Below are 139,075 nucleotides of genomic sequence, written 5' to 3'. Positions count from 1 at the left end.
CCCTCTGCACAGCCCTACGAGTGCATCCTCTGGGAAAACCTCCTTGTGGAGCAGCTCCGGCCATTTCCCACAGGCCAGAGTGAATGATGATGCACTGATAAACTCAGGTCCTTGTCCAGTGCAGCTCTTTCTACCTGATGAACCCTGCTTGTAGCAGAAAGTGTTTCTCACTCTGCTCTTCTTGCTCTAATCTCACTTTGCTGTGTATTGTGTAGCCAACAATTTGTCTCACGTTTGACAGCAACGCGTGTGGTTTAGATCTCCTGCGCTCCCATTCTCTACCTTGGATGCCTGCCTCACCAGGATGGCCTGCCCAGATCCATTGCTGAGGAGCCCATTGTACATCTTATCCCGCCTTCCATCTATTGCTGGCTCTTTCGAAGCTGTTCTTAATCCAGCTAGCTCAAGGGTTGCAGCTCACAGTGGCCTTTCCCAAACAAGCCAGAATTTTCCAGCTGGACACTTCTGGCTTTGTGTCAAGTTCCAGTTTCCCCAGCCAGCGAGTCCCATTGCCTGCCAGTCATTCAGTTCACATCCAGTCATTAAGCTCATACCAGCTATCAGCCCGTTGTCACAGTGCCAGGATGCTGTGGTCAATGACAGCTCTCCAGCGTTGTTCAGCATCACCACACATCCCCATAAGGGAACATGGCAGTCAGGTCTCAGAGGACTTCCCATCCATCCCACCCCATAGGAAGCCACCAGGAGCATTGCCTTGTTTTCACTGGCAGCAAACAGGGTTAACACAGGCAGGGCTGCAGAGACCCCAAGCAGGGAGTGGGGCTCTGCACATCCCTGTGTTGCTGCACAATGCAGGAGCCTGCGGCACCCAAACCAGAGCCGAGGGAGCAGCCTGGCCCTTGCACCCAGCAATGACTGCGGTTTATGCTCTGTTTTCCCTTGTAACTCCCTGTTCCCGACCTTGTAACCGTCAGCTCTCGAAACCTGACCTTCAGCTTTGCTAAATACATTTCTCCTCCGTGTTCCCGTCAGGGCTGTGCGATGCCGGGAATGACACTCAATCAAGGCGAGCTGCAGGAGCAAAGGGTCTCCACGGGGCACGCCAGGCACGCACGCTGCCAGGCTGCACAGGGCTGGGAGGCTTTGCCAGCTGCCAGCACAGATCCACATCTCCCAGTGCTTTTCCTCCCTGCACAACAGAGCTACAGCAGAAACCCCAAGGAGATCCGCAGGATGCTGCTGTTGTGCAGGACCAAGTGGGGCCTGTGGCCAGAGCCCAGAGCTGTGCAGAGGCCCCACAGAAAGGAGCCAGGTAGAGCTGGGTGCTGCCACTGCAGGCATGGACCAAGCTGGCTGCAACCCATCATGGCACATCATCCCATGGGACCCAATGGCATCCATCACCCACCAGCCACTGCAAAGAGCAGCCGCAGGTAAATCACAGCAGGGATGATGTCTCAGGAGAGGAAACATGAGCAGAGCAGCCAGATGCCACATAGGATTCAGAGAGCAGTAAAGTAATTAAGTATTGACTGAGAATGGCCAAGGCGAGCCCCGGATGCACATTACATTCTGCTTAACTCAATAATCACCATATACATTACCCCTTTCCGCACTCTATCTTTATTAAGCTAAAAGGTCTGCAATTAGCTACTTGATTTAAGAGTAAGATTTTAATTAATTCATATTATGAAATATAATTGCGCATTAGAGATAACGTTGCACGTTCTATCACGCCGGCATCTCTCTGTGATATTTTAACCAAAATACAATAGTTTGTCACAGTGGGTGAGCAGAGGTTTTACTCATCAAGCACTGGGATGCAAACCACCCCGTATAAAGCCAAGGAAACCCAGCACATTGGGAAATGATTTGGTACAAACCCATCTCAGAGCCTTCTGAAACTGAGCAGGACCTGCAAGGCCACCGTGCCCCTTCCACACTGGGAGGAGGCTTCATCCCCATCAGACCCCAACAGCCCCATCTACACACCTGAAACTTCTTATCAGGCTGCCCAGAGAAGCTGTGGCTGCCCCATCCCTGGCAGTGCTCAAGGCCAGGTTGGACACAGGGGCTTGGAGCAAGCTGCTCCAGTGGAAGGTGTCCCTGCCCGTGGCAGGGGTTGGAACTGGATGAGCTTTAAGGTCCCTTCAACCCAAACCCCTTCGCACTTCCCATCACCCCCCAGCAGCACAATGGCCCAGCCTCTCCAAATGTACTTAGCTATGATTTAAGCTTTGATTCCATTTAATTTAGATGTTCGAATAGTTTTATTTTAGGACTTAATATGTCATTTATGAAGGTATGCCAGCACAGCCCATCAATTCAGCAGCTGTTGCTGCTTTACCCTGAGACGCTGTTTAAGACAGGCCAATCTGTCTCGCTCTATAATGTCAATTCTGTGGCACTTACACAAACACAAAATCACTGCAACGCAAGAAAAAAACCCCAGCCCTACTGAAGGCTTGCAAGAAATCCCTTGTAAAGTGCACAATAAATTATTGACTTTGTGGAACTCGGCACTAAATTAAAGCGCTAAACTAAAGTTTTCATCAGCCGAAAGCTGTTTCCATGGCGTTGGAGCAGCAGATGGTCCTTCCTGCAGATAAAGGGCTTTAAAGCCTTGCCAGTGCAGAGAAGTGGAGGTTTAACATATGTATTGTAAAAGTGAAGGGGAGAGCACCTGGTTGTGCAGCCTGACGGTGGCTGGCACAGCTCTGCCTCAGTGATGGCACTGCGCCGAGCCCCAGCCATCCCAACCAGATCCAGACCCACCACAGCGCCCAGCCCATGGTGCATTCAAAGGGAGGATAATCAGGGGTTCCTTCGTGTTGAGTCAGGAGGGAAACCCCAACAGCCTTCCCTTCATTCACACTAACAGCCTCTTCTGGCCTTGTTTTATGAGTCATTAACTCCTAATAGTAGAAAACCGCATGACGTACTTTGGATATGAATAGTTTACTGTATCAGAGGCAATCCGTGATCTAAATTACCAGCTATAAATCAATTGTGGAATGTTGACATATCGTTAATAATGATAAATGAAGAATTCAGGGATGCTGCTGAAGCTCACATCCAGATTTCGATTTATGAGCACACGATGCTCACGGGGAGCCATCAACCCCAGCTCCAGCACCTAGGCCCAGACCTGGAACCGGAGCATCCCTTACCAGTGACTGCCAGCCCCTCATCTCCCTCCTGTGCTGCCCTGGAGGTCCCCATGGACCAGGGCCAGGCTGGAGCAGAAGGCTGGGAGCCAAGAGACACTGAGACCCTGGCTGCAGGAGGCCAACAGACACCAAACCATGGCTTGGCCACCCGCAAGGCTGAAGTCGCAGTTTGTAATAGCACCGTGGCAATGGCAGGAGCACCATGTACCTCGCACAAACAAGGCACATGAACAGCTAAAGATGTAGAGCCCTCTTCCATCTGCCTGTCTCTCTGCTGGCTCTGCTTGGCTCTTTGTGCTACCTGGTGCTGCAGGACACATCTCCCTGCTAGGGGCTGTTGTTCGCAGGCACACGTGCCAGGAAGGCCTTCTGGGCTGGAAAGCTGCCCTTTCATTTGCTTTCAATTTAGTGTTGGAATTAAAGTGGTGTAAAACAGTGCGTGAGGAGAACAATCACCATGTCTGGTTAGAGAGCGGAAAATAGGGCCTTAACTGTGTGACTGCTTCGACGGTGGGGTCCAAATCAATCTGCACCCAGCTCACGTCCTGCCGCAATTAACAGGCTGAAAATGATGCTTGTTAGAAGTAAACAGGGAACAATGAACAACCTCAGTGCCTGTCGCTCCTCTCCTTCAGCCTTGGACTTTGCCTTTCTCCTCCTGTCTCCCATAAAGCAGCCATGGGCATTAGTGGGATCCGCAACATAGGGGTGCCCCTTTGAAGTTCACACCCGGGAGCACCTCAGCTGCAGCAGCACCCACCAGCTCTGCAGCAGCAGATGGGTGACACAGGGGCTGAGCCCCTTCCCCACCCAGCCCCACATTTAACATGGAAGCTGTGCGAGGAGAAGCATCGAGCTCTTTGTCCCAGCCAAGGCAATGACAGCTCCAGAGCCAGCCAGAGAAACCTTAATTGTGAAGCAAGTAATTAGCGGCTACAAAATGTGACCAATACAATTACACTGAGGGCTTTTATCCTCTCTCTGTCCAGAGCCTTGGCACTGAATAGTCTTATAATTAGATGACAAAACTGACAGCAGCTCCAGCGAAACAGCCCGTCCTCACCTTCTGCAGAGACTGCCCAAGTGTTCTGCACCAATACTTGTGAATCAAGTTAGTTCTTCCAGTATGAAAAAGGCAGCCCACAGGTAATTTGTCCATAATAGCACAGAGCCAGTGCTGGCAAACAGCCTTGGACCTGCAGAGCCCAGCATGCGCCCCTCTGGCACATTGTGATGGGAGCCCAACGACACGGCCAGGACGTGAAGGTGGGGTTGGTCTCTTTGCCCAAGGAACAAGGGATGGGACAAGAGGAACCGGCCTCAAGCTGCACCAGGGCAGGGTTAGATGGAGCTGAGGAACAATTCCTGCCCCAGAGGGTGCTCAGGCATTGGAACAGGCTGCCCAGGGCAGGGCTGCAGGCACCGTCCCTGCAAGTGTTCACAGCCCGTGGAGACGAGGCCTCAGTGCCATGGGTCAGCGGTGGCCTTGGCAGTGCTGGGGAAGGGTTGGACTGGATGAGCTTAAAGGGCTTTTCCAGCCTGGTTGATTCCATGATTCTAAAGGATGAGGCAGACTGCAGAAGCAGAAGCAACACCCAAAGAGCCCTGGTCCTTCTACCTGTCATCAGGCACAAGGATAAATGCCAGGCGGTTGGAACCGGATGATGTTAAGGTCCTTTCCAACCCAAACCATTCTGTGATTCCATGAGGAGGAGGTTGAATGGGCACGGAGGCAGCAGCGCGGGGTCCACCCTGCCCACCCCAAGCCAGGTGCTCACTGCACAGGGACATGCCCTCCATAGCATCACTTCATCCCAGATGTTCACAGCTGCTCTGGCGGCAGATCCTGGCTCCATGGCACCGCAATGATGTCACCATCTGCATTTTCCTATGTGGAGGGGAAAAAAAGAAGCCCGTGAGTCTGTAATTTGTCATTGGAGCACAGACCTGCAGCACCTGAACAAACCACTAATATTGAACAAACAAACAAACAAGCAGCCAGTAATGGCTTCTATCGAGCAGAGACCCAGGGCTGATGGATGACCCATAGCAACGCAGGAGCGCCATTTGTGAATAGCTATTGATTCCCAAAATCAAAATGCAAATTTGGCCTCGCAAACGGGAAGTTTCTGCTTCAAGAAAGTCTTTTCTCTCGCTGTGATTTTCCTGCAGGGAAATCACATTGACTCCACCTGATCCCCACAGGCACGGAGCAAGCTGGTTAAACTCAGGCACTTGCATCTGGGGCCTGGCCTGGGTTTGAGCATCGCGGGGTGTCCTCAGAGCCCTCCTGGATGCTGAGATGCTCACTCAGAGGCAGAGCATCTGAGGGCAAGCAGGAGGTGATTCAGGACAAGGACCTTCAGGGTCCTGAGCCCTTGGTGTGGTTCAGCACAGAGTATCCCTGCTGGGGGCGGAAGGGATGCTATAACACCGACTGTCCAAGCTGAAGCACAAACCCCTGTACTTTAGACCCAAATAGGTGCCCACGAGGTTTCTGAAGGACCAAGCACCCCCTACTACACCACAGCCCCATTACGCGGCTCCTGTCTGTGACCAAGGAGCTCCACAAGCTCCAGACGCGGCTCCGCATTGGGGCACGTTGCTGTGAAATCCAAATCCCCAGCGCCCGCCCCGAGCTGTTCCGTGTCATTACCAGGACATCTGCTGCAGCGCCAGCAGCGCTGCTCCCATCGCGCTCCGCCAACAGCATCGGCCCTGCTGCTGCCAGCCTGAAAGCAGCAGAAGCAGCCTCTCTCCATCCCCTCTGAGCCATCCCGCTTGGCTCTGCAGAGCCGGCAGCCTGGATCCCGCTCCCCACATCAGGAAACGCCGGTGGGAGCTGCCGCTTGGTGCAGGCACTGCTCTGCCTCCGGTGTCTGCTCCATCCCCAGCCTTTTATCATTATCTAAGCCGTGACAAACCCATTATGATGCTAAAGATTGGAATTACTGTGCTCCCAGGCAGATACCCAGGAACCGGCCCGCAGAAGCAGCAGTGTTTTGCACAAGGCAGTAATGAATTACTGAAGGTCACCTATGATTTATCACTGCTTTGGACTGCAAACAGTGACACTGCTTCACCCAGGGAAGCAGCCTCATGGGTGCCAGAGCATCTGCTCTGGTTGAGCCTCAAACAGAGCGGGCTCTGCTTATTTGATCGGGTTGGAAGCATCCCCTATAAGCGCGCTGTCTCCTTGTCTGAGCGATGCCTTTGCCATCCAACACTGAACTTACATCCCGCAACTGCTCTGACAACTGGAAAAGCACCGTCTGCTTTGTGGATGCAAGATCCCAGCCTGCAGCTCCTCCTGTGCCTGCATCCCTCTATCCCAGCGCTGGCCTCTGATTCTGCCCCTCCAGGGCTACGAGAGCCCAGCACAGCCAGGGAGGAGTCAAGGGCACAGGCAAGCACTACTCACAGCCAGTCCCCATTGGCAGCTGCAGCTTTAGAAGCAGGAAAAATAATCGCCAGCAGCTTTTGGAAGTAAATAAATAGGTGGTGAGCTGAGCCACTTGAATTATGAACCGTCAGTTCAAGTGCTGAGACACCTTGGTCATTGCTAACAAGAATACCTGATGCCAATAAAGCTTGTTGCCTATTGTGCTGCCAATATAAAAACACCCGATGTGTGTAGGAACCCAACCCTCGAGCACAGGGAAATTACCTGAAAACCAAGCTCAGAGGCTGGAAAATCCCCCAAATGCTGCAGGATGGGGCCACCACACACACAGAATGGAGCAGGGACCAGGCTGGGGGACACCGGGGACGCCCCAGCAGCAGTGGGATGCTCCAGGGACACAGAGGTATTAAGAAGAGCTCACTGTTGTTGTGCTGCAAGTGCAAGGGGTGGGTGACAGCACATCAGAGACCTGTGTGCGGGTCTGAGGCACCCGGATGGCACCGCGGAGCTGCGCTGCTGGAGCTTGGGATGCTCCCATGAGGAACAATGAGACTGGAGGGCAGCAAAACCCCACAGAGGGCTTGCAGGAGGGCTCCTGCTGCAGCTGCCAGCGGGAAAGGCTGAAGGGGCACTTGTGCAAGTGCAGTTAATGCTGCTGGAGACTCCTCGCTGCCAAGGGAGCAAGCACAGGCTGCTCTCATCCAGCCCTTCCTTTGTCATCACCCACTTTAAGGGTGTCTGCCCAAGCAGGGCTACCCCAGGGTTTGAAATGCACAGGTTGTGTCCAGCAGCCTCCCTCCAGCCCATCCTGCCCGTGCCCCTCAGGGTGATGGGGACAGGGACAGGCAGCATCCCCATGTCTGGCTGGTGGCAGCGCCTGCGTTTCTCAAGATCCCTTTCATCTCATCAAAGGCTGCTCGATTTAATTCCCTGCTCTTGGGGATAAAGCCCGGGTCCCATCCGGAAAGCAATTTGTGTCTCCTGGAGCAGGCAGTCATAACATTTCCCATTAAAATGTAAATTTGGCCAAGTTTTTCTGGCATCTCTTTTCCTTCCTTAAGGTAAGGAGGATATGAACTTGCATTATTTTTTCCATCAATGTTATTTTCCTCTCTGTTTTGTGCTAAGTAAAAAAGCTGCCCAATATACACCCTCTGCAAATTATATTTGAATTGATTCTGACAGCACAACAGGGATCCAGATTACAAAGAGATGTGCTTGCCTAATTGGAATCATTTCCAAGAGGTTACTCGCAGCAGCGTTAAGCACAGAAGGTTCGATGCCAGATGTGGTCTCTGCACCCAACGCTCATCTCAGCATTGCCCTCGCGGTGCTCCTGATGCCAGCAGCACTGCACTGGTGGTGCTGCCTCTCAGGAAGGTGCCAGATGCTGAGCAAGAGGGAGACTGAGATGAGCTCTTAGGCAGAAGCTCTTCCCTGTGAGGGTGCTGAGGCGCTGGCACAGGGTGCCCAGAGAAGCTGTGGCTGCCCCATCCCTGGCAGTGCTCAAGGCCAGGTTGGACACAGGGGCTTGGAGCAAGCTGCTCTAGTGGAAGGGGTCCCTGCCTGTGGCAGGGGTTGGAGCTGGAGGAGCTTTGAGGTCCCTTCAACCCAAACCCGTTTCCCCCACAGGCACTGCAGAGCCCCTGTGGCTCTCGAGGCCAGACAGGCACCAAGTGGTCCCTGTTCCACCATGGTCCCCATTCCACTGCTTGCATCCCCAGCAAGGTGCTGTGCCCCCACCACCACCAGCACAGACTTGGAGCAGGCAGAGGATTCCAGCCAGACCTGCTCTGAATCATTAAACCAATGGTTCTGCTCACGCTGCAGTTTTTAAAGAGGCTCTTTCATGATCAAGCCCCCAAATCCCTGGAGATTCACCTCTTCTTGTGCCTTCAGACACCTGGAGGCAGGGAAGGGCTGTCTCCATGCCTCAGGAAGCTTGTCAGCATCTGAAGGGTATTTAAAGGATACGACTGCACAACAAGAACAGCCTGAAAAGTGTCTTCTGCTGGTCATCAGTGCAGGAACCACCAGGGACCAGCCTGCCCGTGCCAGGGCTCCCTGCCCAGAGCTGCTGCTGGACATGGCTCATCCAAGTCACGCTGGAGCAGAGCGGCTGCAGCATCAGTATGGGAGCACAGTGAATGAATGCCTGCCTCCTGCTGCACTTCCAGTGGGGATGGTTTCAGGTGCAATGGTTTCAATGATATCGTTTCCAAGAAGAGTCTCCCATTCTCCTGACTAACCTGAGGTTAACTCAATGGGTTTTTCAGCAGGACACAGCTCATCAGCCCAGCCCCACCAATGACAGCTCCTGCAGAAGCAAGGCTCGCTTTGGGGTTGATCCCCAATAAGAAGCAGGGTGAAGCTGTTCTGTTCTCTTGCAGAGCCACCCATGAGAGCTTCAGCACCCCTGGTACCCATTGGCCATCACATCTGCCTCCCTTGAAGGGCTCCAAGGGATGCCCAGGTCTTAGGTGAGGTGCAAGATGCGGTGCAGCAGGGTCCCACCATCCCGGTCCCTCTTCCATGGGCCAGTGTGCAGCTGCCCCAGGAAGGAAGGGCATGAATTGGGCCATCACGGGCCTGGAGCACTCAGGCCGCGAGACCCTGTGGCTCCCACGGGCTCAGAAGTTCCCCCTTCCCCAGCCACCCTTATCACAACAAGCTGTGCCTAATGACAGTCTGCACCATGGAGTAACCAAGTAATTGCACTTGAGGGAGCTGCAGCCAGCCCACTTCCCAGCTGCTGGTGGGCAGAGTTAATGGAGAGCATCATCACAGACCCAGGGGAGAGCTGGCTGCTGAGTAACAATTAACAGCTTCATTGCATGGAGGGGGCTGATCCGGGGCTTTCCCTATCCCAGAGCCCCCCTGGGTCCCTGGGGAGCTGCAGGCTGTCCCCTGGGGCAGCTCATGGCACCGCATGGGCAGCAGCAGCTCCTGGAACCAGCACATGGCTCAGGCTGCCCCTCAGCAGCAGCAATGCATGCGCAGCAGCGGGCACCATTCATTATGCACAGAACCATTTGCTGGTGACATTGAAGAGAAAAAAGGACCCAATTCAATCAAAATGTAATTAAATGAATTGTTAATTTAACAACCCCGCAGTGAAAACCCTTTGACCCCTGGAGCCATCCTCCCTGCAAGCACGAGCTGCTCATCGCTGCAGCACTCCGCCTCTGGCACCCCATGGCCACCCCATCGCTTGGGCACATCCCAACCTCGACCTGCGCTGCCCAAAGCTCTCTCCCCAGGGACTCACCCTGCAGTCCCAGAAAGGCTAAATTACAGCCTTTTTGGTAAAGGGAGGGGATAAAAGCGATGTGCAGGCACACACCACATTCCCTTTAATCCCCTCGAAAATCCCAGTCCCGGTAAATATTCTTTAAGGAGCTGGAAAACGGGATGAAGATGAGCAGCATCCAGGTGGAATTTCCTCCACATAAGGGAGCTGAGAGCGGATCTGACAAATGTGTCTGGAGTGAGTCGGGAGATGCTGTCTGGGAAGCGGGTGCTCCAGATGGCCTCAAGGTCCCTTCTGTCTCTCTCGTCTCTGCTTCTGCAGGCTAATTCCTTAAACCAGCATCCTGTGGAAAGGTGCCAGGCATCCCGCCAGCTCCGGAGCTGGAGGACGCTAGAAGAGGATCTGCATGCACAGCATGTAAAAGGGAGCTGGGTTTTGCAATAGGCCCCTATAATCTTCAAAGGTAAACTCCAAGGAGCATTTTAGAGCAGATTCCTCTTGAGACAGCAAAGCCCTGGCTCAAGATGGGAGCGTTCATGTTGGAGAGGCAGAAAAGCCCCAGCCAAGGACTGGTCCTCTCGTGGATGCCCCTTCCCAGGTGCTGCTCCGCAGACTTCTCCTGTTACACTCCTTGCTGCAGCTATGAAATGGTCTCAGCACAACCACCTCTGCCATGGAACAGCTGCACAAAGTACACACGGGTATGGAAAGCCGCAAGCTTTTCGGCACCAGCTGCAGCAGGAACGGTGCTGTGGACACAGGGAAGCACTCAAGAGACATCCATCAATAAGATCACAATGAGAAGCAAGAGTTACCCAGCAACTGCCTGGCATCAGACAGACCCCATCACCCATCCAAGGCTTCCCAACACAACACAAACCCTGACAGCAGCAATGCATCCCAATGGCTTCCACAGGGATGGAAAGGGTCAGACACTCAGCGGCTTCACTTCTGATGCCGACGCAGGCTGGTCTGTTCCTGCTCGTTGGAACCATTTCAATCACTTTGAACTGGCTCTGCTAATGAGGTTCTAAAGATGCAATTTTATGTGGAAGGCAAGCACTAATTAGAATGCAAGCCAAGTGGTTCCTGCTCGGAGCGCTCATGCCAATGTGATTTCAACAAGGGTCACCCTCATCCGTGAACTGGCTGATGGAAGCGTTTCCAGCTCCACCACCAAGGCAGCTCTCCACTCCAGCAGGATCGGTTTGTCCCTTCAGCGTGTCCAGGGGTGTATTTACACACCACATCTCAGCAGACACAGCCTGCAGCATCCCAGGCGCTCCCCAGGGCTGCTGCTCCCCATGCTGCATCCCTCGCACGCTGCACGCACACCTCCTGGCACAGTCACTTAGGACAGCAGCTTTGGAAAGCACCAGGAACCTGAATGAGCAACAAAGCCTGGGTTTGCTCCATGCTGATGTGTTCCGGAGGTGCTGACAGTGCCCAGATGCTGATGCAAAGGCTGGTCATTATGGCTGGAGCTGAGTACATCACACTGACAGCTACAGCCTGGAAGCCAGAGGAAATAAAGGGATTTACAGTGCCTGCATTTCCTGCATGGGAACAAGGCCAGCAGCCGCTTCACCCGCTCCTGAGTGTGGCTCATCCTCTTGGTGCCGGTGGCACAAATAAAGCTGCCGCTCGCAGAGACACTGAGCACCAGCAGCATGGGATGAGCCAGAAGCAGAGACACTTCCTGGCTGTGAGGGCATCACCTTCATCTTCCAAATCCCCATGGAAAGGATGAGCTGCTGCAGCAGAGCCCCAGCAGCCAGGGCAGCAGCTCCTGGGAGGCTCCTCACCCAGTGTCCCTGTGCCTGTGGCAGCGCAGAGGTGAGGAGCGTGCTGCACCCTGGTTATTGATGGGGCCAGATTAGCTTGTCTGAGCAGGGAAATACATCACCGGAAAAATAGGAAACATTTGGAAAGTGGATGGCGGGCGTGAGAGTGACGAATGAGCCCTGGAGGAGCCTGGTGAAGATCAATGAATAGCTGATGAGCTGAGGAACAAGACAGAGGGAGGCTCGCCATGCAAATCCAGAGAGGGAGCAGAATCGGCAGGGAAATTGCTCGCTATGAGATGTTACTGCGAGTCCCCAAACAGCCTTTACATCTGTGCCCAGGTGCAGGGGAGGCCAGGCATCGGGGCAGCTGGTTCTGGCTCTGCTGGGGAGAGCAGAGCACCCGGCCTGGCTGCTGGGCTCCAGGATGGACCCCCCTGTTCCCATGTACATGGCAAGAGCAAGGGCTCAGAGAAGGGAAAGCACCCAGAGACCCCTCACGCACACACTTTGCAGATGACAGTAACTCACCCAGCCTGGTGCTTCTGGCCCTTTACAGCAGAAGCTCCACAGACAGGCAATTTCTGTGAAGACATCATTTTGGGGGTCAGCTCTGTGTGCATTACAGTCCATTAGCAGTGACTGAGACAGCTGCTCACGAGCAATAGATACATAGCCGCTGCATGGCACTGGGGAAAATCAGCCCCGTGTGGGCTTTGCCAGGACCAGGCACAGGCAGGAGTGGCACCAGGACCTGTTCCCCTGCCTGCAGCAGGCAGCTCGGCACACAAACCACCTTCTGCACCACAGCAAGACCATGTCAGCGCAGCCCCAGCCCAGCACTCACTTATTAATGCCTTTAAGGAGCCATAGAGCCGGTGCAGGGCTGGCTCCAAGGCTCCCTGCAGCGGCCGGAGCTCGCTCTAGTGGTGACAGACACGGCTCCGGTGGCTGGGCCATCCTGGAAGCAAAAGGCTGGGTCCTGCTCAGCTCCCAGAACAAACCTGTATGGATGGAGGCATGAGGGGATCCAGAGTCGCTCAGGACTAGCATCATCTCCAGCGATGCAGTAGTGAGAAGGGTCCTGGTGCGGTGGTTTCTGGAACTCCTGGGCCTGGGCCTTCTGCACGACAGGGCAGTTGAGTGGGGTGGGCTCAGGGATGGGACTCCAGTACAAACTGATCCTTGCCATGCTGCTGAGCACGTATCACACCGGGAGCAGGGAGACCCAGCCTGAGCCACGCAACCAGTTCACCCGGTTAGACCTGAAGAGCCCAACTCTCACCTCACACTCACTGCTTCCAAAGTGTTGTGATTTGGATGGTTCTGCCCTGCCTTCAAGCTCCTTCATCTGCCGGCTCATAAATTCTCACAGACAGCTTCTAAAGGCCCTGAAGTGGCAGAACAGTGACAGCAAATTCACTGGGCTGTGGACTTCCGGGCAGCGTCCTTGTCCTTGACACTAGATAGGGAAAGAGAAAGCAATCCCCACCTCCCTGGAGCACCCACCCTCAGCAGCCTGACCTCTGCAAGTAGCCCAAAGGAAGCTATTTGAAAAGAAAATGACAGCAGCTGCTTATGGGATGAGGGGCTCAATAGAGCCATTTAAAACTGCCCCTCAAAGAGCAGTGTCATTGAGCCCCACCACCTCCTTCCCTGCAGGAGATACCACCTAAATCCTGGGCCAAGCTTCTCATGTCATCAAGACTTCCACTCTCTCTGCAACACCGCTTACGATGCTGTATTCATAGCGCTGCTGGTGGTGGAGGGACACAAGCATGATGTCCTCTCCATGGGATACAATGGTATGTACATGCCCTCTGCATCCAATGGCTTCTCTTTTGGCTCATGCCACCAGCACTGGAAAGCAAATGAAGACTTTCTGCACCTCCAACAACCTGATGTTCATCGCCAGGGTCAGCCCGGGCTACATCAACACCAGCATTTGCCTCTGGAACAGCCACAACACTCGGAACAGAGCCAGTGGGAAGTACCATGAAAGCTCTGCAGGCTGCTCTCAGGGTCAGGCCAGAGATCATCTCCGTCACAGAACAGAGTTACTGCTCTCACTGAGCACCTGAAAGTGATGGACAACAATGTCCAAAAATAAGCATTTGAAAGGAAATCATCCAAAGTTGTTTCAAATTAACAGTAGCTCCATTACCTTTACTCTTCAATGAAGGATAAATATCAGCATCCAATCCCTATTTACTCCCCAGCTTAGCACTGTTTCCAGAACAAAATCAGGAGAGGGAAGTCCACATCTAAAAAATGAAGACCAGCACACCAAGAGCTTGTTTCATTCTTGGTATTAGGAGGAAACCAGGTCCTTCTGAGCTCTGGTCTAGACAAGGACCACTGGAATACCATTAGTTTTCAAAAGCATTTATAGCTTCATCTCAGTAGCAGGTTTTGATTACATTTAGAACAGAAAGAAACAGCCAGAGAACACCAGGGCTGTAACATTGTGAAGCATCTTCTCCATCTTTGCTTTTCAATCAGTGCAGGTACAATAAACCAACACATGGAATAAGTGGGTAAGGGCAGGGTGGGTCACCCACACCCCCCATCCTGAGAACAGCCTAATGTGCAAATAGTTGTATTTCAAAGGTCTAACCATGTTAACGAAACAGACAGGTATTTGGGAATGATACAGAACACAAGGAGGTCAGCATTTGTGTTTGGGTTGGTTTCTCTGACTACAGCAGATATATGAAGATGATTCAAGGGCTGGAGCACCTCTGCTATGGAGACGGGCTGAGAGCTGGGCTTGCTCAGCCTGGAGAAGGCTCCAGGGAGAACTTGTAAAAGTCTTCCAGTATCTAAAAGAGGCCTACAAGAAATATAGAGAGGAGCTTTGGACAAGGGCCTGTAGGGACAGGCCAAGGGGAATGGCTTTAACCTGCCCGAGGGGAGACTGAGATGAGCTCTTAGGCAGAAGTTCTTCCCTGTGAGGGTGCTGAGGCGCTGGCACAGGGTGCCCAGAGAAGCTGTGGCTGCCCCATCCCTGGCAGTGTTCAAGGCCAGGTTGGACACAGGGGCTTGGAGCAAGCTGCTCCAGTGGAAGGGGTCCCTGCCCCTGGCAGCGGTTGGAGCTGGAGGAGCTTTGAGGTCCCTTCCAACACAAACCAGTCTGGGGTTCTAATACTAATTAACAGATACCCAGCAACTCCTGCTCCAGTTTTCTGTCTTTACTTTATTAACTGTGACAGAACCCATCGACCTTATTAAACAAGGCCATGAACACCCATTTCCTGAATGCAGGGGCACACGGTGCCCAGCCTCACCAGCTCCTCCGAGTCTGAAGTCTTAAGATGATTCTTGTATCAAGCCATACTTTTGCGTCAGGATTTCAACTGTAGGTGTCAGCGCACTGCGGGGTAAAAGAACCATCAGAAAACAGGTTTGTTAAGGGTTAAACTGCATTCTGGAGGCGGGGGGAAGCAACCAGCCAGATGCAGAACTGCATTTTGAATCAGGGAGAGCATGAACTCCAGAAACTAGAGTGTTTCACTAGAAGCTTCTACAGAAAGGGGTGTCCTATACTGGGAATTTGGAGCACTCTTTTAGGATTGCTGAGTGAGCTGGTAATTAACCTAAGCAGTGTTAATGTGAAGGTTCATCTGCTATGGGAAAAGAAGCAAACCAGGACCCACTTTAAGTTGAAAGCTTCATTTCATTTCAAGTGAAGCAGCAGCTCAGATACATGCAGCACAGCATGCTCACCAGCCAGGCCGAATGATGCTGAACTTCCCCGACACAGATAAATCAACCACAGTTGACCCCAAGCGACACTCCGGGCTCTGAATGTCCCCAGTTGGGCCTCCATCGATGATTAAGGACAACTGAGGCCACAGGTCTTGGAATTCCTGGGAGGAAGATGAAAGAGATGTGGTAAACAGGCCGGAGGGTGGTTTGGGATCATGTTTTCACTGCTGGACATTCTGGTGTTGAGGGAAATGGTCTCTCCCCTTGCCCACTCTGGTCAGCTCACATTTTCTGTCATGAACACATCCCAGCTTGATTTCTGAGAACAGATTTATCTCAGATGTGTAGGGAAGCCACAAGGATTCTCTGGTTGAAGCCTTCTTAACTGCACCATTGTCTAAGAGTGCACAAAGCAAGCCAGAAGTCTGTCAGGACACTGGGGGCAAGGCGAGGGCACCTGCCTGGTGCTGTACCATCACCAGGGTCACAAGCTGGTTTCCAACAGTGGGAACCCTGGGCTCTGACAAACTACCACAAAAACATCCCTTAAGTGACAAAACCGGCCTTACCGACACTGTCAGCGTGCTGGCCTGAGAGCTGATGTTAGCACTTGTTAAAGCCAGTGGTCCAGAGCAAGCTCGTGCCAACTCCCTGATAAAAGGGTGGTTTGGAATACGAACACCAACCAGCTACGAGGAAGAAGAGAACGTGGTTTTACACACAGGAACCGGTTTTAATCTTGTGCTGCCTAACGCCCTCTTGACTTAAAGCTGATGCTCTAGAGAATGACACATCAACAAGCACTGAACCAGCAATGATATAAGATGTAAAGCAGCTCCTAACGCTGCATTATGCCATGCTCAGTAAATCACAGGGCGCACAACAGCACAGTGACCAGCTTTGGGAAAACGCCCATCGCTGATAAGCATAGGGAACAGACACGTAAGAGTAAAAACTACCGCAGCAGAAGCACAAAACACCATCCCTTGAAACCGGCTCCACCTCCTGCAGCCGGGACCTACCGATGTGAAGGGATTCAAGTCTTTATTTAGCTCTTCCGAACGCTGTAAGACCAGGGTCACAGGTCCGGGCAGCAGGTCCCGCAGCAGCTCATCCGGCACATTGACATGGCAGTACCTGCACAGCGGGAGGATGCGGCTTCACCCCGGTGCGGAGCAGCCCTTCCCCGTGGCCTCGGGCCCGCATAACAGCACCGTGCAAGGGCTCTGGAGCCGAGCGGAGCTGCTCCCCCACCTGTAGAGGCGCTCCACGTCCCCGAGGCAGATGGCGAGCGGCTTTCTCCCGTTCCGCCCCTTCAGGCTGTAGATGCTCCGCACGGCGCCGGAGTCCTGCGCCAGGCACGCCACGCCGTACACCGTGTCCGTCGGCACCGCCACCAGCCCGCCCGCCCGCAGCGCACCGGCGGCGGCCGACACCGCCTCCCTCCAGCCTGCGCGACACCAAAGGAGGGATCAGCAATGCCCGGCCCACCCCACCCGGTTCCCCGCCGCGCCACCGCCTCCCCCGGGCCGTACCTCGCGGCTGGGGCTGTGCCGCGCCGCCGGCCGGCAGCAGCAGCCGAGCGCTGCGGGCGCAGCCCAGGCCCAGGCCCGGCTCCGGCCCCGCCGCTCCGTCCCCGGCCAGCGCCAGCGCGATCCGCGCCGCCCGCCGCATGCACGGCCCACTTCCGGCTCACACCAGGAAGCGCGGTGACGCACATCCGGGGACGTACCGAGGCGGGCCGTTCCCATGGCGACGCGGGACGGGCGACCGGACGCGGTGAGGGAGCGCGGTGGGGGCCGGGTGCGGGCCGGGAGGGAGCGAAGGGGGGGCCCGGGCACCGCCGGTGACCGCTGTGTCTGCCGCAGGTGCAGGAGCAGCTGCGGGGCCTGCTGGAGGCCCGGCAGCGGCGGCTGCGGGCCCGGATCGCCGCCTGCGAGGAGCTCACGGCAGAGATGGGCGCGCTCCTGGCTGCGCTCCGGGCACCCCTCGGCCCGGGGCACGCTCCCCCTGCCCTGCTCCGATCGCCGCCGGGCCAAGCTCAGGGCCCGGGCCCAGCTGTAGGAACCCGCCCGCCTTCCCCTTCCCTGGTGCCGAGAGAGCCGGAGCGATAGCGAGGAGCCACAGCAGGCGCTTCCCACAGCTGTGGCCTTGGAGCTCGCGTTGTCCTTATCTCACTGAACTTACCCTTCAAAGCAAAGCGGGATGGCTCGGTCTGTAGCTCGTGCATCCACCCGGGGCTGCCGCTTACTGGAAGAACTGTTGCCTTGAACAGATCGCACCGGTTTGTCCAAGCATCGACTCTTCCCTTGACTGTTCACAGGATCGGCACTTGGCAATGATCCACTTCACTGTGGGGAGGCTGGAGAGGAACAAACGCTCTGTGTTGTGGGCAGCGACTCGGCCCTGACACTCCCTACAATCCCAAAGTCAGAGATGCATCATCCAAGACATGCACAAGGAACAGGGGGCCCAACTCAGCCTGTTTTCCTTATTGACACTATCTTTCTCCAAAGCTCCTCTTCTCCTTAGTGGGGAGCACTTGGTACCTAAAACTGTCACAGCTGGAATGCGGAATCTCTCATGTTAACCAAAGGAAGAGTTGCCTTTCTCCCTGCCCCTACAGTGTCGGCTGGCTCCTGCCAGCTCATGGCACCTACTACTTGGGTGTTTGCATGAAGGGGACCAAGCAAGGCTCTGCCCTCTACATAAATGAGGAGCAACGTTAAGATTAACAACTTCTGCTCCAGCCCCTGAGGGTATGGAGTTCATGAAGGGCACTGCAGGTGGGGAGGAAATACCTTCACATCCTGACCAGTTCCTAAGGGGGCAGGGGAAGGATCCTCACGCATCTCCCCAGGAACTCATAAATACTCTTAGGAAAGACTATTATAACACAATGTTTAAATAAGCATTTAATTAGGATTCCATTAGTATTAATATTGCTTTCAATTCCAAAAAAAGTTAATTTCCACTTCTTTGCAGATAGTTCAAAGTACAATATTAACTTCATACAAAATGAGCAATTAAGCAAACACCATTATTTCACATTTTACATTCTTCAAAAAATACAAATTCATATTTACTCTTTGTTTGGGGGTTTTGGAGATGCTCTTCCTTTGGAAGTACTGTACCTGTAACTAACATCTTCACATTGCTCAATGTAAGCACATTTTGTTTTTCCCCATGTTTCATAGTTAAATAAAATCCTTTAATATCCATACACACACTCTTGGAAAACTGGGGTTCTTTTATTTTGCCATCTCCAAGCCCACTGCCCAGCTCCCCACGCGTGTCAAACCAGAAGCAGTCAGGAGACAACCTGTGATTCTCCTACAATTCCTGGGCTTCCTAATGATACCAATGCTGACTATGACTTGGGTAACGAACGAGGCTCGAGGTTTGCTCATCCCTTCCCACCACACCGCTCTGTGTGAAACCCAACTGCAACTACAACTCCACAGCAAGGGCCAGACCAATCACTCCGGTTCAGTAAGCAAGTGGAAGGACACAAAGCTACACAGCAAGAAATACCAGCTACTGTAACTACGGTACTGCAAAAAACAGACCCTGGATTTTGCTGAAAAAAGATCATATGAAAAAAATCTCCTGTTTTTAAGAAAAAAGTAGAAACTGCATTTAGTTTGAGAAAGTGTACACTGCATAATGAACCAAATTTTGGCCAGCTTGCACACCACCAAAAGCATGGTGTGGGATTTTTAAACTAGTTCCAAGAACACACACACTTCGACTACGTACACGACTACATAAATATCCAGTTTCATTTGCATTTCTCAGTGCAGACACAGAACCCGGCTTTTAGAACAGAGGAAATACACCAAGACGAGACGCAAGGAAGTTAAAAGTTCAGCCCTGTCTGTGAGTATCAACTCCAGGTAACGCTTATAAAAACCTTGACATTGGTTCCAAAATATGTCACAGAAAAAATAGTGTACAATTAAAAACTACGCCATCCGAAATCTGCAGGGTTTATTAAACACATGCTTTGCTTCTTGTTTTTGCCTTACAATCCAGACGGACTCTGCCCAGCTAGCTCAGGTCACTAATGCCAACGACTATGCACTCAAAGCATTTCCCAGAGACAAGTGGCACTGTCCTCACTGCACAAGGAAGAGGCTGAGGCATAGGGCAAGGACTTGCCCAAGGCCCTGCAGCCAGCCACTGGTGACACCATGACCCTGTCTGCTCAACATCACAGACCTGGCTGCCTCTTGTTTCAGTTGCCAGCCATGCTCCCCCCCAAACCAGGAACAGCTTTGCATCACCCATCAACTCCAAGGTCAACTACACCTTAACTGGTCTCCCCCAGCAGTGCCACAGCCAACAGGCCAGTGTTAGTTCCTTCTCCAAGCCTTATTCCCAGTCGGTGCAGGAAGAGTACTGTAAACAGGTTAACAGCGTTGCTGCAGTTGCAAAAACAATACCTTGGATGGCTGCAGAAGCACCATCCTCCATGAAGTAAGGCAGATAACAACATCAAAACGATCCCGAAGACTTTAAAGGTGCAACATGCCCCTTCCAAAACAGCTTGTCACTTCTGCTCACCCTCGCATAGCAGAAGGGAACGGAGGACGTGGGGCAGAGGGTGTACACCAAGGAGCTCGGCTGTGTCCAACAGAAGTGACAAGCAGCCCACCAGAAAGCATGAGAGAAAAGGCCTGCTACAGCACAGTGCTCTCAGTGGAGTATTTGCATAGATTGGACATTTGCTAATGATGCATAATTTAGTTTGGGTACAGACAGGGAAGGGCACGTACATCACCGAGCCCATTACTACACATACTCAGACAGACAGACAGACCACATGGGACAATGATCTTTAGCTACAAGTATTGCACCAAGTTAAGTGCTCTTCTTTGCACACCCCTATTAACTTTTACTCAGAGCAAAAATAAACTTTGTGAAAGTATATATACAAAAGAAATTGCAGCAATTGGGTTAAAGATAAAATAACCTAAAGTGCATTTTAGATACCAGTATGAGGTTCTGTGAGCTAGATCTTTCTGGACACAGTCAGCATTATACAAGTGCCCAATTCGTACTTTTGTTCTATATAATTCAGTACCAGCATTTAAACAGTGCTGATTTTCCATCCCTCTACCATCTACAAGCATGAAAAACAACTTCTACAGCCTTCAACTGTATGCCACGTCTGCTTCCCTGGGTCACTGCTTGGTGACTAGAGCGACCGATGTTGGCAATTCGACCCATTCTGTATATTTAAGCTCCTGCACCCATCCAGAAACTGTACAGAACCAAGAAAATCCCCAAAAGCCACAAAACAGCCAAACCTTTAACACAGAAGGACCCGAAGCAGTGCAGCTTTGCTCTCTGACGGATACGTGAAGGGGGTTGTGAAAGGTGGATTTTGCAGAGGGAGGACACGCTGTTCTGAGAGGCTCCAGCGTATTAACAGAACATGCCCCATCCTGGGAACCCAGTGTCTTACCAGATCTACAGCAGTAGAAACTCTCCCCCTTCCTTTAACAATGTTATTGTGAATATGCTAAATGCTGGGGCAACGAGAGGAAGACAGAGAATTCTCTGGCATCGGGCAGTCTCAGAGCAACTGCCCTCTCTTGCCAGCTACTCACATTCTCCGCCCTTTGAAGCATACTAACCAGCACCCCAGCAGTACAACGCCTGAGGATGCAAATGTCCACTGTGAAACACATCAGCTACATACAGCATGAGACACTCTGGAAAGCAGACCATCAAGGAAGCAACAAAAGCACACATCTGTACAACACAATCAGGTGGGATGTATAGACCGTGGTGCAGTGGCCTATGCAGTCACAGAATCATCACACTGCTCTCGCTTCATTACAACATCTAATTAGTTTCACCTACACTGCAGCCTGTCTGATGCGTGTACAAGAGGGTAACGGCAAAACCAGTGCACCTAAAAGTCAGTATGAACTTGGAACACATTGCTTTTCCTAGAACACATCAAGAGAAAACAGTAGGTGTGAAAACAGCAGAGAGGTTAACTGCTGACACCCATTCAGAGAGGATGGCAGCAGCAAGGTGCTGCGCACAATCACACTTCCAAATCAGCTTCTGATTTCAAAGCCTTTGGTAGATTCTTTTACTCACTTCTGTCACAAAGCAGTTTCTGAAGTTATTGGGCCCAATGGAAAGGTGGTTGAGGTGAACTAAGTCACGAGCAGCAAAAGCAGCACAGAAAAACACCTTCCTGAAGGACAGAAAGGCTCAGAAAATGCTAAATCCAGGCCACATCTGGTACCCTTGTACCCATCACCCCACAACTCCAGGGGAACCTGCATGCTCCTGTGTTAGTGGAATTTCTCACACACACACATCCACCCTCCCTCAAACACAAAAGGTCCCCTGCAGTGGCCTGTGCCCCACAGGGACCCCCACACACAGCTCCAGGCACCACTCACACCCCTCCAAAGCAGAGCTCTACACTGGTGGAGATTATCTCTGTGAGGACAGCCAAGCCACACAGGCTTGAGACTGTTTCTTTTGTGTTCTACACAGCTCTTGCTGCCTTGCAACCAAACTGCATCACAAAACTAAGATGTAGAAGGAAAAAAAAACCAAGGGACCACCATCTCACTACCTTCTAGGGATTACCATTACAAGAACCAAACCTAGAACACTCTTAATCCGTGTTTCATGGATGCGGACCTTACTGCTGCTGCAGGACCCACATCCCCACGGCAATGCACACCAACACAGAGAGGAAACAATCAGCATGCTTCAGTTCCATTGGTGCCCCCAAGCTCATCACTGCAGTTACCAAAAGGGAGCACCTTGCCCTAGCAGAGTAAGATGACACTTCCCAGGCCCAAAGCCTTCTTTGCACAGCCTCTCCTCCCTCACATTCACCCTGATGGGACGTAGTGTCACCCTTCTGCATTTCACAGCTGGGAGCTGTCAGAGGTGAAAAGCCAATTCCATCCATGCTGCGGCAGGACGTTCACTAAGGCTACACAAAGCACATCACCAGAGGGTCAAAAAACCTGCCCATCATCCCACATCCTGGGGAGGTCTGGCTGCAACCAGAGGGTTCTCCCCCTCAGCAGGTACAGAGAGCAGCTTTGATCAAGTACAAAGGGTGAGAGACCTCTATCCACTGGGATTTTGCATTCCTAAATTTAGCGCGCAGAGACACTCCGCATTAAGTGGCTTACAGTCATTATCTTTGTATCTCACTAATGACAACGCTGTAAACTGAATAAAGACTATTTAATATTCTTTCCTTTAACACAAAAGGACTGACAGCCAAAGCCAGAAAGATGGATAGAACACTATAAAATTACATCTTTTAAAATAATGCAGCATAAATAAACCATTTAGAATGAGACTGCATTTATTGCAACATTACAGGCTTTTTGGTGGAAGGGGGGGTTTGTGGTTTATTTACCCTGAGTAGGTTAGAATATAGACTTTCAGTTTGATATGAAAAACTACTACGTCGTGTAACTTCTTTTAGTCAAGAAATAGCCCCGTGCACAAAAAGCTGGCATAGCAGTAGGTTGGAGGCAGATTCAGGCAGGAATCATAGAGCTTAACAGAAAACAAGGGAAGCGTTTGTGGACAGCTGAAGGACAGACCCACTGAATTCAAACTGAATTTTGGCTGAATCATTCTGAAGAGTTGCTCTTGACAAAAGGTGAGAGTAACCAGCAAAGGCACCATGCTCCTGATTAAACAGTCACAGGGATTAAGAGGATGACTTGGTTCTGAGCCAAAGAAACCAAGAGCAGCAGGCACCGACCTGACTACACCTGGGACTCACTGCATCCTTCAAAGAGAGGCAAAGGAAGCAGACTCTTGAGCCTGAGGAAGCAGGGGCTCCAGTTGTGTTTCCACCTTGTGAAACAGTGTCTGCCACCACCCTTTGAAGTCCTAATGCAATTAAATGAAGAGATCCATCAGGAGCACAAGGTACTTGTGCTCGTCTGAAATAAGCTCCCCAAAAGTTTCTGTAGGCTTTAGTAACAGTGTTAGTACAAAGCTCCCAACTCAGTGGTGTGACAATCACATTCCAATCAGATTGCACATAAATCATCTTCTACAATAATGCCATTTTCTACTACAGCAAATTCCTTTCCTGGGCTCCCCTTATAGTGCATGGTTAGTATCAGACAAAAGAGACGAAGAAAAACCATAGACCCAAAGAGTTGTAACAAAGACCCACTTGCTGCCAGTACCTTAATCCCAAAAATAAGCGATGTGCAATTGGAGACAAACTAAACCCCCCCTTTTCTTTTCAGAATCTTTTTGCACACGAGTAACCTTAACTTCTGTGTTCACATATGACAAGCAAAAGTGACAGACAGTGCAGCCAAAACAGTTCATATATAACTTAGCTTTTTCTTTTTTTCTTAGTTTTTTTTTTACCTTTTTTTTTTTAGATAGATTCTCAAAGATGGATGTACCTGGGACGTGACTAAGATGACATCTGTGAAGCAGAAATAAGCCACAAAACTTCCACAGAGGAAGGAAAAAGAATCGATCCTTCAGTTTCTGCTTCTAAAGGAGAGGGTTTTACCCTCCAGGTGCAAAGGAAAATCTGGAACATCTTCACTTAGAGAAGCTGTTATTCAAACCCATTTCTTCCTCACCCTGCAGTAGTGCTTCAATTGGAATTATATCAGATGGGGTTTCAGGGCTTTGGAGGGACAGGAAGTCCGATACATCCATGGCACTTAATGTTTCAGTCTGTGAGTCTGGAGGGTTAACTATCTGACTGCTCTGCCCACATGAAGGAGAAGGGGAAGAGGAAGAAAAGGTCTGAGGCTGCAGCTGGGGAGCTGGCTGCTCCAAAGCTTTTGAATCAGGAGAGGAACATTCCTTCTTAACAGTGGCTTTGTCCTTGGCAGAGTCTCGGCAGGCACACTGACACTGGCAGGCCTCCTCCTGCTTTATAATAATGACAGGAACACTGAGACCAATCTGCTGAACAGGGTTTCCTGAAGGTGAAACAGAGACAAAACACAATGGAACTACATCATTTCACAGCAGGGAGAGACAAATCCTCTTTGTTAAATTAGACTGTATGCGCCTTGCAGCAGAGATCACAGCTCACTTTCTCCAAGCACAAGGAATAACTCTAGCAGATGGTAAGTAAGAAAAATGTGGCAAGAACTCTGTTGACGAGCAACCTGTTCAGGTTGAACCCAGGCTCAGCACACTATGCCTCTTCTGACAAGCATTAGAACTCTTACAGCATCAAATCTAATAGAGTGACATTCAGGTATCCCAGTCCCTACGTACCAATCTTTGAAGATGATGATACAACATTACACCAGCAATGCTACTCCTTGACACCAACACAGGTATCTTACTATTCATTTTCTCTAGTCTGCTTTTCTTTCCCATCTCATTTCTCATGCTTCCTCCTCACTCTTCCTATGCTGCTCTGCCTGGCTTCCTTTCCTTAAGATTTACAGTTTAAACTTACCTGATGTCTCTTGACTCTGATTCATCTTTGCAATATAATAACATGGTGTAGGAACAGAACTTCTACAGTTGTTTCATTTTGATGAATCTCATGCATAGTGCTTACTAAAAACAACTGCTAAAGAACTGATGAAGTTTACTAATTCATTACCTGTTCCATGTCTTCATTCAGAAGAACAAAAAGACAAATTATGTCCTTGCATTTCTGTCTTTTCCTCTATACAAGTTCCATTAAAATACTACTTTTATGAACACTGGATCTAATTTATGATCTAATCCACAAGTTGTCACAGAAATTACTATGGGACAGATCTCAGCACAAGCCTCTGAGTGCATGGAAAACCTCAGAAGGGTAGAAATATGATAGGGTTTTCTTCAACATTTCTAGAATCAATAAATGCACCACAAATGCTGGTCAAGCCAACAGTACCATAAAGAAACAGAGAGAAAGAGGAGCAAGTTCAGTGTCCAGCTTACCTGTGTTGCCAGCTACTGGTAACGCAGTGGTAAAAAAAACCTTTTCTACTACTTTTGGAACTTGTGGCTTTAAAGAAAAGGGAAAAAGAAGAGAGAAAGTGTGAGTTGATTCCAATTCCATTTCTATTGTTCAAATTCTAAGCAGCTTCAAGCGAATGAAACAGCTATAAACATATTCCAAAGAGAACACACAGGAAACTAATCATAAATTATAACATTTAGCTTGGTTCTGTGCTAAAGATTGGCAGCAATGACCCCCCACACCACATGCTTATTAAAACAGCTTGTGGGTTCTGACAACCGAATGACTGAATTCAACAACTGCTGCGCTTGCTCATTCTGCTTGCACCCACAGCCATTCAGTCTCGACCATTTGCAGCTAAGAAAGCCCACAGATGGCAACAGTATTCTGCAAGATAAAACACTTTTAGTCTCAGCTACCCAGATTTAATGGAGAACCAGAAACATTCTGCTTTCCCAGAAAACTTCAGTATCTTTATCAGGCTACATCAAGAAGAAATAGATCACAAAATGCCTAGACACAAACTTTAGAGTCTTTTGTGCTTCTACTTGTCAAAAGTAGTAGATTTAAACCCACATACATTCTCAGGCCGTGTGGCACTCTGTCTGACACCAAACTGATAACTGCTGTGTCGAGTCTGTCACTGAGGAAGAGATTAAAGATCTCAATCTATTTTCTATTTCCTTATCTCTTTTAGGGGCTGCACTGGGGGCATGTTTATATATATTAACATGATAAGCATTATACAACACTGCATCCTGGTTTCTCACAGTTATCTTACAGTTACAGGTTTGATCCTCTTCCTTTTCAAAAGGACTCTAGGAGAAAATAAGATGATTCCAACTGCATGTAGTGGACATACTAACCATTTGTTCTTGGCTTTGCGGAGAACCAGTGGCACCATTTAAGATCCATTGTAAGTTTTGCTCTCCCATGACAATGCTGGACTGCAGAATAGCAGTGCTCTGAGAAGGAGTAATCGTTATAGTTGGATTACTGGTCAGAACAGAGTTCGCACCAACAGGCACAGTCTGAACGACAGCTGGCAGGGGCTCAGTGGCACTTGATGGTGTTGGGGCAGATGCCCCAGCAACCACTGAAAGTCCTTGCACAAGGGGTTGTGGTGGGGTCTGAGTATGCTGCAGGAAGTCTTGGTGACTGGCTGCAAACTGTGTGCTGTGAGGAACAGGCACTTCTGGGGATTGTAAAACAGTTGCAGGATTTCCAAATGCAGCTTGCTGTGAGCTGGTTCCTATGGAGGAGGAAGCAGCAGGGGCTGCTGAGGCTTGTAGTGCTGAATGTGAAGGCTCAGAGATGCCAAGCTGCAGTACAAGTGGAAGAGACAATGACGCCGAGTCTCCTGCAGAAGGCGGAACAGCAGTGACAGAGTCTGCATCGCCATTGAAGCCATCAATCAAGGCAGCTGCCAAAAGAAACATGGAAAAATAGAAATACATGACTTCCCATAAGATCTGAGTAAACTATCTTTTCAATGAACTTAGCAGAAATCCCTCAGCCAGTTGCAAAGTCAGGCATTATCACTTCCCATCTTCAGACAAGTGCTCAAAACCATGTAACACCAGGCAGTGAAATCAAAAAGTAGGTCCAAATTTGGGAAGCCAGTAACACTCACTACTACACACAAGCTGATCGGCCTCATTAGCTTCAAGAAGCCTTTTTATCAGCCAGTTTGTGCAGCTACATCAAGTGAGGAAGCTTGAAAAAGCACTTATGTGGAAAGCCCCAGAGCATCAGTGTCAGCATTGTATGACAGCATGCTGTAAATGCTCTGTCAGTTCCTCCATCACCATCCGAGCACTACACCCTCTATGAATACATTTCAATACTGAAGTTAAAAGTTCTGTTTGCTACTTAAGAGTTATGTGGGGCAGCAATCTTCTATCTGAAATGCTGAATTAAGTACAGAGGAGGAAAACTGTTAAAAAGCTCTCCTGAAATAGCACAGATACAATCTGTACCTGTCTGCTGACAGTCATCCTGATTTGCAGTGTGATCTGGGCTCTGAAACATCGACTCAAAGATGCTTGCTGGTGAGATTGTGCTAAGGTCTTGTCCATGTGTCTGGCAAATAGAAAATACAGAGGAAGGCATCAGATAATGTTCCATCTCAGGTCTCCATAAACTTTGCACAAATCCCACTCAAGTTGTGTACGAATGTCAGAAATACCTCTCCAAATAATCAGCCACCTTCACAAAAGGCAATGTATTTCACTCACCTAGTGTAAAACACCACTGAGCTTTTACTACCTACAATCAAATTTACCAACCTAATGAGCAAATCCTTACAAAAATAAGTCATTTAAAAGGAAAATACTTTCTTCTGCATCCACACTTTGTTTAACCCTTATTTCTGTCAGAAACATTGATTTGTTCTTGGCTATTTTGTGAAACCTTTTCTGAAGCAGAAACAAAATGGCTCTGCTTAGATCAGATCCTGGACTATGCACTGCTTGTCATCCACAGCGCTCTAGGATATATCAAAGTACTGCATGCTGCTTCCACATCAAAACACAACAGAATGACCCTGTCTCCTCAGTATTCAATTTCACTATGTCCCATTTAAGCTCAGTCAAGAGTTATGAATAAGCAAGAACACTGTTATGGTAAAATCAGATGCAGAACCTTTAAAAACCTGCTTGAATTAAGCACTGCAGTACTTTGGAGGAAAATCTCTCTCTTTCACTCAACTATGCTGAAATATTGGGGGTTTTGTTCCAACATTCCCAAAAGAACAGCAGTAATATGTCTGTCAATTTACAGGCTCAATAGGGTGTGTAAAAAACACATTTTTGTCAAGATTGAGCCTCCTGCAAACTGCCATGAGACACAGGAAATAAAGCAGCAGCATTCAGTACATCTAAACCAATCCTATCCAAAGTCACTTATGCTGTGGAAGAACTCATCTCCTCTATCTGCAGTAGCGAAATGAAAGCCTGAAGTAGAGCCTGCTGGAGGCCTGAACAGCTGAAACAGAATCCACCAGTCACACATATCTACTCTGCTGAGTTCTAGTCAACAGAACAAGCACCCTGCCAGAGAAAAGCAAAACTCAAATGATGGGTGAGGCAATTCCAGGGCAGTAACTCACTGGATTAGAGTTTTCCCGCAATTCTGAATCTGTCGATATGAGGCTTAAGTCACTCAGACAAAGCGAGTGGCTTGTATCCTGTAAAGAAGAAAAAGAAATGAAGTTACATATTTAGAAGTAGCATCAGAAATGTTTTTCATTACTTTCTAGACATACAGCTCTGGTCAGGCAAATTTTTTACCCGTGTGTGATCCAAATCTCAGTTCTAAACTCAAAGGAACAATATACTAAGCAAAGGAGATTCAGTAGCTATCAAGGATTCTTAACATCGTTTTCACATTGCTTCCAAAAATTTAAACAGCAAATCAGCCTATAGAAAATAAAAAGTTTAGCCCTTAACAGTTAGTATTTATTTCACTTCACGTACTTGTTACATAGTTCTGATCAAAACACAAGAACCTATAAGGGAAGCACGATAACACATCTAACTGCCTATAAACTCACGTCAGTATTTGACATATTCAAAGCAGCAGCAGCCCAAGCATTAATTTTAATGTGATTAAAATGAACAGACCAATTTAAATGAGCTTTTCTAAATAAAACCTGCTCACCAAATACCATGCGAGAAGTTCGGGAAATACTGATCCCTCTGTTTATTATCAACACGCTGTCAACACGGCATATGAGAATAAACCCTACACTGCCACCCTGAATGCCAGCAAGTGCAGGACTTCACCTGAGTTCTCAGTTCAAAACAGAGGCACCCATGGGAGACAGGGCACCAAGTACTCACAATTCTCTTTGCAAATCCCAGTCTTCAACATTATACCTTTAGACCAAAGAATTTCTTCCCCACAGTATGTTTTTGTCTCCACCTAATACAGAAGCATTAGGAAGAAATGCTACTAACCTCAGACACGTTGTTATTGGGAAGTGCATTATAGGAATGTCCTTTCTCGTGACCTTTCATGTGACTCTTGAGACTATATTGTGTACTGAAAGTCTTCTCACAGCCATTACTGGGACAGAAGAAGGGTTTCTCCCCTGTAGGCAGGACAAAACACATGTAACAGACTTACAAACATTGTATTAGACACGTACTTTTAAAGCACCTAAGAGATTAGTAATATTTCATACAAACAAGATTATTTAATGCCACATCATGCATTCAGCATTCTTTGGAGTCTTGCAGATAAAAGCTTCTATTTTACCATGTGAATTGACCAGGAACATGACGTTTCATTTTGACGCATTATTACTGATACATTTGTGAAACACGGTCATAAAATTCAAGACCTGTCAAGTATAAGTGGAAGTGCATAAATGGAATATTGGGAACTGCCCTGACCTGGGTGCAGGAGTTTGCACTTGGCCTTGTTAAACTTCATAAGGCTCACATGGGTGCACTCCTCCAGCCTGCAGAGGTCCCTCCAGATGGCAGCCCTTCCCTCAAGCATATCAACTGCACCATTCAGTTTGGTGTCATTCACATATTATATGTAAGCATAAATACATATTAGGATTCTGAGAGTTAATATAAACTGATTAAGTTCAACTCAAGAAGAAACAAACCCTTGGGACTTACCAGTATGTGTCCTAACATGTGTTTTAAGGTGGTGGCTTGCAGCAAAAGCCTTTCCACAGCCGTCATGCTCACATCTGAAAGAGGCATCAAAGAAAAGATAGCATCAGGCTTACCTGATAAGTTAGTTACAACCTTAGATCATGCTGTGCAACAGTCCCAGGACTCAGAAAAGCAGGCCTAAGCTAATCTGTTTTGGTAATCAGGCATCTCCCAACAGCTCCTGTGCATGCTCTACAGACCGTAGCAGGGCTTTGCATAGGACTGTAAAATCCAAGCATGAAATCAGTCTTTGAAGGGGGCCTCCTTCATGGAATAAACCCTGCATCACAGCAGAGCAGCAGCAATATGTTTCAAGAACATGCTCGCTGTGGCACACATTTAGGTTTGAAAAATAGCTCGACTATTCTTGTCTTTGAAGACAGTCATTTCACCCACTTCTCCAGGCAGCTGAGGGAGCTCTAGAACAAACATGCTCAAATGCCAGCCGCCTTCAGCTCTTTTCTCCCAAGAACAGCTTCTCATTCAGGACAGTCAGAGCTGCCTTTTGGCACAGGCAGCCCATTACACAAGTCCCACAGAGATAAAAATTGCCATCCAGTGACCTACCGAAATGGCTTTTCTCCTGTGTGTGTTCGAATGTGCTTCCTCAGGTCACTGTGCGTTGTGAAGTATTTACTGCAGCCTTCTGATTCACAGTTAAATGTCTTCCCTGTGTGAAGCCTCTGATGTGCTTTCAACCTAAAAAGGATGCGACCAAAAACCCTGGATTCTATGATTCAAGACTATTGTAATATAAATAAGCCAAGTATGTCATCACAGACTCTGTCATCCTACTCTTGGCACAGCATTTCCACATTTTGGGAAGATTTATATTCATATCTGTACCCAGCAGAAGCATAACAATTTCAAGGTTGGGCTGGACGGGGCTTGGAGCAACCTGGTCTAGTGTGAGGTGTCCCTGCCCATAGCAGGGTGGTTGGAACCGAATGATCTTAAGGCCCTTTCCAACCCAACCCATTCTATGATTCTGTGATCCAGACACAAACAAAAAGCAGATGCAACTTGCAGAACAACAACAGCCATGTCTACGAGAAGAATTAAGCAGAGACCTCCTACCTGTACAGTGTATTGAATGCCTTTTCACAGCCCTGCACATCACATTCAAACGGCTTTTCCTTAGTGTGCACTCGAACGTGGATTTTGAGGCTGTAGGAGGTAAGAAAGGCCTTGCCACAGCCTTCTTGATTGCAGACAAAAGTGTATTCCCCACGATGGGTCTTTTGGTGAGTGCGCAGGTTTCCGGCAGTGCTGTAGGTGCGTGGACAGCCCTCAAAGGTGCACTGGTACCTCTTCACCTAAGAGACAAAATGCTGCATGCTTAACCATTCTTAAGCATTTCTGGAATCCAGACAGGGTAGGTCTGCAGTTAAACATCAAAGACAATGAAAGAGATTTTGACCCCAAAGGAAAAAGAACATTTAATGATCAGATAACTCAGTATTTCTGCTTCACCACCTGAGGAAGGGGTGGCACACATTGGAAAGCAGGCTGACCTTATACAATAATCATCTAATAGAAGAAGGGAGAAAGGAAAAATGTGATTTGAAAGTTTCTAGCTAAAAATCTACTAAAACAGTGGGAAAGCATGCTAAGAGGCTATCAAACCTATCCACTATTCCCATGGAGTGTCTGCCTTTCACCTGAGTGCTTCCAGCAGAACTACTTACTTGTGGAGGAAGAAGACAAGGGAAAACGTACATTCACAACCTGGCCCTCAAAAGCACAGCCTTGTGTGCTGAACCTCCATTAACACCTTGAATGAGAGCTACAGTTTTCACCATCTCCTATGGCCTACCCGTCAGTCCATTTATTACTTCATTTTACCTCAAAAGCAACCTCCATTGTGCTTTGCTGCTCTCTCTTGTGGTTACTGAAATAGGCAATGCCTGAAGTGTAGTGAATCCACCGGGATTTCTCAGCCAGCTATCTGGATCACCAGGAAGCAATTTTACACTGAACTTGATCTCATAGCCTTCCAACTACTGCAACAGGCAGCGAGACCACGCAGAAGCTTCCAGTGTGCCAGTCCTAACACTTAATTAAATCTCATTCTCTCTTGTGAAGTAAAAGGAATAACCATCTGATATGCCTGAATAAAATTAGCTTGAACGTTAATTATCAGCCTTTCATTTGTCTGTTACAGTTGAGAAACCTTAACATCTAAAAGTGATTACAGAGCCCAAGAGAGGGCTTGGCAACTCATACTGGGTATAATTTGGGTTCTAGGCAGCTCTCCATAAGGAAAGAGAAATAAATAGTCTCTCGGTTACTTCCAACTTGTTTTGTAGGGGACAAAACTGCCAGTAGGACCCCTTTAAGAATGCTTTATAAAATCTGAGTATATAGGAGTTGAGTAAGCTCTGCTATAATCTCCTGTTGATACCGTGACAAACAGCACCATGAGAAGCACCATACAAAGAAGGAAACAGTGATTTCACTATAAAGCAACTTACCCTTGGTTTATACCACAAATGAGGTAAAAGTTATCACTAAATACCCCAGCGTTACAATACAGTTACAACATCATTTAGAGGTTTGGTTGTGTTGAGTCAGCCAAAGCCCAACAGCAGAGACCAATAAGAGACAGCCACAAGGTCAGAAAGTACATTTTATTACAGGAGAAGAGGTACATTATCTTCACCAGTGATCACCCGATCAGTCCAATTCACCTATCAGGGCTGAAGTCAACTTCCCTGTTCCAGTTTTAAGGCAGCTGGAAATTAACACTTTCCATGCTGCACTATGGGATGTTCGCCACTGTACTTCCCATAACGCACAAGGGATCTGAACTACCTAAAAATCAAGTGAGGAGTCTGTGAAGCTTTCTAGGTGTTTCTATTTAGGTCTAGAAAGTGAAATAAAAGGAGAGAACTAATTCTAGATGAAGGATTGGTTCCTAGATGCTAATGCATGTCTTTAAAGGAAGATGGCAGTACCACTTTGAGTTTCAGGGCCTGAAGTAGGCCAGAGGCCTTGCAGCCCTTCCCCTTTAGTCAAAGGCCAAGTCTGTTATTTCCTAAGTCGTTTTGAGAAGGATGCTGCAGACAGAATCAGTGCTACCATCACATTTTAGGCAAAATTAAAGCAGTAAAGCATTTAATCCTCTTTTCCCATTAGGAACATTAGCACATCAGAGAAGCACTGATCACACACATAAATTATGCAGCTATTGACCACGAAAGCCTCATGGTTACAGCAGCAAATACTCAAGAGTATCCCTGTACACTTGCAGCAACAAAAGAGGCACATGGCAGCACAGGAGAAGCCACAGATGGGTATGAGGAGTACAGGAACAAGCTGCTTTCAAGACAAAGGACAATGTGCTGTCTCTCCCAGGGAGATGCACCAGGGGGAAGGTAGGAAAGCTGTGATTAAGCATTAACTTAGAAGTGGGAATTAATTGTCCAGTAATCAAAAGAGTAGCAAAAGCAAAACCTGTCACACTGTGCCAAAGTCTCCTTCAACTGTTCAGTTTGCCCCTAACTTATCCCGAGTTGAGGAGATTCCCCTTCAATTGCTCCTTTTTTCTGTTATCATTGAACAAAATAATGCATTTGAAACATAAGACTCTGATCACGTTTATTCTCACCCACAGAATTACAGTGAGGGAAGCAGAATATAACAAGAGGAAGTTGAAGGTAATATAAGCAGTGTAAAACTATCTTTCGCTTCATAAACATCTAACACTGCCCCGAAAACTGAAGACTTTAGAAGAGTTCTCTCAAGTGTTAGAACCCTGACAGATGTTTTGGAAGTACCAAGGAATTGGACTGCCGACTTTTAGAGATGTGGCTCATCAACATCTGAAGGCTTTGAAATGTTTTCTTCCCCATCTCCAGACAACTCACCAAGCATCTGGAACAGCAGGGCCAAAGAGGGGTTTAATGATGGAGGAGTGCCACCTATGCTTATTTCCACTGCACTCAAATAACAACCTCTCCACTCCAGAAAACTAACTCAAGACATGGAAAATAAATTCATTTCATTAGGAAATTCCAGGTCTTACAAGCTCCCTTTTTTAATAGGGGAGGTGACGAAATAAAATCTGTTTAATTACATGTGCAGTCACCAATGCCTGTTGAGCCAGTACACGCTGTTCTCAGACACTACTGATTACAAGCTTATTATCCTACAAAAAGAAAAGCACTGACGTGACTAACATACAAAATCAAGTATTTCAGCAGCTCAGAACATAGGATACAGCAGCTGCTGATCTCAATAACAACCAAGCAGAGTTCCTTATACTGACACGGGCTTATTGGACAAACCTCAGTCCTGAAGTCCCATGATTACAGAACCAACCTCCTCCAGCCCCATTTCCTCTTTGCCAAGAAAGTGCTAACAAAGGTTCCCTGCTAACCTGAATTATTCAGTGTTCAAACGCAGCTTCCTTTCTCAGCAAGGGTCTCATTTCTGCCATCCTCTCTTACACTCAGTATCAGTTACACAAGTAGTTGATACTTCCACCACTGACACCAGCAGGGACATTTGTACAGATCATCCTTTATTTAACTAGGAAGGGCCAAAAAAGGAGCACAAAGTCATCGCTGTGTTGATATTTCAGTCAGCTTCACATTGCTTTTGCACCGAGAAAGTGAGAACACCAAGTACACGCCCTCAGCACTTTGCATGCAGACAGAATCCATTAGGGAACCAGAACTGAAAGTAACTGCCATTTTATATGTGTAAGCTGACTTAAGAGTTCAAACAAGAGCAGATGCTGCTTTAAAGCTTCCCTTATTTTCCTCAGTTTATTTTCACAGTTCAACTACCACCACCAGTCTGGAAGTGCAGCCAAGGCCTCAAGAACGTGGTTAACCGAGAAAAAACAGAGTTTGGGTTATCCATGAAGACAAGAAATAATCACCCAACCAAAAGAATAATAAATGACCACTGAAGTTACACACGTTACTAACACAGCCGTAGTCTCAATACCGTGCTCTCCTGCTGTCTATCACGTCACCACATGTCAAAAAGGGCTTCCTACTGCTTCCCGAGCAAGCAGCAGGATATCTGAGTGAAAACTGATGACACTCACAGCTTTTTTCACTGTGGGCAGCAGCTCTGCCTACTAGCACAAAGCATTACTGAGTGTACCATGGATCTAATGGAGTGTAATTCATTCCACTCCACAGTAACCTTTAAGAACAAGGAAACCTTCTGACTGCCTCCCAGCAAACAGCTTTAGAAAAGCCCCACATTCTCAAAGCACTTAAGGCCACCAGGTGAAAAGCACTCACAATACAAATCACATTCAAAATCATATTTAGCTACTTACTTCTTTAAGCTTGGTTTCAGGGCATTCAGACTGCAAAGTGAGCGTTGCTCCTTCGATATTTCTTGGCATAGGAGTTGAACCAGGATTTATTGTCAGGTGAATCTGATCTGGAGAAATAATATGTTGCACATAACCCTGGGACATTCCTTCATGATCTGCTATTAAATGAAATCCTTCTTCATGACCCTCTGGTAAGAAAGGCAAGTGATCACCACACTGTCCTTCATCCTCATCATCTTCCAGCACGCTGTGGTCCTGCTCTATCAGAACAGTCGTCCTGTCATAGACCGTCCCAGACGATGAAGAAACCAGCCCGTTTTTATCAGCAAACCTCATCATATTGTCATCTTGGGTTAAATCGTCTTCCTCCACTTCGTAGTAGATAACGTTGCCTTCGGGACTGTTCTCCCCCATGGCTCACCGCCTCTCAGTGCGATATCGTGCACCTACACCGCAGCGACTCATCTGCAACACAAGCACGGGCGGGGGGGGAGTCAGGCTGCTCTGCCCCGGCCGGGCCCCCGCTCCTCTCGCAGGCCCAGCGCCCGGGCAGAGGCCCCGCGGCCCCGGCCGCACGCCCAGCCTCAGGGCGGGCGGTGCTGGAAGCGCCGGGCCCTGCGCCACGGCCCCCGCCCGCGGGCTGGGGAAGGTGTCCCCTGCCCGACCGCGGCGCTCCCCCCGCCCGGCCCGGGCCCGCACTGCCCCGCCGAAAGCCGCCAGCGGGGCGTGCGCGGGCCCGTGGCGCCTCCCAGCCCGGGCGCGGAGCCGCATCCCCCCGGCTGCAGCCGGCCCCGCCGCGCTCACCGGGCTGAGGGCAGCGGCGGCACCTCCTTCCCCGCCCCGGCGGCACCATGATCACCAGAGCACTCACTTCCGCTTCCGGCCGCGCGCCGCCCGACGGGAGCGCCGCGCCCACCGCGGGGGCTGGCGGGAAGGGGAGGGGCCGGGTCCTGAGGTGGCGGTGGGGGAGCGCCCGGCAGCGTTAACGGTGATCGATAGCGGCAGCGTTAAACGTGATCGATAACATTGTTAACGTGATCAATAGCACCAGGATACAGTCACCCGGTGGGAAAAGAGCACAGGGGAAAAGGAGCTGCTGGAGAGGGTGCAGCGGAGCCCACAGGGGTGCTCAGGGGTCTGGAGCGTCTCTCAGGAGGAGAGGTTATGGGAGCTGTGGCTGTGCAGTCCATAGAAGAGCAGCCTGAGAGGGGATCTCCTCAATGCACATAAACCATGGAATCAACCAGGCTGGAAAAGCCCCTTGAGGTCATCCAGTCCAACCCTTACCCCAGCACTGCCAAGGCCACCGCTGACCCATGGCACTGAGGCCTCGTCTCCACGGGCTGTGAACACTTGCAGGATGGTGCCTGCAGCCCTGCCCTGGGCAGCCTGTTCCAATGCCTGAGCACCTTCTGGGGCAGGAATTGTTCCTCAGCTCCATCTAAACCTGCCCTGGTGCAGCTTGAGGCCGGTTCCTCTTGTCCCATCCCTTGTTCCTTGGGAGCAGAGCCCAGCCCCTCCTGGCTCCATCCTCCTCTCAGGCAGTTGTAGGGAGCGATCAGGTCCCCCCTGAGCCTTCTCTTCTCCAGACTGAACCCCCCAGGTCCCTCAGCCCTTCCCCATCACACTGTGCTCCAGGCCCTGCCCCAGCTCCACTGCCCTTCTCTGGCCCCGCTCCAACCCCTCAATGTCTCTCTTGTAATGAGGGGCCCAGAGCTGAACCCAGGATTCGAGGTGCGGCCTCACCAGTGCCCAGTGCAGGGGCACAATCCCTGCCTTGGTCCTGCTGCCACACTGGTGCTGATCCAGGCCAGGATGCTGGGGGCTTCCTGCCTGCCTGGGCACAACCTGCTCATGTTCAGCTGCATCAATCAGCACCCGCAGCTTCTTTTCACTGAGCAACTTAACTCAAAGGTGCGTGCCAGGAGGACAGAGCCAGACTCTTTCCAGTGGTGCCCAGTGACAGGACGAGGAGCAATGGCCATAAACTAAAACACCGGAAGTTTCACCTCAACATGAGGAAGAACTTCTTTCCATTGAGGGTGGCAGAGCACTAAACCAGCCAACGTCCACAACAGGCAGATCACCTGATAAAAGGCACTGAGAACTCTTTATTTAAATAACACAGACTTAAAAGTCTGAGTTTTAATACAACATAAATAAAATACAGTGTTAAGTATCAGCTTTTATATTTCTGCTTGTCTACGTACAGCTTATTTAGAAATCTTATATACTTTACACCTTAAACAGTGACAGCTGATTCTAACTCCCTGCTCTGTGCCTTCAAAAGCCATAGATTGTATAAAATATTGTGATATGTATAAAAAAAAAAGCCAGTATACTGTACAAAACCAATATTTTTACAGTAATTTGATATCTAAAAATAAGATTAGCTGCATCTGAGATTCATGGTAGATTGTCTTCTCTCAAGAGGAACTGATGGATAAATTGCTGAGCTTTACTCTTTTCAGTTATATCAGGTGGAGGATGTCCAGGAGGAGGTCGAAGTAACAAGCCACCAAATATACTGGCTGTATTCATAACAGAAAAGAGAAATCAATAAAGCAGACAGGAAGAGCTGCTCAGCAGCAGGGCAGCAAGGGTAATTCCCCCAACCCCAGTCAGTCAGAGGCAGCACCTGCCTTCAGAATGGGGTAAGGTAAGGCTGGTGACCCACACACCTCGCTTAGGCTGCTGCAGTGACTGGTTTTCTATGGACTGCTCGTTGTTAAATGCTTCAGAGCAGTGAGGCCACGACTGTGCTCACATTTGTTACACCACTGCCAACCCCCTCGGAACAGAAGGGGTATTCTGCTCTGCTTACCAAGAATATTCACATCCAAATGGTTTTTCCCTGAATTTTTCAGTAGTTCTCGTAGAAATGCCATGAGATAGTCAAACACATTCTTATGGCACGCTGGCAGGTTAGAGATAATCTGAGGAAGGCAGAAAAAACAGCATTTACATTGAAGACACAGCAATGGCTTAGCAGCATCTATTACCAACACCACCCTGTCTGCCCTTCATAACCAAAGCACCATTCCTGAGAGCAAAAACTAGTCTGGGCATAACCCAGTTTGCCTGCCCTCCCTCTGGAACTAGAGAACAGTGAAGCCAGCAATACCTGGCAGCTCTGAGGGTAGTTGTTGGCACTCTCCAAACAGCTGCTGTAGAACCTGGAGCAGATGACCGGCTCAGGCAGGCTTTCCAGGAAGAGCAGCAGGGCTTCTGCTACCGAGTGGTTGCTGCCAACTGATCCAAAGAGGGTTAAGGAAGAGGCAAGTACAATGCGATCTGGTTTGGTCACATTTCTGCTGAAACATTAATCTTTGCCTAAGTCTCCAAAAACCTCTCCTATTGTTCACAGCTTCGAGTTACATCACTTCACACAGCAAGCTGTTTCCTTTGGCAGTTGGACTCTTACATGATTCATCAACACTGCAAGGAATTAGTGGAGGCATTAGTACTGACAACGAGGAGTAGCAGGAAGTACAGAGCTCAGTTACCCCAAGACGAGACACAACGATTTAAAAACCATGGTGGAGCACAGCAGATTGATCAAATCCTTTCCAGCTTTGATCACTGAGGTGTAGTGAGCTTTACCAGACATCAGGCAGAAAGGATACGGAGGGTATCGTGCATTCCTTTGTCCAAACAATCTCGGATTTGCTCAAATTCAGATCTCAGGCCTGGTTGCTGAAAGAGATCCTCCTGCAAAGACCAGTAGTCGTTCTCAAGTGAAATAAAAGTTCTTTGGATAAATATAGCAATGTTGTTGTAATCTGGCTGGAAAAATCTCTCTAAATGGTTAGTTATCAGCACAAATCTCACCATGAGCAGCTCTAGCAAGGCTGCTGTGCAGTAGCAAGCAATGCAGGAGGGAGGCTGGTGATGCAAGCCACACACAGACAAGGTCACCAGCCTGAAATGGTGCAACCCGGAGCACCAGGACCACTTATCTCAGTGTCCTTTATCTCTCTCTGCCATTGGCCACAGTTCACAACGACTGCTATTACCAGTATTTTCTTCAAAACTAAACCCAATGCAAACCAGTTATTTTGAGCTTACAGTACAAACGCTGCCAACCTGCTGGGAAGCGTTGAGGTACAAGTGATCCACCATCATCCACAGCTCTTTTGGGATGTCCATTGGCTTTTCAGCTGGAACAGCATCATCACTCATTTCTAGTGGCATCAGGGTCTGAGGGAAGGAGGTGTGGGGAGAGGGGGGGAAAAAGAAAGGGAGAAAAAAGGCAGCTAGCCAAGTTCTTGCTAATACCCGAGAGTTAAGACTTGCTGAGAAACTGCAGCTTCAGTCACAACTTCATGCAAGACTAGTACAACAGGCACATTTGTATCTGAAGTCCAGACAGAAGAAACAAGCTGCTCTCATAAACATGCTTCATGTGCACTTAGCTCTATAGAAGCATTACATCATGCCTCACATCTACACACACATCTCCATTCCATGCGGAGAAAGCCAAAGGCTTGGGGAAAAGATCCACATTTAGAAGTTGCACACCTTTTTTTAAACATGCAGGCAGAGCAAATGGATCTTACTTCCAGTGCTCTCTATATGAAATGGGTTGGTTCCTCCACGTGAAGAACTAGGGCAGGGTGTGCAGACGGTGCACTGGAGAGCACAAGCTGTATCAGCATTCTCAGACTATGGACCAGGGAAGTGGAAGAAGGCTCTTTAAGGATAAAGACTTAACATCTAGTTTAATGGTTCTTGTGGGTTCAGAAGAGAATCTTGCCTGAAACTCACAAGTTTCCAAATGGATTCTGCTGACATATCCTGGATCGGTTCCCTCATGTGACACAGCGTATGAATGGGAGACCCAAAGCAACTTGGCAAGTAGTTGCCTGTTACAGATAGGAAATAATCCTTCCCCCTGTTCAGGTGTAAGACCAAGATATCTTCAAGTTTTTCCTCTCCAGAGTTTAAGTGTGTAGCTGTAGCTTTATTAACAAACACCTCCAGCTCAATTGTGATCTCAGCATCTGCCAGAAGACAAAAAACCCAACATACTTCATTAAAAAAAGGTATTAAACCAATAAACCTGCAAACAGGCACAGGAGTCTCAAAACAGCAGAGGGAACTAAGACACAAGGTGACAACAGTAGCTCATTAACAAGAGATGAACAATGAGGAGCTCACCTGAGAGCAGAAAGCCCTTACTGGGATTAGCAATGAGCCACTCCTTGCAGTAGCTTTCCTCATCTGGTTTGCTGATAAATTCGAACTGGCAGGGCACTTGTCCATTGCGGATTGTAAACCTCTCCACCTGCAGCTGCATGTATTTCACATCCTCAAAATGGAACTAGAAACAAATACCAGTCACCATTATCAGCCAAGTCCACCTTGCCAAGCACCAGCAGCAATTCCTGTCCTGTGGTTTAATCATTAAGCTGCAAAATACTCAGATTAACCCCATTGCTCCTGCATCCCATCTCTTCCAGGACTACACAGGATTACATTTGCTTACTCTATATGCTAAGTTAGTTGTATCAGTGGGCCCTTTAAAACAAATATTCCCCTCAAATAACCTCAATGAAACCTGACAACAAGATAACTGAAGCCTCAAATGTCTCATTTGCTTATCTTTTGTAGGCCCCAAAACAAAGCAAATGCCAGTTTTGTGACCTTTTCCAGATCCTCCAGAATTTACATTTTATGTTTCAAAGAACAAGTCAGAGCAAAGGCCACAAACTGTCCTTTTACTCTCACCCCACCTCAGGGAGCAGCACAGCCTGTGTTTCAGTCTGGTTCTGTGGATGGAATTTACCTGCATCTACACAGAAACTACTATTTCTAGGGCTTGTAAACAGAGAACAGTTGGAAGACAAACTATTACTGCTCTTTGGAACCAGACCCCATCTTCTACCAATGGAATATGGGGTCTAGGGAATCACAGCACACGAGCATACCCTACCTCTCTCCGTGAAAGGGTCACCGAGGGAATGTTGGCATTCTCCAGCTTATCCAGGGAGCGCACTATTTCCTCGAAGGCTTTTCGGTACAGGTCCTTATCCACAACTTTCACCTGAAAAGGACACACACTGCAGCAACAGGCACTGACTGCACCTCTGTGGGAGAGCTATAACACAGCTGGAAACATGAACTGATCTGATTTTAGCAGCACAGCAGTGTATACAACATGTGCAATGAACAGAGCCACCTGGAGCACTCACACTCCAAGATGCCCTGGGGATCCAACCGGAAAGGACCGTGCCATAACTAGCAAGTAGTAGTAGAGCAGCTCTTGTGGTCTTTCCTTAAATAAAAGCCTGAAAACACTCTGCTGTGTTATTTGATGTAAAATTCCTGCACTTCAAGTTTCTGTGTTATTAGGAAAATAATAAAAAAAAAAAAAAGGCAAAAGAACACTTCTGAACAAACACCTCCAGATATTAATGCATTATTTTGCTTCGCTGAGTCATTTATCACAACCCTGGCTTACTAGGACCACAGTCCTACCTCAGTATCTTATCTAGCCCACCTTTTAAACCATTGTTCTCTGTGGATGCCATAAAGCAAGAGGAGAGGGAGTCTGGCAGGAGAACCTGCCCCCTCCTTCCTGCTCTCCCCGCGCAGGGCACAAGGTCAGCAAGTTATTTCCTTCAGCACTGATGTACTTACCCCAATTTCAAACACGGAGCTCACTGGCTTATGATCACTGATCTTCAAAGCCATATGGCTGCGATAGCTCAGCTGGGTGATGTTCTGCCCTTTCCAGAGTATCCGATCACACCAGGCTGGAATGCGACACTTCTCACTACAACAGAGGTCTAAATGAGTTTCCAAGCACAGTGCAGGTGGGGCAGCAATGCAAGGCGCAATCCTGCTCTCCCCCAGACTTGCTGTTTTGTTGATGTGGTGTGGAGCTAGGTCTCTATCAAAGCTGTATTTTCTACAGTTGCTTTTACTAGTTATAAATGTCTACTATTAGGTATCTCTGTAGCACGCTTTACTTTCTACTTCTTTACTACCTCTAGTGGAAGGTGTCCCTGCCTGTGGCAGGGGCTTAGAACTGGATGAGCTTTAAGGTCCCTTCCAACCCAAGAGCTACAACCTCAGAACTGCTCCTATTTATAGCCATTAGCTCTGCAATTCTTTTTAGCTTTATTTCCTTTGGTAGCATCACACATGAAGCAACCACCATACCTTGTGTCCCAGTCATCACAGCCAGCATCATATTTGTATGTTGGCTGGAAACAAATCTCTCCCTCTGTAAAGCCTTCAAAGGCTGCATTTGCATCCATTTGCCTCTTTAGCTAGGAAAGAAAAAAGGATAAAAAACGTAATTTTCAGTAAGCTCAAGCACAGTTCCCATATGAGCTAAAAGGGAGATGTTCAGCACTGCAGTTTCTAACTAGCACCCTCCAGCACCACCTGCAGGTAGGTGAGACATCAGTACCTGGTCATACTGGCAAAGCTCTACAAATGCTTTCTCATCTACAAGCTGCTTCACTTTTGCCACATCCAGATCCTCCAGCCGATAGTTGAGGTCACCCAACCATAGAATCACACTGAAAGAGAACGTACACCAGAAGTCTGCATAGAGGCCTGAGGATGTCCAAAGCACAAGCTGCCAGCGCCGCAGCCGTGCCTCAAACCACCCAGTGCCAGCAGGAGCTCTTCTTCAACAGGATCGGGTGGATGCTTCTCCATCAGAGAGAACAAGACTGAAAACTTGAAAGAGAAGCTACATTTTCTGCCTTTGCTGGGTTCGATTCCTATTCTGCATGCTTGTCACTATCTGTTAATAACTGGTACTTTTAATGGTCCACACTCATTAAATCCCACAACCCACTTGGGAAACTGATGCATATTATCATCACCCCATTCCCACTCCATGCTTGAAAATAAAAGAACCTGGAATAGCATAAGAAGGCAAGGGACTTGTCAGCACTGTAGGGGTATCACTCTCAAAACAGGCTTATGGTAAAGCATTTCAGGCCCCTACAGATCACTGGGCACCCCTTCTTACAACCCTGCCGAGGGAACATCATGCCCCAGTACATTCAGATGGTTCTTCCTTGCCACATGCAGCAATTCCCAGAGTCAGGAAGCATACTCGTGTTTGCCAATAGTGAGAGGGGGCAAATCTGGATCCGACTGGCAGAACTGCATCCGAGAGCAGATGTCTTTGAAGTCCTGGTTCCTCCGCTCGTATTCCTCCATGTGAGCTGCGAGGTGGGAATTCACAATGCACACACTAGTGTTATGGAACTTAAATCTTATGGCAACACCACCTTTGTTACCCTGAAAGATAAAGACAAAGACATTAGTCAGAAGCTTCTACACAACAGATGAATCCACAAAGGAGTTACTTGAAGTGGCCAAGCCAAAAGACATTGAGGCAGATGGTTTAACTGCAGAGGAAGGAAAAGGCTGAAAATGCCACTGACAATTAGTGCATGAATTGAAGCCAGTAACTCACGTGAAGGTTGCACACAGCAAGCACATAGAGTTCAGTTTGTCATTCAGGAATTAGCTAACACAAAAGGAAAGTAAAATCACTAAGATCTGCTCCATTACTTCAGCAAGTCCTGAAACCAATTTAGCCACAAACTGAATCTTTTAACACAAAAGAAGACAACTGTAAATGGAGGGGGAAGCACGTGGCTTAGCTGGTCAAACCCACCACTGACAAGGTATTAAAACAACAGAAACTACATTCAAAGGGCACAGATTTCATTCAGTGGTGTGGAACGTGCAGGAAGTCCTCCTCAGGAAAACTAATCTGGATAGGCACATTCATGTTTCTTCTACTCACATCTCCCTGTGTTACTTGCTTTGGGCAGAATCAGAGCCAGCAACAAAATCACATGAGAGCCAGGCCCCACACAGCCCAGCATGTGCAATCAGGAAGAAAAGGCCTTCAAAGATTCTCCCTCAAGCTCTTTGAGCCTTTGCAAGCAGAGGGCAATTCCCTGTGGCAACAGCCGGAGCTGGCAAGAGGACAGGATTAGGTGCTTCCAAAGGCAGCTGCATCCCTCAGCTGGAGGAATAACCGCTACGTTTAAGGAGAGGGGCTCTCCAGGGCTTTTCTCCATCTCACACACAGTGGCCATTCTTACCATCCTCCCCATGATTCCAGTTCCCACAGTCTCAGCTTCCACCTCCGAGATGTTCAAAGCAAGTTCCGCTTTCACGTACAACAGAAGCATGATTCCCACGAGCCGCACAAGTTTCACCTGAAAAACAGATCCTGTTCCATTAAATACTTGAATGGGAGGGGTTTAGAGTGAGAAGGAACATCATCCCCAGTCCAGAACACAGGTCACCAAATGGAGAGAGTTCCAGGCTCATCCAACAGAGCAGCGGGGCCCACAAGCGCTCCCAACAGCACAGCACAGGGAAGAGCCAGGGACCAGCACCCCAGTAAACAAAGCTGAAGCCCAAAGCAAAACCTCCAGCACAGGCACAGCTCATGGAAGGAACTTCCCTTCAACAACAGTGACAAGAAACAAGAAACCTAAGGAGCAGGAGCCAAACCGTAAGTAGCATTCCTACCAAGATAACCTTCACAACTCATTCCACCATGCCCTGTGGAGACAGACATGGAAGAAGCTAAGATACTTCCTATTCTCTTCCCCCATGATAGCAGGAGCTTCCTTTATGCATGGATGCTTAGCTCTGGTCTCCTGTCCTGCCCTCACCTTGGTACTCTGCACAGAAACCCTCCCTGCTTCACCTTCAGAGTGCTTCTGCCTGACCAAGAGCTATAGACAATGAACCTCTGGATGTCACAGCAACTGAGAACAAGAAAAAACAAAGAGAAAAGAGGCCCAAGTGGAAATCAAACCTCCCCAAAAGCCGCATTTACCTTTGCATATTTGGCATCTGGGTGAAGACTGTCAGTTACAGCTTTAAACCACTCTTCTTCCTTCGGTGTGTCATTGAAAAAGAAGGCTTCTTTACTCAGATCAAGCTCCTGGAAACTGTGTTAAGAGGAAGGAACCCATGGATGCATGCACTTGTTTATAACTTTCCAACCCTTCCCTCTGGGAAAGAACTGAATCAGTTTATACTCACTACATTTATAACTGAAAACTCGAATTCAGTTATGCAGATTTTAGAGGTATGCTAAGTGTAAAAAGCTCAGTTACTATTAGGATTAAACTGAAAGTGCATTTCTTATACCTATAGATAAACTGAACGGCATTAAAGATTTTGTAACCCTGCAGTGCCAGAATTCAAGCACTATCAGATTTACAGCCCTTCCAGGCTGTGCAAACACATACTCTAAAGCTGTGCAATGGAGTAGTCGGTGCAAACATTCCTCAGCTGTAGTGTCTTGGCTAAACCTCCACGCTATCAACTCACAGGCAAGCAACCCACAGTTAAGGTGCGGAAGGATGGGCCAGAAAGAGACACTCACCCAACACAGTAGATGTCTGGAGGCTCAGCATCACATCTCAGCCAGGGCTGGAGGCTCTCTTTGGGTGACTGACCGTTCACATTGTATGTCCCCACAAAAAATCTGCAAAGAGAGTCATGAAAGCCCTGCAATTGTAGAGCTGATGGAAATACCCCTGTTAGTAACCCATGTACTTAATACTAGATATAACTGATCAGAAATAAGATGTTTCCAGGGGGAGAATTAGGAAAACGTGACAAAATTTAAAGCCCTAAAATGATTTAATTACAGCAGCATCTTTACAGACAACACACACATTTACATGTAGTATAGAAAAGAAAGAAGACTACATGATAAGGAGTGAACAGAGCGGTGAGAGAGAAGGCCAGAGGTGCACAGAACTGATGCATATCCAGACACAGTCTGAAATAAGCACAGGAAAAAGTCATTTTAAAGAGGCCATTTTCTCAACAAGAACAGGAGGCCTCAACAGAGACACGAATGAAATTCTTCTCTGCTAATGCCTAAGTGAGGAAAGCAAGCTGTTCTGGGAAGCACGGATCACACTTTCCTAGTGTACATCAAACCTAGATGAAGTAACAGCTTATCCTAACAAACTTACATCCCACAAGAAGAAGTCCTTCTCAGGAATGACCATTACCTGAAGTTCTGGATGTGTGTGTAGGAACCTTCCTGTTGTAGAAGCTGAGATTTAACAATAGTATCTCGTAGTCCAAACTTTGGCTCTGACAAGATTGAAGCCTTGTCTGACACCATGACGCTGGAGGACCGCACCATTTCAGTTGTCACTTCAAGTTTGGGTTTGTTTTGCCTGGAAACAAAAGCAAAACTGTGTGATGAAACCCAGGATATGCGCACACCCTGAACAGCTTCTTTCTGCCACCAAGGACTTGATTCACACTTATCTGTTTCACAGATGATAATCGATCTTTGGGATAAGCAAACAAGACCAAAAGGTGCATTTCTTATACCTATAGATAAAACCAGTGTAACTAAAATAACAAGTGGTTTTCACTAACGTGGTGCAACCTGTTGATTCACAGCAGGCCTTACTCACACCTCAATGTCGATACAAAACCTGTCCACCTTTCCTGCTTCCTGGAGCAAAGAGATGCAAATCTCATCTCCTGCTGCCCCTGCTCAGCCCTTCTGACCTCAGCAGAAGCAAAGCCTCTGCTGGAAAACTCCCAGCTCTGCCTAGCAAGGAGGCGGCACAGAATGGGTGGAGGTAGGGGTGGTTTTATTTAGTGTCTCACGGCTCTGCAAACTCCTTTTGCAATAGCACTAATACCACAGCTTGGGAGTTCCCACACCAAAAGGATGATGATAAGAATTTAAGGTCACCAACTTGCACACCAGTGCCAAGGACAGCACACAGGCTTCGAAGGATACACAGCAAGGTCCACAAAGTCCTGGGAACTGGAAAATGAAACTGTGACATTTGAAGAGTATATCTATGGGACAGGGTGGCCCTAAGCCAAAGCTCTCTGAATTCCAAATAAACAAGGCTAGTGGCTCCTGTCCTACTAAACTTCCAAACTATGCCCAAATAGGGGACTAGCAGGACTGTCCCTGAGAGGCTGCACTGAAATTCCCACTAAAGCTCTGACAGCATCCTTGTGCTGAACTTTCTCCTCTCCTAACTACAATCTGCAGTTGACAACTTCTGCTCTAGATTCCACCCCTCTGGGGACTGCAGCCGATGCAGCCGCTCCCAGATGGAACCAGATAATGCAGCCACAAGACTGCTCGAGCACTGGTGTGTGCACAGACCTCACGTGCTGCCACCAGAGACGAACTTCCCCAGTCGGTTTCCCACTGAAAACAAGGAAGCAGAAAGATCACTGCACTTTCTTTTTCTTTCTCTAGACATCAAAGCATCAACAATCTGCCCATCACAGTTCATTCCATCCGCATGCGACAGAGTACCTGGAACTTATATATATTTACTGTCACTCTACAGAGATCCTTTGTGGAGGAGAGCCGTAGCTAAACCAGCAAAGAAACGTCGCCAGCACATTTAGTCCTCACTAGACCTTCCAAGAAGAGCTGACGTGCACAACTCTCCCTTCACGTGAACACTCCCTGCCAGTGTTCAAGGCCAGGTTGGACAGGGCTTGGAGCAAGCTGCTGTAGTGGAAGGTGTCCCTGCCCACGGCAGGGGTTGGAACTGGATGAGCTTTAAGGTCCTTTTCAACCCAAACCAGGCTGGGATTCTCCGATTCAACTGCTTCCCCATAAACTACACAAAAAGAGAGAGATACCATACCGAGGAGCACCTCTATCAGTGCTGTCGCAGCTCCGGTTCTGAGTAACCACAGGCTTTTTTCCGTTCTGTTTGACACCTTCAGAGCCAACCACTTCTGCAAAGAAAAACAACAAAACCAAAGAGTTTCACATTTAACACAAAATGGTCTTTAATTTATCAACGCACTCATGCACACCCTGGCAAAAATCTGTCAGCAGAGTATTAGATCTGTGTGGAGAAACAAAGCACCCCGCAGCCTCTCTTCATCACCTGAGAGATCTAACTTAATGTGACAGAACTGTTCCGTGACGATGCAGCTTCCCCTCTAGAGGAAGAATTGCCACTAGGATGTGGTGGGGTCACAGAGAGCAGCAGAGCTGTTGGTTCTCCATCAGAGCTAAGCCAAACCAGGACTTAGCAGCACAAAATCCAAGGCTTTATCCTAGGAATCTAAAAAATGTAGGTTAATAACAGGGTTTTCCTTTCTGAAAGAAAGCAGGAAGTACAAAGAAAGGAAAAGGAAGAAAAAACAACCCCCCAAAACCCACACTACCATTTAAAGGGTTTCTACTTATCTACAAGCACATAGCAAAGCACAAGCATCTCCCCACTCAAGACCGTGTAGAACAGTCACCACATGAGCCCACTGTACCGCAGCAGAAAGAAGTGCCTCAATGCGAAAGAAGTGCCTCAAGATGATGCCACTTGGCACACAAATCTAACGATGATGTAGAAACTGTTCTTAAGATTCTAAGGTTCCAGTCATTCAGCTGAGCTGCTCTTTCAGTGAGCACAGCTCAGAAGAATTACAATGTTATTGTTGTCATAATACGTGCTCCAGGAGAAGAGCACAAACCAGAAATAGAAGCTGAAGCAGTTTACCGAGGCACTCAGAATATAAACAACCTGACAAGAAGTGGCCGTGTTCTCAACTTGGAAAACCTCTTCTGCCCAAGAGCCCTCTGAAAATAAAGACTGTGTAAGAGGATTTATCAGAGCCTGGCTACAGAAGAGCCCGTGACTCAAACCTCATTATGGATCACGCAGCCAAAGCCACACAGGGCCGAACAGGAGCATATACAGCTCAGAGATGTGCTGCGAAGCCCAGTCTTGGTGAGCTGGGATGGAGCTCACCACAGTACTTCATACAGGCATTAAGTACTGCACCAGTGCTGCCTGAGCCTCTGCAAGCTCTCCTGTAAACACCAAGCAATGTAGAGAGATAGGACAAGAGCTTTAAGCTAAAAGAGAGACGATTTAGAGTAGACATTAGGCAGAAGTTCTTTCCTGTGAGGGGGCTGAGGCGCTGGCACAGGGTGCCCAGAGAAGCTGTGGCTGCCCCATCCCTGGCAGTGTTCAAGGCCAGGTTGGACACAGGGGCTTGGAGCAAGCTGCTCCAGTGGAAGGTGTCCCTGCCCGTGGCAGGGGTTGGAGCTGGATGAGCTTTAAGGTCCCTTCCAACCCAAACCGCTCTAGGTTCCTATGACTTGTGTCCTGCTCAGAGCCGCTGACACAGCCACGACATGATCCACAGATCGCAGTCGTGGATCACAGTTTTGCATTTTAACCTCATGAGCAGAAATCAGTTTCAGGTAGGATTCTCCTAAGAAAGTCACCGTGGAAAAGGGCTGTTTCCCTGGGACAAATTTATATCTAGATACACATAGCCAGAGGGATCTATGGGTTAGCAAACTGAAGTGGAATATTTAGCAAGGTAATGACCTTGCTCAATAATTGCACTGGGTACAGAAATGAAGAGCTATGTGCAGAGATTACAGAACAGCAGGAAGTGTGCAGTCTGAATCAGGCAGGATTTGCAGCTAAAGGAGATTTAAGCAGGAATAAAGATGCTCTTGTTAAAAACATGCGCTGACATTATAGTGCCACAGCAGGAAAATGTATCTTCTGGATAACACAGAATTTACACGCAAGTGTTCAGAAGGGAGAATTAAATTAGCCCTGCCATTAGTTAGATGAGCCTTAGCCAGTCTGCTCTCTGCTTAATGGAAGTGTAAGCAGCAGTCCATGCAGGACTGGGCTACTCCAGCCTGGAGGGAAGTAAACTGGCTTTCTTCAGGGTTCCAAACAAAGCAGCACCGCAGTTGTGACTGCGACTGCACAGAGAGAGGTCGTGGGGTAGGGGCTTTAACCAAAATTGTGAACAGAAACCATACAAAGCGAAGCACATTTAAATCCCTTTACAGACGCTCTCAATCACCAGCCAGCTTTAATTCACAGGGAAGGTAACGAACTAGTATCACTTCACTATCTATCAAGTCGCACCAGGGAAGGTTTAGGCTGGATACTACGAAAAACGCCTTCACCAAGAGGTTTATCAGCCTGGAACAGGCTGCCCAGGGCAGTGGTGGAGTCACCATCCCTGGAGGTATATAAGAGCCTGTGGATGTTGCCCTTAGGGACATGGTTTAGTGATGGACTTGGCAGCGCTGGGTTAACGGCTGGACTGGATCTTAACGGCCTTGTCCAACCTAAACAGTTCTATGATTCAACTAGCAAATGGCAGTATTTATACAGTATTTAAATGTGCTTTGATTTGCATATCAAAGTTGCTATCTCAGTATGCATGTTAATTTAAGGACAGAATGAGACAGAGCTATTCCTGGAAGACAAAACCTCATTCTATACCGATTTATGTTCTGAAAGACCCCAAAGCATGGCAGAGAGCATCTTCCTCTGCTAATACAAGAGGCAAGAACCAAAACGAAACCAACCAAAACTCCTGGTCCAAAAAGCCTGGACTCCTCTGACTCAAGATCATAAAATCACAGAATGCCAGGCTGGAAGGGACCTCGAGGCTCACCTGGTCCAACCTGTCTGGGCAAAACATGACCTAGACCAGACATCCTAAACACAATGAAGCCTTGCAAAGGCAACTTGGCCAAAGCTCAGAGGCACCATTTAATAGGGGAACGACTTCCCAAGGAGCTCACCATTCATAGGGTGTTACTGCGCTCTAGAAACAACAAAACCACAGTAACAAAGGGCCGGGGTTGTGTTTCGTTCAGCCCGTTTTGCCTCCCGAGCACAAGATACGCCCAGGTCTCTCCCAGCCCGTTCTAGGCTCCACATTCTCACACGAGGGGCCCGTCCCGCACTGCAACCCCGAAGTTCGCCCCTTCCCTCCTCTGCTCGGACTTCGAGGAATCGCTGCGGTGCTCCGCGTGTCCCCACACCTGCGCTCCGCGAACAGGGAAGCGGCCGCCGGGCCAAGCCGATCCGCACCGGACCCACCGAAGCCCCGGCGATCCCCGCCGCGGGCGTCGTCCCCCGCAGAGCCGCCGGGCCGTGCCCGAGCACCGGCGTTTCCCGCATGACGCCGGGCTACCGGTCAGCGCAGCTCCCCCGCCGGCCCCGCTCCTTCCCCTTCCCTCCCCGTCCCGTCCCGCCCGCCGGTGGGACCCGCGCTCACCTCGGCGGAGCCGCCCGCCCGCGGACATCGCCGCAGCTCGGCGCCGCCACCGGCCCCAGCCCGCCCCGGCTCAGCACCGCCCCAGCGCCCGCCCCGTTCCGCCCGCAGGCAGCGGCGGCGGCGGCTCCGAGCGCGCCTTCCGCGGGGGTCGATCCAGGCGCTCAGAGCCCCGTGCGACCGCGCGACGGGAACGGAGGCGAGCCCCGGCCGGAGCGGGGAGCGGGGTGAGCGCGGGGCCGTGCAAGCGGCAGGGCTGATCCTCGCCTCGGGGGCGGGAAGGGCAACGGGAGAACAGGGCGAGAGGGAGGGCGCACGCCGGGAGCTCTGCTTGGCCCTCACCGGCTCCAAAGGAGCTTCGGTGCAGCCTTTGGACAGCAGGTACCAGCATCTGCTCAGCGAACACACCGAGCATCTCTGCCGAGCTGCGTGAGGAGCCAGCACGCTGCGAGCTGTAACAACTGGGTGCAAGTTCCAGGCACTCTTCAGCAGGGACCAGCCGAGTGCCTGCACCGCCATCCACCACCAACCCCGCGGGTCACATCCAGCCCGTGATGGAGCTCGTACCTTCCCGGCACCGGCTGACCTCCCGCAGGAACGCGCGCGTGTGGGAACCAAAAGGCAACTGCACCGTGAATTCATCATCTTCTGAAGTGATCAGGACAGTCACGTCACAGCCTGAAGACATGGGGAGAAAAAGAGCTCCTGGGGTCAGCCCTCAGCAACTGAGCATCTCCTGTGCTCTGCAGCAGCAGGTTAATGCATGCAGACTTAGCAACAAGCCTCTCCAAGCCACATTTTACATGAGAATGCCATTTAAAAATGGAAAAGTCAGCATTTATAGTAATTTTTATCCTGTTCATTCAGTGACAATGATTAATCTTCCAGCAGCAGTTTAAAAGCCTCTGAAAAAACATTCCTTTGGTTGAGCGAGGGGGACAATACTTGTTAACATGAATGAATCACAGCAAACAGCACCCCAAGACCCCCAACAGGAGCCGGACAAGATCCTCCCACTCCACAGTCCAGACCACCAGAGCCCCTGCTCCCAATGCCATGGAGTTTAGCTGCTGCAAGGGCCCAGAACGCTCAAAACACCACAAGAGAACTCACCAAGGACGTGAAGGTCAGTGTCAATTACAACTGCAAATATAAAACACAGTTTTGGTTACTAAGCAAGGCAACAGGTCTGCAGCCTGCGCTGATGAGCTGAGGTTAGCAAGCTCAGTAAGTTCCTCAAATCCCAAATACTCCTGGTATGCACAGAGACAGGCAGAACAAACCTGCTGGGGCTTGGAAGGGCATGGGGCACTCTGAGGTGCAGAGCAATTCATCTCTCAGGGCCCTGCCAGCTGTGTGCATGGCACACAGGAGTCACCAGGGATTACAAAATGAATTAGAAACGTGAAGGCTGAATAGATCCCAAATGTCATTAAGTAGAACAACAAACTATGGACTCCAAACCCTTCTTTGGAGGGGGTTGCTAAGCCACCCAAGTGTGTTCGTACCTTCTTCCACTGCAAACCCCTCTGTGATGGGGATGACTTTCTCCAGGCAGACATCCTCAGCCTCGATGGCCATCCGCCGGTGAGTGTATATGTGGATCCTGCAAGCACAGAGCAGACACAGAGGCAATGCCTCCTCGAATCTGGCGTCGCTGCAGGTACAGACAGATCCCATCCCACCCAGGAGCATCTGCGAGCACAGCCTCATGCCAACCCCAAAGCAATTCTTGACTGTGGGGGGCCAGCAGCCTGTCCAGCTGAATCACAGAAGGGTTGGAAGGGACCCTAAAGCTCCTCCAGTCCCAACCGCTGCCACGGGCAGGGACCCCTTCCACTGGAGCAGCTTGCTCCAAGCCCCTGTGTCCAACCTGGCCTTGAACACTGCCAGGGATGGGGCAGCCACAGCTTCTCTGGGCACCCTGGGCCAGCGCCTCAGCACCCTCACAGGGAAGAGCTTCTGCCTAAGAGCTCATCTCAGTCTCCCCTCTGGCAGGTTCAAGCCATTCCCCTTGGCCTGTCCCTACAGGCCCTTGTCCAAAGCCCCTCTCCAGGTTTCCTGTAGCCCCTTTAGGCAGTGGAGCTGCTCTGAGATCTTCCCTTAAGGAGCCTTCTCTTCTCCTGGCTGAACAACCCTAACAGTGCCCAGTGTTGGGAAATCCACCACTTCCCTGGGGAGACCATTCCAGTGGCTGAGTGTGCACGATTTCCCTCTTGTGTCCAGTCAGCATATCCCCAGGAGCAACCTGTGCCTATCGTCCCCCGGCTTTCCCATCTCCATCTTCTTGGTCGCCCCTTGAAACGAACACGTTTGTGTCCTGGCGAACCCCACCAGAGCGCGGAGTGCAGAGCCCGGGCCTGGCTGTCCCCAGTGACCACCCGCAGCACGGCACCTCCACCCCGCTGCCCAGCGGAGGCCTTTGGGGGCAGGACGTGGCTCTCAAGCGGCCTCCGAGCCCCGGAGCCCCCGCGGCAGCCCCGCTACCAACCCGCCCCCCGCGGCCTTGTCACCTACGCGAGCCCGCGGCGGGTCTCCACCAGGCCCAGGAGCCGGCTCCCCCCGGCCTCCCCCGCGGACAGGAGGCCCTGCACCGCCTTCAGCTCAGCGTCAAGGAACGGCCGCGGCGAGACGGGGCCCGCGGCCTCCCGCTGCAACCCCGCTGCAAAGGATACGATCCGGCACGTCGCGCCCTCCGCCAGGGTCTCCTGGATGACAACCGACTGGTCCATGCCCCGACCCCGCTCAGCACCACCGCCGGGCCCGGCCCACGGCCCCCCCCCGCCACCACAGCCCCTCAGGCGGGGCCTCCCCTTTGGCGGCCGTTACCGGGGCCGCAGCCGCCGCTTTCCGTTACCCTGCGCGCCGGGGCCGCCGGAAATAACGGCACCGCCCCGGGAGGGACCGGCCCGGAGCGCGGCTTGGCCGAGCGGCAGCTGCCGGCCGCGGGCAGCGGGTTCAGGCTCCGGTCCTGCAGGCCGGGACAGAGCCACACAGGCGGCTGGATGCAGCGGAACGGGCAGGGAGGGAGCTCCGGGGTAGTGTAGGGCCAGAAGGGCTCATTCCCTGGTAGAACCAGGACGGGCTCTTCCATCAGGAGCACCTTGAGCTGTTTCCTTGCTGGATTTCAGGACCCGGCTGGCACAAGTCTGCTTATTATTAATTATTATGACATTAATAATTATGGGACTTAATTAACACCGAGTGTGTGAACCATCACCAGTCTTCTGCATAGAGGTGGGAGAGTTTAGCCTAGGTCAGGTCTTCCCACAGATGTAGGAGCAATAGCCAAGATCTAGGGATTAGGAAACCCCAGAGCATTCCCCATTAAGGTAACTGCTCTCCATCTGCCTTCCTGCTCCCACCCCTGTGCTCCAGCAGCCATCCAGAATGGATGAGAGACTGCAAAGAGGAAATGAAAGAACAGTCTGAAATAGTCACTGTCAGCCCCTGCTCTTACAAGAAACATAGAGCTGGGTGCTGGCTTTGAGTCAGAAACCCCTTGGCTTGGTCCTGTGGATACACTGCCATTGTGGCCTGGATCGAATTCCAAACACACCCTTGTGCCGTGCTTGGGACGCACTGCACCCGCGCCCTGCGACGTGGAACGGGCTGGGTACAGCTTCCATGAGGCTTTTCTCACCCAGCCCCGCATCTGCTCCCCGCCAGGTCCCAGCCCACAGCCCCTCACCAGGGCTGGCAGAGCAGACCCCTTCCATCAGCGAGCCGGCCCATCCAGGCCCTCCCCTGGAGCCGCGGCGCGCTCAGACACGCTCCAAACCCTGACCACAGCTCTGTATTTGTGCAATCCTGGAAGAGGCAGCAGCGGCAGAGGACAGCGGAGCGGGAGCGGGCACCGACACCGGTGAGTGCTGCAGCACAGCAGCTCTGGCTGCTGCAGGAACAGGCTGGAGGTGGTTCATGTCATGGCTCTGCTCTGCCTTTAGCAGCAGAGAATGACAGCGGTGAAAGGGATCAGCTACAACAGGAGACACTTTTAGATGAATCCCCTTTTCCTGCTTCACAACTGGAGAGGAGACAGTTCCTAATTCCACCAACACAGACAAGAGGTATCCCAATACCAGAGCAGTTTTTAACTAACAAGTAAGAAGATGCCCAGAAAGGCCATGCTGTGAGCAGATTATCAACTAAAGCAGGCTCTGTGCCTTCAGTCAAGGCAGAACTTTCTGAGGTTTAAGCAGGCTTAACCCCCTCCTGTTCCTGCCCCAAGGTCGCTCATCCGGCATCCATAGCCCCAGCTGCAGCAGCTCCCAGAAACCCTTCTTAGCTTGCAGATCTCCCAGGCCTCCAGGTTTGTGGCAGCACAGGGAAGAACAGCCCTTTGCAGCTTCCTTAGTGCATGGATTAAATGCTTTTCCTCTGGCTGCACTGGGGGAGTCTCAATCACGAGGAGTTAAAACTCACTGCATGTAAGATGCCAAACAGGACGTGGGACTCACCCACTCTGGGAAGGTGCAGGATTTGGAGTGGAGCTTAGGGATGAGAGGTGGGATTTGGGAATCAGCATCCGGGGCCTGTGCAGGGCAGCAACTGAGCCAAGCTCAGAGGCCGGGGCTTGCCCTGTGGCAGGAGGCACCTGCACAGGGGAACAAACAGCCCCATGCAACTGGGCCACCTTAGGACAGGGATGGAACAGAGGGTGTTCAATAGCGGCCTTGGCTGAAGCCAGAGAGCAGCAGGGATGCTGAGGAGCACTGCAGAGCATCCGGGCTGCTGCTTACCCCCAGAGGGAAGCAGAGCCCCTGGAAGTGAGGAGAAGAACCACCCCACACACCATGAGCTTCATGAGCGGGGCCGCAGTCACCCGCCCAGCACCACTGACGTGGACTTTGCCATCCAGCTTCAGGCAGCTGGCTCGCAGGGTGGCCGGGCAGCACTCCTGGTAACAGGAAGCCTTCGTCCCAGCAGCACAGACTGGTTTGGCAGCCTTGCAGGCTTTGCTGCATCCAGCCATGTAATTCAAGCCCATCTTCTTCATCTGGAAGGAGGAGAGAGACATTAGCCTGGGGGCCCTGCCAAGCTTTTAATATTCACATCCCAGGAAGCATGCAGGCTCCTGGGCTCTCCTGCTCCTTACCTCACAGAAGTCCTGCCCAACACTGCATCTAGCAACAGCCTTCTTGCCTTTGAAACATCCATCCCCATGACAGGAGAACGCTGCACACACCTTCCCCTACAAGAGAGGAGCAGACACTGTACGTTCAGCAAGCAGGACTCCCAGGACAAGCACTGAACTTTAGACAGCCCTTCTTTCTTCAGGGCTCCTTCCCAAACCCCTCTCTGTTCTGCCTCAGGCACTTTAGATACAGAGATAAAAAGGCAAACAGCACCCATCTGAAACTGGAAGAAGCTTGAGTGAAACACCAGCAGTGCAGACAAGTTTCAAGCCTCCTTTTCCTTCCTCTTAAGAGGCCTCTGCAAAGATAAGCACCTTCTCCTCCATGCAGGCGGTGGAAAAAGGCTGCAGTGCCCCATCGGTCCCTGTGGCTGCAGGAAAGGCTCCATGCAGTCAGCTCCAACTGCTTGAATTGATGTAAGCACTGGGCTTGGGAGCAGGCCCGTTTGACGGGGCTCATTATGGACTCTCCTCTTTCAATGCTCATTAAGGATCCCCTTCCAGAGGCAGCTTTTGACCCCATAAAGCAGGTGCAGGAGGGGTGCAGGCAGGTTTTGACCCCATAAAGCAGACCCAGCACCCACGGCCACAGCAGCATCTGCCCGGCTGGTACCTACGTTCTGGGGGGGAGCTCTGGAGGTGGTGGTCATCGGTGGCGTGGTGGCGGGGGGCAGATCACCTGCAGACACAGACGGAGCCCTGTGAGGCTGTGCCCAGCACAGAGCCCATGCAGAACCCTCCACAGCCACACACAGGACATTCACCACCATGGTTCACATGTGGAGGAGACGCAGTGATGCGGCCCTAGCTCTCTGCAATGGGTTTTACCCATCATCATCATCTCCCTCCTCCACAGCAGGATTAACCTCAGACCATTACCACTGTGGGCACTTACCATAGGAGCTAGCGTTGAGCTGCAGGCAGAGGGAGGAGTTGCAGCAGTCCAGGGCACACTCCCTTGTGCTCACGCTGCTGTTGGTCCTGCACATCCCCGAGCCACAGGCACTGCTGCACCTGGCTGTGTAGTTTGTGCTGGAGAAACGATACAGCTGCAACAGCAGAGCCAAAGGAAGGAGGGTGAAGAGATGCCTTTGTGAAGGAGCAAAAGTAACTGACAGGCTGCCACAGAGAGGCAAGGGAAACAGGAGAGTCATGGGTTGTTATTGCGTTGGAACTGGATGACCTTAAGGTCCTTTCCAACCCAAACCACTCTGTGGTTCTGTGATTCTATGCCACAGACTAACAGGGTACCGTGCATTCCCAATATAAAGAAACAGACTTTCCCCTCTCACAGCCCCGCTGCAGCTCCGTACCTCACAGTAAGTCTCATTACGGCAGGTCACCATCTCGTTGGCATGGGCTCCATCCTGGTAACACCTCTCCCCAGAGCACTGGAAGCTCTGGCAGGTGAGCTGGAGCTGGAGGGAGAGCACACCAGGGTGTCACCATGCAGCAAAGCCTCCTTGTAACGCACCACGGTGCTGCCCCCAACCATGGCCTCGCTGTCTGCAGAAGCTGCCTCCATGCACCCACCATGCCCGGGGTGCTCCCCTTCCACACAGGGGATGCTCTCATGGGACTCCAGGTTCTCATGAGAGATCAGCTGGGCTACAGACCATGTCCATGGGGTCTAACAGCCTGGCCAACAACCTTCTTGCCATTCCTTCACTTACCTTCATTGCTTCTGTATCATTCACAGAGGCGTTGGTGGCCACCAAGGCATTGGGGATGGTCACTGATGCGTTGGGGAACACTGAGATGCTGGGGGCCACTGAGACTTTGGAGACCACCGAGGTGTTGGCAGCTGCCACCAAGGCTTTGGGGACCACCGAGGTGTTGGGGACCATCGAGGTTTTGGGAACCACCGAGGCATTGGTGGGGACCGCCGAGGTGTTGGGGGCCACTGTGGTGTTGGGGGCCACCACTGAGGCTTTGGGGGCAACTGAGGCGTTGGGGGCCACCACTGAGGCTTTGGGGGCCATCGAGGCGTTGGGGGCCGCGTTGTGCTCTGGAAGACAGAAAGTTCCCCCTTGGTGAAGGAAACACCACCAGCCTTGCCCTGCATCCCTTCCTGAACCACGGCACAGCCCTAAGGGACCTGCGGGAAGCATCAGTCACGTTGTGGTTGGGGTGTGGATGGCACCCAGTGACAGGATGTCCCCAACAAGGTCTGTTTGCAGCCCAGAAGCTCCAAGTAGCTCCTGACAAAGACAAGAAGCCACCCCCGCAGCACCACAGCAGCACTATGGACAGATATTACATCAGCTTCTCCCTCCCCGTTCCAGCCATCCTGCATGGGAAGAACAGGCTTTCAAGGGACAAAACCCTGGTGAAAGGTTCCTCAGCACAGCTCCATCCTATAGAATACAGCCTGGAGGGGACAGGGACAAAGTCCCCATCGCCCCACACGGCCTTTGCCCCGCTCCCCACAGAACCCCCCATCTTTCCCTTGGGGTGCAGAGCTCACCTGCTGTGGCAAGAGGGTCCTGGACGCAGAGGTGCAGAGCCAAGACACAGAGCAGCAGGCCTGGAATGGAGTGGGGATGGCTGAGGCCACCGCTTCAGCCAGAGCCCAAAGGGCAGCACAGGCAGCTCACCCCAACACACCAAACCCAGCCTCCCTGGAGCAGGGTGGTTGTGGGGAGCCCCACAGACACACCAGGGACCTGTGGTGGTTGCAGGGACCAGCCCTGCTGCAAATCCCTGCCCAGAGCCCCTGATGACAGCAGCCACCCTTGTCCCAAGGAAGCCCCTAGCAAAGCCTCCAGCAGAGATGGATTCCCTGGGAACACCGGGACGGCCGCTGCAGCAGAGCCCGTTACCTTGAGCAGAGGGGATGAGCCACCGGTGCCCTGCCATCCCCATCCAGCAGCAGCTTCTCCCAGGACCTGGCAGGAAGAGGCACGGTCAGAGCTGGGCAGCAGCAGAGGCCAGTGCAGTGGTCACTGCCCTCACGTGCTCCCTGTGTCTGCCCAGCACACAGCTTGGGATGAGGTGGCAGAAACAATCAGGACAAGGTGCTTAAGAGAGACTTTTCCTAGGGAGTCTGTTTTCTCATAGGATCCCAGATTGGTTTGGGTTGGAAGGGACCTTAAAGCTCATCCCGTTCTAACACCTTCCGTTAGAGCAGCTTGCTCCAAGCCCCATCCAACCTGGCCTTAAAGGAACCATTCTCCCAGGAAGTTCTACAGCCTTTATCCCAGACACCACGGGACACCAGAGAAATCCACGTTGTTCAGTGCTCCATGTTTGGTCCTTGTAGTACAGGCCATGTGCTTTTCAATTCGAAGCTCCTGGCAATAACAACACCCACCAACAGCACCTCTGCAGACCGCCATCCACGTCCTCTCAGCAGGCTTCCAACCCAGAAACCACCTAACATGTAAATAACCAAGTAACAGCACTGTCACTATGCCTGCCCGGACTTAGGGAGCAAGAGGAAGGTGCTTTGAGCCTCAGCTACAAGTGCAGAAGGGGCCTGGGAGGATGCCCCTGGGAGCCACATGCTCCTGTTGGTGTGGTAACCCTGCACCAGAGCTCGCAGCCAACACACCAGCTGCCAGGAGCATGAAACAGCTCCAGATGATGCTTGGCACTGTGCAGCAGTTAACTGATGCTCTGCAAATAAAGATGTGATCCAGCAGCAGCAGCACCCATCACGGGAGGATGAAGCTTTCATGGGAACCACAGGCTGTTCATTCCAAGCAAACAGAAGACTGCAGGCTGGCATCTTTAAGCCTCCAAAGTGGGGCACCCACCACCCAGACCAGGTTTGGACCTTCCTGAGGAGGGCACCACCCCAGCACAGCCCAACCCAGCTCTGAGCAGGCTTAGGAACAAACCCCACCAGCCACAGCCTCATCCCAGGGCAGGGAAAGGGAAGAGCCCACAGCACTGACTCACCCTGTCCGGCTGCTCCACAAAGCTCCAACACAGAGGGGAGAGCCTGCAGCCACTGCCAGCACTGGAGAGCCTCTGAGCACCACCAAAGCACCAGCCCCACAGGCTGCACCCTGGTGCCAGCAACCAGCTCCACCCCTGCCAACCACCCATCACCCAGGGGAAGCGCTTGTTACCTGCGGCTCCTGGAGATGCCAACGGCTCTGCACAGAGACCACAGGGAAAGGGGGCTCTTTTTGAAGCCAGAGATGTCACCACCCAAGGCAAGAGAATCCCCCGGGTCTTTCGAGTCAGTAACAGTGCTGCAGAAGTGCCCCCAAACTGCCCACCCAGCCCAACTTAAACCAAAGCTCAGTGAATTCCCTAAGAACATCCCAGTGGCCAAAGCTCCACAGGGAGGCAGCCTGAGGGAAAAGCAGCAAGAAGCCAACTGCATTTGTTTTGTAAAGGAGCCAGAAGAAAACCATAGGATTACAGCAAGGCACAGGACAGTTACTCCTGTCAGCATGCAACGTCCGTGTGTGCTTTATATATAAATACTTCCATCAGCATGGGAACAAGAGAGAATAAATTGTTTCTGACGATTCAAACTGTGTACAAAGCATTTGAAAACCACCGCAATCAAAGCTCTTCCTCCCAGCATACGAAAGGAAACAAAGTCCCTCAGCACTTCCTACATTAAAATTGGTTTATTTTTTCATGTTTTGCTTTCTTTCAATATAAAACAACGTCACAGGTCTGCTTTTCACACAGGGCTTACTAAAAGTGATCCTAGAAAGTATCCTTGAAATCTCTATTCATGCACATACAAAATCAGGGAGTGAAGAGTCAGAGCTGCTGACACATCTCCACTTGCTTTGCAGGTGTGAAATCCTCCACGTGGGAAAAGCTACAGCAGCCCTTGACGTTTCAGGTCCTCATAGGTCTTTTTATTCACCACATTCCCACTGGAATCCTCGTATTCCTCCTAGAATGGAACCAACGGTTTAGAGACACCTGAGGCTGTGCTACAGCATTTGAAGTTCAGCTCCAGCCAAGAACCTCCCCACATGAAGGGATGCAGTGGATCTGCCAGCAGGCCCCATGAGAAGAGCTTACCCTGAGGCAGAACAATTACAAGCCGTAGTACAGGCTGTATTTCATAGAACCATAGAATGGTTTGGGTTGGAAGGGACCTTAAGCTCATCCAGTTCCAACCCCCCTGCCATGGGCAGGGATGCCTTCACTTGCCCTGTATACTGGTTTGAGATAGAAGCATAAGAAAAGGCACTGGTGTTAAGTGAGCACGCTGCTTACAACAGCTCCTTCTCCGCACAAAACAAAGAGGACATTGGTACTGTAAAGCAGCAGCATATTAAAGGATTCTTACACAAAGGACTGAGCCTGTGCTCTCTGGACCACTCTCCAACACAACACAAGAGGCACTTTCCACACAGCACCACTACTAGGAGCTGTGCAATGAGCACAGTTCCTGCTGCTCTCTCCAGTGTGCAGGAGGCTCTTGGAGATTCATCTGACAGAGCCAGAGGGTTCAGGCCAGGTAAACTGGGGGATCCCACACACACAGGACCAGACACATCCAAATGCCTCTGTCATGTCTCACCTCTGTGTCAGGCTGCCATCTCTCCGAAGCCTTCTGTTGTTTCAGCTTTGCCCACACTGTAAATACAAAAGTCATACAGGATCTGATGCCATTTCCCTTGAGATACGGGTTTTTAATCTGGTCAAATAAACACAAGAGCTTTGTGCAGTCCAGGAATGTATCTAATATCCATTACAAATTTATGGTTTACTGAAAGGCACAGAACCAAAGCAAGCAAGGCTTCAAAGGCATCGTTCAGGATGGGACACAAGATAAAGATCCAGAACCACTACTTCAGAGATACTGCTCCAAAGGTAATAATAGCTTTTTGGGAAATCAAGGCTTTGATTGGTTTCTTCTAGGTAAGAATTAATTTACCTCCAGGCACTACAACCTGTATTTGTTAACCTAAGTGAGGCCGACTGAAGAAACAACCTCTGCATGAGACAGATGCAGCTCCCTCAATCCATCAGCACAGATGCATTGAACTGTAATCACTGTCAGCCCTAAGGACTTGTGTAGGCTTGCAAAATCTGCCTATAGGCTCTAACAGTTCCAAAGGGTTTTTCTGGCTTCCCCAGGTCATCAAGGAAGGGCAAATCTTTGGCAGGAGCCAACAGAAGTGTTTACAGCACAAGCTCCCTGTCCTGCCATCAGTACTTACATGAGACTGCATCCTCAATCTGTGTGACATTGGCAAAATGTGCAGTGTTGGGAATTCCCAGGCATCTCATTCCGTGAGCATGTCGCCATTCCTGGGGGGAAGAGATGTAACTCAGTGTAGCAGAGGGAATGCCACTTCATCTGCAACGCCTGAGACTATAAAGACACACTAACAAGTACTATCAAAACACAAATCTAAACGAGTCCTAAAAACCTCTGTTAAAAGTATTTTCCTCTACTTTAGACAATCTGAAGTACAACAGAGGCACTCTGCACAAACCAGACCTGGATACAGAATTAGGTGTTCAAACAAGAAGGAACTGGACAGAAACTGGCACAGTAGATCTTAGTGGCACAATACAGCTACACAATGTATAGTTCCAATCACAAGGCCCTCCAGCATCAGCCCAGACCCACATTTTAGCAGGGGAAAAGGGGCACTTGAGAACTCCACTGACTTACTATTTCTTATAAAGATTATCTGAACCTGGCATTGATGTTTCTGTAGCAAAACGTTACTCACTGCAAAGTGACGCTGAAAAGCCTTGGGCCCTCGGTAGGTGTAGTTACCGCAAATCTCACAGTTGTAGTTGATGTTTAAACCATGTAATTTGTACAACCAGTATGGGATTGGCTGGCAAGAGAAGAGAAATGGTGATTAGGTCAAATAGCAAGGCAGGTTCAAACAGCAGGACAGTGTGGAGTCAGTGGCAGCTCCCACTTTTCCAGCACTGTTACCTTGCCATCCCAACCAAGAGGCAGGTTTTTAGGATTATAAATGATTTCATTTTCTTCATCTTCGCTCTCACTCTCACTGATCTGCTCTTCCTCCTCCTCCTCCCTCTCCTCCCCTGTCCGTGCTTGCTTACGCTGCACGTTCTCATGGGTGAGGTGCCGCTGTTCCTAGAGTAAGAAAAGAGAAGGAATTGTTTACAGCGACAAAGGAAGGGCAAACTCTTGCAGCATGAAACACGTCTTCAGTGTACAGAGGGAGAGGAATAGGAAACCAGTATGAAACAGAGAACTCTCATTTTACTCAGCCCAACAACTGGAGTTTTTAGTATACTATTAGTATACTACTTACAAAGAACAGAAAATTCACACTACCATTGGCACTTCCAAGGGGACAAGCTAACACCGGCAGCCACCCTGTTAAAGCAATCACCCTGAACTGAACTAAGGACTTAGGGCAAGCATCAAGGCAGAACAAGCAAGGGTTAGCAATACCCTGTGTTTTGGACTTAAAACAGAAATTTACTACACTGATGTGGTTCTTAGAAGCAAAAAACACCCTCAAAAAGACAATACAGGCTTCCCCAAAACATGCAGCCTCTGGGTCTGGGACAGACCCAAGGAAACCCTGTTCCTAAAAGCCTGTGAAATAATTATCTAATGGAAATATAAATGTAATTCATCAGATTCTACTTACTGACAGAAAAAGCTATCCACTAAAATGCACTTTAAAACTGTGGATATGAAAAGAACTCTTCTTACTGCCTATGAAAGCACTGGGTACAGATGTGGATGACCTTTCAGTCACTGTTTGACAGCTCTGAAATAAGAACCTCAAAGACAGAATAAAATCCTTACCCCAAGAACTTCCACGTACTCATAAATCTGAGCTTCCAGGAATGCGAGATCTTTATTTCTTTCAGTGTCTCTGGAAATAGATAAAGGACCTTAATGAAACCCATTCTGGAACTCCCAACATCGTGTGTGCACAGAGTTCCTAAAGACTTTGACTTGTATACAGCAAGAAAACAGAGACAAATAGCAAATAGCTTATGGAAAGTAAACTGCACACAAACTCAGCTCTGGTGTCTTCCCCTTGGGTCAGGACTATCTGATCCAACACAAAAAGCTTCTAACACTCCAAGAATCGATCCATCACAACCATACAAATGTGGTGTCTATAGAACACTTCTCAGCCAAGTGAAGAGAACACCCCCAACCTCAGAATGACCTTTAAGAACTCACCTTTTGCTTCCTTTTGTCTTTGGATTCTTGGCAAACAAGGAAGGATCAAGTGCTTCAAGGGATTTGCCTTTAGTGCTAAAAAGCCTCTGGGCACGCTCTTCCAGAGTACTGTGGAGAAGCAGGGAGGAGATGAGCCCAAACCCCAGTTTTGCATTCCCTGAGAACTATTTGTATTCATGCCTCAAAACTCCAAATGTAGCTTTTAAGAGATCAGGAGATTCCCTATTATCTGTCTTCACTCTTTAAGCCAAACTCTTCCATCCAAGAGACTGCAGTACAGGACACTTTTCACCACAGTAAGTCCATCACTGTATCCCCTGACTGGTTCCCCATGCTTTGTCTTCCAAACATTATTGAGGTAATTCTTGTACAACAGAGATGACAAATCAAGTATCCCATAAAAGAATGCAAGTCAGGAAAACCTCCAAAGCTGAAAAGGAACTATAAAAAGACTGCAACTTACCCACCACATTTTAGTCCCAGGGCCAGTAAAGCTGATTTTAACCTGTCCAGTCCCAGAGAGGCCAATTCCTGTTCAATTAAAATCACAAGAGAGGAGCCATTCACCAAACACAATATGGTTGTACATTCATTTTAACTCATTAGAAAGGACAAAAACGAGTGAACAGCAGGAAAGGACTGTCAAGGGTGCATCACTCCTCACTGAAGAGTGAGGAATGTGACAAATCAGACCAGATCTTTCAAGTTACATTCCCCTAATAGGAGAAATTAAATCGTCCGCATAATCCAGGTTTTATCCAGAGAGCACAGAGCCAGAAAAGGAACGAAATGATGAAGCTTCCACCTGCCCAAAACATAGCCCTAAGTGCAGAGCACTGAGAACCTACCTCCCAAGAGGAAAACGCTGAGAGGTCCAGGTGGGCTCCAGCATGAGTGAGTGCACTGCTGGTCTCTTTCTGCCAACAAAAAACACATTCCAGATCTTCATGACATCCTACCACACCACTTCATGCAATATTCTAACCTCAAGAGAAGCAGTTGACTTCACAGATACAAAATCTCCCACTAAACCAAGCAGGGGAACAATAGAAAAGCTACAAAATAAGCAAAGCTTAAAAAGGTTTCAAACCAGTTACGCTGGGTTTCAAATTCAAGGTCGTATTAAGTTGCATCTTTGTGATACACAACCACACACCTTGCTCTTAGGCTTAACCTCAGTGATGACTTTACACAAGCGATTCACATTCACAAATGACAAGCTCTCTCAGGTACAGCAGCATTCACAGCGCTCAGTGACTGCTCACCGGCCAGCCAGGGAATGTCCCGTTTTCCCACTTCTTCTCAAACTCAGTCTGAATCTTCCCAAAAAGCTCATTCTGGTCCAGTAATGGTTTCACTCGATCCGTGTAATCCTGTAGGTACTCCAGAAGCATTTCAAGGTACCTGCAGAGTAAGCATGAGCACAGGTCAGTCAGTATCAACCTCTAACATTTAACCACCTCTTTGGAAAGCAATCACCCTCTGCTACTCCAAAGGGAGATCATCAAGAGAACGACACATGACTTATAGATGCAGCAGTTACAAGGATAAAGCAAGGTCCTTCCATAGGGTAGAACATGGCTTTCCACAGTGCTGCTGTGCTGCACATTCTTCTCAGGGCTCAGACTGAGTTACTACAGCTCAGTGACCCAACTCACACGAGTTAAGGTTGACTGTTGATTATATTCACTTAAGCAAACTGCTTCTCATCAACTGTCATAAAAGAAGCAGGTAGGCAGAAAGGCTCACCTCTTATATTCAGCGTTTTTTCTCTCCTTGGGAATATCGAAGAGTTGGTCAAATGTGGATAAGTAAGTGATATAATCCAATTTCTAAAAGGAAAAAGGCTGAGTCAGACTTTATACACATGCAGCCAGATTAACACCCAGTTTCCAGGTACCAGGCCAGAAGAAAAGCTCTAGTTCATGCCATCATTGTGGACTGGAGAGGCCTAGGGTTCTCAGGGTGCTAACAGGTTGCCTTACACAACTATCAGCACTCAGCAGCAGAAAACAGAAGCCATCACGACATTAACAACAGAGATATCAACCGAGAGACCAAGACAGCAGAGTCACAAAGCAGCACTCAGAATTCAGGTGCTCTCAAGGTGTATGTGGAACAAAGTGACTTTGAAATAGCTATTAGGAAATAAACCTACCTCTGATGATTTCAGGTTGATGTACTTGAGGTAACAATCATGCAGATCCAAGTATCGTCCATACCCTTCCTCATCTGTGAACTCCACCAGATCTGTAGAGAAGATCATGAAAAACTTTATCATGAGCTCTGTTTTCTCTCCTTATTACACATACACTTCAGAACTTGAAAAGGGTTAACCCTGGATTAATCTGTGCTTAAGGGCTGTGAGTTAATCAGACATCTGACAGCTTCTCTGAGAAGCTCATGAGAATGTTCCTTAACAGGAAGAATTTAAATGACAAAAGAAGAGTTTCCAGAAGTCATTCGGTAAAAGGGAGGTGGAACTCTGAAGTGTGCAAACCAGATCAAACACCTCCTCCAATAACACCTCCCAAGCACCACATTTCCACTGGCCTCATAGAAAACTACGCACTTACTCTGAGCCTCTTCACTGGGGTTGTCTCTGGCCTTCAGCAGTTCCTCAAACTCCACTGACATTGGAACGCAGATCTTCGACAACAGGCAGAGGTTACAGAAGCCGCAGGATAAAACACACACAAATCATCACAGGCTGCAAACAAGAACCCGCTCAGGGTGCCCAAAGCGTTTCTTCACCATTACTTCTGCACAGGCTAAAGAATCTCAGCAGCAAAGCGTGTCTGAGCACACAGAGAACGCATCAGCATCTCCTGTCTTCTACCCACCCTGCTCGCACAGCCTCTGAAGCACTACCACCGTTTCTCAAGCAGCATTTTAGTGCACTTACGTGTATATGTATAATACGCTAATATGTGTATTACACTATTAGTGTATTAAGGCAATTAAAGTGGAAGGAAAAGCCTGTTGATTGTAGGGGCGAGGGAAACGGAGCCCACAGCTCCCGATGCTGGAGCAGGGACCCACTCACCTCATTGGGGTGCTTCCGATGGAATTCCTTGATTTGCTTCAGTCTGTTGTAGAACTCTGCGAATTCATTGGGCCCCGAAATGGCGCTGAGCTCCTCCTTCCTTAGGCTGCGAATGAGGGGCAGGTTACAAGGGAAGGGGAACCACACCGGCACCGGCGCCGTCTCTTCCCAGGTCCAGTGCTGCATTTTGATCCCACGTCGCAGTCTCCTCCCGCAAACCTCCACAGCAACCCAGGGCCTCCCCATTACCGCAGGGAACCAACAGGATGCCTGTGTCCAGCATGGCCGTCGCCAGTGTGCACCCTGGGGCCTGCTCCAGCAGGTTTGGTCGCCAGAACTGGAGCCCTGCTCTCACAGACCTCATGTATTTACAACCGACTTCGAAGAGCCCCCAAGTTCTTTACCCGCAACACCCGCTCTCGCAGCAGATGCGGTACCTGGGCACCACTTACCCGTCCTTGTCGTCATACAAGTCCCTCAGGTTGCCGCTCACCTCCATGTACCTCTAAAAGACAAGAGCAAACCCCAAACGATGCCACCAGGGCCGAGCCTCCGGCAGCACAAAGCAGAGCTCGGCCCGGCCCCGGCAGAGCCCACCCCAGGCCTGCCCCTGCCCCGGCCCCTGCCCCGGCGCACTCACGTCCTGCATGGCCCGGGTCCGGTGGTCAGAGTTGATCTGGTCGCGGAGCTGAGGGCAGAGGAGCAGAGGGTGAGGGTGGGCAGGGTTCGGGGCAGGGTTAAGGGGGCCGCGGCCCCGCACGCACCGTGGACTTCTTGGTGAGCATCTCCTTCACCATGACGTCCATGAGGCGCTCCCGCTCCTCGTGGTACCGCCGCTGCTGCTCCAGGATCGTCTCCATCCTCCCGCGCCCGCCCGGAACCCGCCGCGTTCCTCTTCCGCTCCCGCCGGCGCAGCGCCGGAAGCTCCCGGCTGGGCCCTGTGCCTCGGCGGGAGGTTCCGGCCCCGGCCGGCGGCCTGGAGGGGCGGAGCGGGGCCGGGGCCTTGGGGCGAGGGTCCCGGCCTGGTGCCGAGAGCTGGGTCCCGCAGCGGTTCCCAGCCCGCGCACTGCAGCAGGGCCCGGTCAGGGCTCAGGCTGAAGCCCGCATTGGGGCACCCATGGAGTCCCCTTGGAGCAGCCCCTTGGCCACGGCCACCACTGACCCATGGCCCTTGCAGAGCCGGTGCCTGCAGCCCTGCCCTGGGCAGCCTGTGCCAATGCCTGAGCACCCTCTGGGGCAGGAATTGTTCCTCAGCTCCATCTAAACCTGCCCTGGTGCAGCTTGAGGCCGGTTCCTCTTGTCCCATCCCTTGTTCCTTGGGAGCAGAGCCCAGCCCCTCCTGGCTCCATCCTCCTCTCAGGCACTTGTAGGGAGCGATCAGGTCCCCCCTGAGCCTTCTCTTCTCCACACTGAACCCCCCAGGTCCCTCAGCCCTTCCCCATCACACTGTGCTCCAGGCCCTGCACCAGCTCCCGTGCCCTGCTCTGGCCCTCCCAGGAGTGGGGTGCGCATCCAGCCCCTGCAGCAGTGGTGCTGGGAGCCAGGGCTGTGCAGTGACCCTGTGCTGCACACGGGCCTGCCTCCACCTTGTCCTCCTGAGCCGCAGGGAGCAGGGCACACGGCTCAGCACGGCCACCGTTGGTATCCATAGCACGTGGCTTTGTGGAAGCAGCTCCTGCAGCCAGGTTGAGGCAAGGGCAGGGCAGGGAGCAGCGCCCAACAGGACTGCCCTGGAGTGACCCGGTCCTGGTGGGAACCCTCCCACAGCACCCCTGGCTGCAGCCTTCCACTTCCACTTGGATGCTGATTGCCTCCTTCCCATCCACCCGGAATGCCAAGCACAGATTGCGCCCTGCAAAGCATTAACTTGTGCCTCAGCGATGGATGAGCCCTGTGTTTCGAGCAGGAATGATGAATGACTTCAAGCCAAAAGCAACAAGAAACTGGGCTTAATTCTGGCAGGCAAACGTGATCCTGCCCTGGGAGCAGCCAATTCGCTGCAGAGGGAGTGGTGCTGAAGGTAGGAATATTGCCTTTAATCACCCTCTTGCCCTGAAGGCTGCCCCAAAGTACGGCAGAGGACCTCATGGATGCCTGGCTAAAAATAAAGAGGGAGATAAGATTCCGAACTCCCTGTTCTTCCATTTCCCTTTGCGTGAAACCTCATCCCTGGAAAGGGAAGGAGCTGGAACCCAGCAATGTCCCATCGGGCTGCACGGCCTCTTTATTTTGGGCTCCTGGCATCAGGAGGGTCAAGGTGGGACAAGAGCAGCCCCTGCGTGACCTCCCTGCTCCTCACACCGCGCATGGTGCCCCTCGGTGCAGCTCTGGGCCCACAGGCCTGGGAGGGAGAGCACGGTTTTCCTGGAGGGAATCCTATGGGATGCTCCTTCCCCACCTCCTCAGGACTTTCACTATGGGACAAAGGGACAACCAAAAGAGACCTGGGGGATGCCTGCAGGGTCCAGCCTGGCTGTAACCACAACCCTTCCACCACCATGGGGCTCAGCCTGAGCCTCCAGCCCAGCACCATCAGCCTCCTGGTCACCTGGAGGGGTGCAGGAGCAGCCAAGGCAGGTCCATGCTCGATGCGGGGAGCTCAGACAAGGCATTACAGGGACATAACCCGGCTGCTGCCCGGACCTGGGTGCAGCCACGGCTGGAAACGGGGCAACCACCAGCAGGGAGCTGGAATCAGCCCTTCCCTCCCGCCCAGCCGCAGGCAGGAGCAGGCTTAATGCTGGGGCCTCCTCCTCCACCGCAGCCCTGGAGTCCCAGCGCGTCCCCCTGCTCCCACCCCAGCCCAGCCGCAGCCTGTGCTCAATCCCCCTTTCCTGGCTGTTGCAGAGCCGCACTCTGGGAATCTCGGGGGATGTTTGTGCATGACATCACCCTCCCCCTCCTGTAAGTCAGGCTCTGGGCCCTGCGCAGCCATGACCCATTCATGACAGGGATAAAATCCAGATGTTCCAGGCTCCGTGCAGCTGGGTCATTGCCTTTTTTGGCTAAAAACGTGAGGCTCTTGAGGCTGCCTGAAAGAGGAGCCCGGGGCCCTTTGTACCAAAACCCTCTGTGGTTAATCCCTGGACCCAGCGCTGCAGGAGCAAGGGGTTGTGGTGCTCCCGCTGCAGCAGGGCTGAGGCTGCTCCCTCACCCTCTGAGGCCAAGCAAAACCGGTCGCAGGGCAGCTACAGCAGCAAAGCTCTCCCTTGAACAAGCCCAGCTGCTGCCAGAGCAGGAGCCTTGGAAGGAGCCAGGAATGTGCCAGTGCCCTCGTTGCTGGAGCAGCACCAGGGGAGCAGAGCGGGTGCTGGGGGCCAGGGCAGGCAGGCCCAGAGGAAGTTGTGGCATCCGTTTAGTAAATGTAAAGGAATCTGTGGAAAACAGTTTCAGATGTTAGGGAATCAACGGCTCCCTGGCTGATGCGAGTGAGGAATGAGCATGCACCGCTCCGGGGAAGGCTGCCAGGAGCAGACCACTGTTATCCCGATGGAGATTACAGCAACTTCCTCACCAAACCTCCTCCCGGGAGCCTACGTGTGCGGATGGAGGAGTTCGTATCGCAGGGGCAGGGAGCCTGCCTGCACAGTGGGATGGGATTCCCTATCACAGTGATCCCGACCAGCTCCCATGGCGGTGCAGGATGCTGAGCCTGACCCAACAGCCAGCCTGGAGGCATCAGGCACGGACACACAGGAACCCACAGTGGGAAGAGCGAGCTGCTGCTTCCCTGCCATAACCCACAGGGCTGGTTCTGATGCTGGATGTGGTCTGGGGGAGGCATGAGCACTGGGGGGGGTGCTAACCCCAGTGCAGGGTTAGGGGTGAGGACAAGGCTGAGAGCTCTGCCCTGTGCCTGCTGCTTGAGAAACGCATCAGAACAAGCATCACTAAAAGGGTTTATTGTATAAAGCCATAGGAAATACACAGGAGGCTGAGGTTTAGGATACTTCCTTCTTGAGACTGCTCCAAGCTGCTCAGAATAGCAGACACACAAACTCTGATTTGCCTGCATCAAAGCTTTCAAACAAGGGTTCAACAAAGGTCTGAATACAGAGTTAATAACACTTCAACATGCATAACATTTGAACAGGTTTTTCTGTTCCTAAGTGAAGCCTGGGGGGGGTCTTGCCCCTTCCTCCTGCAATTGGTTATAAAATGACAGATATTGATGACAAAAGAGTACAAAAGGGAAAAACCCAAACACAAGAAGATGCTTTCAGAAAAGTACACGGTTGTCTAAGCAGGAAAGCGGGGTCAGCAGAAGTGCCCCAGCAAGACAGAAGCAAAAGGGATGCAGGGACAAGGCAGGCAGGAGCATCCCACTGAAGGGGGGAGTCTTAAGGGGCCCAGGGCCAGCTCAGCCTTGGGGCAAGGATGGCTCAAGCCCTCGTGTGGGTCTGGGGTGGTTCAAGATGTCCCATTTTGCAGTTAGGGCCAGCACAGGGACTCGGGGGATGCAAAGCCTCAGGGCAGCCCAGGTGCCACCTCTGCTTTGGGACACAGCGAGGGATGAATGTGGCTGAGGGGAGCTGCTGCATTGCAGGGGGGGACACAGCCCTGGCAGGCCGCAGGCACCCTGGCTGCCCCCAACATTCCCAGTCCCTCTGCTCCAGTGCTCCCACCGAGCACAGCCCCAGCCCCACAGAGGTCTGCAGCGTTACCTGTGCTGCTGGCGGGTGGGCTCAGCAAGGGGATCCCCATCCCAGAGTTTCCCATGGGAGGGATGGAGCAGGGATAAAGCCCGTGGTGCTCTCAGCCTTCAGCACACCCTGCTCCAGGGCCCAGCCAGGCACATCTCAGGGGGCTGCTCCATGCACCAGCTCGGGCACCGCAGAGTGGAGATCCCGGCACAGATGGGAAGGGGCAGGGAGGAGATGGGGCTGAACACCCTGTACCTGTGAGCGATCCGAGCTCCTCATCCACACCTGAGAGCACCTCCACGGAGCTGTGCAGAGCAAAGGGGCTGGCCTGCAAAGTGAGGTGGCTACAGCAAGCCGGAGCTGGCTCTCATCTGGCAGGACACACGCTCATCTCCTGGCCACACTCCAGCCTGGTGTCCCCTAAGCTCCCGCCAGAGGATGCCCTTCATGCCCAGGTCACCACAGGGCAGCCACACGTAAGCCATCCACGATGCAGGCCAAGCTGCACGGACCAGGAGCTGCTGCCTTGTATCACACAGAGCAAGGGAAGCACATGGGGAAAAGAGAGAAGTCAGCAGTGTGCCAGGGGAGCAAATCCATGCTGCCAGCTTGCAGATCCAGCAGCCCAACGCTGGAGCTGCTGCTGCCCTTTGCTCAGCTGGGGCCCTGGGCTCAGCTTGTGCCTGATCAGACAGGAAGCAAAAGGAAAGAGTAAATAAGGGGGGGGATCTTGAAGCTCCTTTTCAACTTTATTTAGCTTTGGCTCTGCACAGAGCCATAGCACAGCGTACTCTAGCCTTCAGGAGGGGCACAGGAACCCCCTGAACACACCGTGGTTCGGGGTCAGCCCCCATCTCCTGTGCCTTGTGCCCTGCCCCTGCAGTGGTGTTGGGGTTATCTGGCACAAAGACCCTGAAGAATAGAGAAAACCCCTGCCCCACGGTGTCCTTGGAGGCTCATAGGTCGCTGCTGCAGTCGCGGCACAGGATCTCATCGTTGTCAGGGATGAAGCCTTTCCCCACCAGCGAGGTGTTGCAGCGGGCACAGTTAAAGCAATTGTGGTGCCAGTGACGGTCCTCAAAGGAGACGTATTTCCCACCACCAAAGCCTACAGGAGGGACAGAGAGCAGTGTTAGAACCCCTGGCGATGAGCTTCCTACACAGAGGGAGCCTTTGCCTGGTCATCTCCAAGTCAGGTCTTCACCCACAGTGTGGCACTGTGGCACCCAAACCACCCCAGTATCGAATACACCTGAAATACAACTGTCACTCTTGGAGGGGAGAAGAGGACCTTCCAAGGACAGGGAAATCCCAGGAAGAGCTCTCCTGCCACCAGCCCCAGCCCAGGCTCCTGCAGAGGCTCTGCGGCAGCTTCCTTCCTCCTCCAGCAGTGACTGTGACCCCCTTCTTCTCCCCAGGACTGGGACAAACTGATAAGGACCAGACGGGAAGCGATGTGCCCAGGAGCTGCCGTGTCCTCAGCCGGAGTCATCCTCTGAGTCACCAGCTGCTGAATGCCTTTGCCTGCCTGCCCAAGCAGCAAGAGACAGGAGCTGCAGAGGGAAAGGTCAAGTGGAGGAGAAGAGGAAGGAGGCCAGACCTTCCCAAGGGTTTCTGCACAAGAGGACCCTTGCTTCTCCTGTTGTAGGCAGGTACGAGAAGTCCAGGCCCCTCTGCAGCAGTTGCTGCTCCAGCTATGGCTGGAAGTCTCTGGCTTTCCATGCCTATGAGCAATCTTTCCACAGGGCATGGCAACTACCCTCGAACACGGAGAGCTGGAGACACAAGATCATGCTGAGAGAGGTCATTTTGGGAGCCTTTAACCCTGGGCAGAAGGAATTCCTCCCAAGGGGCACAGTTAACCACTCTGAAAGATGCAGATAAAGGGACGCAGATGACCATAGGACCACTGCAACAAAGAGATTCTCTCTTGTGGGGTTCCTCAGAAGGTGGCTACAGTTGTTTCTGTGGGGGCCATGCCTCAGGGCGCTTTGCACTGCCCAGCATTTGTCCCTGGGAGGCTTAAAGTGCCTGGAGACGCTTGAGCAAGCCTGCATGGTGGAGATGTGTATGAGCATCATATGGACGTGGGTGACATGTGCACTCAAGAGGGTGCACCCAGAGAAGTCACCACATGTCTGGACATCCAGATGCCCTGAAACAGGGCAGGCAGAAGTGTCACAGGGCTGTTCTGCTCACCTGTGATGGGCTTTGTGCAGGCACTGCACTTCTTGGCATAGAGGTTCCCAAAGCACTTGATGCAGTAGGGGTTGTCATCCTGGGAGGTGAACTGCTGGCCAGCCAGGGGGGTCTTGCAGCCTGTGCAGACGAAACACTCCTTGTGCCACGGCTCATCCCGGTAAGTCACTCCTCCCTTGGTCAGGGTCTGCAGGAAGGGAGCACACGCTGGTGACGCATGGGGGTGCTGGAGCCTGAACCCTTCTCTGGTGAGGCTCAGACACGAGCAGAGAACATACCCCTAGATCCAAGACTATGGGCTGTTGGGTCACACATACCTTTTTGCACCGAGTGCAGCGAGGAGCAAACTTGCTCTCGTAACAGGGCACACAGTAATAATCCTTCTTGTCTGGGATGAAGGACCGTGACCCGATGGGCTGCTGGCAGCTGCTGCATATGAAGCAGTGCTCATGCCAGGTTTGTCCATTGTACTCCAGCTTACGGGATCCTGCAGAGAGAGTGCACAGTGGCAGGAGGGAGGAGCACTCGCACCCACATGGGCTGTGTGAAGTGGCCCTGCACACCCAGCTCTGTACCTGCCCGCCCTGTGGCAGCACAGGACTGCAGGCAGCTGCACAGGGACACCCTGCCCACCCCACAGCCCCGAGGGGAGGGCTGCAGGAACATGCCCCCAGCACCAGCACACAGGCCAAGGCAGAGACGCCTGTTGTAACCTACGTGTGAAGATGGTGCCAGAATGGCCAAGCAAAGACACGCCTTTGCCTCAGGCCACCTCCAGAAACGCTCCCACACTTTCAGTCATTCCTTCTCTCCTCGTCAGCACACACCAGGAAATGCCCAGGAAACCCTTTGTTATCTGCCCCCAGCTCACTTCCTCATGGAAACAGAGGAGCAGCCACAAAGGGCTGCTGTGGTGATCACAGCTTGGCAGACAAGCAAAGTGCCAAGGGAACAGAAATTCATCTCTCTCCCTTGCTGCCCTAGTGTTGGACCCCCCAGCCCCAACACTGCTGGGACCAGGAACCAACTGCAGTGCCTGACTCTGCCTGCTCCTACCTGGCATGACCGTCTTCTCGCAGGCAATGCATTTGGAGGAGAACTCGCTGCAGTAGCAGTCATTGCACAGCAGCTCCTCTCCTTGGCAGGTGAAGGGCTCATCAGCCAGGGAGCGGTCACAGCGGAAGCAGCGGAAGCAGTGCTCGTGGTAATGGCGATCCTCATAGTACAGCTCCTGGGGAGGAGAGCAGAGGTGAGGAGGGGACCCATCACCCAGGGACCACCCTGCCCAGGCACGGGGTCCCACACTCACTCTGCAGTCGTGGCCGATCAGCTCTTTGCACTCATCGCAGGTGTTGGCAAAGTGGGCATCGTAGCAGGGGATGCAGTACGGGCCGTTGTCCATCTGGATGTACTTGCGCCCATACAAGGACTCCTTGCAGTTGTCGCAGTCAAAGCACTCTGTCATGGTGCCAGTCTGAGGGCCTCCTTCACCTGCTAAGAGATCAGTAGAGATGCTGGGTCAGTATCAGCTTACGCTGCCTGAGATGTCCCTGCACAGCCCTGCCATCTCCAGAGGACAAGGACCATGAACCCCTGCACTGAGCCAACAAACAGCCACACCAGGAGAGCGGACAGCCCCGAGCTGCTGCGCCTGCTCCGTGCTTGTGTGCACTTCCAAAACAGCCCGCACACAATCAGGGCCTGGGATGAGCCTTGCTTTAGGTTTATACTCAAGCTCAATACTTGGAGCACCACTCAGAGAAACCTTGACACATGAGCATGCAGCAAGAAGACAGCTTCTCACTGTCTCCCTCCTTGCTGGGAAGCACAGTGTAAATGAGGACCAAAAGAGACAATTTTCATGCATTAAAGCTTTTGGCTTGGCACTGGAAAGAGGACCGTGCACACGCTGTGTGGGTGCACATCCAAGAGCCAGCCACCTGCAGGGAGACCTGCTTACCAAGACACCAGCATGGCCCTGGCCCAACAGCAGGCTTCCTCCTGCCAGCCTGGGAGCTGATGCCCTGCCCGATGGGGCTGTCAGGAATTCCAGTTCTGGAGCTTCTCCAGGACTTGCAAGCAGCTGCTCCACAGGGAAGCAGGAATCAGGCACCCCACAGGGCTGTGCCCAGCTATCCCCCAGCAAACTGCTTTGCACAGGTTGCTCCATCTACAACCACTCTTCAAGGAGCAAGCGCTCAGGAGGGTGGGTGGTTTACAAGCAGCAGAGGTGCTGCGTGCAGATCAGACACCGCTCATTGCTCCCTCTGAAACAAGAGGTCTGAGGAACTACTTCACTTCCTTTGGCGCACTAACTCCAGAACAAGAGGATCTTCCTTCTGTTTGCTTTAGCCTGGTTATTCCTAAATATGGAGTTTTCCACTTGCAAAATCACACCCTGCTTTAACACAGGTTGCTGTCAAGTGCAGACAAGCCCGTGGAATTACATCGGAGCCATCAGCAGCAGAGTGCCACACGCTGCAGTTTTCTTCGTGAACCCACCCACTTCAGAAAGAGCTGTTATGGCTCAATCTAGCATTTAATGGCACACAAAGCTCACGGCCAAGCTCTGCACCTCCCTGGCCATCTCCCTTAGGCTGGGAGGCAGCCTCCGGGACAGAAGCCGATCCAGACAGCTCTGACTCATGGCCGCCAGCTCCCCAGGGCTATTCTTGGTCAAGCCACACAGCTCCCAGCTGTTGTCAAGCCCGGTATGTGCTGATAGGCCCGGTGGTGAATAAATCCAGTGTTCCCACATGGCTACGTGACCAACAGAGAGGGAACAAAGTCCCTTTTCAGACCCTGGTGACCCAGCTGCTGCCCGGCCGCTGCTGCCCTCCCCGTGCCCTGCAGCGTGGCAGGCTGCTGCGCGTGGCTGCGGCTGCAGGAGCAGCTCCATGGCGTGCCCCTGCGAGCAGCGTGGCCTTGGGGCCATTGCTCCACCTCCAGTGCCCCCAGCCAGCAGCTCCAGGCTGTTTCCAGCTGATGCCCCTCCCTCGGGGGCATCCCATGAGGTGCTGACCGCACTGGGCAGCAGCTCCCATGCCCCCCCCAGCACCCTGCATGGCTCCTGGCCACTGCTCACCCACCTCTGCCACCCCCCTTGCCTTCACTCCCTGAAGCTGCCTGAGACCTTTCTCCCTGGCAAAGAATGAAAATCAAATTAATAACCCTCCTCCTCCTCAGCCCTGCTGAAGGGAACTTTCCAAGGTGTGTCTGTAATAAAAGGGCCTCTAATGAGCACTCCTACCCTGGGAGGGACGGTACCGCTGGAGCTGGGAGCTGCCATGTTTGCTCAATGGGCTGTGCTTTATCTCCATGGTCCTGCACTAGGGGGGTCAGAGGACATGAGAAAACACAAGGGAAGGCAAAATAACTTCAATGGAGAAGGCTTGGATTTTAGTGGTGACATGGACTCGGCCTGCTGAGCACTGCTGTGGCCTGACACCGTCCATCCGGGACTGCCAGGCCCCAAGCTCAAAACAAGGGACAGCACTTCCCTGTGTCACAGGGACAGGAGGTGAGCAGATAAACCCAGCCAGTGCCGAATCACAAACCACCCTGATGAGGCAGGTCCCCAGCTCCACATGCATCCTTGGGACCCAGTGCCAGCAAACACAGGAACACTACGGGTGGGAGCACCAGCTCCACAGCGAGTGCTCAGGACCTGCTCTCCCAGAGCTATCACCATCATCAAACCCAGGATTAAAAGTGACAGGGCAGGAACACTTCAATCCCAAATGCTGTCACGTAGGCTCCTGGCAGCGCCAGGACTCATCTCCTCCACCACCACCAAGAGCCGCTGGCACTCCTGAGCCCACCGATGCTCTCCACCAGCACTCACCGGCAATACTGGAGGTCCCTTGCAGGATGCACGACACAGAGGAAGTGAAAACCATATGATAACAAGGAAGACTCTTGCTCACCCCCACTTGAAGCAGTTTCTCCCCCAAATCTACCTATATCTGCTGCTGCATGCTGCGGGAGCCAAGCTCCTGCTCTCAGGCTCCAGAGTCAGAGCCCCTGGCTGATGCAGAGCAAGTCCTAAGAGCGTGACGTGGCCAAGACTGCTGCGAGAGTGGATGGGATCAGACTCCAGGATGCCTCTTCCACAGAAGAAACAGAACAGCCCCAGGAAGTTTGCTCAGGGTTATTTGTACTAGATAAGCTGTTTGCTCTCTTTGTTCTGGTCTCCCATGCCGTGCTGGGCAGGGGTGTCAAAGGCCCGTGCAATGCCAAAGCAAACTCTGCATCCTCACACACCCCCACCAGGACACAGCACTGCTGGAGACCAAGTTCATGGACAAGAGGGAGGTGGGACAAAAGAAATGGGAATAAAAGAAATAGTACAAAAGCCCCCAATTCTTACTGTGATTGTGGTGAGGAACCTGGAAATTGTCTCCATTGGTGAAGAAATGCACTTACAAACCCCTTTAACTGAGGCTCAGATTGAGAAGTCACAATACAAGCAGTTATTATGTGCTAATTCACATGTGCTCATCATACTTTGCAGTCTGCCCTGCCCTGTAAACATTAGCTGTGATCAAGGGTGATGTAAGTAACGCCTTCAAATACTAACAAGGTGTTGCCCTGAAATGATGGGATTCCAGTTGCTAAGAGAACGTTTGCTTGCCCATTACTGCATGGCTGCGGTCCCTGTGGGACAAGGAGCGAAGCAGGTCCCTCATACATGGGATCGATGGAGCTGGGTGTGGGGTATTCCCCCAGCTGTCTGAGGGCAAAAATAAACAACAGATATATGCCTGCCAGCTGCCTAGCCTTTCCCTTTGACAGATATAGCTGTGCTCATGGAAGAAAGGAAGTCCAGTTCCTCTCCTGTGCCCATGAACAGCTTTGGGAACAAGAGCTCCTCTCACAAACAACATTTAAAGTGCTCCAGGATGCAAATCTGATCAGTCTGGAACAGAGCTCAGAATAGCTTCACGTATGGGAAAGGTCAGCAATTTGTCAAGGACACCCAGCCCCGTCCACTTTCTAATTAGAGAGTAACATGCACCTAACACCACCCCGGTGTCATTGTCCCCAGCAACACAGCAGGTGGCTTAGCAACAGCCCCAGGAGATTAATACATTCATTTTAGTGTCCATAAACTGGGGAGCTGTTATGCAAAGGAGGCAGCCCGGAGTGTCCAGGGCCAGGCTTTCTGCTGCACGCAGTCACTGAAGGGCTTCACCCTTTTGAGATGATTCCTGCTGCAGTGAGCTCCTCCAGAGAGAGGCCTCATGTACACGGTGAACCTACAACCGTGGGCAGCTTCACACCAGTTTGGGGTTTGTTGTCAGGTCACAACCAGCTGCTCCACCAAGTGATCCTAGAGCAGCCCCTAAGGCTGTTCCTAGGGAAATACTAAATCTTTCCAGTACACAGGAATAGACCTGCCTTTAACTGTCGGGTTCCTGCCTGTTCTCTTCCCTGGGTTGCTCTGAGCACTGCTCATGCAGTTGCAGCTCACACCTAAACAGGAGAGACAGCACAACCTTGCTGGGACGGGCGAGTGTTCCCCATGTAAGGATGAAACCGCCCAGGGCCAAGGCTTTGGAAGATGGTCCTCAACACGCTCCAAGGTCAGAGGAGGAGAAGAACGCTTTTTGTTCCCGTTGACTTTCCAGAACCATTATGGGTCCTGGAATCTGCGTGAAATCGTTTGTGCCTGCCTCTGACCCTAAAAGGGAAACCAGCTGCTTGCTCCGAGGAGCAGCTCCAGCCCCTCTGTTCCACTGGGAATGTTTTCAGTCCTGACACTGCTCCTGCGGAGCTGCTCATGGTCACTACACACCCCAGCCCAGGCTCTCCAGGGGGGTGGGGACCAGCTCCATAGGGCACCATGCAACTCCTCATGCTGCTGCCTCTCTCCGTGCCCTCTTGCTCTGCTCCCAAACCCACGAGCACAGCTGTAGACCTGGCACAGTGGGAACAACATCCCTCATGTGCTGTTAAAGGAGATCCTGCTTTCAGGTGAGAGGCTGGAGGCAGCTTGCCAGAAAGGTGCTGAGTGTTTCATCAGCACAGCCCAGCCTGCACAGAGCACCCTCAGGAGCAGTGTTGCATCAAGCCTTCACCCGCCTGCTTGGAGCACCACTGAGTCACTTCCTGCCCTTGGATCTCACCTTGGATCCATCTTCCAGCACTGAGCCTCCCCATGGACAGCTCGGAAATCTCAAGGATGAAGGGCTGCTCTAGGGGGGTAAAGTCCTTAAGAGGACCATGGGCCTCACCCATGGGCAGCTCCCCTATCCCAGCAGGAGGATGCTGCAGGTCATTTTGCCCAACACACAGGGAAGATTTGGTTCTTACAGTTGGAGGAGGAGCCAAATGAATCAGCTGGGTGTAAGGCCACACAACCCTCACCTGCAGCACTGGGATGTTGTGCATGTGCATGCACCAAGCTTGCACCACAGTTGTTTGTCCCAAGCACGGGCAAGCCAATCTCCTGCCCAGGCTGCTCTGGGCTCTGCAGCAGATTTAGTGACATGGCTGGCACAGTTGTAAGGAAACACCCTGCATTTCCAATGAAATCAGTGCTGTCCGAATCACCCTGGTCAGCAAAGCAGGCAGCCTCCTGAAAATGCCCACGACATTGAGAGGAACAAGCAGCAGAAACTGTTCAAGCCTCTGGTAAGTTACAAGGAAGAACTAGGTTGTTGCATGAGTTTAATACAGTCCTAGGATGGCAAATTGAGGGTTTCCTAATGTTCAGAAGGGACCTCTGAGGTTTCCTCTAACCAAAGAGCAAAACCGCATCACGTGGACTCCTCCCGACAGCTCTGCAGACAGACCATGATGAGTGCTAAAATCACAACTGTCCCTCAGATGTCTGCTCTTCCCCTTAAACCAACAAAGCCTCACCTGCCTGCAGCACACAGCCTGCCCAGAGGTGCTGCAGGAAGCACCGCGCTGTTTGCACAGGCTCAGACATCACACCCAGTCCAAGGTGAGCAACGGCAAACGGCCACGGTGCAGGGCATGGCCACCACGTCCTGGAGGGCACGGCAGAGCTGAGCAGTGCCTTCACAGGCAGAGGGTTCCAGGAGGTGCTGCTAAGGGCAGGTACACAGAGTCCTGCCCAAAAGCAGCTTCCTGCGGGGAGGAGAGGCTGAGGAATGAGGTTACAAGTGCATTGAGGAACACCTCATAGAGACAAAGGCCAGCTCTGGTAAATGCAGTACGAGGTGCCCTCTGCCTCAGAAAACAGGCTGAGACACAGGATGAGAGACAGGAAGCATCTTTATCGCTTTATCCATTAGTGACATGCCACAATTACATGCTAATGTTTATTTGCTATACCAGCATATATCAGAGGAGGAGGTGATGGGATGCATCTTCAGGAGGCCAGGCTCGCTTTCACACTGTCTTGTAACACCGACAGTGCTGATTCCGGGAGGAAAACGACCGCTGGTCTAAGACTCAAAAGATCTGCAAAGCAGCAAGGATTTTAAGGTTTAACTTTTTGAATTACCAGAAATGATTGGCCACATCTCTCAGAAAGGCCAAAAACAAGTGACCATACACAGCCAGCTGTCTGCACATGGAAGTAGTTTTGGCCTCGATGTGCATACAGACTCCACTAGATATGGTCTGCAAGAAATCTTGACATGGACGAGAGGCTGTCAGGAAGCCCAAAACTCTGCTGTGGTTTCAAAACACCAATGAGTTCATAGACCTTTTTCCTCTAAATCCTTCATTCTGTCTCCCAAGATAAGGCAACGTAACCCAAAAGTTTTCCTATGTGAAAGGAAAACCTGCTGCTAATAAGTCAGGCTCTCACAAGGCAGCATCCCCATACAAGGTAATAGGACAAAGCTCGAAGCAGTATCTGTGCACACTGGGACTTTTGTCCCTTCTCTACCCTTTAAAGAAAGAATCTCTTTTTAATGAGGCCGCAGTTGCAGGGGAATCCAATTTTCCATGCTACAGTGGAAAACCAGGCGCGTTTGCCCATCTGAGATTCAAATTGTAGTTTCCTGTGGCCAAGACCTTGCTTTTTTTGCTTTTCAGCTGCTTTTGTCCCTTTCCTCCTCAGATCTGCCCTGTCCGAGCAGGTCCCCTGGATCCAGCTGTGAGCTGAAGCATGAAGATATGTGGTTTGGAGGAAGAGAAACAGACCTGTTCAAACAGCACCAGTGAGAAATGCCAGGCTTCCCATGGGTGCTGGTCACCTTCCAATATCCCAACCAAAGGACAGCAGAGTGCAGGCTCACAAGGAGAAAGGCAACAATTCCAGACCTTCCTCTAGACTTTTCTTTAGGAAAAGTGAATTCTACCAGGGTCAGAGAAAGAAGCTTAAGAGCCCCCTTCTATGCACCCATAAAATGAAAAGCTCTGCCCAGGAGGAAAGGATGCAATGATTTAAAAGCCATTACTAAAGGCAAGGGGTAATTAACTATTTCAGGTTCTGAACAAAATCCTCCCTCTACAGAGGGCAGTTTGGACCAAGGGTGGCACCATCAGCAGCGGAGCGGTTGGGCCACATTCAGAACAAGCAGCCTGTGACATTCTGCTGACATTAAAACTGAATGTTTGCTCAAGAGATCAGCTGTTAATCTCCTTCTAAATGTATACAGAGCAAGCAAATTCTGCACGCTCAACAGGAAGTCTGGAATTGAAACCATTTGGGCAGTTTGGATCTGTCAGGGCTCAAACAGACCACTGAACTGAAGGAAGAAGTGCAAGAGGAGTAAGATATGGATGCATCAGAAGCTTTTCCCAGGCAAATGAAGTCCTTTTTAAGGATGGTTAAGGAACCTGTGGCTTAAAAATGTGCCAGAATTGATTCTGGCCAGTGTCTGAAGAGGCTTGGGAGGAAAGAGAGACTGCCTGCCTCAAGCTCCACATCGCAGGTACTTTCCCCTGCCATGTGCAATGCTGGCCAAGCAGGAGCCTGCTGCCAGCAGTAGCTTACACAATGCAAACCTGCTACTGAAGCTCCTCACGGCTGCAGAACAGCAGCTGTAGACATGGCCGGGGTGACCGTAATAGGAAGAAAGATGCTGGAGCCAAGTTTCAGGGAGTGTCACTGATCACAGGATCAGAGGAGTGAGAGTCATGGTCCAGGGAAGCTCCCATCGGCTTGTGGTGCCTCAACAGCCCTGGCACAAACACCATCAGCAAGTGGGTGCTTGACAGACTACACCATAAGAGTATGCCAATGTCCAGTCCACAGATTCCCTTAGTTTCCTTCCACTAGAAAACTAGGCAAGAAGGAGGAGCTTGTTGCTTGTGCACGGCTGAACAGGCCTTTCAGACATACCGAGCAGACCATGCATTAACCATCATCCTACTGGCAACAAACAGTAATGCAAGAACACAAACAAAGCCTAGAGATAGTCATCAACCATATAAAAGAAATTAAGGGGCAGTGGTTGGCCTCCAGGCCCCAGGTTTCACACCAGGTCTAGGCAGAAGCTGATCTGAATAGTGAAATGCCTGTTGCTTAGCATGGTATCATTTATCTGTGGACCTTCTTTGCCTGTGTCACTATGAAGTGATGGGCAAGAAAAGGTGGTGGGAAGGGATCATAACTGGATGAGGTTTCATCAAAAAGTAATGAAGAGAATATATATAAATGCACATGAAATTAGAACTGGGTAGGTAAGGTGCTTCATGGTACCTGTTGTAGCATGTATGGTTTTTGTTGTGTGCTACAGCCTCGTAACACTGCACATCATGGCAACTACAACCTTGTATGAGGAACAGGGCACTGCACGAGGTCAGTATTCTGCAGCAACAAACGTATGACCACAAAGATCAAAAGGGAAAATGCATCCATGCCCCAAACTCAAAAGACAGAACTCAGTCATAGAGCCTAGGATGCCCTAACCCTTCCAAACGCAGAAACCCAGCGAGATCTTTATAATGCTCTGGCTGGTAGAGAGGGAAAAAGGGAGTCCCAAAGAATAAGCATGTTGTGAGGATTATAATCTAGCAATGAAAGTTTAAATTTAGACTGGATTGCTTTATTATAACCCAGCAAAGTTGGCCCAGAGCCATAGAAATGCCTAACTGCTTATCCAACTGCACAAACCCAGGGCTCCGGCAAGAGCGTTTCAAAATCTTTTTGCCCCATGAAATAAAGGTCATCCCCAGCACGCCAGAATTCAAACATGAAAGCATGACAGGAAATGACTAACTGCACACTGAGGCCAATTTACCTTCATCTTAGATCTGCTCAGCGCACAAGAATCCTGCAATTCAAACAGACATCACAGCCGAAATGCAACAAAACCAAGCTGACTGCTCTGGCTGCTCGGTCTCGGGGTCTGTGCATCTCAGGACAGATCTCACTGAAACCCAATGGAATTCCACTCTGTTTCCCTGAAGGTCTCTCACAATTCTAGCCCTGTGCTGTAGTTTCCACTTTTCTTCTAGGCAGCTGTTATTTAAATCTAGGATGAAGCCCTTCTTTCTGGGGCAATACCTAAGTTACCATTTACAAAGCTTTTCACCCTCCCTGAATAAAAGGTACTTAGATTATAGCTCTATTTTGCACATAGAGGCAATCAAGGGGCTGCTTCAAGCATGCTTCTGAATGAGCACACATGGGAGCTTGTCGGCAGGCTATAGGATGCTGTGATGGTGCACGTTTTGTGCTCATGTGCTGCAAAGCAAACCTGCTTGGTGTGATCCCTTACTGTCTTCTCCAGAAAGCCTGACAGCTCTTTGCTGATTAAGGCTCTGCTCAGCTTCAGGGCTTTTTTAATAAACAAAGCAACTTTGACGTCCAGTAGCAGGAAAAGACACATAAACCAGGCGTTTCATTTAATATATGCCTATTACTTACAGGGCAAAGTGCATTTTTTCACCAAATTTGGTCAAAATACTCCCTTTTCCAACTTGATTCTTTGCCCCCCAAACATGAGCATTGAATCTATTCTTGCAGCTATACTGACTGAGAAGGGTGAGGCGCACTGATACCCTGGCAGTTTGGTGCCTTTTGGGTCTCTCCACCTGCATGCAAAACCAGCAGAGGAAGCCAGGAAGGTGACAGAAGAGACACCTCTCCCACTATCCGACCACTAACCATGGGCCTCTCCACCTGACTGTCTGCATGAGAAGTAAGGACAGTCTCAATCTAAGGTCCTTTTTACAGCTGCTGGTGTCCCTTGCAAGCACAGGCAATTACAGCTCTGTAGCCCGCAAGCATGTGAGCAGCTTCTAAATCTGGGGAAGGACTGAATCCTGGCAGAGGCAAATTGTCTCAGGTTACCATCCCGAGAACTGCTTGCCTGTGGTCCGAAACAAAACTAAGATCATTTGTTGCCTGGGAGATGCTGTTGTGTGCCAGCTGCAGCCCTCCTGAAAAAGGTATTGCTCTGCAAGGACAGCATAGCTGAGCCCTCCGAGCACCAGAAAGCACACAACGGGGACAGACGGCATCACTGGGAGGGGAAAACAGCCTCTGCTTTTAGCCATGGCCTTTCCAACATAGAAGGGAAAAAAGCTTCCTTCTTCTGTGGCTGAAGATTTCTCTGCTAGGTGATGTGGTCATCCGGTGTCATTCACTTCAGCGATACGGAGCCAGTTATCTTCAAACCAGGCTCCCTTTTAAAGCATTTCTCACTGGCACCTTTAAAAACTACTCTTAGATACCACACATTTTGAACAACAGATACCATAAATAACATCCGTTGTAACTGTCACATAGTTAATACAACATCTCTGAGAAACAACAACAGGCTTTCCTATTTCTGCCGTGCTGTGTTGCCATGTTTTGAGCTAGAGTGGTACCCATAAGGGAAAACTGGTGCCACATCCAAAAAGACTAAGTGGAACCAGCTATTTTAAGGGGCACAAATGATCGTTAACTTGATAAATGCCTTTATATCATGTATTTACCCCTTGGGTTTCCACATCTATGCCCCTGCCCACTGCATGGGTCTGCTTCTCAACTGACTGTTGCTCACCAAGGCAATCTGGGCAATGTGGGACACTGCTGGTGACGGGTGGCACAGTAAAGCACAAGTGCTGGCTGTCCCTGAAAGCTCCCAGAGAGAGGAAAACTACTCCTTCACAGACATAAACCCAACACACAAACCAAAGTAACATTACAGAGCCCCGGTTCCAGGTCTGCAGCTCATTTGCAGAACCTCATTCTCTCATTCAGATCCGAGATTTACAAGGAAACCTACACAAAACAGATTAGTCAGAGATTAAAAAGGAACCGAAAGGTCAGAATTTTAACTAACAGAGGCTCCTCTCGTGACAGCTTTCAGGTAAAGACCAAGAAGAGTTGATGTTTCATCCCCTGAAGCAGCAGATACAAAGCAATGCCCCATTTCTTTCCTGCAGAGAAGGCGCTTCACATTCATCCACTGAAGGAAGCAATAGCAACCCGCTCTTTGACTACATTGAAAGGTCTTCCAAGGCTCTTTTGCATGCACACGCAGTTCGAGGATCACGGGCTTTACTGCAACAAGTCACCACCAACTCCCTAATAACCCTCCTTCAGTTCTCCAGACCAACCAGAACAAAAAAGCTCTATTTCCCAGTGCTTTGTCCCAGACTGGCAAAGCCCAAGACGCAAAATAGACCAGTTCTCTGTTACCTTGCATTGCTGAATGTGATGGGCCAGAGTAAAACCCAATGGTCCCAGCAGCTCTCCCAGTGACTCACAGCACAGACAGTCGGAGCAGGTGCCACCAGCAAGAGCCTCTCAGTGGTAAATCATCACTTCGCCAGCAAACCCCTCAAGTGCTTGCCCAGAAACAAAGCAGTCACATCATAAACCAGAGGGTGACATCAGTACAGGGATTGCATTTCCTACAGAGGTTTAAATGTCACTACTTGTGACTGGAAATCGGACACTTATATTCAAGTTACTCTAAATTTGCAGAAGACACGGAAGAATTGTGATTCTGACTTTGTGTAGGTACAGCTCACTTCCAAATCCTTTCTATTTCTCAATGTCATGATGATAGAAAAGGACAATAAAATAAAGAACAAGCAAAACTTGTAACATACAGTGAAAAGCGAATGAACATCAATTTAAGGCTGACTTACCAAGTCGGGTGTGAATGAAGTGAGCAACAGAACTCGATTTCCACTGGAAAGGGTCAGTGAGATTCAAAACAGCTTGATCTACATGGGACCCACTTATTCAAAAATCTCTGGATTTCCCTCTTCCAACCTTATTCAAAGTTCTCCTCTACATCTTCTAAACTTGACGCTCTCAAGGATCTGAAAGCACTCATTTCATCTGAAAGCACTCGTTTCATCATTCCTTAGTTGAACCACAAAGACTGCATATAGACATATATATACACACACACATACACAGCCTGTGCATATGGTCTAATACCTTCACCAACCTGAACTGCATTTGTGATTTTCCACGCGCAGCTCTTCAGGCTCTCCAAAAGCATCACATCCAAGACTTCTACACAAGCACAATGGGTCAGATTTAATCTTGCTGTGAGTTACATGATGTTTGCACAGGGTTGAGAAATACTAGAAATAAAACTTCTCTTGGCTGAGTTACATGCAACATTGCGTACTTCTTGCTATTAATGACTCTTTAGTAAGTACTGCTATTACTCTACATATTCCAGAATACTCTGAATTAGGCATGGCAGCAATTTTCTTGGTACGAAGTGTTCCCTGAGTTAAAGGTAGCCACTGAAACGCCTTAAAATGTAAAGGCTGACTTTTCTCTTTGGAAATTTCCCTGTGCTGAGAAAAGAGGCAGGTGAGAATAACTAATCCACATTTAAGGACGCAAACTCAAGATTAGTTTCTTTACTTGGAATGTAGTTTAGCTCCTTGACTCCCTGCTGCAAACAACACAAATAAGATGATCCAGTGCAAGACCATAAATGAAAGGGCACTCAGTTTCCACAGATCCAACATCCCGTAACTCTCATGGGATTGTTGCTTCCTCAGGTCCCTAACGGCTGTCACCAGCAAAAACATTATTTACCCTTTTAATACCTGCAGGGCAGGCAGTTATTCTATCTGCCTCGTGGGATTTGCACCTCGGTGGGTTCTGGCACAAGGCAAGCTTGGGAGAACTAAAAATGGAACCAAGATCCAAGTCCCTGTCCATCTTTCTTCTTCTGAGATGCAGCACATATCCCTGTCAGCCTGGAAACCGTGACACCCACTAATGCATGTTATAGATGTATGTCCACATAGATTCCACAAACTGGGCTCTGTCACAGGCAGAGAAAAAAGGAAGGAAGAGAAGGATGATAAGGACACGAGCTTTAAGGTCCCTTCCAAGCCAAGCCATTCTATGATGGACAGACACAGTACTGCTCAGTTATCAAGTACAGTTAATCCAGACTGCACATCTTTCAACCAAGTAACACTGTGCCTTTGCTAGTTGCTCCTACTATTTAAACTTTAGGCTTTCCAAGTGAGTGCTCTGGGTTGGAAGAAGGCACTGGAGTAGTGCCACACCAGGAGTTACACATCAGTTCAAAGTGAGTTAGTCCTAAGGACTAGAAAAAGCCATGTTTTCCTCAAATGAGAGTAGCAGAATTCCAAGGTGAGGTCAAAAGCCTGGCAAGAGTCAGCAGTTCAGGCTGGTACGTGGGATCATGATGCTAACAAAAGCAGTCCTGCCACTCGGAAACATTTTGTGATCCACGTGGTTTTTGTTGCTGTTCTTTCTTCACCATCTTCCCATCCTAAGCAATACCTGGGAATGCTGCCATCAGATGTGGATCTCGGGGAGGAATTTGGGTCTTCAACCATGTTGAAATTAGGCCTTTCAGACAGACATTTAATATTATTTATCCAATTTCATTTGAAGAGCCTTAAAAAAAGACCTTTTCCACCAACAGTCCTGAGTTACGATAAATGCTGGTTCGGTGGAAAATGGCATGATCAGCAGCCACACAGATGTGACCTGCAACAGAAATTACCTAACCTCCGATACACCCACATGAGGGAAATCCTGTGGGCTCGGATCACTCAATAAGGTTGTTTTACACTTAGAGGAACACCACATGTCCAGTATGGGCTCTAAACTGCTAAGATACAGCCTGAAAATCAACTGCTCCTTGGTTTTACAATGGGTTTTTGCGTTCTCTATTAAATAAAACCTCCCAAAGCCCTCAGGAGGCAGAGCTCAGCCTGGAAAGGATTTTGATGGTTACACTGTAAACCTACAGAAAGCAGGGACCTAGAATGGAAACAGCTCATTATAGATGAAATCTTGATCCCAGGTTCTGCCCGAAACAACTGGGATTATTAATCCAGATAAGCAAATTCCTCGTGCTGAATCCCACTCCGATATTTAAAGCCCTTCAGAGATAGATATTGAGTAGTCCCTTTTCTCCTCAGATAACGACATTGGAACTGCATTCATCGATGAATTTCTAAGCGAACACTTGAAATCTGGGCAAACAAATCCAAAATATCAACATCATATTTACATTCCAGAGCAATAATTCAATATTTAATATCTCCCGCTTCCAGTATTCTAGGGTTTTCTATGCACCAAAGTATTTAGTCATGTAAAAACCAGCTGTAGCAGCTGGAAGACATTCATTGGGACCGCCAAGATTAATTAGTTTAAAAATACATAACTAAAGTGTTCGTTTTCTTTCCAAAAAGCTAACCCTGCTGCTTTCGGCTCTATTAGGGGGCTTGGTGAATAATGCTTATGCAATGTTCTCAGCGGGAGGGATCAGATGCCACAGTTTCACAAATGCATACAAATAACCTAACTAAAACAAGTCTTGGATTTCGGTTAATGCTCCTCTGGACTGACTCAAGTCATTATTCACAGCAATATGAAAAGCAGCTTGCAAATAGTTTCTTCTTTCTCCTCTACACCCAAATGCCCAGTGCTGAAAACTGCTTTATAAAATCACTGATGAAATCTCTCTTCATACCTGGCATTCACAACCCTGTGTTAAAGAATGGTAAAAAACAACAAAGCTCTGTGTAGGCCTTTTCTCTCCAAGAAGTTCCTGCCTAATCTTAACACAGCTTTTGAAAAATCAAACAAACAAGAGTCAGAGCTGAGACTGTAACAGAAAACAAGGGTTAGATTTGGCTTAGTATCCACAGGGATCACTTTTCTGGCCAACAGTTCACAAAGGGTTATTTATGGCTAGCCATTTTTTGCTGGAAGATGCTGAGGTTTTAGCAGAGTTTCTGCAGAGTATGCAATGGCAGTCAGCATTCGCTCAGCTAATGAGTTAAATCACTGCAGCTCTCCGATGACTTGAAGATTATGGGTGTAGGAAAAGGGAATGCTTGGCGAGGGGAACTTTCAGCAGTCACCACCAAACTGCGGTTAAAACAGACACCAATGACTCTATTCAGCTCCCAAACCTCAGACAGTTTCCATTTTCTCAATAACAAAGCATTTTTGTGGAATGAGGTAACAGTCTCCATCTGCCAGGTTCTAACTCTCCACTAGGATTTCTCAAGAGTGTGGCTGAACGAGGGCTGGCCAGGGGAGCCCAGGGCTGCACAAGGCAGGAGTCCTTCCTGCCTGGGAAACAAAGGGACAGAGCTGGAGAGGAGCCTCTGGGATCATCACAGGAAATCTGCTGGGAGTCTGTATCAAAAGTAGCCTCAAGGTAGCTCCAACCAGTTAAGGAGAGTGCAAAAGGCTGAGGAAAGTGAGACTTTTCACTAAGGATGGACTGGGGCAGGCAGGAGGGAGCAGAAAAGAAATGGGTGCCACAGGTTCAGTGGTCAGCAATCCATCATAGAAGTGTCAGGAGCACAGAGCAGTGTGATTTCGAAGTGAACAGAGGTCTGTGAGCACACAGCGCAAACGGGAATACCTGAAAGGCTGTGGAGCTGAGCCAGAGCAGTTACAGCCTCAGAACAGAGGCTGGAGTGGTCTGGGGTTTGTTCTTGCCTTGGTTTTGTATGTGGCAGCCTGTACCTTGGCTTCTTAATTCCAGGGATGCTGAGCACCATTTCTGTGATTTCAGGCAAAGTCAGCTCAGTTCCTCTGAACAGCAGACTGCACATTTAGATTCAGATGAAGATCCTGCATCCTATTGGAACCCCACATCCAGCCCTCATCTCCTTCTGTAAGCAGCTCAGACTCTCAGCTCCAGGTTCAGCACATCTCACCTGCCTGCCCTGCCAAAGGATGAGCAAACCAGAACATCATAACCCCAGGCTCACTCATGCAAATAAAGGTAAAAACCTTGGAACAGCATGGAGAGATGAGGCCAGCTGGAAAGAGCTCGGAGGGAAACGTGGCTACACAGCATGTAACATCAGGAAAGGATCTTCACGGTGCATGTGGGGTTTCTGGTCCATTTTCTTTTGTCCCTGCATATATAAATCTTTAAAAAGCAAAGCAGGAAATTCCCCAGGACACTGCAGCAGCTGGTGCAAATGGATGCCTTGGGCAGGTCACAACATACGAGATCCAACTTAGTTACTACTTTGGTAAAGAGGGCTGCCAGGAGCAGTTATTCACACCATGTGAAGCCCTCGTTCTGCCTGTGTGACAGAACACATCTGACTACAAATTTTAAGTCAGATTTATAGTCACATGTCTATTCAGAAGGATAAGAAAACGTGTCTAGAAAACCCATTCTGATTGTATTATTTTAGTCTGGTGCATCAAGTTGTATATTTACCAGGACAACAACAAGGATTGTCAAGCAGAAACTGCTCCAAAGCCATTTTTGCACAAATTTCATTGAAATTTGCAACCAGATCTATGATACTACTGCAGTACAAAGGAAGAATCAGTGAGGAAGGAGATTAAGTGTAGATAGTCCTGTTTTAACACTCACCAGAGCATCAGTTTTACTGATCTGCCACAAAACTTCATAGCTGAAGACTCAACCAAAGCAAATGCATTTAACCCTGGTGCTATTTAGTGTGAGGGAGATGCTGAAATCTGTGCACTCATACATACTCATAGGCACTAACAAGCAACAGACTCAAAACCACATGGAGCAGCTGGAACTCAGCTCACCAGCAACCCAAATTGAGAGAAACCCCACTTCCAAAGATGCCAGTTCTCTAACCATCAAGCCTTATTCCTGCAGGCCAGGCACAGCCTCCCAGACATGCACTGATGCAAACCAAGGAGGAGCTTTTTAACAGGTTTTGACAGGGTGCCCAGAGGAGCTGTGGCTGCCCCATCCCTGGCAGTGCTCAAGGCCAGGTTGGACACAGGGGCTTGGAGCAAGCTGCTCTCGTGGAAGGTGTCCCTGCCCGTGGCAGGGGTTGGAACTGGATGAGCTTTAAGTTCTCGTCCAACCCAAACCATTCTATGGTGATTCTATGAATATCAGAAGATATGGGGTGTACTCACACCACTGCTGCCAATTTCCTGCATGGCCTTGTACAACTTCCTTCCCACCTCTACATCCAGTTCTCCCATCTAAAGCAAAGGCAGTTTTTCAGTTGCTTTTCTGAAGGCATTTGTGTTCCTGTAGCTTTCTTCTCTTGAAGTTTCGAAAACGTTAGTATGGACCCCCTCACTCTCTAGTTTAATACCACGTACCCAGCTGGATACCTGGGGAACACAGCTGCCAAGTGGCATACCTTCTTTCCCAGCCAGGACAAAACGTTTCCCAAGCCATTTTAATTCCTATGAAGAATGCTGCTGCCAAATCTCTAATACTAGCCTCACTGCAAGGTCAGCCAAAGAGGACTTCCATCAGAGATGAGCTCTGCTAGGGAAGGCTCCCTGGAGATTATAAGAATAGTACAGTCAAGCCCAGATGGCAACAACGTGCAGAGCACATTTCCAGCAAACAGTGACTGGGCAGAGGACTATGCAAACTAAAGTCCACCCTGAGTTCTGCTATCTGCTAGCTAAGCGCTCAAGTCTAGGCTGAGGCCTTTGGGAAAGGTCAGGGTGGATTTACAGGCTCTGGAGATACTGCTTTTGTTCTCACTCTTTGCTTCTCAGCTCCTTCGTTAAAAGATACTAATCTCTCTGTGTGGCAGCTCTTTGGAGCCAAGAGTTTAGATATTATTGCAAAACATATGCTTAAAAGAGACTGGAAATGATGTTGGCAGGGTTACAGAGGGGAGCGAAGTGCAGCTTTGGGTCAAAACAAGAAAAAATAAACCTAAGCTAGTAAGCAATTCCCATGTGATGGTTTAGGAGAGCCAGCAAAGGCTTCTTCTAGAAAGAAAACAATACTGTGAGAACGAAGCTAACAAGAGCTGGCTCTTGGAAAAATAAAAGGGCCCGTAATGAGCCAGAGTATTGCCAACAGCACATATCCAAGAGAATCTTTCTGGGAAACCGACCCAAGTCATTACACTGGAAAGCCCTGCGGGACGAGGGACCTGGAGGCTAAAAGCTGGCAAATTGTTCATCAGTTAAGGTTGGTCCCAATGTTTTCTCCTGCATAAGAATAATTTGTTTTAGCCTACAGGTCGCTACAGAGCAACGGGTAAATTCAAGTTGCTTCCTCTGGGAAGGGAAACGGAGTGCTCGGCAAAGCCCTGCCCAATGGGACGTATATAGAAGGTTTCCACCATTGACATCCCTTCAGCCCAACACCCAGCCCAGTGCACCCAGGCTGCTGGCTTTGCTTCACTCCCATGCACCACCAAAGCTCCCTGGTGCTGTGACGGTGCAGCAGGCACATCATGCTGATGAGCTGGTGGACGCTCACCCCAGCCACTTTGGTCAGTGCTCCACTGCAAAATGTGATGAATGTGCCTCCACAGAAGCATCTTCTGAAGCCTCATTCACCCAAAATGGACAGTTAGAGCAATTACTCTGATGTATCTTGTTTTCCAGAGGGATAACAAGACCTTGTTCTATCTCTCCGTTTCCAAGAGATCTGTTAAGACACCATGGAATAGGTACACTGATGCAGAGTTGTATAGGTAAGGCTTTTGTATGCGGCCTTCTCTTTTATTTTCAGTCCAGCTACTCTTAGTTACAGGAGTGTACAGATAACAGAAGACAATGAATGTGATCCCTCACTGCGCTTCTGTGCTGGCACAGAACAATCCGGCATTGGCAGGGGATGTCAAGGTGCTGTCTAATGACTTTCCTCCTCTTCCAACTCCTTTTCTGATTCATGTTGCCATGTTCCTTGCAATTGACCTAAATAACATGTTCAGGCAGCGCTGGAAGTGTTTCTGCCTCATACTTCAATAGCAGCAAGATCTCCACACCTGGAAAGGGCATTTCTTGGGAAAGTCACACCTCAGGTGGCTTCGGAGCGTCCTTCCCAGGAAAGGAACAGAAGCACCCTGTCTTGTTTCACTTCATCTGTAAGACTTCCTGGCTACAGGAGAACAAAGGTTGCCCAGGAGCAGAGAAAACACATGCTACGTCTGTGCCCAAGCCCCAGCAAATCCAAACAGTGTGGGCAGAGTATTCGGTTACCTCATTTCCAGGTGTGCTGTCAGCATGAGCCACGACTGGCTTGGGATGAAAGAGGGAAAACTGTTCCTAGATCTGGACTTGTCTGCATCGTTTATGGTAATTATTGCCCAGCAGCCTTTAATCCTTTAATGTCATATCACACTCTCAGCTCTCAGTTTCTCTATAACCTTTTGATCACCGCTTGCTGTTCCACTAAAGAAGAGGCTGAAAGATGGAGTGCAAGACCACACTATCCCAGCAGAGCCAAAGGGAAGAGGAGAGCTAAGAAAGCCACTACGGAAGAACATCAGCAGGTAGCCATCTTCAGACACACAGTGGTTATGTATGCTAGCAACATACAAGCACTTAAACTAGGCATTACCCAACTAATAGCTCTCCAGCTATTTACTTCAGCACCTTTTATAACATAAAGCATTCAACACCACTGCATCACAGGAATACAGGGACAATCCAACCCCTATTGCCCTACAGAGGCTTCACACAGAAAGACTTTTGATCCTCTCCCAATCTCATTCTTTCCTTTACCATAAGTTTAGGCACTCCTGATAGCCACTGAGATATCTCACCTCCTTACAATCCCACACAGACTTCTGGTCTCAATGTTAGCTTACAGCAATGGGCTTCACAGCTGTGTGCTGAGTAAATGGAAAAGCAAAAAGTCAACTGAAAACTCATTGATTGCCCATAAGGAAATAGACTGTGAGGAAACACAGGAAGGTATTCCAAAGCTGCACGGACTGTCACAGCTCTCACATGAAGCAGTTCTAGTATGTGGTCTTCACACTACACCTTGCAAGGCAGGCACTAGATCCTCAGCAGCCTAACAGAACCCTTTCCAATTCAAAAGCTACACATAAATATAGCTCCCCTCGCACAATAGAAAGGAAGTTATACTTGATCTGTATCACTGCCTTTCCAGGTAACTGAGCTGCAAAACTGAAGCAGAAAAGCTGCAAGCCAAGCTCACACATCTCTGTGCCACAGCATGCCTGCTTAGTCCACAATGGCTAGTCTCTATCTGTTATCTCTACATTTTTTATTAGCTCATGTTTACTTTGGCCACATATCCAAGCAGTCACTTAAACAGAGTAAGAGAGGAAAATCTTGGACTCCCAACAATGGCCACGCAGTCTAATCTGCCACTGGGGACAATGACTTGACTCCTATTGGCGTTTAGTGCTGGCAGGGTCAAGTGTAACATGTGCTGAAGGAAGCACTAGGGAAGCAGATCTGCAGCCGTTCCAACCACACTGAGCACTTTCTTGAGCTGCTCAGAGGTCCCTTTCCCCCTCGTGTGTAGAGAAAACAGTTCCAGCTGTCCAGTCACCTGCACTGGCTTCTCCGCTCCCTGGATTTATGACATTGGAGGCTGCTAATGGCTCCAGGTTAGATACAGCACATTCCTCTGGCTTACAGCTCAGGCTTAGTTCACAACTAAGTTAGGAAGCAGTTAAGATTATGTCCTTGGCATCAGCCTTATATTTGGTGCTGGAAGGTAATTTATGTTCCTGAACAGAACTGGCACTGGGCAGGTTGGACATAAACACCAACAAGCTTCCATCCAGCACTGGCGCCAATCAGAAGGGTCCCGAGTTAATATTCATCCCTGGTGCCGACTTAAGAATTAGTATTTTCTTAGCTGAGAAGCTCAAAATACTTTGCATAAAATCACTGCAACTTGCAGAGGACAATCTACAGTAATCAGAGGCAAATAAAAAATGATGTGAGTTAATGTGATGACCACAGGCCAAAGGAAGCCAAGGCAAGACTGCAGTAAGAACAAGGCCATAAATTGTAGGATTTTTATTACATTGCTGTTTGGATTTTATGCTAAAACATTTCTAAATAGCTCTTGATTAACTATTAACTTAGCCCTAATAGACATGTCCTTCCAATTGCTCCCAGAGTAATATTATCCTCTCAGTGGGCTCCTGTTGAGCCAGGGCAGAACCATTTGTTAAACCCCTTCTCCACTTAGCAAATATCCACAGACACGAAGTGAGTCACTGAGCAGAGGCAATTCTGCTAGCATGAAATACAGGAAGGTGGAAGCCATGTGGCATTCTTCAGTTTCCCCTTTCCTTTCACAATCAGCCCCTTGATATTTTCTTCAACAGGAAAACTGACACTCCCCCTCCCTGTAAACTGCTGACAATTGTATTTTACACCTGGCAAAACCAGCGCAAAGAGGAAGGAAGAGAAGAAACAAAGCCCAAGGACTTTTCTCAGCAACTACATCTCTGCACAACGGAGCAGTTTTCTTCCCAACTGCAGCTAAAGAGCCACCACTTAATGGACAAAGTCTAGCAAGTACAGATGAGCCTTCACGGGAAACACCACCTCCCCTCCATGGAATGACACAGCGGGGAGTTCTGCAGCGGCTTCACGGCAGCTGCTTCCCACAGAGCAGCCAGAGCTGTCAGGGTTGGCCCAAGTTCCACTGAAACCACCGCAGCACGTGCAGCTGAACCCCTTTGCTTGCAAAATCTCAGCCCTCGTACTCGAATGTCCTAGCCTTTAACAGTTATCCTAGATTCCTGGCAGCAACCTGAAGATTACATAGTACTGGTAACGCTTCTCTGTCCCCTAACAATTGGTCTCTTCCCTTTCCGAGATGCAGCTGGGGTCTATTGTTCTACCTGCCTTTTTTTTTAACCAGAGTAAAAGATTTACATCTGTTTTCATGACCTCACCAGGCAAAACACTGACAGGTTCTCTCTGACTTTTTCCATGTTGGCCATCGAAATTGCATCTCTTTCAGCAGAAATAGTCAAAGGCCCCTAAGGACCGAGGTACAGCAGCTAGAGCTCTGGAGTCAAAAGCTGAGCAAAACTGCAAATGGCATTGCACCACCTTCTCCCCAGACCAAGGTGGGTGCTCTGTGGTGGGCACAGGCAATCCAAGAACTGTGGATACCAACCGTGGATGCTGATTGCTGAACACCAGAGAAGTGGTTTCCTTATGTGAGCAATTACAAGAAGTTCTGGAGCTGTTTGTTCAGTGGAGAAGCTCGGCTTTTATTCAGACCAGTCAGTCCCCAGGTTTCCATAAACACCTTTTATGCCTGTGGAAAATGTCTTACACAAAAGGTGAAGCAGAGGCAAAAGGTTTATGCTCATGTCTCTCTCCAAGGCTGTTGCTGCAATCAGGGCTCCTCAAGCATGACCTCATGCAAGCCAAGAACAGCGGAAATCCCACAGACATGGACAAGGACCCCACTAGGCGCCACGAAAATCTTGTGTATCAGCGCCGTGATTACCATCAAAGTCCTTCTCCAGAGAGATGGGGTGGGAATCACCTGAGCACGAGAAGGAATCCATTTATCCCTTTTTCCTGCTGGCATTTCGAAAACACCAGCAGGCCACGTAACGGCACCAGCTCAGCCACAATTAGGAACACAGCAGAAAGCATCTTGCAGTCGAGCAACTCCTGGCTCTGAAGAGAACCAAGTGTTTCCACAGTTGGTGCACTGGGAATTTCAGTAACCTGCCCCCAGAGTTTTCCCTGGCCCCATCAGTTAAGGGTTCACCTCTATCTTAAAGCTGCCAGGTCCAAAACCCAAAGAACATCACTGAGCTCATACCCCACCAATATCTGTCGATCAGTGAACACTGCCCATAGCCACACAAGGCTGGTACTCTGTGTCATCAGGGCAACCACAGTGACACGGGCCAGGGAAGAGCCTCCTGCCTTTCTTCCCCATGATGATCCTGGGTAGTAGGGCCACCCCGCTGATGGGCAGCATGGCTCTTTCAGTCTGCTCTAAACCCAACTGCAGCGTAAACAGGAAGCAGAGCTGACAGCAGACGGGCTGCAGATGCTTGCAAACTCTGCAGAGGGAATAGCAGGAACCTAGTGTCCTCCCAGAGACCAAGGAACCAGCCTATCTTCAGCACCCCAGTCCCTGCTCAGCTCTTCAGTGCTGTTCTGCAGGCAGGGGAGATGCAAAGCTCTTCCCCCAAGTACATCCAGCATGGACAGACAGCGGTGCTCCAGCAGCTGAGGCCATGGAAGTGTTCACAGGGCTTCCTGCTAGGGAATTCTGGATATTTCCAAGCACCACCCTGCCTTCGGTGTGTCCGCACCACTCCCTATGTCCAGGTTTAAGGAGTCCTTATTCCAAACCATACTTTTTGCAGCAGAGCACCCACTATAATTAGTGCCCACAACTAACTACACTGCCTGTATTTTTGTCTCCTGTGCTATGCCACCAGTCTTAAAAGTATAGGAAATTACAGACCTAGCTGGGAAAGAATTAAACCAATGCTCACAACTCTGTGTCTCTAAGGAAGTAACCAAGAACAAGAGCAAGAGAACCAAATGGTCTCCATCCTAGGAAAAGGAAGGAAAATGGCACAAAAATAAGACAGGAGAAATGTCAGACTTCCCCTTTCCTGCTGTCCTGCCTATCAGGAAGTCAAACCACATTTTGACAAAGCAAATTAGGGAAATGAGGCAGCTTCAACACTGTTGTGAACATCAGAAAAAGATTACTCATGCCAGAGGCAGATATTTAAATACAGGAGATTCCTAAGGACACATCCAAGAAAACACTTCTCAAAAATGAACAGCAAAGGGAATATGTGACAATCCCATGCCCGGAGGGGCTGGAAGAGCCACAGATTTCTAATGCTTGGTACAGGAGTCTAAAAACTAAACCTCCCTGAGCTGTTCTCTAGTAGCGTGAGCTGCCAGCAGGATCCTGTACCCATCAGATGGGCCTGCTCTGGGGCCGCCTTCCCTCTGCTCCTGGGAGAGGTTTTCCACTTTGGGAAGATTTCTTTATGATTTTCAAAACTGGGAAACAGCGAAGGCATTACATTCAGCTCTGAAAGGATGGAGACCTCAGTATCAAAGCAGTACTGTGAAGATAAGTAACCACCAACATGCACCATCCATTTGAGCTGTGAGTCAGCGGGGAGTAATTCCTTGCTAACGCACTTCACCCAGGGTAACTATAAAGTGAATTCTCATGGAAGAGTCAAAGTGATTAATGTAACCACAAGTACAAAACACCAACTAAACTGGCAACCAAAACAGAAAACATCACCTGAAAGAAAACGCAATCATCTGAAACAACACTGTGCTCAGTGAAAACCCCAACCCGTTTTGAAGTGATGCTGAGCTGGTTTTTAATAGCGAGATCCAAACCATGACTGCAGAGTCTTTGTTTAACACACACAAAAAGCAAGGCTTGGAGCAGTCCTTCCCTGTACCCACCCTGGGATCCTCTGCAAACATTGCAACCATTTGGGATGTGTTGAACATTTCCCTGCGCTACGCTCGAGCATTTGGTTTAAGTTTACTTCCGAGTTTATTGGTTGGGTAAAGTTTCAGAGCTTGCTTAATAAAACACGGCTTAAGCTTTGCAACCGCGCAGCCTGGGTTAGAGACACGGCCGAAAGAGCGTTTTTCCCTTTCAGAAAGCGGTACGAGCTGTGCTTCCCAGCCAAACCCGACCGGGGCTCCCCGGGCGAGCTGCATCCCGACTACCGACAAGCCAACCCGTCCGGGGTCCCACGGAGCTCCCCGGCCCCGCCCGGGACACCCGCGGCGGAGGCACCGTCCCCTCCAAACACACAAACCCATTCCCCTCACCCCGGGGCAACCCCCGGCCCGCCCGGGGCTGCGGGGGGGGAAGCGGGCGGCAGCTCCCGCCACCGGTCCGGGCTCCCGCCACCGCCGCTGTCCCAGCACGGTGCTGCCCGTCCCGTCCCGACCCACCTGATCGACGTTCACGCTCGCTATCCCGGCGATGGGCAGGCGCGGCTCAGCTCACCACAGCTACGCTCCGCTGTGCTCCCCAGCCCTCCGGCGCGGCACCCAGCCCGGGGCGGGGCCGAGGGGCGGCGGGCTGGGCTGGGCTGGGGCCGGGCCGTCCGGTGCCCGCCCCGCACAAGCCCGCGCTCCGAGAGCCGGGAGGAGGCTGCGCTGCAGCTGGCGCCAGGGGTCCATGGGATGGAGGAGCGGCAACGGGGGGCTCCGGGGGAGCCGGCAGCCGCAGGATGTTCTACCCTCGATCGGGGGCTGCTGCCCCGCAGGGGCGCCCCGGTTTACCTCCCCGGCCCCACCGAGCTCTCCCCGCCACCGCCGGCCCTGCGGGCTTGTACAAGCCCTACGTGGAGCACGGTAGGGAGCCGGTCGGCCTCCCCACACCGGTCACCGGGTCTGCAGTGCGGAGTCCGGCCCGCGCAGACCAGCCCCACCAGGGCCGCTGAGGGCGAGCGGGAGCTCGGGTCCCACCCGGGCGACCCTTCCGCCGAGAAGGGCCGCGGGTCTCCGCTCTCAGTCGGACCCTCATGGCCGTGCACCGGCGGGGACCCCCCCTCCCCCGGGAAGACCGGGTCTGTTCGACCCCCGCGGCAGCGGGGCCTAACCGGGCACGGGGAGCGCTTCGGGCCGCCTGGCCCCGCTGTCGCCATGGAGACGGCGCCATCGCCCGGCGAGCCTCGCGCGCGACCTCTGACGCCGAAGCTCCGCCCCTTCCGGTCACGGCGTGGCGGCACCAGCGGGAAGCACCGGGAGGTACCGAGGCACCGGTACCGGGGTGGGGAGTTCGAGGCTTGAGCTCGGTGATCGGAACCCGCCGCCATGTCGGCCGCCTTCAGGAAAGCGTCTAAATCGAAGCAGCGCCCACACCGCGAGCGGTCACAGGTCAGTGCACCGGGCCGGGCCGCTGCGGGAGTTACCGGTGATGACGGCCGCTGATGCCGTTCTGTGCTTCCCCTCCTAGCCCGCCTCCCGGAGGAAGCTGGGGCTGCTGGAGAAGAAGAAGGACTACAGGCTCCGCGCTCGGTGAGTCGGGCCGAGGCCGCTGTGAGGGGGAAGGGGGGAGTCTGGGCATCACCGGAGCGTTGGCTCCGGGTGGAAGGGTCCGGAACGGCGGGGCCGCGGTGAGGAGCCAGCGCTGGTGATCGCACAAGAGCCGGTGTTCCCGGTACCGTCTAGCACGGACCTTCCTACAGGCAGGGATCGCACACGCTCCAATATCCCCGTGGCTGAGCCGGGGGAAAGGGAACGTGGAGGGCGAAGGCTGCAAAGTCGTTCTTGTGGTTAATCAAAACTTACAAGCGTTATATTCCATCATTAATGCCTGATTCTGTAGGTCCAGGAGTTCTGAGCAGCTCGGTGAGCTTTGCAGGATGGGGGAATGTGTTTCCATGTCCTATTGTTGGACACTCTTCGTTTCCAGCTTAGTTAAGGAATAAACCATAAAACTCAAGTCATTTGTTGGTGTCTCAAAGATCTGAGCATCACTTTGAAGGACTCAGCATCTCATCAGGGACTGTGAACATGGCGAAACTGCTGAACAACACCTATGGGTTGGTTTGATTTTGTTGGTTTTCTCTCCTAGTGACTACCACAAGAAGCAGAATGCCCTCAGAGCGCTTCAAAAGAAAGCTCTGGACAAGAATCCTGATGAGTTCTACTTTAAAATGATACGTGCAGAGCTGAAGGTGAGAAACTAAACTGCCTTCAAGCAGGGTTACACTCAGTTGCTGTGAGTAACATCATTTTCTCTCTACCTTGTGCTGGTTTTCATTATGAACTAGTAAATAGAGCAGCAGACCTGCTTTGGTGCCTGTGGAAAGCTTTGAAGAACATGAGGGGCAAAGGACAAAAAGGATCTTTCATTTTTATTGTTAAGACACGTAGCTGAATGGTATCTATCTGTCTGTGCTGTATTCTGTGGTTTTAGGATGGAGTTCATATTAAAAAGCTGCCAAAGGATGAAGTGACTCCTGAACAGGTCAAACTGATGAGGACGCAGGATATTAAATATGTGGAAATGAAGAGAGTGGCAGAAGCCAAGGTAACACGTCGCTTTCTTTTAGTGTTTGCTCAGGATTGTTCTTTTGATTGTGTTGTTGGCTATTGTGTGTATGTTTAGTGAAATCTGATTTGTGTAATAGGGGAAATAGTAGATGAAAATGTCAGTGTGTATAAAACCTAAAGGTAAACATGGCAAATTTTTATGTACATTTCAGACATTAGACATGTACTCTTCTAATATCTATAAAGAATTGAGAATTATTGTTACAGAAGAGAACTCAATACAGTAGGCAGTCAATAAACAGATGTACAACCCACTTCTGGGCATGCTTTATGCTCTGGTGGTGATCCACACACCATCACTGCAGGTAATAAAGAGAAGGCTTTGGATTTACCTTCATACTTTTGCTAGTCATTTCATGGTGATTATTCCTGCTTTATCCGCCATATGGATAACTTACTGTTGTGAAAATTGATTTGTACCTATCTGGCTGGGTAATACCAGAAATTACTGTTAACCTCTAGAGGTTATGAAGACATGACATAAATATAGACTAGGTGTATTTCCAAAGATTAAAAAGAAAGGAAGAGTACTGATGCTTGAGAAACAAACAGGGGGACATTTACCTTGTCACGGATGTTTGGCAAAACCCGTTAACTTCCTTCCTGCAGAAAATCGAGAGGCTGAAGTCGGAGCTCCATCTGCTGGATGCGGAGGGGAAGAATCCCAACAAGCACGTGTTCTTCTTTGATACCAAAAAAGAAGGTCAGATGCTGCGAGGGCTGGAGCAGCTCTGCTCTGGAGCCAGGCTGCGAGAGCTGGGCTGGGTCAGCCTGGAAAAGAGAAGGCTCCTGAAGGGGAGACCTCAGAGCAGCTCCAGTGCCTAAAGGGGCTACAGGAAACCTGGAGAGGGGCTTTTGCCAAGCGCCTGTAGGGACAGGCCAAGGGGAATGGCTTTAACCTGCCAGAGGGGAGATTGAGATGAGCTCTTAGGAAGAAGTGCTTCCCTGCCCTAGTGGAAGGTGTCCCTGCCTGTAGCAGGGGGTTGGAACTGGATGAGCTTTAAGGTCCTTTCCAACCCAAACCATTCTAGGATTCTGTGATTTAAATGGGTTGTAGCAGAAAACTTGTTCTGTTATGTTTTATTGTAGGCTGTTTAAAATATAACGATGCTTTCTTTATGCCATTACAATAAAAAAAGATATTATTTTTCCCAGGAATAATAATTTGGTGCTCTAGAAATCTCTTTTGATTACTAAAGAAGACCTCAGTTCTGCAGGAGCTATGCTGCTGGGACTCCCATCACTGACAGCTCTTAGGCTACATGTTTGGAAGATTTGCTGGTCCATGGGAGTTTATTCCTAACTTTCGTGTTGTTTTTAGTTCAGGAGTTTGATATTGCAACTCATCTGGATACTCTTCCGGAGCTCGTAGATAGAGTGTACAACCGCCCAACCATTGCAACGCTGCAGAAAGAGACACTGAAAGGAGCTACTGATCCTTTCCACTTAAAGGTGCTGCCACTATTTCTATTGTCGTTTTCTTCATGTTTTAATCTTTTATATGATAAGCACTAAAGAGGATTCATTGGACTGTTGTGGAGGGGAACAAAGTTTTTATGTTGTCTTAAAACTTACATTGGTGACATGAGGCTGTGGTGGATGTCACTTAATCATCAAGTACCTGGAGCCTACAGTCAAATCTTCTCCTGGACTGACATGGAGAACTTGTTCACTGGTAGCCCAGTCCACTGTGGATTATAAATCAAGAACTGTGACATATGGGCTAGAACAGATCTGATTAGGCAGTTTCCTTGGCAAAACTGATGTATTACTCCTCTGTTACATGACATACACCTATGGCACTATCTTCTCATTAGATTGCTGCAGTTTTAGGTTGGTTTTTTTGCACCATCCACTGTTAAATCTCCTCTCACACATGCCCAAAAACCCTTTCATCCCTGAATAGGGATGCGAATAGGGACGTGAAGAAGCTTATTCCAGCATAGATGCAGCTATTGTTAGGTTTCTGATCTTACCGTATTTTTCAGTTGGGTTCTGAGCCTGAAGTGGCTTCAGATTCAGGATCTGACTCTCCTTTTCTCCTTAAAAACCTTTAAGCTGTAATCTCACTTTCCATCTTTCTTAATAGAAAGTGTTTCATGACTCTGCAGGTTGCATTGCTTATACAATCCACTTTGATTCTGATGCTTTGTTATCACAACATTTCTGTCCTAGAAGTAGCTACACTCAGCTTTAACACTGTAAACACCACTTCATTGATTTAGAGCATTGGGCAGTGCTAGAAGCTTGATTTGGTCTGTGTAAGGTTAAACCCAACATTTCAAATTGCCAATTGGCAAATTGGTAACCTGGTTTTTTCCTAATCAGATGTCAGATAACAAACACCCTGTGGTCCCTCTCCTCCTGCCAGCTTTCTCAGTTTGGCTTGTCAGGAAAGCAGTTGGACAAGTCGCAGACTGACAAGTTTTCTCCTCTAAATGTCTGAGTCATATTGTAAGCGTGTTGGGATTTGTTCTCCTTAATTTAATTACTTCAATCACACCTGCAGTAATACCATTTCTGTGCTGGGAAAGCCATCCACTCGCAGGAGGTAAACGTGACCAAACAAGTTGCATTTTGAGAAGCCTCTCTGCAATTTTGAAGCATTTCAGGAACTGGTCTCTGGTCTTTCCTTTTATTTCCCCTCCTCTGGATAAACTGGGCTTTTGCTGGGGAGTTCAGTGTTCTCCTGCGTTTACCACTGAAATTAAAAGGATTGGGACAAATGAAATCCCAGCCACATACTGAACAAGGTTACACAGCATCCAAACTAGGTTTGAAGAGATTTGGGGCTTTATGATTTAAGAGATGAAAACAAGAACAAAGAATGAAGTCCTAATTAGAAAACCTCCAAATGAAGGTGTTAAAAATGGTTCTCTGGAATCCAGCCGCAGAATTGAAGCAGCTTTATTTAATACGATGATGCTTTTAAAATGTACTAAATGCTCGTGAGGTCTGAGTGCCTCAGAATAGGTCAGTTACAGACCACAGGGTCTTGTTCCTTTCTGTCTTAAGACAGCTTCTGGTTTTGTTCCTCCAGAAATTAGCCCAGCAAAGGAAGAATCAGTACGACCTCCTGAAGCAGCGCATTGAAAGGGAAAAAGCCATGTTCGTTGTTGCGCAGAAGATCCAGACACGTAAAGATCTTTTGGTGAGGGATTTAGTTCCGGTTCTTTGAATCTGTTTTGTTAAGGTTCTTAGGTCTACTTTCGTATGTGTGTGTTTCTTCACTCTGATTTTATACTGACACTTCCAGGTAACTCCTAAAAGTAAGTAAATCCTCTTTTAGTATGGAAAAAGCGAGGAGATGAAGCATTCCAGTTGTGCCATGGCTAGGAAATTATATCTACTAGTCCAAGTCTTACCACATCAGCAGTTTGTGAGCAAACCAGATGGTGCCTGACAACCTAAAGGTGGAAAGAACAGGCAGCTAAACGGCTGGAATTTTTCACTGATGCCTTGTCATTTTTCACTGCTTTTCACGTTTTCACTAATTCCCACATTTTTCACTAATGCCTCGTCAGTCCCACACAGGGATTTCCTTATTTATCTGAGGCTGGGTGGGTTATTTTTTCTTACATGGCAACAACTGTGGTTTTCTTGTTCTTTTTTCCAGGACAAAACTCATAAAGTGAAGGTGAAGAAAGAGACAACAAATGGGCCAGCTATTTACAAATTCAAATTCCAGAGGAAACGTTAGCCATTCCACTAAATAAATGGTACCACCTTTGCTTAGGAAGGAAGAGGATTCTCCTTAGGAAGGAGAAGTGCGACACCTCATCCCTTTGTTTTTCACTGCAGCCTAGCACTTTGTGAAAACAAATCACTGTGGGCCTGCGGTAGCCATAAATGTATTGTATCTAATGAATTGATTAATAAATCAGAGAGTTTGCTCGCGTGGTATTTACAGTGGGAAGCCACAGGAGGTGCCTGAATGGCCCAGTAATACACACCATAAACAACCCTTGAGAAGTCAAGGTCAAAGTTAAGAGCCTGGGAGAAGGGCTGCCCTGGGCTTGTTGTGCTCAGCTCCATGGTCCATGATACATGCAAAACCAGAAGAGGTTTCAGGTCGGCTCTTTTAGCTATCTTTTCAAGCAGGTTAAGGTTGAATTATTACCTTTCTAGTCACTCCCCCCACTCCAGAATCCCTCTAAGTTTCTGCTTTATCTACACAGAGTATTTCACTTCAAAACATCTGAGCTGAAGGGCATTGCAAAGGGTGAATTTCTAAATTCAGGCACCACATTAGCCAGAGATTATTCTGGAAGGGTGCTGGAAGCAGGGAATTGTTTCTGCTGACAAACGCTCCTTCCAAAACCAGTATATTTTCATTGCTGAGGAGCTGTTTGTGTCTTTGTGCTGCATGATGGGGCAGTGCTGTGCCATGCTAAAATACTTGCATTGCCCACCGTGTTCTAGCAGAGGTGATACTGAAATGGAGAGACAATACCGAAGGCAGCCGTGCTTTTTGTTGCTGTGAGCTCGTGGGAATGCTGGTAGCTGGAAGGGGGTTTCAACCCAGAACAATGAAGATGCATCCTTGAGCGTCCTGGAGCAGTTCAGGCAAGTTGGGAGAGCCTGGGCGTAAACATTCCTTTTCTTATCTCTATCACTTGTACAGCCTCTGCCAATAATAAGCACATGCCCATGCAAGATGGGAAAAAATAAGATGCTCTTCCCAAGCTCTTCCCACTTTGGGAGCTCTCCTAGGTGAAACACAGCCTTTTTACGTGCTCAGCTGCAGGTTATTGCTGCCATTGCAAAGATTCCCAAGCTGGCAATGATGGGGGAATTTTCTGTGGAGGATTAAGGGAAGCACTGTGCTTTGCTCCCAGCAGTGAGTTGTGCTGATGCTGATGGTGAGGTTTTGCCATGTCACCATTCCTGGCGTCCTTCAAACCCAAAGGCCAGGAGGGAAACTGACCACACCGCATGGGAGAAAGCCTTTCCTCCTGCTTCCTCACGGGAAAACAAACGCACGACCGAAACTTCCAACGCTTTTCCCTGTGGAAGTTGCTTCTCCCAACGAGACGCCCCCTCTGTGCCGCGGGAAGCGGTGGCAGGGCCTGGCCGGCAGAGGGCAGCAGCGCGCCGCGGCGGGGCCGATGCGGGGGGTACTGGGGTCGGCTGCGCGTCCCGGTCTCGTTTTTAACAGAACCTGAAGATTTGATGAGTGTAATTCCTTGATTCTGAAAGCTCAACTCGGCAATGATGGGAGAAATACAAAGAGTGAGAGGAGGGAGAAGCCAGAGCCTCAGAAACCCCAAGTTCATGCAAGAAACCCCCGAGTTCATGTGTGGTTTGGGGACCTTGGTTTTAAAACGTACGTGAAGGTCCCCACGACACTGGATGTCTTTGGAATGAAATCTCTTCGGCTGAGATTTAAATGGATAAATATTTGCTCCTCATCCCTGATTCATTTTACCTGCATCAAGAGGAAAAGGACAGGAAGGAAAACCAGCGATCCCATTGGAAGACCCTCAAGGAATTACTACAGCTGAGAGCCAGAAGGTAACCCCACCAAAACCAGCTAACACCCTGGCACTCAGAATGCCTGGCGCGCCTCCGACCCCATTGTAGAACAAGTATTGCAATGGGCACAAATGACCTAATCCCTGGAAAAGAGCCATCACTTCCCAGTAAAGGAGCAAGATATTATGGGATGCAGTAGGTAGCTGCGGGGCTTTGAGTGGTCCAGTGCTTTCACTATGGAAAATTATAGGTGGAGTGTCACACCGCTTATTCTCCCGGTGGTAGTTCTCATCTCCACTGCAAGCTCAGCTGCACAACAGCTTCACATTCACTGAGCAGGGTATGAGAAGCAAAAGTGGTTCCTCCTCTGAGTCACTTTTCCTTGGGAAAACTAGGAAGGTCTTGCTAAAAGGAAGCCGGAGCACAGTTACCTCCGTGGTGTTGCACTGAGCAGACTTCTTGGCCTCAAAAGCCAAGGTTACCCATCCAGTGGGCTGGGGAGCTGTTTATCACCTTGTGGCCACAACAGACTGCAAAGAGGTGCCAGCTCTCGTGCACAATCACCTACTCCTGCCTCCAGCGGTCGAGGATTTGGTGGATGCTGATCCCTAAACTTCCACCTGCAGCTCCCAACACCACAGTGCACCACCTCAAAGAGTAAAACCCAACCGAGCTCTTATCGGACCAACAGCCATCGCTGTGTTGCATGGTTACTGTGGCTCAGCATCCAGATAAACCCCTTGGGCTGTTGATGCTGAAAATGCCATCACAGGTTAAACACCACACTCCAAAGCAGTTGATTTGAGACAATAAGCAAGGACAAGGAAGGGTTTATGGTGAGGTTTGGACTCTCAGCTTCACAATTAACCTTTCATAGGGAAGTTGGGGGCTTATTCACATAGCAGCTGTGTGCACTTACAGAAGTTCCTGTTAATGCTGATTCCACATTGAAAATAATGAGAAAAAAGGGAAAAACTCTGTGTGCAATCACAGAATGACTTCAGGCTGCCAGAGGAAAAAAAACAGTATATCAGGAGGTAATACTGGAAGTATCATAGAATCCCAGACTGGTTTGGGTTGGAAGGGACCTTAAAGCTCATCCAGCTCCAACCCCTGCCACAGGCAGGGACACCTTCCACTGGAGCAGCTTGCTCCAAGCCCCTGTGTCCAACCTGGCCTTGAACACTGCCAGGGATGGGACATCTTACAGGACTGTCATGAGACTTCATCTGGAGCATCATATGCAGGTCGTCAAGGTTCAAGGAAGATTTAGTTCCCAGTGGGACACATAAAAGAGCCTCTAAGATGCAGAAGGGCATCTTATGAACAGGACTAGATACACCGCAAAGAGCCAAACGCTTCCCTTCAGCCTTGCTCCTGGTTTGACTCCCAAAGCCCTTAGCTGAGCTCCCTCACCCTAAAGCACTGACATGTTTCTGCAAGGGCCTGGGAAGAGTCAATACCTTATAACTGAACAAAACACCCAGCCCACTCGGCCGCAGCCCAAGATGTAAAGTGAGACATTGGTGGGATCTGCCATCCTCTAGCTGGGCCCTGGTGGGGAAGGACAGAAAGAGCCCACAGCTATTTTCTGCTTGTGATAATTACAGCATCTGGGGCTGAACCAACAGGTTCTTTAGCAAGGAGATTCCCTGCAGCTCGCAAGATACAGATATCAAAATACCCCACAGATTCCCAGCTCAGGTTTCAGGTGACTCACAACAATGTTGTGCCGTATAATCATTTCATGGAATTCCTTGTTCAGGCTGAAGACCTCAATTGATAATGACTGTCTATAAAACTTAATAGCTGGCTGCATTAAAACACTTGCAGGATTATCTCTAGGCAACTGCACCAATATATTTCTAGCAGCAGAACTGTCACCGGCCCTTGGGCTTCAGGGGTGATTTCCTACAGGCCCTGTTTTCCAAGCCTGAACCAGACCAGAGACTGGCACCGCGGCATCTCTTGCCCCATCCCTGTTGGGAACACTTGGAAACTCCAGAGCTCTCCTCACTGCTTTCCTTCAGTGGAGCAGAGGAGCTTTGATCCCCCCCATCCCACCGCCGTGCCCGTGTGTGCTGTACCATGTCCTGAGTCCACTCACCATGAGCCCAGCTCCTGCTCGCCATCCTGATCCCGAGGTTGCCAGCAGGATGCTGATCCTGGCACAGGGCAGTGGTCCAGCCATGGGACCATCTCCAGCTGGCCCTGACTGTCACCAAGACCCTGCTGTCCTCAGACCAGGTTCAGCTGAGGTGACCTGCCCCAGGGCACCAAGGGGAAAAGGGTGGTGGAGCTCCTCTTCTCAAGCCAGCTTCACAGCAGGGAGTTGAAAGAGCAGGATGTAAATCAGGAATGACTAATGGCTGCCCTGAGCCTCTCTGAACATCCCTGTTCCACAGGCTCCTGGGACACCCGCACCTTTCCTCACCTGGCTGGGAGCGGGATGAGGGCTGCAAACAGCCAGGAACAGCCTGGGCGCACGGTATCATCCCCATCCCCACTGCCACACACTTGGACGCAGCCCCCACTTCCCTCTAAACAGAGCGTTCCTGCCCAAATTCCATCCCAGAGGGATTCAGATAAATACCTGTGCGGAGGAGCCAGGCATCAGGGCAGACCGAGTACTGCACAGGGTGAAAGCAGCTAGTACTTGCTTTGCCATCTCTACAGTTACGTACCCAAAGCCTTTAGTGCCTTGAGAACACCAAGGTGAGCAGCGTTGCTTTGAGCAGGTAGGAGCCCATTATTCAGTGAGATCACATTCCCAGGCTGGCCCTGGCTTGGCAGACCTAAAGACTGAAATAGTAACTTAGTGCATATAGATCATGATTTACTGAAGCACAAGCCCTGATGCACCTTTCTAGGGAAGCTCTAATTTATTATGCATTGTCATTAGCTGCAGCAGGGCCTTCATTAGAGCTAGAGTTAAGGTCTGTTTTGGCTGCCTCATCAGCATCAGTGAACTGCGTCCCTTCGAGGTTTGATACAATTTAATTAACCTAATTAAAAGCTCTGATTGCAGAGATGATTGGGGTAGAGCCAGCAGCAACTGCATATTTATAACAAGCTGGAAGGTGTGGGACTGGAGCCAAATGATATGCATCTCTAATGAGCTGGTGCTATTGAAGTGTGGATTTGGAACACTAACATTTATTTTTGGCAACAATGGCCAGTTTATCTTCATGATGGAAACGATCACGGCTTGATCGCATCTAGCACTGTGCTCCCTGGGCTTCTCCAGCCCAGCAGCAGCCCCTCACAAGCACCCCACAGCCCTGCTGCCCATCAACACCTCTGCATCCAGGCGGCCGCAGCACTCCCCAGCTCCCGCCCCACATCCCACAGGACGCAGCACATGCAGCGTGCACAAGCCCTAACCACACACTGGCAGTCCCAGATAAGCCAGCTGGAAGATGCCAGCAGGGCTCCCTTCCCTGGCCACCTCCTCCTCCTCCAGCCCTCCCATTGCACAGCCAGGCTGGGCTCCTGGGACAAGGAACCTGCCTCCATTACCCCTCCAGGCACCAAATACTCCATGCTCGTATCTTCTGTTGGCCACCAGCACCCAAAACCAAAGAGCAGCCTGAAGTCAAGACCTATTTGTCTGCCCCACAGCAGGGGCTTTAAGGCTTCTCCTGCCTTGGCTGATTGGGCTGCTGGAGGCTGGGTAAGTACCAGCACCTGCCCTGGTCCGCCCATTGCAGTGAGAACCTTTCCTCCTCCTGTTTACAGCCAGAGACCTGCAGCCCTTTGCAGCTGTGTTCTGAGGGATGCTGTGTCAGAACTGGGGCCTTCCTGGCAGCAAAGGGCAGGAAAACCTTGTTTCTGAGCTGCAGCTCTGCTTGACAGAGGAGATGACAGCAGTGACCCCCCTCTCCCTCTGTTTAAGGACTACAAACTCTATGCAGACCCAAGTGCTCTCAATCCCCAGGACCCACAAGGATGTCCCGGTGTGGGTCCCAGAGCTGTGCTGTGCCCAGTGTTCCCAGCCCCATTGCCCGTGTAGGAGCAGGAGCCTGGTTCCCTGCAGCCAGCACCAGTGGGGCTGCTGCATCCTTCCCAGGAGCCATGTCCTTAACTGCCCTGCCCTGCCTCATTGCCCTTCCCATGGGGATGGGTGTCCTGGAGCAGGGAGTGAGGCAGCAGCAGGGGTCGGGGGGTGCTCCCAGCCCTGGTTTTCCTCTCGGAGCAGGATCAGGGCGCTGTGTTGGTCAAGTGTGCCCAGCAGCACCACTGGGACATCCTGGGCAGAGCAGCACCTGCCGAGCCACTTGGAAAATATGATCCATGCTAATTATGGTGGAAAAAAAGCCCTTCTGATAAGGAGTGTGAAATGGAAGCGTAGGTAATGCTCAGCTCCGAGTGCCATTAATCTTTAAAACTGGAACAATAAGGGAAAACACCGCAGGGCATATGAAGCAAGGTGTGATTCACATCTGCTGCTCCGCGGCCGCCGCCTGATTTATTGGCACAAGGCAACTTTCCTGCACTGTTTCAACAGAGCTGCATTACATAACTCCACAGACTGTTGTGCTTCCCTTTTATCAGTCAAAGGATGCTTAATGATCTGCAGCCCTTCCCTGATACAGCTCGGGAGCGCAGGAGATGGGTCCCCCAAACATGACGGGGAATGGCTTCAAGCTGACAGAGGGGAGGCTGAGATGAGCTCTTAGGCAGAAGCTCTTCCCTGTGAGGGTGCTGAGGCGCTGGCACAGGGTGCCCAGAGAAGCTGTGGCTGCCCCATCCCTGGCAGTGTTCAAGGCCAGGCTGGACACAGGGGCTTGGAGCAAGCTGCTCCAGTGGAAGGGGTCCCTGATCGTGACAGGGGTTGGAGCTGGAGGAGCTTTAAGTTCCCTTCCAACCCAAACCAGTGTCCCCCAGTTCCCAGCCTCTTTCAGCCTGGTGACAGCAGGGATGAAGCCTACAGCCAGGATGCACTGGTGGGGCAGGGCACGAGGGTCTTCTAGGGTCCAGACTGCTCCGTGCCCTGTGGACAGGCGGATGGAGGCTCCTCTCCATCCCTGCTCTCACTGATGCTCCACTTGGAAGCACCCAGGGTACCTGTCCTCTGCCTGCACTGCAGACACTCTTTCAGGCCGAGCTCTCTGTGTCACCCAGACGTACCCCGTCTGTCTGCACATTTGATGCCTTCATTTTCAAAAGGCTTTCTCTGGGATTCACTTTCTTTTATTTAAATTGAGGAGTTGCTGAAGTGACCTTTGAGCTGCCTCCCATTGCAGGCCCGCAAAGACCTGTGGCTTTGAACAAGTTCAAAGCTTCGCTTCCCTTTTGGCCGTACCCCTCAACAGAGCCTTTGGATGGGTTTTTCTCCCACAGTCCCGAAAAGCCATCATCAGAGACATTTCCCCTCGCAGGCTCTTTAATATTTACACTGACTTTTTGAATAGATAATATATTCCACCTTTCTCTTAGCCTTTTAAAAGCACATGCTCCTCATAGTGCAGTTGGAGGAGGCTGCTGCGTGGAAGCTGCCTTGGCAGGCAGGGAGGACAACCAGAGCTGGGGGGAATGCAGATTGCTCTGAACCACATTCACTTGCCTGTCTGCAGCTCATGGCACCATCCTGGGGCAGCCACAGACCCGGAGTGGCCCCGCTGAGTCCCACATTCCCTGCTTCAAGAGAGACAGTCCTTGAAACCTTCCTCCCCGTTCTGAGCCCAAAGCTGCTCATCCTGTTAAGCTGGACGACAGTCCAGATGCAAACCAAAATGCTTCTAAAAACTGTCCCATAGATTGCCAAGCATCTGATAAAGCCTGGCCATGGGCTTAACCGTATCAAAACCATGAGGATGCTTTTTGTCAAACCCACTCTAAACCAGGGAGGCAGCAAGCAGCTCACAACCCAAAAGTGTCATAGATGCACTCGCAAATGCTGTCCATAATGCTGTTGATTCCAGACTGCGAGTCCAGGAGGGACTGTCACATCCTGTGTTCTGATGGCCCCTGTGCTGCCATCCCCTGTGCTTCACCCACAGAGCCCAGGCTGGGTCCAGCACCTCCAGCTGGGTTCTGCTGTTTCAGGCTGGGGGAGGCTGAGCCGCAGCAGCCTCGAGCAGGAGGTTCACCCCTGCCCAAGGCTTCAGTGACAGCGGAGCAGTGCTGAGGGGGAAGATGCTTGGGTGTCCCCAAGAGCAAAGCCATGACCCCAAAGGCAGGACCTCCACAGTCCTTGGCACTTTACTTGGATGTAAACTCCTTCCTCGCCTCGAACCTGGTGAACATACAAGCTACAGATGGACGTGAGCAGAGGCTAGGCAGAAATGCTGATGGAGGCTGCAGGGTACGCGGTGCCTCACTCCATGTAGTATGAACGGCAACAACGCACATCAGTCCAACTGCTCCTTAGGGCATGAATCCCTCCTGCAGGGCTGGCTGCGGGGTGAAGCCAGGCTGGGGAGGGTGGCCTGAAGTAGCCCCTTAGGTGGGCCAGTGCTGCCAAGAGCCGTGATGCACACAGCTGCGCAGAGGGGCACATACTTCCAGCCCGTGTTGCCCTAACAAACCAATGTCCCAGGATGCAGACAATAATGTTTTTATGAGACTCTAACTTCTAAACTCAAACGCTCTTTGTAGTGGACTAATAGCCAACACGTGGCCCTTCGTCTCATGCTGAACTTTTGTGGTCCTCCAGGGAGGGAAAAAAGGCCCTGGTGAGCATTTACACTGAGCACTTTGTTCTCACAGGGTTGTAGAGCAAAGAGAATAATGTATTGAGAGGCTCAGTCCGTGCCAGTTTGGCTTCATTTGTCCTTCTGAACTTGCCCTGAGAGATAATGTTTCCTTCTAATCTGCTGCCGTCCACCTACAGCAAGGACTCAGTGAATAACTCTCCCAAACAAGCCTTTATTCTTAAGTCTCTATCTGGCCCTAGCCCTTTCTCCCCCCCCTTACAGAGTAATTGTTGTGTTCATTACATGATAATGGCCCAAGCTGTATTCCAGCCCACACTTGCCGTGGCCACACAAACAAGGTTCAGGCTGCGCTGCTTTCAGGATAATGCTGCTCATTTGGCATTATTTGAAAGAATGTGCCAGGCATCTGAGCACCAGCAGCTCCCCGCCTGCCTCACATCCCAGCTCCGACACGGCCGGCACCCTCCTGCAGCAACCCGCACAGCCTCCAAAGCGCTGAGGCTTTCCACCCATGGTAATAAGTGACTATCACACTCCTATGGGAAGAAGACCCAAGGAAGAGGAAACGAGACTTGTAAGTCTCTGGTTAACGGGACAAATCCGTTCTGTTCTGTTCAGGTATTTGCGGCACCCTTTCACAATGATATTTTAATAAGCCTGTGTAAGCTTCACAAATTGCCCTTTGTATCTGGAGGAGATGGGAAGCTCCAGGGGATGAGCAATGTACACACTGAATGCACAAGAAACCCATTATGTAGCCTGCTCCTGGAAGCCACTCTCTAGCGATACCTGCAGTGGGTGCCCCTCTGACAACACCCAAGGGAGCTTCCTCTGCTGTAGAGAGATATCAGTGCTTATCAGCGCCCGCCTTTCAATGGGATAAAGCTAAGCCGAGGTCAGACACTGTGGTCAGACACTGACAGGGGGCTTTGTTCCTAACTCTGCTCCTGAGCTTAAGGAATGGCCGAGGGTCACCCTGCTACCTCGCAGGAAGGCTGGGGAAACCAAGGCCTGCAGGTTGTACCTGCCTCAACCTTGGGGTTGGCTGACAACGTGTCCCCTTGCTGCGGGGAGGCTGAGTCAAGTAACGCCTGTTATGTACTGCTAAGGAATGGCTTAGCTCAGAGTGACATTTGCATCCCATGCAAGTGTCATGCAGCTTGTGCCAGCCACGTATGGTGATGCGGGGTGAGCACCTACCCGCAGACATGAGCATGCAAGTGCGTTTAGGAGCACGCGTGCAGCGGTGCGTGTGCTGCATGCAGTCTGTGCAGGCTGCTCCCAAACTTGTCTCTGCATGGCAGGAAAGGTAAGGAAGAAACCCTCGCACACGCAGGTTCACACACGAGCATGTGTATGCAGAAACATGCAGGTATCCACCATACCCATTCGTGCTCAGTGCGGGCACAGGATTCCTCACAGCTCAGAGCTGAAAACCCTCAGCGCTGTGCACTGCAAACCCCTGTCTGCCCCAAACACCCGTGGGTACCCCCCTCCGGCCCTGTGGCTCAGACTCTGTCCCTTCCTCGGGGAGCTCACAGAGTGCTCCAGTGAGTGTGAAATACCCCTGCACAGGACAGCCTGTTCCAAGGGAGCCGGAGCTCAGCAAACCTGCTCAGGAATGGCAGTGTCCTTTGTGCATCATGAGGATGGACGGCTGCCAAATTCCTCTGCACCCACTGCCTCTATTAAATGCGTCAATCACTTCTTGGCAATCCAAGCCCCAGAGAAGAGCTGAGAGGCAACTTGGGTTGCTTTTATTTAAAGGTGAAAAGTACCAAGCAGGAGGGGAGCTCTGCCTGCACAGAGAGCAGGGCTGCTGAGCCCTTCCTGCTGCGAAAGGGAAGTGGCAGCAAAAGGCAGACCTTCACGTGGTCATGGAATACCCCTGATGCAACTGCCCAAGGACAGCCCACAGACCCTCGTGTGTGGGTCTTGGGTGACTGGGAAAGCTGAGAGGGGAGCATCAAGGTGAAGGGGATGCAGGAGAGCCCATGCACAGTGCTGGTGGGCAGGGGATGGGGCAGGCAGGGACCAGAGAGCATCGCTGCCACTCAGACAGCATCTGCTGGCTTAGATGCTCCCAGCAGCATCCGCACCAGCTATTGCCAGCCAGCACTCAGGGGCCGGAAGGGAATTGATTGCCCTTTCTGGAGCTGAACCCCGGGGAGCAGGCTGGGTGCTTGTCTCCCCACCCTCAACCCTCTGCAGCAGTGGTTGCGGTGCTGGGTGGGAAGGTGCTGGAGGGTGGCACCAGGGCTGCAGTGGGGCTTTGGGGAGCAGAACAGGAAAGTCCGGGTGACTCAATGATTCCTGGCACAGGGCACGGCCGGTGCCAGCCGAGCACAGCACGAGGGAGGAGGACAAGCAGGCAGGGACCCGTGGGGCTTGGGAATGGGGACAAAGGGCCTGGGAACACTTGCTGGTGCCCACCTGGGCACCAATGCTGATGAATGTGCGATTGCATCCAGAAACCCCCTCCCTGCATGTGGACACCGGTGTCCCGAGGGGTTCCCCCCTGCCAGGAGCTGCTCCGCATGGGGCATCGTGCCCTGTGCAGAGCCCGTTCCTGCTTCATGAGCTCCTGGAAAGCCACCGCACACCCGCTCCCATGCAGGCAGCTCCCGTCTCCTTGCCTGCTGCTGCTTCCCTTTGCCTCCTCACGTAATCACTTTGATCTTCACTCCAGGGGCTCCCTGTTAAAAATTAATGCTTCATGGATGCTGCTGCCCATAGCCTGAAAAAATGGCTTTTATCCCCCAGGCAGTGCCTCTCCCCAGCTCCTGCAGGACTGCTCTGCTCCGAGTTAAACAGATGGGGACAAAACCTTTTGGGCTCTTTATGGCTTAGTTCAGAGCATGATGGGACCTGCTGCTGCCCCATGGAGCTGCGCTGAAGGGGGGCAAGCTGTGACTATGCCACAGTGCTCAGGCAGGCTCTGCCAGTCCCTGGAGCAGCTGGGAGCCCCCACCAGCCATGCCTGCATCCCCGGGGCTCCTCCACATCAGTGAGGAAGGGGCCACAGATGGGCTGCTGGGGCTCACTCCCTGGCAATCAGCAGAAGGGGCAGTGCAGGGTGGGATGTGCTGTGCTTTCCATGCCCTCTCGATGTGGTTTTGTCCCCAAGTTCCTCTGCAGCCAGGGCCCAGCAGCTCAGTTCTCTGACCTTACAAGAGAGAGATGTGAACAGCAGTGATGTCCCCAGCACCCTCATGGGCATCCTCACCCCAGCTTCGCTTGCAGTGCCGGGGGTTCTGCCCCATCTCTTGAGCTCCCCTGTGCTGGGGGAGCTCCTCAGTGCCAGAGCCTGAGCCAGGAGCGGGGTTGAAGGCACAGCCCCAGGCGAGCAGAGCCTGGGAACGGTCCTCGCTCCTGTCCTGCCGGGTGCTTTGGGAGGGAAGGGATGCAGCGCCCAAGGCAGCAGGCTGGGCGCAGCAGGAAGTCGGGCTTGCCGAGCTGGGTGTGTAGCATGTGGGGATGCTTGTCTGGGCTCCCAAAGCATTTTCCAAACACTTTAATTATAGTGATTTATATGGCAAAAGTGTGGGGGCGAGAGCTTGGGAAAGGCATCAGCAGGTTTGTTCCGAGGGCTCTAATCAGAGGTGATGGTGGGGGGAAAGGGAGGGTACAGCACTGGAGCACCTTGAACTGCAGCATCAGGACAGGTTTGAAGGATGCAGAACCTCCCAGCATGCCAGGGATGTGCTGATGGCATCCCTGAGGCCTCCGTGCATTACATGCTCCTATGGGAACAGCAACAGGAGTGTCACCAGAGGTCCTGAGCCTCTCCCTTGTGCTGCTCCCAAGCCAGGGTCTGCAGCACTGGGCTTCCCAGGGATCCTTCCCCACTTCCAGTGGGACTTTACACAGTGCACAGCACAGGCAGAGGGTGAACACGAGGACATGTGGCACATGAGGGGTGTTGGTAGGTAGTAACCAGAAAAGGATCAACAATTCAACAGCAACTCAGCATTCACAGGATCCTAGAATGGTTTGAGATGGAAGAGACCTTAAAGCTCATCCAGTTCCAACCCCTGCCACGGGCAGGGACCCCTTCCACTAGAGCAGTGAAGAGCTTCTGCCTAAGAGCTCATCTCAGTCTCCCCTCTGGCAGGTTAAAGCCATTCCCCTTGTCCTGTCCCTACAGGCCCTTGGCCAAAGCCTCTCTCCAGGTTTCCTGTAGCTCCTTTAGGCACTGGAGCTGCTCTAAGGTCTCCCCTTCAGGAGCCTTCTCTTCTCCAGGCTGAACAGGAGCTATTCTCCTCTTTTTGGTATTACCTTGAAAAGCAACAACCTCTTCAATTCTTGTTCTGCCCACGTCCTCTTCACCCCCACCACGTTACAGGCACTCGCACGCATCCACAAAGAGTTTTCTGCAGCTCCCTGGCAGCCAAAGAGCCCCCGGTCCCTGCAAAGAGACAACATCTCCAAGCCCTGTGAGCAGTGCGGGGCAGCAGAGCCCACTTGGGAACCTCAGCCCCCTCCAAGCCTGACTTGCTCCGAGGATGCTGTCACTGCTGCAGAGCCCTGGTTACACCGGGGCAAACAAGAGTTATCTCGGGCTGCTGCTGGCACCAGCCTGGCCCTGGGCACAGCACGGGGGCTGCAGGGCTGAGCCACGGTTTGGGCATGTGAGCAGTGCTGGAGTGGTGGCTGTGACCCCTCCGAGCTCCCACAGGATGCAGTGCTGGCGGGGTGGCCGGAGCACACGTCCCCCTGCTGCAGTCCTGCTTCTTGGCCTGTTTGCTGGTAAATAACCTTTTCCTGTCCTTTTTGACACTGATGTTTATTGATGTCTGAAATCCCTCACAGCCAGGTCTGCCCTCAGAGAGCCGAGGTGCTCCGCGCATCCCATGGCCACGAGTGGGGAGAGAGGCAGAGCCAGCTCTGCTTCACCAAGATGCCCACAGCCTCCCTAACAGCTCCCAGGCATGTCAGGGTGGATGCTGGCAGCATTTCCCAGTGGAAACACGGCATTGAAAACAAGGGAATGAAAGAGGGTACTTTAAACATACCTCTGCTTCCCGAGGTGGCTGCTCCTGGCTGTGCAGGCAGTGCTGAGCATCCCCAGCCTCCGCTCTGTGCTGCTGGTCCTCTCTCCTAGGAGTGTGGGGCAGCAACCCCAATGGCACACTGCTCACCCTCAAGGCACAACGTTAGTGTGCACAGAGGGCAAAGAGAGCCAAGGCTGTGTAGCAGGATGCTCCCTGAGCTCACCACCAGCTCAGCAGTGAGGGCAGGGCGCACCAGCCAAAAGGGAGCAAACCAAGAACTCTCACCCAAACTCCCGTCCTGAGGACACTGCACCAAACCCACAGGGACACCGGGTGGCAAAACACCTGCCTCACCTGGGGAGAATCTGCTGATTAAGGGATAAGCAGTCACTTCTCGACCCACAGCCTCATGTTATCACTTAATTGAATGCAATTGATTGAGAAGCTGAAAGCAGCCTTGGCTTAGAGCATTGCGGATGGTGCCTGGGAGCAGGGCAGCATACCGAACCCTTAAAAGCATTGGCATCAAGGGCAGCCACAGCCTTGCTCTCCTCAAGTATCTCACACATCATTATTATGAGCAGGGCCCAGCAGCAGGGCAGTTCCAGGGCAATATTATCTATCGTGCCTCAAGTCTGCACAAAAGCCTCTTATTCTTGCCCCCTCTGCCCTCAGTGGGCAGCCTCTGCGCCCACAGGGATTGCAAGGGAAGGAAGTGTGCATCTGCAGGGCTCTGTGGGGGCAGCCTGGCTCTTTAGTGGTCTAACCACTGGCCCACACTGCTGGGAACGGAGCCCAGGAGCTGGTACGTGCGAGCTCTCAATCAGTGCTGGAGAAGGGGACATCACAACCGAGGGCAGCCTCGGCTCACCTTGCTCTTGTCTATCTGATTTGGTTGCGTGTCTTCAGGCGCTCAGCGCTGACATCCCTGCAAACTTCATTAACTCTGCTGCTTTCTTCCCCACTAATTAAAAGCAGATTACAGCTCATGCACCCTGCATACTTCGCAGTGAGGGCTGCCTGCTTTCCCACTCTGCTCTCTGGAGCCTCTGTCACCAAAGCAATCTATTTGGCCTGGTGAGCTGAAAAAGGTCTGCAACCCTGCAGAGACCATGGGGGGCCTGAGCACCCGGCTGGATGGAGCCTCTCCTGGACTCAACTCTTCAGGTTCATGCCAGGATCCCCCAGGGCCAAGAGGAAGAGCATCAGTGCAGCATCCCAACAGCCTCACCATAAAGAGCCTTGGGAGAGCGGAAGAAGTGCCCCACGCCAGCCCCTGCCCCTTATTCCCTTAGCGAAGCCATTACACATGGATTATTTTCCTTAGGGAATGGGTAGAGTTTCTGCAAGAAGACACGACTTCCCCTGTGGCCCTTGTGCTGGTGCTGGCAGGAGCCACGCTTGGAGTCATACATCATCAATGGAAGGTATCTAATGATATATTGCCCTAATACATCACCATAGCAACAGTGCTCTAATAATGTATTATTCTAATGTGTTACCCAAGCGCATGTTCCTCCTGATGATGTATGGCTGGGATTGTTGTGCCCTGCCAAGCCCAGATGCAACAAAGCTCTCCTGCCTGCCAAGCACCCTCCTCGGAGCTCAGGTGTGCTCAGCCCTCCTCTTGTCACACTGGGGCAGCCACCCATGTCCTGGGCTGCATCCCCGGCAGCACAACAGCGCTGGCACAGGGTGCCCAGAGGAGCTGTGCCTGCCCCATCCCTGGCAGTGTTCAAGGCTGTGCAATGCCTGCGGGGTTTGCTCCCACCATCCCGGGCATCCTCAGAGGTGCTACCTTGGCCCAAAGGAGGAGGAACTCCTGCACTCAGTGCACATCAAGACTCATGGCACTGCACTGCGCAGGCAGCACGCACCTGGGCAGCCACCACCACGGTCCTGCCCCTTCCCAGGGTCTCACTTGTGGAGCTCTACAAGACGATTTGCAAAGCATTCCTTCGCTGGCATTTGCACAGTTCAGGAGGGGAAGCGGCAGGCTGGTTTGTGCCTTTCTCCAGCCGCTTCCAAGGTACCAGGGCTGCACAGCCCCTGGGTTTGCCCATTGACAATGAAAATACCAGCTGGAATTCTCCTGCCGCCCGTGACAGGGACAGCATTGTTTGCAATCCACACTATCTTTTTGACCATTCAAATGCCATTAATTCAGTCACCCCAATGCGTAGGACAGTTATCTGAAGTGTTTTCCCAAACAGCTCAGTGACTATAGAGCAACAATTCATGGCATTGCTCGGGGACATCTGTGCGAAGCAACGCACAGCAAAGAGCCCGCGGCCAGCTCAATGCTCCCTGTGTGGACCCCGGATTCCACAGAGGAGCAGGGAAGCCGGCAGGCAGAAAGCCTGAATGAATGGCAGGAGAAATCATTCCATCTATGCAAATCCATGCCAAGCTCCCCGCGCAGCTGCTGTCAGCTCTGCCCCTCTGCGCTCACATGGAAGGAGATGTTATTGTGCACGGAGACCAGCGGCCGCTCCCTGCATGGGGATCACAGCCACTGGTGTCCACCAGAGCCCATATCAGGGGCAAATCCTTCCCAAGCACTGCACGAGGAGCAGGGATTAGTGGGGGGCTCTATAGGATGGCACTCGCTGTCCCTCTGCTCCGAGATTCCCAGGCCTTGGAAGCGCCTAGAGAGTGAAAGCTAACTACCAGCTTAAAGCTAATGACACCTATGGCTTATTCCTCCATTGACCAGCAGCAGCACTTTGACCAACCTGAGCCTCAGCCTGGCCAGGGTAGGGCTTGAGTACACGTGGGGCTGCTCCATCTCCCCAGGGCTGGATCACTGTCCCTCTGCTGTGGACAAGCCTTCTGCATGTGGTGGTCCAAGAGGCGCAGGATGCATCCCTGTGCTGCATTTGCAATGCTCCCAAGCTGCACCTGAGCAGATTCCAATCTCTCAGCATTCCAAGGGGACAGCAGTGACAAATTACAGCATCTGCAGCAGAGAGAAAGGGAAACAGGGGGACCGAAGGAGGAATGATTGTGTTATCAATAATGTTTCCAATAGCTGATGGATGAGGACACCCAAATAATTTTTAAGGTTTCAGTAGAAACCTTCCAAACGGCAGCACAAAGGCAACGGATGCATTAATCCAGGGGCTTGTAAGGGAGACCTCTGGGGATGTGCACAGCAATGCCAGGCGCAGGCAGTGTATGTGCTCAGCATCACTCCACGGACAGCCCATTTAACAACAGACAAGAAGGGACCTTTTCCTCCTCCCTGTGGATACAGGAGTAATCCTGAGAGCTTCCCAAGAGGGATAACACACAGCCATGCTGCTCAATGGGACTCTCAAATTGCCGAGGTTTTCCCCATCTTCCCTCCCCGGGGCTCAGCATGAATGGTCACCAAACAGCTCTGCAAACAAGCAGCTTATTGAAAGCTGCCGACAGAGCCCACCAAAGCTAAAGAGTCGGGAACATCAAGGAAAAGATCACCTCTGGATTCTTCGGAGCACTGAACGTGCAGAGCAGACACCCTGCTTTAACGACACAGACACATTCCCTGCACCAGGCAGGGTGCACCCCTGCATCCCAACCAGAGCAGGACGTCCTGCTGACAGCTCGGTGCTGCCATATGCCAGAGCCAGCCCCGGAAAGGCTCCCATGCTGCAAGCGTTACAGGCAGCATCGTTTTGTGCCGAGCCCTGGCACATCTCCAGGCTGGGGTTGCAAGGGATAATCTGTAGATGGAATGTTAATGAACATTATTGCTGGTATCCGGGAAGGCTGCGCTGAGCTCACCCCCTTGCCAATTGCACAGCTTTAGTTCTCCCTCCACACTTCCTATACCCAAGAGAAAGGGCAATTCCAGCGCAGCTGATGATCCAGGAAGCTAATTGAAGGCACACAGGAAAAGGGGATCCTTTCTGTGCCTGGCAATGTCACTCCCTCCTCCAACTCTGCCGCTTCCAATACGTAGCTACGGGATCATTATTCCACCAGTCCTTCCTCTTGCAAACTCACCCTGCTCTGGGAACCATCCCGCAGGGGCTGTACCTGGAGGTCGGGAGCAAGCATCGAGGGCATCTTTAGTGACACAAATCTTTCCTTAGCTCTTTGGGGAGAGGCAGGCAGGGAAACGCTGTCACTTCTGCAGCCCTGCACCACGTGCACTGCTGTGACTTGGGAGCCTTCTTGTGTGGAAGATGAGCTCACCAAGCAGCAGCTGACCTGGGAAAGCCGGTTCAGGATGCTCCAGTGGCACAGCACAGGCCAGTGCCCCCCTGGAGCTCCAGAGAGGGCCTTCACCCTCCCCACAGGGCAGGCTGGCTCCCGGCCCCTCGGCAATGCACCGCAGCCTGCAGTGATTTATGTGGCACTTGTACAATTGATGCGCTTTGTGCCTGGGGACAGTTAAATGGTAGCTCTGTCATTAGTTTAAGCAGAGGTTAAAGGTGATCAATAACAAGGGTTTCATGCCCAATTGATCACCCTTTGCTATTTATTTCTGCCTTTCGCTTCCCATCCCATGGTGCTTTTAGGAATAGTAATTAAAGACATAACAAGTGTTCCACTAAGCAGAATATCAAACACTCCAGGTAGCAGTTCAATACCCTCCCTCTTCACACGGCTGACCCCAACACCAGCAAGGCTGAGCCAGCCTCTGAGGCTGCTCCTATCCCTCACAGCCAGGGCAGCGCAGCCGGAACCCAGCACATGGAGAGCTCATTCCACTGGAGCAATGTGTGAGCAAACCCCCTCCATTCGCACCCACCAGCCAGGGAGCATCTCCCACTGCTACAGCTCCTTTTGCTGAGGTCCTGGCAGCAATCCATGGAAATTCAGCCTTGCAACTTAAGGAAAGATTCACTGCATCGCTCCTTGAGAGGCAAAAACACTGGGAGAAGGAAAAACCACCCCAAAGCATTCCTCATCGTCCTCGAGGAGATCAACAGATCTGGGAGTAAAATCCAGGGGCTCCAATACTGGTTTAGAGGAAAGCAGCAAATCCAATAAGCCCCCTCCTGTAGCGCAGCTCCCACTGCCCAAACTGCTGATGGTTTATTTGAAGAGAACCCATTACAAAAGAATATAAAAATACATAATTCATCACTCGCCTGGCAAAACTTAAAGCTAATCATACATTTAAAAAAGTACATGGAGCCATCTGATGTAATGGCCTGATCCCTTCAAACCAACGAAGGCCGGGTTGGACCTTGGGTGACCTGGTTTAGTGTGAGGTGTCCCTGCCCTTGGCAGGGGGTTGGAACTGGATGATCTTAAGGTCCTTTCCAACCCTGACTATTCTATGATTCAATGACTGCAAAAGATGCAGACACGGACATCAAATTCACCTCCCAGAGTTCGGCTGGCTACAGAGTTAAGATCCAGCATCGTCTCCAAGCTGCGCAGCCTCCAGGGTGAGTGAGAGGCACTGATACACTGAGCTGCAGGCAATGAAAAACTGCAGGACAGAATTCCACAGGGAAAAGGAAGGGTAAAGTGAGAAAATGCCCACTGGCTTTCCCTTACCTTCTATCACGGACTGGGTCTGGTTGGAAGGGACCTTAAAGCTCATCCAGCTCCAACCCCTGCCACAGGCAGGGACCCCTTCCACTGGAGCAGCTTGCTCCAAGCCCCTGTGTCCAACCTGGCCTTGAACACTGCCAGGGATGGGGCAGCCACAGCTTCTCTGGGCACCCTGGGCCAGCGCCTCAGCACCCTCACAGGGAAGAGCTTCCTAAGATGGTATTTTTCCTATCAATCCCATAGTGAGGTGCCTTTCAAGGCCCTCAGCTGCTATGGGTACAGGGAGCTGAGCAGCTTCAGCTTGCCGTCCCCCTTTCTTACATACATCGGCAGGAAATCCAGCTTGGAAACCTCATGGAATTCTTCAGCTGTGGGGACTGTCGTCCATAGTCTGGCAAAGCAATAAAAAAGGACTGCCCCTGTGGAGCTGCAGAAGTCAATGTGTCCATGAGGAAACACGACCTTGCTGCTGGAGGTGTTGCACAGATGCCTTTATCGGGCAGAATGCTCCGAAAGAGAGGTGGAAAGGAGGAAAATCAATAAACTCACATCTTTAGCTTAGCACGGACACCATTCTCCTCTGCAACAAACGCTCTCAGCAGAGGATGAGCCAGAGCACCCTGTAACTAAACCACTCACAAGAAAGAACACTCATTTTGACCAACACCAAAAGTAACGTGCTACCAAGGAACACAAAATATTCCTGAGCTCTGATTCAACATGCACATTATACCCGCTGTACAGGACCATGTGCTCTAAAGCTGCCTTGTCATTCTCATGCCCGGCACTGTGGGTTACATGGAGAAGCCGGGTCTCACTGGTTCCAACTGAAACCAGGGGCAACTTCCATGGGTAGAGCTTACATGGATGAGGAAGGAAAACCCCATCTCAAGCGCAGTTGGCTGCGAGTGAGAGCCATGCACACACACACACACAGAGTTACCCTCAGCACCAAACACCAAGTGGAAGAGATGCCCATCAATCAGCTCGGCAAAGCGCAGCGGGAGCTCACATGAAAGGCGTAATGAGCTCCTTCTCTGTGCCTTTCCTATGGACACACGTACATATGAAGCAGAGGGATGATGCTGAGCAGAGCCCACCTCCTATTCACTGATGTCAAGCATGGAGAAATCCTGTTCTTCGGAGCTGCCGGTGGCAGGAGGGTCTGCTGGGCCCTGGCCAGCACCTCTCTAAGCAGCAGCGTTAACCTGAGTGAGACCAGGCACTTGTCTATGTACCTTTAGCATTTTAACCCCAAACCAAGCAAGCCCTCAGCTTGCTCCTGAGCCTGCCTGGAGCTGCCCTGCCTGCATGCATCCCGCTGCCAGGAGCCACCACATTCCTGCCCTGAACACATGCGACAAGTTATGGCCACCAGCTTGGAGTCTGCTGGCCAGGATGTGCTAATTTTCAACAACCCCATCATAAGAAACAACACCAGGCAGCGAAGAAGCAATTCCACAGCTGTGAACATCTGGAGCACGACCCAAGCCTGTTTCTGATACCTGTGAAATAACAAGGCTGAGTCTTCCCGGCGCTGATCCGGCTCCAACCAAACAACAGCAGCATCAGTACAAAATCACAGCATACGCAAACATTAGCACAGAACTGAAAGAGATACTCAACCAGAGGGTGCCGAGAGCTCTCCTTGTGGGAGAGAGAGCAAGCAGGGATGGGTACAGTTAGGAAGGAGACTCCGAGGTGTTAACGCTGATGCTCCAAATTGACATGAAAAGAGATGAGCGCGGTTCCACTGCTGCTTTGGCTGCGAGGGGCCAGTCTGCACTGCGGCCCTGCGCTGGGGTCAGGCTCCGGGGGGATGGCAGTGAGCAGAAGAGACTGGGTGCTGTTGGAAGTGCAAGATGAAGAAGCATCAATAATTACGAGTGACTGTGCCCAGCGAGGCGAGCTGCTGCGCCGCGGCCGCTTCGGCGCTTGTCACAGAGCGAGCGCTCCCTGCTCTGGCAAGTGGCAGCAACGAGGGTCTGAGACAAGAAATGGGGAAGGAAAGTTGGACCCGGGAACGCCACAACCTTTTCCCAAGTGCACAGAAAAGCTGAGCGGCGACCGTCCTGCTTTTGAAACCTAAAAGGGAAAAGGAAGGGAAGCGAGCCCCTGCTGAAGATTGTCCGGGTACTGCAGAGAGCAGCGATTTCCTAAAGCACTGCTCACCCGTGTCTGAACCAGCAGCACCCTGAGCCCAGGCAGGATGCTCGGCTCTGGGAAGGAGGCACCGCACAGCCTGTGCCCAATGTGGGAAGCACTGAGCTCACCCCAGGGCTGGGTTTGCTCAGTGCCAACTGCTCCAGCTGGGCAGAGACCCCTCGGCCACCACCTCAGCTCTCCTCACCCACACAAGGTTTGACTCCACACTGCACCAGCCCCTCTGGACCACGCACAGTGCCTGGCATGGGCAAGGTAATTGAGTCGCCACCAGCCCAAGTGCAAGGGCAAAAGCGATGCTGCTCTGAAGAGCATCTGCTGGGGCCAAGCAGCGTCCGAGAGCAAAGAGCTCCCACAGCCCCTTTGCCCTTGGGTTACAAGGATTTCACAGCAGCACAGACCAAACCCCACCTAATATCTCACATAACTCTTTTATCTACACTTCCTACCTTGCATATCCTACTGTTTACTTTGTGCATTGTTAAATAACTACGTGCTTTTCTTTACTGCACAGACATCACAGTCCTACCTTCGTGTGCTTCACTCCTGGTGTAGTAGGATGAGCTCATACTTCAGTGAGAAACAACCACCACCAAAAGAAATAAAAGCATCTCCCTCCAGTAATTGCTATTTAATCCTTGACCAAGAACATGAACAACTTACTCTCGGAGAGGCAAACCTTTGGGGCATTTGGTTTGCAGAACGGCTGCAGGAATAACATATAGAAAGTGTGTTTTATTTCTACTGCTCAACAGCATGAAGGAGCTAATGCAGCGGGGCTGCCAGCGCCTTATCCAATCTGACAAACCCAACAACCCAAGGGTGCTCGTCCTCCCCAGCACTCACTGCACATCTCATCCATTACAAGAACGCAATGTGAACACTGACCCTTCCCTTCTAAGTATCAATACAAATCCTGTTTGCCAGCTGGGCTGGTTCAGAAGAGCTACAGAGCAGCTCAATGCCAACGAGAGTTTGTTTCTTTAAAGACTACAAAACAAACCCTCTTTTGTTCATTTCTGATTCCGTTCATTTCTTCCCTCGAAGCCTGGCTACCACACCGAAATTCCTAAGCACAGGCTGCAGTTACAGCGTTTCCGAGCATCAAACACAACGTGCGTGTGAGACACACAGAAACCCAGCTCAGGAAAGGTTTGCAGAGTCCAGAATGAATTTAAATGCTTTCATAATACATTGACTCAAATCGTGAATCCTCAGGCTCCTTCACCGGAGGCGATCACCTCAGCTACTGCAGCCATTCAGCTATTTAGAACTGAGTAAATGGCCAGTAAATACAGCCAAACTTCAGGAATTCAGCACCGCGACACCAGCTCCAAGTCTGAGCCTTTCCACAAAACCCAGCCTCATTACAAGAAAAGGACTCTAAGTCTGGAACAAAAGCTGACAAAACACACAATGCACATTGAATCCTTTAAGTGAGATCTCTTATTATGCTCTGCATGCCAAGGGACGTTATTAATACACTAAACCACAGCATTTGCTGGTTTAGTTGTACCAAATGCGAAGCATTTCTCCCCATGCTTATGAGCATCGAACATCGCATTTAAAGAAATAACTGCTCAAAGCGACTTTATTTCAGAACCTCGAAGATCAGTTTACCAGAATCTCGGATAACTGAAGCATTTTGTATCAGCGGGTGCGGAACAGCCACACTGAGAATGCGATAGTTTATAACGTTACCTATTGCAAAGGCAGAGTTAAATCAGACAATTATTACACCCCCCCAAAGGCACCAAAATCAAAGCGCAGCAGTGAAGGATTCCCAGGGGTACATTTCCAAGGGTCAGTTTTAGAGAGAAACTTTTAACAGATCAAATGCATTCCACAATAATTCTGTCCCAGTTCCCGTGCAGGCAGCGCTGCCTCCACAAAATCCCTTTCCAACCTGCTCTTTTAGAACATCTGTATCAAGAGGCAAGCAGGGAAACTACCGAGTGCCAGATGTTCAAATGCATGAAGTTCTCTACAAAAAAAGGGAAGAATTCGGTGCTCTACGACGCGATTTTGACTATTTCATCACTGCAAGGGCTCTGCATAGGCACACGTTCCAAAAGTTCTCCCAACACACAGAACACCGCGGCAAGCAAAGGACCTGCAAAGGCAACCGCGGTCCTCACATGCGACTTTTCCTGACGTCTGCTGAAAGGGAAGAGGTTTAAAGCAGAGCTGCGAAGTGATTCTTGCAGGAAGAGAGAACGCAAGGAGTAAATGTTCAGCCTTTTCTTGGTGTAAGCACGAAGTAAGAGGGCAGGAAACCCCGGAAGGGAAAATCGGGGGGATCGGAAAAGCGGAGAGGGGTTTGAGTGCAAAGAAATGGGGAGTTTTCTCAGCTATACCAACGCACATCCCTTACCCGGGCGATAAGCGGGAGGGAAGTTGCGTTTCGAACGTTTTCTGCTCGCACCGCAGACCGCAAAAAGTTACGGTAAAGATGGGTAAAACACCGTAAAACCACAACCTCCGCGCTCCAGGGCTGCTCCCGAGTTCCGAGCCTGGGTTTTGGCCGTCCGTGCCTGTGCTGACGGAACACAAGACAACGGAGAAGTCCCGCTGAAGAGCCGTTAGCGGGGAGGGGGCACGGGAAACGCCGCCGGGCTAAGGGGGAGCAACGGGGCACCCCAGAGCTGCCCGGCCCCGGTTGGGCGCCCGCAAAGACGACACGAGACGGGTTCCTGGGTAAATGGTTTATGTAAGTAATAAAATATTTACTATAACATAAATAGAAACGTACCCTCGCAGTCTACATTGGTTTTGCAATAAAGATACAAACGAAAACCGAAACCCAAGGGGATGGGACCGGACCGAACCCACCAACGGGAGGGAGAGAGCTCCGCGCACGGTTAGAAAATAAATAGAAACGGGCCGGGAAACGGTACCGAAGCGTCCTCCGGGCGAGCCCGGGCCGGTTCGGGGGCGCAGGGAATAAATTAGAGATCGCAAACCTTTGGCTACTGCTGCTGCGGCCGCGGCAGCTCCGGCGCGACCGGCGAACGGGCGCGGAGCGGGGCGCGGAGAGGGCGCGGAGCGGCCGGGCCAGTCTGAGGAATAAATTAACGCGCGACGCCCGCGGCCGCTCCGCCGGGGCCGGTGCCGGTGCCGCGGGGCCGGGCAGTCACTGCACGGCTCCGGGCAGCGCGTGGTGCAGCGGCGACGTGTCCGCCTGTGCGTAAACGTCCTCCATGGGGGGATGCGGGGCCCCGGCCGGCGTCATTCGCTTCTCCTTCTGCCGCCGGTTGCAGAACCAGACCCGCACCACCTCCTTCTCCAGCTGCAGGGAGTCCGCCAGGGAGGTGATCTCGTGCGCCGAGGGCTTGGGGCACTTGAGGAAGTGGTTCTCCAGGGCGCCCTTGACGCCCACCTCGATGGAGGTGCGCTTCTTGCGCTTCCGGCCCTGCGCCGCGATCTTGTCCAGGTTGGTGGGGCTGCCCGTGCTGGAGTCCGTCTCCTCCAGCCACTTGTTGAGCAGCGGCTTCAGCTTGCACATGTTCTTGAAGCTCAGCTGCAGCGCCTCGAACCGGCAGATGGTCGTCTGCGAGAAGACGTTCCCGTAGAGGGTGCCCAGCGCCAGCCCCACGTCGGCCTGGGTGAAGCCCAGCTTGATCCGCCGCTGCTTGAACTGCTTGGCGAACTGCTCCAGGTCATCCGAGCTGGGCGCATCCTCGTCCGGCGGCTCGGGCGGCCCCAGCGGAGGCGGCGGCGAGGCCGCCAGTTCGTGCGCTCCCGCCTCCTCGGCTCCCAGCGGGTCGCGCAGCCCGTGGTGCAGCGCGGGCGCCGGCGGACCCAGCATCCCGTTGAGACCCGCGTACGGCTGCGCGTAGAGCAGCGGCTGCCCCGACGGCGGCGACATGGGCGGCAGGTGATGCGCGCCGCCCTGCGCCCAGCCGCCCGCCGCGCCGCCCGCCGCCGGCTGGTGCACCAAGTGCGGGCGGTGGTGGAAGGCGGCGGACAGCTCCTCGCGGGGCCCCGGCGGGCCGCCCTTGGCGTGCTCGGCGGGCGGGAGATGCGCGCCGCCGCCGCCGCCTCCGCCGCTACCCCAGTCCGTGCCGGCGCTGGGCAGCCACTGGTGATGCGCCAGCCCGACGGCGTGCCCGGCGGCGGGGGCCAGCCCCTGCAGGTACTCGTGGTGCATCATCTTCTGCACCTCGCGGTACGTGGTGCCCTGGTGCAGCCGGTCCCCGTCGGGGTGCATGAGCGCTGCGGAGCGCGGCAGGTACTGCGCGGTGGCGGCCATGCCCGTCTGCGCTGCCCCGCGCCGCGCCGCGCTTTAGAGCCGCGCGCCGGGGCGCCGCGCTCCGGCCCCGCCCCCGAGCCCCATTGGCCCGCCCGGCAGCCGCCGCCGCCGGCCCGCGCCGCTCCGCCATAGGGCGCCTCCCGCCGCCCCGCGCTCCCCTCCGCCATTGGCCGGCGGCGGGAGGCCGCTGCTGCCGGATTGGCCGCCGGAGGAGCTCGGCGGGGAGGGGAGAGACGGGAGCCCGCGTGCAGCCCGCCGGCGGGGCGGCCGCTGATTGGAGGAGGGAGGTTCATTCATGCCGAGCTGCGATCGGCCACATGGGCGCGGGGCCGGGGCGCTGGGGGGCACGTGCGTGGCCCCGACGGCACCGGTGGCACGGCACGGTGTGGCATGGGATGGGACAGCACAGCACAGCACAGCACAGCACGGTGTGGCATGGGATGGGACAGCACAGCACAGCACAGCACAGCACGGTGTGGCATGGGATGGGACAGCACAGCACAGCATAGCATAGCACAGCATAGCACGGTGTGGCATGGAATGGGACAGCACAGCACAGCATAGCACAGCATAGCACGGTATGGCATGGAACGGGACAGCACAGCACAGCATAGCACAGCATAGCACGGTATGGCATGGAACGGGACAGCACAGCACAGCATAGCATAGCATGGTATGGCATGGAATGGGACAGCACAGCACAGCATAGCATAGCATGGTATGGCATGGAATGGGACAGCACAGCACAGCATAGGATAGCATGGTGTGGCATGGGATGGGACGGGACAGCACAGTACAGCACAGCACAGTACAGCACGGTGTGGCACGGGACGGGACGGCACAGGACAGCACAGCACCGTGCAGCATGGGACGGGACAGCACAGCACAGTACAGCATGGGATGGGACAGTACAGCACAGCACAGTGCAGCACAGCACCGTGCAGCATGGCACAGCACAGTGCAGAGCCTGCCCAGCACTGCCTTACCAGCCTGCGGGGCCCCAGGCTGCGCCCTGTCCCGTCTGCCCCATGTTTTTGGGCTGTGTCAAAGCAGGTGGAGAATGCAGCCTCCTGCAACTGCTGCGCAGGGGTAGCTGCATGTCCATGGCCAATGAACCCTGTGGTAATCAAGAGCTTCTCAAACATTAAAATCCCTGATTTGCCTTCCCATAAAACTCGGCCCCTGGACCCTGGGGAGGTGGGAGCCCTTTATCCCCATAGGATAAAGCACCAAGGGCCAAGAAAGGAGGATCTGAGATCGTTTGGGCGTCATGGGAAATGTGGGTCTTGGAAGCAGCCTCACAGGCAAGTCTCTGAGCCGGTTTGAGGGTTGGCACAGGATAAAGGGTGGAGGAGTTTGTGGGAACAGACAATGACAACAAGAAAAGGACGTGTCTGGCAGTGCTGGGAGAGGGGCAAGGGACACATTAATTAACCCAGCTCCAGACTTCATCTGGGGCTTGAGGCCCAAAGTGAACCAGGATGGGCACCAGGAACATTAATCACTTCTGAAAATTAATCCTCGCCTCTGTGCTCCTATTTGTAAACTGGGAGCAGAGGCAGTGACCTTTGCCAAGGGCTTGGGTGAACAACGAACCATCGGATCAATACGTGTACGAGTGTAACATGTCAATGGCCGCACGCAGTGCCCTGCTCTGTCCCATAGAGAGGAGATGCCTGGGCAGGGTGGCTCTCTGCTGTAAGGGACGTTCATTGCTGCCTCCTGAGAGGTTTCCCACATCCCTTCCCTCTGCATTGAAGGCACTTTCCCACTTCAGTGCACACCACCACCCAACACAGCAGGAACTGCTCCTGCCCTGCTGCAGCCAAGGGCCGAGCTGTCGGCAGCAAGATCAGCCTCTGCCCATTGCAAGGGCTCAGGCATCACCTCAGGGCACTGGGGAGCTGCTGACTCACACAATGAACAGCTACCAGTGACTTACCTTGCTGCTGGCAGGCTCAGGTTTGCACCGTCCTTGCCAAAACTGACAAAGTCGGGATCTAACATCCGCAGTTTGGGCTGTGGGATGATGTGTAACTGGTTCTTGTCCCTGAACCCAGCATCTCTTTACAGGTACAGAGCCTTAGGAAGAGCCTGGACTTAGCAGGAGAGATGGGTTTCATAGATCATGGAGTGCCTTTTGGTAGCAGAATAATGACCCTTTTTTTTTCCTGAGGAATCCTTCGCAAACCCTGTGTGTATCTGTAATGAATAGAACCCTTTCAGATGATGCTGTAAAATATCACACGTGGTGAAGCATCTTCTGTGTGGTTTTGTCTGACCTAGACTCATATTCATGTCAGCGCCCCATGATGCAGTGCCACAATATTCAAATTCTTGGTAGCCAATTGCTGTTGATATTTATATCCCTTTTTAAGGGACTCACAATGAGTAAATGTGCCCAGCTCTAACTTTATGCAAAATGAGCTGTGTGTAAATCAGTAAATCATTAACAGGAATGAATCATTCCCAAAGGCTGAGGACGGGATTTCAGCTTTATCCGTTTCTGTATTTAGAAGTCACCAAAGGAGAAAACACATTGAGTGTGATAGTTTAGGTCCCCATCACAGCCTGTTCACACAGTAGTATTGGTTTATGCTCGATCAAATGATCTCCTGAAACCGAGGCGTTGTGCACAGTCTGTGCTCTGGGCTTGTTTTGCTTGATAAATTTGAATTTAAAGACTGGAACCTGCAAAAACCAGAGGGAGATGAGAAATTCCCATTTAGCACCTTCCTCAGCAACTCCAACTCCACGAGTGAGAGCCAGGTGGCAAAATTACCTCTGCTTTAACAACGTGCAGGATGTAAAAGCAGTGCTGCTCCTATGTAAGCCCTAAGGAAAGGGTTAAGATACATCCATATAGGCGCTAACTTCAAGCGCTGGCCAAGCACATTTGTGTTCCTGGTGTCCCTGTCACTATTTCAGGATGACATTCCAGTTAAAAATTACTTGTATTCTATGTACTATTATTTTTCCACAGCTGTGCCATCCAGCAAATCCCTGCAGGAGGGCATCCAGGTTTCCTAGCAAAAGCTACCTCCTTCATTATGCCTTCCCAGGAATATTGGCATGCAGTCCATTCCCTCTTCAAGGAATAAACAACCCCATGGGCAATGTTCGATGTGATTCATTCTCGGTGCGATTGTGACAGCATCAAAACCTGCCTAATGCAGCTGGATCCGAGGCTGGTGGGAGGACTGAAGTAAGGAGGCAAGCTCGGCACGTAGGGAAGTGGAGCCTGAATCCCTGCAGGGATGCAGCATGTGCTGTGCTCCCCTGAGCGGGACAAGGGAATGGGGATGCTCAGGGTTGCCGTTGCATGGGATTGCTCTGTGACAAGGGGCTGTGCTGTGTCAGGGCATCATGGCTGGAAGCCTGTCTCAAAGGGGATGGAGGAATCTTCCCCACCAGTTTTCCACTGGAAATGTGAATTCCAGTTCCCCCACCACTCCCCTCCTGGTCTAGGTTCAGCTCCTGTGTGTGATACACATAGGAGGCCATGCTTAACATTGCAGTGCCAGCAGGAGAATCCATGCACCGGAGCAGTTTTACTGAGGTTGAACAGCACCAGCCTGCTCTTCACACTGGTGCAGACTGGAAAGGTGTTCTGGAGTTACCCTGCGCAGTGACATGTCTACTAACACCTTGGGAAGTGAGTGTGCAGTGTCATGTCCTCACTTGCTGGACAAATCCCATCTGATCCAGGAAATTCATATGGCCTGCAGGGGCTTTAACCCACCCTGGGGTTAGGAGTGCTTTGTCTTCAAGGCAAACCAACAAAGACATTGCTGCATCTACCTCCAGGTCAACAAGACTCCTCCCCAAGACACAAATCAACTTGAGAAGAGGATGAGCTGACTTCTGCATGCTGTGGGTCCAGGAGATACAGCAAGTGCCAAGCACCAGAGGTAGTGAGAGGTTCTCACCCTGCATGCCCTGGGAGATGAGAGGAGTCCAAAAGTCAAGCCTTCTCAGAGTAAAAGTGTGAAAATCCCCTGAGGAGAGGCAGCATCTCCCCAAATCCTTGGCATTTTGTCTCAACGTCCCTCCTCTAGCACAGGGAACAGCTGGTTGACAACTGCTGGGATGGCTCTGTCTTGTGGCAAAATGTTCTTTTTGCTTTGCTCATTTAAACTTGCAAAATCCCTAATTTATCGAGTGCCAAGGAACAAGTTTGTGGCTGGGACAGCGGTGATTTTAACCACAAACTAGAGAGGAAGAGCAATAGAATGAATCGTGGGGAACAGTTAACACCGCAGTGCGAGGTTTGCTCACTAGGACCGCCTTCAGCTGTATGTGGTCCTGTGATTATTTGCAAGATGTCCAGCAATACGTTCTCACAAGGCCCAAATGAATGCAAAAAAAAATGCTCTTGTGATCTTTTATTGAATCAAGGAAATTTAGCTTAGGCAGTCACTAAATTCCTATTTACACAACAGCCCTTAATGGCTCCAGAGGAAGCGCTCAAATGTATTCGGCAAATAATCCCTATTTATGAAAGCTCTGTAATATGCATTTACATAATCCCCACTTTAAAAAGCTGTATCAGCTCTAAAGTTCTTCAGCTCAGAGATATGCCCCAGGGGATTAAAAGTACCAAGCAAAACAAAGGGAAGTGAAATGTTCACATGCACACATCCAGAGACACGCACCACGATCTGCGAGATTAACAGAGGCAGAAGCAGGTAGCGATGACATCGCAGCCTTCCTCACCCCCTCCACCTCCAGCAGTGTTTGTGCCATGAACACAGGCACAGGTACCAGTCTATGAGTGGCTCAGCGTGATTTTGAGCCCCTGCATGGTACCACAGTGTCCCTGTGCTTCAAGTCCCTCTCCGCTTTCTTTACCCTTTTCCACCAACACCATACAGGTTCATGGTATCTGCTCACTACCATAATGAACCGCATGGTTTGGGATGTCTGTAGCAGCTTCAGGAAGCAGCTGACTTGGCATGAAGCTGGTGGGTCGCACGTTTTATTCCTCCTCAAGATGACTGGATACTTATTAATATTCCCATGTGATGGATGTGGCATTTTGCTGTCGGAGGTGCTGTCCTTGAGATAAGAAGTATGACAGGGTATAGATCTGCACCAAGCATGTTAATGTTGCTGAATGTTTGAATTCAGAAATGCTGTTCTTTACCATGGAAAACAAGCTGCCCCTGAAAAGCTGATTCTCCAGGAGAAATGTGGGGTTTGGACACTGATTTGTTACCTTCTTTAATGTTACCCTGGTTTTGATTAGGAAGGAAATGCTCTGACTTGTCTGATGAAGCACCAGTTTCACAATTCCGATGGCTGGGTAAAGTATGCATTAGATTCAGTCAAACTGAGGACGTGAAAATGCCATTTCCAGCTGCAGAGAAACACCTTCACTGCCTGTACATTCTTCACCATGAGTGTGTGTCTTTCAAACTCTTTCCTTTCAAACTCTTTCATTAGCATTTCTAATAGAAATGAGAACATGGAAGCTCAGAAATGTTGGTATTCGCCTTCAGCAAATGCCAGCATTCAAGTGATGTGGAGCTTTGCCTGCAAAACCTCACCCCCTCTGAAGCTGCTAGGTTATCAGCCAGCTCCACAGATGCTGCAGGCACCAATGGGAGCAATAGCCAGTGCACAGCTGTACACTCAAGCCATCTTCCCACCTGGACCTGTCCTTCTCCAGAAGCCAAACAGGACTTTCCTGGTTTGCCAGCATAGGGCAGGGTCTAGCATCTCCTCAGCTTCTTTCTGCTCAGCCCCAGGGAGCACTGTCCTGCATAACAGCCTGTAGAGCTCTTCACCTTAGAGGCAGGCTTGTCCCCCGAGTGAGGTTGGTGGCAACAGAAGGGCTCAGCACTGGGCTGCATCACATCCCTGAGTCACCAAGCGTTTCTTCCCAAAATAACACAAAAGCTTGGTAATTCCGCTCTGTGCATTCCGAGCTCTGTTCCACCTCTAATAATGAAGCTTTTGAGTTAAGGTTTCCATTTAATGAGGCTCTTTGCAGTTTACATAAAAACCCCACATGAATAAATACTCAGTTCAGAAAAGATAAGACCTGGGGATGAGTTTGGCGGGGGTTCAGCAAGAAAGATTATGCATACAGCAGATAAAGGTGTCTACGGTTGTGCTGTCGCTTGATCTTGTCAATCTAACACCAAGTCGAACATGGAGGAGAAGCAGCTGTTATTCCTCCGGAGTGCAATAACGGGATCTCAGGAATCACCACACCTGGAGCTGGTCAAGCTTAGGGGCAATCATGTGCTTGTCCCTCAGAATCAGTGGTGATTACAGTCAGGGCAGCAATCTGCACAGTCTGATTGCTGGGAAAAGGGAATTGCATGGACAATGGCTCATATTTTCATTTCCCAACAGATTTGGAGCTGGATGTGTGCGTCCCTTTATTCTCCCTACCCCACACTGATCAATGATGCACAGTTCCAGGGCTGGTCTTTCAATAGCAACAGGCCACACTTCCCATGTTGGCTCCCCAAAATGGGCTGTTTCGAGCAATACAGAAGCAGAATGGGGAAGCAGAACTGTTCCTTATGGCAAGGCTGAGGTGCAAGGGCTGGGAGATGAAGGGACAAATCCCTGTAATTTTGTTGTTACTACAAATTGTGCCTCGTTTAAACTCTCCACCTCAGGCTTTGATCTGTTATACTGGTGCTAACCCAGAGATTTATGCTTTGCTAGTCTGGATTCAAGGTGGTATCATTCAGCTCATGGTCAAGACCAAGAGCCCTCCCTGCCTTCTGCCTGCACTGTCACGCTATCGGAATCTTGGCACTCACTGTGACTCATCACTGGCCCTGTTGTGATAACTGAGGCAGAGGACAGGAGTTCAGAGGCAAGGAAAGCATCCATTTTTAATGACATCCACCTCTGGGGTGATCACGTGCTTGTGGAGAACAGCAAGCAGGCACCAGGCTCCAGCCTCCCCATCTCTGCTCCTCCCTGCCTGTGCTCTTCTCACACCAGGAATGGGGGCCTGGCAGTATAGGCTGAAACTCAGCAGCAGGAAGAGGTGCTCTTCACTGGTCTCATTCTCTCCAGAGAGAGGGAAGTGGTGAGTAGCTGGCGCAGAGGAGCACGCCCAGGACAGCATGTCACAAAGTGGGGGCAGTTTTATAAGGATGATGCCACCAACAAATTTCCTTTCTCCACTCCTCTTTTTGAGTCAAGCTTGATGACAATACCAGACCTGGTCAGTTCCAAGACTCATCTTTGACCAACTCACCCAGGAACTTCTCCTTATGTGCTGCTTCCCAGCAGTCTATTAGTTTCTGTCCTCCCTTTGGCCATTTCCTTACTCATTTAAATTATTCTATTAACCTCTACTTCCTTCAGTCCTGCAGAGAGCCCTCACGAGATTACTGGGGGGGGGGATGTGTCAAATCATAGACACAACAGAACACAGCTAAATGTGTAAAGTCTTATATGGCAGACAACGATTTCCTGTGCGCACAAATAGTACTGAACTGGG

The 139,075-nt window shown here is 50.8% G+C and overlaps 7 protein-coding genes and 1 long non-coding RNA gene across 21 annotated transcripts; 2 read left to right on the top strand and 6 right to left on the bottom strand.

Moving 5' to 3' along the window:
- Positions 1–9,646: 9,646 nt before the first annotated feature.
- Positions 9,647–17,588, bottom strand: YRDC (yrdC N6-threonylcarbamoyltransferase domain containing). Of its 5 annotated transcripts, none has more exons than XR_013958276.1 (9): positions 16,812–17,030; positions 16,531–16,726; positions 16,299–16,413; positions 15,846–15,965; positions 15,295–15,437; positions 14,856–14,941; positions 13,733–13,832; positions 12,100–13,645; positions 9,647–11,758 (listed from the first exon to the last, which is right to left on the bottom strand). XR_013958276.1 is itself a non-coding variant. In XM_080632444.1 (7 exons), the coding sequence occupies exons 1-6, from the start codon at positions 16,948–16,950 to the stop codon at positions 14,878–14,880; spliced, it is 777 nt and encodes a 258-aa protein (XP_080488570.1). In that variant the 5' UTR covers positions 16,951–17,030; the 3' UTR covers positions 9,647–13,645; positions 14,856–14,877. The 5 variants fall into 5 exon arrangements, 1 of the variants encoding a protein (XP_080488570.1); XR_013958277.1 differs by having other exon boundaries at positions 9,647–13,428; positions 13,563–13,645; XR_013958274.1 differs by lacking the exon at positions 16,812–17,030 and adding an exon at positions 17,464–17,588 and having other exon boundaries at positions 9,647–13,645.
- LOC308228846 lies at positions 16,980–18,497 on the top strand. Its single transcript, XR_013958278.1, has 2 exons — positions 16,980–17,055; positions 17,145–18,497. It is a non-coding gene; the product is annotated as an uncharacterized lncRNA (long non-coding RNA).
- A 5,332-nt stretch (positions 18,498–23,829) lies between these two features.
- MTF1 (metal regulatory transcription factor 1) lies at positions 23,830–36,087 on the bottom strand. The gene is made up of 11 exons (XM_080632443.1): positions 36,008–36,087; positions 35,204–35,668; positions 30,982–31,220; positions 30,472–30,603; positions 29,866–29,939; positions 29,191–29,324; positions 28,341–28,418; positions 27,211–27,313; positions 26,098–26,654; positions 25,210–25,276; positions 23,830–24,242 (listed from the first exon to the last, which is right to left on the bottom strand). The coding sequence occupies exons 2-11, from the start codon at positions 35,615–35,617 to the stop codon at positions 23,854–23,856; spliced, it is 2,187 nt and encodes a 728-aa protein (XP_080488569.1). The 5' UTR covers positions 35,618–35,668; positions 36,008–36,087; the 3' UTR covers positions 23,830–23,853.
- A 1,222-nt stretch (positions 36,088–37,309) lies between these two features.
- Positions 37,310–57,385, bottom strand: INPP5B (inositol polyphosphate-5-phosphatase B). Of its 7 annotated transcripts, XM_080632246.1 has the most exons (24): positions 57,301–57,318; positions 57,023–57,084; positions 56,367–56,462; positions 56,011–56,267; positions 52,777–52,874; positions 52,382–52,411; positions 51,836–51,946; positions 47,863–47,956; positions 46,234–46,404; positions 45,594–45,695; positions 45,039–45,153; positions 44,290–44,406; positions 43,284–43,471; positions 42,624–42,735; positions 42,371–42,480; positions 41,846–41,981; positions 41,139–41,249; positions 40,364–40,526; positions 39,971–40,206; positions 39,290–39,403; positions 38,830–38,914; positions 38,328–38,455; positions 38,028–38,139; positions 37,310–37,734 (listed from the first exon to the last, which is right to left on the bottom strand). In XM_080632246.1, the coding sequence occupies exons 2-24, from the start codon at positions 57,053–57,055 to the stop codon at positions 37,610–37,612; spliced, it is 2,844 nt and encodes a 947-aa protein (XP_080488372.1). In that variant the 5' UTR covers positions 57,056–57,084; positions 57,301–57,318; the 3' UTR covers positions 37,310–37,609. The 7 variants fall into 7 exon arrangements, with proteins under 7 accessions (XP_080488372.1, XP_080488374.1, XP_080488373.1 ...); XM_080632248.1 differs by lacking the exons at positions 56,011–56,267; positions 56,367–56,462; positions 57,023–57,084; positions 57,301–57,318 and adding exons at positions 53,786–53,865; positions 53,944–54,115 and having other exon boundaries at positions 37,312–37,734; XM_080632249.1 differs by lacking the exons at positions 37,310–37,734; positions 38,028–38,139; positions 38,328–38,455 and adding an exon at positions 38,463–38,641 and having other exon boundaries at positions 38,807–38,914; positions 57,301–57,385.
- A 1,854-nt stretch (positions 57,386–59,239) lies between these two features.
- SF3A3 (splicing factor 3a subunit 3) lies at positions 59,240–68,474 on the bottom strand. Of its 2 annotated transcripts, XR_013958279.1 has the most exons (18): positions 68,338–68,474; positions 68,214–68,261; positions 68,026–68,078; positions 67,574–67,679; positions 67,104–67,176; positions 66,686–66,777; positions 66,277–66,359; positions 65,793–65,931; positions 65,376–65,444; positions 64,991–65,058; positions 64,528–64,635; positions 64,141–64,210; positions 63,289–63,453; positions 63,074–63,184; positions 62,552–62,642; positions 61,909–61,964; positions 61,115–61,272; positions 59,240–59,293 (listed from the first exon to the last, which is right to left on the bottom strand). XR_013958279.1 is itself a non-coding variant. In XM_080632470.1 (17 exons), exons 1-17 carry the CDS (start codon positions 68,431–68,433, stop codon positions 61,195–61,197), a joined length of 1,506 nt encoding a protein of 501 aa, XP_080488596.1. In that variant the 5' UTR covers positions 68,434–68,474; the 3' UTR covers positions 60,989–61,194. The 2 variants fall into 2 exon arrangements, 1 of the variants encoding a protein (XP_080488596.1); XM_080632470.1 differs by lacking the exon at positions 59,240–59,293 and having other exon boundaries at positions 60,989–61,272.
- A 3,091-nt stretch (positions 68,475–71,565) lies between these two features.
- Positions 71,566–100,541, bottom strand: FHL3 (four and a half LIM domains 3). 3 transcript variants are annotated; one of them, XM_080632407.1, is made up of 6 exons: positions 100,451–100,541; positions 75,725–75,909; positions 75,472–75,646; positions 74,733–74,902; positions 74,416–74,602; positions 71,566–73,324 (listed from the first exon to the last, which is right to left on the bottom strand). In XM_080632407.1, the coding sequence occupies exons 2-6, from the start codon at positions 75,878–75,880 to the stop codon at positions 73,173–73,175; spliced, it is 840 nt and encodes a 279-aa protein (XP_080488533.1). In that variant the 5' UTR covers positions 75,881–75,909; positions 100,451–100,541; the 3' UTR covers positions 71,566–73,172. The 3 variants fall into 3 exon arrangements, with proteins under 3 accessions (XP_080488533.1, XP_080488534.1, XP_080488535.1); XM_080632408.1 differs by having other exon boundaries at positions 75,725–75,906; positions 100,451–100,509; XM_080632409.1 differs by lacking the exon at positions 100,451–100,541 and adding an exon at positions 87,741–87,751.
- Positions 100,542–101,231: 690 nt separating this feature from the next.
- UTP11 (UTP11 small subunit processome component) lies at positions 101,232–106,401 on the top strand. Its single transcript, XM_080632637.1, has 8 exons — positions 101,232–101,380; positions 101,460–101,521; positions 102,081–102,183; positions 102,426–102,539; positions 103,172–103,265; positions 103,884–104,014; positions 105,603–105,713; positions 106,179–106,401. The coding sequence occupies exons 1-8, from the start codon at positions 101,318–101,320 to the stop codon at positions 106,260–106,262; spliced, it is 762 nt and encodes a 253-aa protein (XP_080488763.1). The 5' UTR covers positions 101,232–101,317; the 3' UTR covers positions 106,263–106,401.
- A 24,081-nt stretch (positions 106,402–130,482) lies between these two features.
- On the bottom strand, positions 130,483–131,601 carry POU3F1 (POU class 3 homeobox 1; the record flags this gene model as incomplete). The annotated part of the gene is made up of 1 exon (XM_080632540.1): positions 130,483–131,601. One exon carries the CDS (start codon positions 131,599–131,601, stop codon positions 130,483–130,485), a length of 1,119 nt encoding a protein of 372 aa, XP_080488666.1.
- Positions 131,602–139,075: the final 7,474 nt, after the last annotated feature.

Source organism: Psittacula echo, assembly GCF_963264785.1.
Source record: "Psittacula echo genome assembly, chromosome: 21".
In the NCBI taxonomy this organism is placed as follows: Eukaryota; Metazoa; Chordata; class Aves; order Psittaciformes; family Psittacidae; genus Psittacula; species Psittacula echo.
The sequence above is the reverse complement of the archived record's forward strand: the minus strand, read 5'-3'. Positions and strand labels throughout refer to the sequence as shown.

Excerpts from the sequence above, each read along its gene's own strand:
- SF3A3 (XM_080632470.1), bottom strand. The coding sequence starts at position 68,433 with ATGGAGACGATCCTGGAGCAGCAGCGGCGGTACCACGAGGAGCGGGAG. Across the intron at positions 65,932-66,276 it reads AAAAACGCTGAATATAAGAG|GTACCTTGAAATGCTTCTGG; the intron begins GTGAGCCTTTCT and ends CTTACTCTGCAG. Across the intron at positions 61,965-62,551 it reads GATTGAGGATGCAGTCTCAT|TGTGGGCAAAGCTGAAACAA; the intron begins GTAAGTACTGAT and ends TTGTATTTACAG.
- INPP5B (XM_080632246.1), bottom strand. The coding sequence starts at position 57,055 with ATGACCACCACCTCCAGAGCTCCCCCCCAGAAC. Across the intron at positions 56,268-56,366 it reads TTGGGCAGGACTTCTGTGAG|ATGAAGAAGATGGGCTTGAA; the intron begins GTAAGGAGCAGG and ends TCCTCCTTCCAG. Across the intron at positions 47,957-51,835 it reads GGTCAGCCGGTGCCGGGAAG|AAGTGGTTGGCTCTGAAGGT; the intron begins GTACGAGCTCCA and ends TTTTCTTTGCAG.
- MTF1 (XM_080632443.1), bottom strand. The coding sequence starts at position 35,617 with ATGGGGGAGAACAGTCCCGAAGGCAACGTTATCTACTACGAAGTGGAG. Across the intron at positions 28,419-29,190 it reads CCAATAACAACGTGTCTGAG|GATACAAGCCACTCGCTTTG; the intron begins GTTAGTAGCATT and ends TCTTCTTTACAG. Across the intron at positions 27,314-28,340 it reads TGCGGGAAAACTCTAATCCA|ACACATGGACAAGACCTTAG; the intron begins GTGAGTTACTGC and ends TCTATTTGCCAG.
- YRDC (XM_080632444.1), bottom strand. The coding sequence starts at position 16,950 with ATGCGGCGGGCGGCGCGGATCGCGCTGGCGCTGGCCGGGGACGGAGCG. Across the intron at positions 15,966-16,298 it reads ACTTGAATCCCTTCACATCG|CTGGTTGGTGTTCGTATTCC; the intron begins GTAGGTCCCGGC and ends TCTTCCTCGTAG. Across the intron at positions 15,438-15,845 it reads CCAGCACGCTGACAGTGTCG|GAATTCCAAGACCTGTGGCC; the intron begins GTAAGGCCGGTT and ends TCTTCCTCCCAG.
- FHL3 (XM_080632407.1), bottom strand. The coding sequence starts at position 75,880 with ATGACAGAGTGCTTTGACTGCGACAACTGCAAGGAGTCCTTGTATGGG. Across the intron at positions 75,647-75,724 it reads TGATCGGCCACGACTGCAGA|GAGCTGTACTATGAGGATCG; the intron begins GTGAGTGTGGGA and ends TCTCCTCCCCAG. Across the intron at positions 73,325-74,415 it reads CTGCACAAAGCCCATCACAG|GCTTTGGTGGTGGGAAATAC; the intron begins GTGAGCAGAACA and ends TCCCTCCTGTAG.
- UTP11 (XM_080632637.1), top strand. The coding sequence starts at position 101,318 with ATGTCGGCCGCCTTCAGGAAAGCGTCTAAATCGAAGCAGCGCCCACAC. Across the intron at positions 103,266-103,883 it reads CTTTGATACCAAAAAAGAAG|TTCAGGAGTTTGATATTGCA; the intron begins GTCAGATGCTGC and ends TGTTGTTTTTAG. Across the intron at positions 105,714-106,178 it reads AGACACGTAAAGATCTTTTG|GACAAAACTCATAAAGTGAA; the intron begins GTGAGGGATTTA and ends TCTTTTTTCCAG.